General features: G+C 37.1%; 4 protein-coding genes across 11 annotated transcripts in view; all 4 read left to right on the top strand.

Annotated features, from left to right (window-relative positions):
• The window catches only part of syt16 (synaptotagmin XVI), a 20141-nt gene extending 3221 nt beyond the window's left edge, over positions 1 to 16920 (top strand). The window contains exons 3-7 of one of the 5 annotated variants that reach the window (XM_067386951.1): positions 4478 to 4690; positions 8690 to 9006; positions 9878 to 10318; positions 13524 to 13707; positions 14654 to 16920. In XM_067386951.1, the coding sequence (XP_067243052.1) occupies positions 4478 to 4690; positions 8690 to 9006; positions 9878 to 10318; positions 13524 to 13707; positions 14654 to 14967 (1469 nt within the window). In that variant the 3' untranslated portion in view covers positions 14968 to 16920. Of the gene's footprint in view, positions 1 to 4477; positions 4691 to 5196; positions 5757 to 8686; positions 9007 to 9877; positions 10319 to 13523; positions 13708 to 14653 lie in introns of those variants that run through there. The other 4 variants (XM_067386952.1, XM_067386953.1, XM_067386954.1 and 1 more) reach the window with 4 other exon arrangements.
• Positions 16921 to 25305: 8385 nt separating this feature from the next.
• On the top strand, positions 25306 to 47931 carry sgpp1b (sphingosine-1-phosphate phosphatase 1b). Its single transcript, XM_067386950.1, has 3 exons — positions 25306 to 26255; positions 36457 to 36546; positions 44150 to 47931. The coding sequence occupies exons 1-3, from the start codon at positions 25587 to 25589 to the stop codon at positions 44699 to 44701; spliced, it is 1311 nt and encodes a 436-aa protein (XP_067243051.1). The 5' UTR covers positions 25306 to 25586; the 3' UTR covers positions 44702 to 47931.
• Positions 47932 to 49878: 1947 nt separating this feature from the next.
• On the top strand, positions 49879 to 60661 carry wdr89 (WD repeat domain 89). 2 transcript variants are annotated; one of them, XM_067386949.1, is made up of 3 exons: positions 49879 to 49930; positions 55809 to 56598; positions 58452 to 60661. In XM_067386949.1, the coding sequence occupies exons 2-3, from the start codon at positions 55914 to 55916 to the stop codon at positions 58946 to 58948; spliced, it is 1182 nt and encodes a 393-aa protein (XP_067243050.1). In that variant the 5' UTR covers positions 49879 to 49930; positions 55809 to 55913; the 3' UTR covers positions 58949 to 60661. The 2 variants fall into 2 exon arrangements, with proteins under 2 accessions (XP_067243050.1, XP_067243049.1); XM_067386948.1 differs by having other exon boundaries at positions 49901 to 49930; positions 55898 to 56598.
• A 1367-nt stretch (positions 60662 to 62028) lies between these two features.
• Positions 62029 to 98900, top strand: ppp2r5eb (protein phosphatase 2, regulatory subunit B', epsilon isoform b). Of its 3 annotated transcripts, XM_067386945.1 has the most exons (15): positions 62029 to 62367; positions 69775 to 69935; positions 84871 to 85067; positions 86206 to 86307; positions 86851 to 86943; positions 87065 to 87195; positions 87281 to 87340; positions 90214 to 90322; positions 90409 to 90462; positions 90567 to 90617; positions 90773 to 90892; positions 91126 to 91253; positions 92915 to 93016; positions 94449 to 94496; positions 97164 to 98900. In XM_067386945.1, the coding sequence occupies exons 2-14, from the start codon at positions 69779 to 69781 to the stop codon at positions 94453 to 94455; spliced, it is 1311 nt and encodes a 436-aa protein (XP_067243046.1). In that variant the 5' UTR covers positions 62029 to 62367; positions 69775 to 69778; the 3' UTR covers positions 94456 to 94496; positions 97164 to 98900. The 3 variants fall into 3 exon arrangements, with proteins under 3 accessions (XP_067243046.1, XP_067243045.1, XP_067243047.1); XM_067386944.1 differs by lacking the exon at positions 94449 to 94496 and having other exon boundaries at positions 97164 to 98897; XM_067386946.1 differs by lacking the exons at positions 62029 to 62367; positions 69775 to 69935; positions 94449 to 94496 and adding an exon at positions 78012 to 78370 and having other exon boundaries at positions 97164 to 98898.
• Positions 98901 to 114963: the final 16063 nt, after the last annotated feature.

Here is a 114963-nt window from a genome sequence, read left to right as displayed (position 1 = left end):
TTTAGTAACAGTAATACAGCATTTTCTCCATCATACAATACGTTTATATTTAATTGCATGTCATTTATCAGCACAAGCCATCCAGTATTTATTAATATGATATTCTAATATCGATCTAGCTTACTGCAGTATGCAACAAGCGTCTCACAGCAGCTGCTGAGTGAACGCTCAGAGTTATGTTAGAACATCATTCATTTTAAACACACTCAAATGTATCTTAACATGATAAACAGTGCTGTTACCCCTTATATGCTTGGCCAGAATAAGCGGAAGCGGTGACTGCGGCATAATAAAAGTTCCTCTGCTCTGTCAAGATGTGTGTCACGCTCGTCTCTCATTAGCAATCGCTCCAGCGGCCTCTTTCCTGCTTCTACAGCACTCGGCTATGCTCTGCTTCATACTAAAGTAACGTTAATAATCTCATCCATGAACATGATTTCTGTCCAAGTGGCGTCAAGATTCTTTTCCACCGGCTGTGAGGTGAAGACGACATCTCCCAATATTCTGCACTCAAACTCGGCGTCATCAAGCTACGCCTTTGTGTTGAATAAGCGACCTCTAGCGGCAAAAAAATCTACATATTGTGCCTTTAATTTGTCTTGGATTGGATAGAAATATGTCAATGGGTGCGAGTTGGAAAGATTCTGAAATTATTAGGAATAAAAAATTAAAGCAAGATGTGGGCGTGTCTGTCACCTATCAATCAACAGGTACGTTTGCAGAGTGGTTGCCATGGTAATTTAATACATCCTATGGAAAGATGGACAGTCTGATGCTAATATAGATGAACTAGCAGCATCATATATTAGTATATGTATTAACATTATTCACTGAAATGTAGCAGTTTTGTAGATGTTTGTAGAGGTATTCATATGGTTTCATATAAAAAGTCCATCAGTTGAAATCTGCAAGCACGTTTTTTTCGAAGGGCTTTTTGCAGCAGTTATTTTAAAGCTCTTTTGTGTGGAACCACGCAGCTACCGTGATTCGTTCTCCTGTTGAATTCTCTGCGCAGATATCATTTATGCCGTACGGAATGTACATTAAGGAAAACACTTCAGCGTGAAGGACTGGTAACCATGGCAACCTCCTATGCTGCTCCTTGCATAGCTACTTGGCCTGATTTGATGTGTGTGTGAGTGAATGATGTGGTGAAATGAATGGATGTGGAACGATAGTGGGTAATAGAGAGAAAAAAGAGACGACACACTAATTGGCCACTCTCTTATGATTAGGTGCATAATGGTAGATGTGTTTGTCTACACACTCTACATTTTCTTTAAAAATACCACCATATCTGAGTCATCTACAAACAACACTGTCTTTCTCTTTCCACTTGATGCAATAGAAAAACAGTTATTGTGGTCAAAGTGTCCTGTGTTAGTATAAATGAAAGGTTTTTCTTTTATTAAAGGTGCTTGCTAAGGCAGGCATCACTACCATTCAAAAGTTTGCGATCACATTATTGTTTGGAAATAAATGTAATACTTTTCAGCATTCAGTAAGGATGCATTAAATCTACCAAAAGGTACTGTAAAGTCATTTGTAATGTTACAAAAGATTGTTTAAATGCTGTTCCTTTAAATCTTCTATTCATCAAAAATCCTGAAAAAGTTTACAGAAAAATATTAAAGGTGCAGTTGGTGATCTGGGAAATGCTAACGTTAGCCTCCTAGCATTGAAACAAAGACTATAGAATAACACAAGACGTGTCACTCGTATTGTTTTGAATGGGAGAAAGTGTAACGCGCAATATGGCGGAATAAGTCCCGCCTTCTAATTAAGAGCCAATCGCCGACTGGTAAAGTCATCGCGTCACTGCAGCAGCCGTTAGAAACACCGGTTTCTATAGAAACAGTCAGATGCGCGCCTCTGAAACATGGCAGAAGAGATGTGCATTTAGGTCTGCGCATGCGCATTAACTTGATCCAGTCTAAAAAAATACAGGTTTTTTTCTCATGATTCGAGCGTTTGGATAAAACATTTATAAGACAGCTGTTGTCAGATTTCATTGGTGATTTCAAATATGAAATTTAATCGTAAGGTTGGCGAACAGTTTTGGAGAATTTGATGTTTCCCCATTCAAAGAGATAGGGCATGATGCCCAGGATGCCCGAGAGGTGTTTCAAAGATGGCCGCCGAGTGAAATGACTTGTCTTAAAGGGACTTTGGGCCCTATCTTGCACCCAGCGCAATTGACTTTGTACACCGACGCATGTGTCATTCCTATTTTGCACCCGCGCAAAGCGTGCTTTTCCCTCCACAGAAGCACGTTGCTAAACTAGTGAATGAACTTGCGCTCCCTGGGCGGTTCAGCGCAAAAAAGGAGGCGTGTTCCGGCACAAACAATCCCTGGTGCTATTTTGCTGTTCCATTAAACACTTGCGCCACTGACCAGAAAAAACCTAGTCTAAAGTCAGTGGCGCGTTGCGCGTTGTTCATTGTGCTATTTTAAGGGCGCATGCTTGACCATAATGTATAGCGTGCACAACGCGCATACACTTTGCTCATGTAATCTACACAGATGCAACAGTTATTTTTGCAAATCATATGTTACACTAAAAAAATATTAACACATGAGATGACGGAAATCATTGTGGTGTGCCACGAAAACCTGTTTAACCGACGCTATTTTGGATGGGTTTCTCCCATCCCCATACAACACAACTTCTTTCACTGCTCTTACAAGAACATCAGTCTCCTCGGCTGTGAACCGCTCCTGGCGTGCGCCTGGTAAATACGCCATAATAATAGCAATCCATAATGGAACTTGCGCACCTGCTTTTAAAGGGAATGTTGGATGACGCTCTGATTGGTTTATTTCACGTTACGCCCAAACCACACCTATGAATAATGAAGCTACTTCAGACCAACCCATTTTAGATTTGCGCCGGGCGCAAGAGCCATTTATCCCGCCGGGAAAATAGCAACAGCGCCGAGACCCGCCCACAAAGTTACTTGCGCTTCGCGCTTTGACACTTGCGTTTCAGATCGTTAAAATAGGGCCCTTTGATTGAAAGCATACAATCCCACCCTCTCTGCAAATCACCATCTAAAGCCACGCCTCCTCCAAAACACATGAACTCACACACACAGCTGCTCTCATCAAAGCTTCGCAAGAGACAGCGTTAAACTACCTCATGTCTCAAAGCACATAACATTACAATAATAATGAACGCAAACAACTTGGAGAGCTTGTACCTGTCTGCTGCAGATTCATTTTGGGGTTGATACTGTTGACATGGAAACTGAACAGCTCTGGTTAGAATAAACATCTCTTATTTACGGTAGTTATGGCATGAAGCTTGTTGTTTTGATTCGGTAGGAACTGTAAAAGCTGGCTGCTGTTTGTTTGCGGTGCTCTGTGACTGACGTCTGTCTACATAAACTCTGAATGAAACATGCTGATGAAGTATGATGTCTGTGTGAATTGTGCATGAGGGTATGTGAAAACATTGACATTGACAGTAGGGCTGGGCGATATATTGCATGCGATTGTCACGCACATTTCGTCAGTAAAGCCGGTTCCCTGATTGCCGCTAAATCGCCATCACCTGCTTTCAAATGGAGCGACATTTAATAAACAGAGCCGTAGTTCACTGATAAGCTACGCAATATCGATTCATCAGCGATAATGAACGCAATATTGCGTGGCTTGTCAGTGATCTACGGCTCTGTCTATTAAATGCCACTCCATTTGAAAGCAGGTGATGGCGATTTAGCCGTAATCAGGGAACCGGCTTTACTGAAGAAATGTGCATGACAATCTCATGCGATATATATCGCCCAGCCCTAATTGACAGGCATGTAGGACATTGAATTATTTAATTTGGACCGAATATAATGATTTGATTTACATTTTATTGTCCTACGCCTTCCACAGATGATGTATATTTATAAAAATATATTTAGACCATTTAACATAGTGATTGCTATCAGGATATGAGGAGACATTTAAGCAATATAACAAAAAATGTTTCTGTAGAGAATAACCTATTGCACCTTTTAAGCATAATCGGTTTTAACTGTATAATAAGAAATGTTTATTTATTTGATTTTTATTTTTTTTTAAATTGCATTGTGGTCTATATGGATCTGCCTGAAGTGTACATATTTAGTAGACTTGCTCCTCGTCAAAATCGAGGGTTTGAGGGTCTGTCCAAATGAACTTCTGTCGCCCACTGGACAAAGTTGAACGCACTTAAAATTGCAGCGGGGATGTTGAGTGTATGTCTAAAAGTGGAGTTAAACGCAGCCCTAGAATCCACCTAGTATAGGAACCACCTGTAGCAATGGCACAGTAATGATCCAGAACACCCCAGCAACCACATAGAATTACCTTGGAAGTATGGCTGCAAATTCTGCCTGTAACCAAACTGTAAGGTCATAAATTTTTTCTGCATTGATCTTTGTCTAATTTTGTTCTCATTTTTGGTCATTTGTTTGTCCTTCTGTCCCCTTCCATGTGTGTGTGCAGTGAATAGTTACGGCGATGATGGTGAGATTTCCAGCTCGTCAGACAGCGATGATGAGTTGGCAAAGCAGTTTGAGATCTCCGTTTCCCGCTCACAAAGCTTCCGTTCAGGGGTTACAGAGCTCAACACCCAGATTGCACCAGGGCCACATCACAAATTTAAACGTCTGCTGTCTGACCAGGAAGAAGGAAGCACAGAGCCGTCTGACTGTGAAGGTACGTACCTACATTCTCCTGGGTTTTTTTTTTTATCACTTATTTTCATATGTTTGCCTCCTAACCTTATGCTTGCATTTTAACACATAAAAGTTTGTTTTATTATTCATATCACAACAATAAATGCAGGCATGAAAATGGTTCAGGGGTGAAAAAGGTGAGAAGGATATTACCCCTGTAGGGGGGTCCGGGAGCATGCTGCGCCGGAAGAAAAATTTAAATATTCGATATTTTAAAGCATCATTCTGATGCATTTTTAGATGCTTTTTTTGCCAACCTGGGGAGAGCTGGAGAAACTTCAGTCATGAGTCAAAAATTATTATGGCCTGCTTACTAAGTATTATGAAGGGGGATCAAGCGGGAATCTTTTTTGGTGTCGATTTTAAGTCTCTTTTTAATGATAGGCTTTACGCATCTGTCAATCATCCCCACATGCTATTTGGGGGAAGAACCTAGCGCTATGATTGGTCGAACTGATTTGAGGACTGCGCGTGCACAGAGGCGTCACCAGGTTTTTACGTAGTTACAGTGACAAATCGTACCAGCGTACTTTGAAGTCAAAATGCGTACAGGTTGGCAGGTCTGCTTATTGATAGAACGGTGAACCACTTTACCTTCTGCCTTGTCAGTCCCCTCACCTCAAAATCTACCTCCTCAAAAACGGTAGCGTTAGCTAATAATTTTCCACCGGAGCTTTAGCTAGCTGGCTAACGTTGCGTTCTCTCCTGCTGTGTTCATTGACTCAATTCATCAAGCTGTAGCTAACGTTAGCTAAGTCTATGTCAATAGAGCTCCTGGGTAACTTCACTTAGATACACCAGAAAATATTAAAATGATTGTAACCATCACTCATCAAATTCAGTCAGGTAAATCGCCGAGGCCAGGCCTGCTTTCAGCTTCTGATGGTCGAATCTACACGATTCACGTTGGTCACCTATTTCGGTTTCAAAACGGCGAATTTCGCAGAAAGGTGAGGGATTTTCATGTATGTAAATGTCTTTATAGAAATGTTAGAATATATTATCGTGACCATCCTGCCAATTGAGACCATCCTGCCAACTTTGGGGTCAGTACGATTTTTCATTTTCATTGATGCCCATACACCTTAAGGGGAAGAAAAAAAAAAGATGGAAGAAGAAAATCAGTAAAAACGCAATAGGGTTCCAGCACCTTCATTGCTTGGACCCCTAAATATGCTTAGCGAAGTTATGCTTGAGTCGCATATGTAGATATGCATGACAGCCATATATATGTCAATATTTCACTGTCCTTTGAAGCAAGTCCTTGACATACTGATAAATTGAGTGCTGAGCCACATTTTGAAAATGTAGGACAGTGAAATACATTTAAGAAGTTATTTAAAAAGCATTTCTACAAAAAAATGTTTGATTGTGAAAAACATTTGCCTTTTATTCTGTCATTTTAATTCATGTAAAAATAAATCAATAATAGTTTTTTTTTTTTTAAAATCAGACCTTGGCATCAGACCTTTATATGCATAAATTGTATTTTTTTTTTTATAATAATAATAAAAATAAAAATAAATAAATCCGCTGACATTGTCATGAAAAATCTAATTAATTTACTTTATGGTAAACCAGTGTTGTTAACTAAAATTAAAACTATAAAAAAAAAAAAATTTGAGTACTTGAAATAAAGCTGAAATACAATAAAATCTAAATATTTGTTGATAAAATGTCATCCTATTTAGAAATGATGTTGTCTAGCCAATTAACTGGAATAAGTTTAAGTATTAAAATGCCTAAAACTAAGACTGAAATTAAAATTAAATAAAAAACAAAAAGCAAACAAAATTATTAAAATTTGAACTAAAATTCAAATGAAAACAGTAAATATGAAAGGAAAAAAAAAGCTAATTCAAAATATTAATAAATACTATAATGTGGTAAACCAAATTTATTTTTCCAAATAAATAGAAATAGTTTCATGGAAAGATACTGTGCTGATCAGTGGTTTGTGGAATTAAGGTAACCCATGTTTCAGAAGGTGCAATACAAACCCGAACACCTCTTATAAATATTTACAAATGTGACTCTCGTCACATCACTGTTAATCTCCGTAATGCTCAGTCAACATCTCTGATCTCTGACTGACTCTACATTGTAATGTGACATCTCAACTGAAACAGCTTCCAGTCATCTGTTTGTGTCTATTCTTGCTGTAGCTATATTTGTGTCTATTCTTGTTGTACGGAGCTATATTTCTCGGAATGGTCATCACGGCATCAGTTGCCATGGAAAAGCGTCTCCCGGTTGCCGTGGTGACAAAGTGACTGGACCTGTCTGCAGTTAATTGGTCGCTGCTGTGGAGTAGAACAGTTTGTACCCTGAAAGAGATTCCATTCAGTGAAATTCAGAGTCACGTAGGACAAGCACTTAAAGCCGCAAATTACTATCATTATCATCTGCTCCGGGGAGTCTGATTGGTCAAATGAGCTTGTCCTGCAATTATGATGACTCTCAGAGTGTCAATAAAATTTCATTTGCTAAACGTTCAGGGAAAGTGTGTGTGTGTGTGTATGAGAGACAGAGCTGTTAATTGTGTCATTTGCTCTCTATCAAAAGTCTACTGCTAAATTGTTACTGCTAATTATAGTCCTCCATTTATTTGACTCGCCTAAAGGAATTAAAATTTACAAATGAGGTCTCTTTAATGTCTGCAGCAATGAGATTAAATGGAGACTTTTAAAAATTTCTCCTGACTTCAGAAATGTGTCTCCTTTGGAGTTTCAGCAAAGGTCTCAAAGATGTCTCAAAATATGCTCAGATTTGCCAAGACTATGGAAAGCTGTTTCTGCCACGGAATAAAACAATTTAATAGATAATTGCGACTTTTTATCTCAGTGAGTTTATATCTCGCAATTCTGACTTTTCTCTCGCTATTCTGACTTTTTTCTTGCAATCTTTTCTCAGAAATGTGATATAAACTCGCAATTACGAGTTATGAAGTCAGAATTGCATTATGTAAAGTCACAGTTGCATGTTATAAAAACAGAATTGTGAGGTATAAACTCACAATTGCGAAGAAAATGTCAAAATTACAAGAAAAAAAGTCAGAATTGCTAGATATAAACCCGCAATTCTGACTTTATAACTCTCAATTGCAAGTTTATAACACGTGACTTGAAAGAAAATGTCAGAATTCCAGGATAAAAAGTTGCAATTACCATTTTTATTTTTTATTTTTTATTTTTTTTTGTGGAAGCAAGCTTCCATACAAGATACTAGAGTCTGCAATCAAAAGTCTTTCAATTTGAAACTTAAATCATTTTCATTCATTTCTCCTATGACTAAATTATCTACATTATTTGTATTTTTTTATGCCAAGGAATTTTAGGGGAAACATCTGAGATTAAACAATACAATTTTCGGTAAAACACTTTACTATAAGGTTCCATTTGTTAACATTAGTTTACTACATTAGTTAAGATGAACTAACAATGAAAAATACTTACAAAGCATTTAGTAATTGTAATTCATGTTAATTTCAACATTTACTAATACATTATTCATGTTTAAATTATTTAATGGACCCGAGCTTACATGAACTAACAATAAAGAGTTATATTTTTATTAACTATTGTTAACAAAGATTAATAAATAATGTAGCATATATTGCTTATTTTTAGATAATGTTAGTTTAAGGGATAGTTCACCAAAATGTAGTCATTTACTCACCCTTGTGTCGTTCCAAACCTGTATACGTTTTTTTCTTCTGTTGAACACAAAAGAAACCAAACAGTTGCTGATAGCCATTTTTTCTATAGTATTGGGAAAAAAAAAATTACAATGGCAATCAATGGCTACCAGGTTTGGAAGGACACAAAGGTGAGTAAATGATAACAAAATTTCATTTTTGGGTAATCTACGCCTTTAACCCATTAACTAACATTAGCTAATGGGACCTTATTATAAAGTCTTACCCAATTTTCTGTCTTATGAAATAATTATGTCTCGTTCTTTCTCCCTCTCCAAGTAGAAGCTGAGAGAAACAGTGTGCAGAGTTTTCAAGATCCCCTCTCATCCAGGCGACGTGTAGGGTCTGAGCCGAGAGACCCCTTATCGCAGAGTCCTCTTCCTGAGGGCCGAACCCCCACGGACCCCCTCTCTCTGATGGCGGAGCAGATTTCTGTGGGCTCCCAGGACACAGGAGACGGTCTGGAGGCTCTACCCAGGGATGAGGGCAGTCGTCTGGGCAGCATGGGGCGGCAAACCCCACAGAGGAGTCTGGCAGTTGACAATCAAGGTTATGACAACAGTGAGGCTACGGATAGTTTCTCTGCATGGAGCCCTGAGGTGTGTGTGCTTAGACTTTTTATATTTCCTATAAACCCTGCCGGTCAGTACAATTGTTTTTTTTAAATAATGTTTTATTCAGCAAGGATGTGTTAAATTGATCAAAAGAGATATTTGAAATGTTTTAGAAGATCTCTATTTAAAATAATTGCGGCTGTTGTTTTTTTTACTTTCTATTTATTAAATAATCCTGAAAATGTATCATGGTTTCTACAAAAATATTAAGCAGCACAACTGTTTTCAACATTGATAATAATAAATGTTTCTTGAGCAGCAGATTCAGCATATTAAAATGATTTATGAAGGATCATGTGATACTGAAGACTGGAGTAATGATGCTGAAAATCCAGCTTTGCCATCACAGCGATAAATTACAATTTTAAATATTTATTAAATGTATTAAAATAGAAAAATGTTATTTTAAATTGTAATAATATTTCACATAATATTATGGTTTTTAATTTGAGAGACTTCTTTCAAAAGCATTTAAAAAATCTCACCAACCCCAAACTTTTGAACATTTGAAATATAAGATTTTAGATTTATACATATCAATTAAATTTCTCTGTTTTAACTTTTTCATTCATATTATATCCTCTAAATCTGTCTCCACAGAGATCTTCACAGTTCTGAGAATTAAATTCTAATGAATATTCATGAGTTGTCTGTGCTCTATAACACTCATAGCCATTGCTAATGGAAACCCCTTGTGATTATGTATTAGGTTTTCACAGCAAAATCTCTCATCCAGTTATAGAGGTGCGAGAGAGCGGGAGGTTGTGTATGATGTGTGTGAGTGTGTGTTTAGATCTGTATGCATTGAGTATGTTTGTGTTTATGTGTGCAAATGTGTTTTTCCTCTCTCTAACAGCATGAACAATCTCCATCCCACCCTTTGAGCTCTTCTCCTCGTGGGCACATCTCAAAATGTGGTGACCTCATAATTGCCCTCGACTACCGGGCTGAAACCCACAGGCTTCTGGTCACCGTGATATTGGCCCAAGACATTCCAGACAAGGCGCGGAGTGGTATGGACTCATGGATGGTGCATGTGGTGCTGTTACCTGGGAAACGGCAGAGGCACAAGACGGCCGTGCAGAAAGGCTCCATGCCCAGGTTCGAGGAGACATTCCGGTTTTCACATCTAGAGCCAGGGGATTTGGGTTCCTCTGCACTGCGTTTTCGCCTGTACGCGCTGGGGAAGATGAACAGGGAGAGGATGATGGGAGAGGCCATATACAGACTGAGCAGGCTGAAACACACAGGCAGGTTCGAGATCATGCTGCTGCTGGAGCCACGCAGTAATCTCAAGGTGTGTATACTTGCTATCATAATATGACAGCATATAATTGTTGGGTCAACTGTACAAAAAAAATCTGTCTGTTTGTCTATCAAATAATCTATCAATTAATATATGTATCTATATGTTTATCTATCTATCTAACTGTCTGTCTATCAGTTCATCTGTCTGTCTATCTATCTATCATCTATCTATCTATCTGTCTGTCTGTCTGTCATCTGTCCGTGTCTGTCTATCTATCTGTCTATCTACAAACCCGATTCCAAAAAAGTTGGGACACTGTACAAATTGTGAATAAAAACAGAATGCAATGATGTGGATGTTTCAAATTTCAATATTTTATTCAGAATACAACATAGATGACATATCAAATGTTTAAACTGAGAAAATGTATCATTTTAAGGGAAAAATAAATTGATTTTAAATTTCATGGCATCAACACATCTCAAAAAAGTTGGGACAAGGCCATGTTTACCACTGTGTGGCATCCCCTCTTCTTTTTATAACAGTCTGCAAACGTCTGGGGACTGAGGAGACAAGTTGCTCAAGTTTAGGAATAGGAATGTTGTCCAATTCTAATACAGGCTTCTAGTTGCTCAACTGTCTTAGATCTTCTTTGTCGCATCTTCCTCTTTATGATGCACCAATGTTTTCTATGGGTGAAAGATCTGGACTGCAGGCTGGCCATTTCAGTACCCAGATCCTTCTTCTACGCAGCCATGATGTTGTAATTGATGCAGTATGTGGTCTAGCATTATGTTGGAAAATGCATATCTTCCCTGAAAGAGACGACAGCTGGATGGGAGCATAATGTTGTTCTAGAACTTGGATATACCTTTCAGCATTGATGGTGCCTTTCCAGATGTGTAAGCTGCCCATGCCACACGCACTCATGCAACCCCATACCATCAGAGATGCAGGCTTCTGAACTGAGCGCTGATAACAACTTGGGTTGTCCTTGTCCTCTTTAGTCCGGATGACATGGCATACCAGTTTTCCAAAAAAAACTTCAAATTTTGATTCATCTGCAACAGAACAGTTTTCCACTTTGCCACAGTCCATTTTAAATGAGCCTTGGCCCAGAGAAAACGCCTGCTCTTCTGGATCATGTTTAGATATGGCTTCTTTTTTGACCTATAGAGTTTTAGCCGGCAATAGCGAATGGCACGGTGGATTGTGTTCACCGACAATGTTTTCTGGAAGTATTCCTGAGCCCATGTTGTTATTTCCATTACAGTAGCATTCCTGTATGTGATGCAGTGCGGTCTAAGGGCCCGGAGATCACGGGCATCCAGTATGGTTTTCCAGCCTTGACCCTTACGCACAGAGATTGTTCCAGATTCTCTGAATCTTTGGATGATATTATGCACTGTAGATGATGATAACTTCAAACTCTTTGCAATTTTTCTCTAAGAAACTCCTTTCTGATATTGCTCCACTATTTTTCGCCGCAGCATTGGGGGAATTGGTGATCCTCTGCCCATCTTGACTTCTGAGAGACACTGCCACTCTGAAAGGCTCTTTTTATACCCAATCATGTTGCCAATTGACCTAATAAGTTGCAAATTGGTCCTCCAGCTGTTCCTTATATGTACATTTAACTTTTCCGGCCTCTTATTGTTACCTGTCCCAACTTTTTTGGAATGTGTAGCTCTCATGAAATCCAAAATGAGCCAATATTGGCATGACATTTCAAAATGTCTCACTTTCAACATTTGATATGTTATCTATATTCTATTGTGAATAAAATATAAGTTTATGAGATTTGTAAATTATTGCATTCCTTTTTTATTCACAATTTGTACAGTGTTCCAACTTTTTTGGAATCGGGTTTGTCTCTGTCTGTATCAATTCATCTATCTGTCTGTCTATCTATCTATCTATCTATCTATCTATCTATCTATCTATCTATCTATCTATCTATCTATCTATCTATCTATCTATCTATCTATCTATCTATCTATCTATCTATCTATCTATCTATCTATCTATCTATCTATCTATCTATCTATCTATCTGTCTGTTTGTCATCTGTCCATCTGCCTGTCTGTCAACATACATACACACTAAGTGAAGTCATTCTATTAGATTACATTATCTTGGTGCAGACAAAATGTACAGTTTTTCTCCATCGCTTTTGGTACATTTCTCGATTCTCGAATCACCCTTAACATTTGCAAACCAGTAAGTGCATTTCTTGAAACAATTCGTACAAATAGCACCACACAATGGATTACCTGCAAATGCCTTGTAACTTGTAACTAAAAAAGTAATCTGATTACATAACTCGTTACTTGTAATGCATTTCCCCCAATGTTCTTAACCTGTGCAATGAATTAATTCAGGACACATTTTCAAAAAAAATAAACTTAATAGAAATGTGTATTCCTTGAAGTGGAACTATATTTTAATCTGCAGCGTACCCTCACTTTTTTTTGCTTGACGCCACTTATAGCAAGTTGCCGGTACCAGGGGCCTCACTAGGCCCCTATACACTATTTGTGATCGCCTCAGTCCCTTTTAAACCTCATATGAAAATGGCGGCAGGCTTCGGCTCCTCCTCGTATTTTGTTCAGAGCTGTTCAGCTTGTTCTTCAGTCCGCAGTGGCGCAGGGCCAGTGTCAGAAGCAGATGACAAGGTGTGTGTTTATTGACAGATTGTCATGATATTTGCATCTGCAGGTCTTTGTCGTAAATGCCATTTACATAATGTGATGTGGGAGCCATACTAGACAGACAGTTTCAACAGTGATTTGTTGGTTTAACTTAAAATAAGTAGCCTAACCTTGTTGCCTTAAAATTGAGTTCTTTTAAACTAAAAATTCGACATATTATTCTTATACATACTATGCTATCTGAACAACATTTGTGAAACCTAAGCTGATTTGACAAAAGATCGAAAATCTCAGGGTACCACCATATTTGTTCTCAAAGAAGTACGTCTGTAAAGTTCTACTTTTGTAGAAGGTTTATGTTTTAGAAGGTACACTGAAAAAAAGGTGTAGGATTTACTTTGAAACAATTGAAATTTCTAGTAAATTTATCAAATAATTACAAAGAAATGGCAAGTAAGATGTTGAATTAAATGTGAAATTTTGAAGTTGAACGACTGAAATGGTATGTTCTTTTAAACCATAATCCAATAATCTTTTACAACTTCGAAAAATAGAAATACCAACTAATTAGGTCACACTGCCATCTCTCCATCTCCCCGCAGACGATAGACTCCCAGGTGTCTTTCAGCGCACAGAGTGACAGTGCTTCCTCAAGTCAGTCTGTGTCTCACGGTGGAAATCCAGAACTACTGCTGGGATTATCGTATAACGCCACCACAGGACGACTGTCAGTGGAGATCATAAAAGGCAGCCACTTCCGTAACTTCGCACTCAACAGACCTCCAGGTAAACACACCGTCCCACTCACACTAACAGAGGCTCAGAAACACATTCACAGGCATCATTAGACCTTCAGGAGTGACTCTTGAGCAAATAACCTTTTGTAAAGCCGGCTGATATTGATTCAGAGTAAATGTCCTGCAGTAAATCTTTTCTAAACGAACGAGCTGCTAGAACACACATTTGTACATGCACATTTTGAATGCGTCATCCTCACACGTGTTGTGGGTCAAACATTGGGCTCTTACAGCTCTATAGAGCTCTATTACAGTCACATCTCACAGTGATGCTCCTGGGTGAATAGAGTTACAGGACATTTAATCGATCACTGAGCCCCAGATCTTTTTCACACACTTCTTGCATCAAGTCGATGAGTCACCACAGGAGAAAACCACACATACATACACAGACAGACACATAATCTGTTATCATGCTGAGTCACAGTTTTGTGTTTGTGATCATCTTAAGCCAAGTGTCTAAATTAAACTGTTTACTTCAAAAGAAAAACAATATTTATTACTGTACCATCCTATTCTTTTAAAGGGATAGTTCACCCAAAAATGAAAATTACCCCATGATTTACTCACCCTCAAGCCAGGTGTTATATGTCTTTCTTCTTTCAGACAAATACGATCGGAGTTATATTAAATAATGTCCTGGCTCTTCCAAGCTTTATAATGGTAGTAAGTAGAGGAAGAGATTTTGAAGCGCAAAAAATGTGATGAATAGAAAGTTCAAAAGAAGAGCGTAAATGTCACTTTTGACACACGTTCTTGTTGAATAAAATTATTAAATTCTTTCAAGAAAAAAAAACCTTATGGCCTCAAACTTTTGAATGGTAGTGTAAATTAATTACTGTGTCTAAAAATAAAGTAAAGCTTTTAATATCCAAAATAAAACAACTGATAAATCATTATTTTTCAATAAAATATGGCCTGTCTTTCTCTTTCAGACACGTTTGGTAAGCTCTCTCTGTTGAACTCTATGGGACAGGAGATATCCCGCTGTAAGACATCCATCCGTCGCAGTCAGCCAAATCCGGTCTTCAAGGAGACGTTTGTCTTCCAGGTGGCGCTGTTCCAACTGTCCGATGTCACATTAATGGTCTCCATTTACAATCGGCGGAATATGAAACGCAAGGAGATGATTGGCTGGGTTGCTCTGGGCCAGAACAGCAGCGGTGAAGAGGAACTTCTTCACTGGCAGGACATGAAGGAGGGCGGAAACCAACAGGTCTGCCGCTGGCACACGCTACTGGAGGCTTAGAGGAGAGAGATAGAAATATAATCACTCTTACTGAACTGTGTTCAGCTGGAAATTCCTTTGAGAAGGAAGAGACAGCCAAGGCCAAAAATACCCACAAAAAAACTGGAATGAGCAAGCAACTTTCAACACTATCAAACAAAGATAAGGCATGTATTTATGAAAATCTTAGAAGCACAAAGAAACACCCACGCCACACCACTCTTCTCCCTTACAGTACTTAATACAGCCTCTTATCTGGTAACCAGGAAATGACATCACGGCGTAATATACAGATTACTCTCTTTAACCCCAGCAGCAATTATTCAAAACGCCACCGTGATTGTCGCCTAGTGATTTAATGAATGGAGGATTGATTTGAAATGATTAAATGCCTTTCTTCAGATGATTTTAAGCCTCAAGTTCAGACCCACACCAAAACATGATGGTTATTGGTGAGGGTTTTGAAAGACCAAATGAGTGGAAAACTGCACTTTCATTCATGCTCTCCTACTGATGACACTGAAGCTGTTTCTTTCTGTTAAATTTTACATTTTTTTTTTATTACATTTTACATAAAATATGCTTTAATTTATAGTCCTGGACAGTGTTATGATAAAAGTTAGGATACTTTTATAATGCTGTTAAAAGGGGTGCACAAGTTATCCATATCAGAATAAGCAATATCAGCAAATGACCCAGAAATGAAATTTCTGTCATTATTTACTCACCCTCATGATGTTCCAAGCTGTACATCATTCTTCTGTGGAACACAAAAGTTGAATTTTTGAACTCTTTTCCGTAATGGAAGTGAATGAGGACTGGCGCTGTAAGGCTTCAAAATGACTAATTTGATTTCTCGATCTTACTCTGCATGTTTATGAGGGAAATGAATCTAAATGGTCTAAATGATTAATTTGAATGAACTGATCTAGTTCTCTGGTTCATCAGAATCAATGACTAACTTTTTTTCAAGTTGCTTGCGACGGTCGTTTAAAGCAAGCCGTTTAAAAAGTCGTGGCGTGCGAACAAATGATATTGCAATGACTGTTACTGACTGTTTAAATCTAGCGGGTTTGGTGTCTCCTGTTTCAAATCCAATGATGCTGGTAGTGACGATTCTCTCTGACCAATCAGTGATCTAAAGTGTTTACACATCATATTTTAGTTTCGGTACGGCTCGCTTGGAACCTCAACCGAGGTGCTACTATTTAAACAAGCCGTACCGAGCCGTACCATGCAGTGGAAAAGCGCCATAAATGACCTGATGGTGCTTTTGAATCCATTTTGAAGCTTGAAAGCTCTGATCCCCATTCATTGTAATTGCATGGAAAGAGACCAATCACCAAAAATAGTCTGTACACACAGCACAGACACTTATGCATGTCCAAGAAAATCTTTTTCAGACAATCCAAACACTGTCCTCATGACATTAAAACCCAAACTCTTTTTTAATGCATGTCTGTAATGCTTTATGCATATATGAAGTGCCTGATCTTGTCAAATCTATATGGAGTTTTCATTTATAGCCAGTGATATTGAAGACTAGCATGGAAAACTCTGAAACATTACAGATGCATGGACCTCTGTGTTTTAAAAATCAATAGTGCCTGTTTTGCATGCCTTCAAATAGTCTTTTTGAAGATAAATGCATATATTTTTGTCTGTCATTAAAGACATATCCCTAAGACATGACTTTTGCTGGCAATATTGTTTTATTTCGTTATGATTTAGAATGGTAATAAATCTTTATTCGTGTAAAACTGATTATGCATTGATCTTAGTGTATCACAGCTGTAAAAATAGGTGATGCTGGACTGACTGTAACCAAACATATGACCTGTCATCTGGTAATCAGGCAGATTGAAAGGGTTGTATGAAAGTGCCAGAAGAGAGTGTGTTTTTTTTATTTATTTTAGTGCTGTCAATCATAAAAAAAAAATTAATCCACCTAACATTGAGGTTTTAAATATATTTTTATATTGTATTTTAAAATTGAATCTCCAGAAAATAAGGTATAAAACAACCAGTCAGGCCGGTTCAGATTTTTACCTGCCCTGCTACAGTAAAATGCACAAAAAAGTTTTTTGTTGTTGTTTTTGACTCATGTAACCTTGTAAACGGTAAAATTTAATGTAAATGAAATTTACGTCATGCGGATGGTGCGCGGACAGCCGAAGTATACTTTGGGCTTTAGGCTGCTGTCACTTTAAGACCTGCAATCTGACATCCTATTTTCTCAAAATTCTTTACTTTAACACTTTTTAACTAATTTAATACTGCTTATGAGGATACTTGACAAAATGGTAATTTTTACATCATTTTGTGTTTTTGTCCATTCAAGTGCGAAAGAGAACTCAATGTTTGTTCACAGAGAGCCACTTCACAGACAGTGCGCGTTAGTACAGATTTGAGTTATTTTTTGTGTCTTATTGCGCTTTAATGGTTTAATAGCACTTGGATGAATGATAACGTGATCATATAGGCCTACTGTAGCGCAAAGGACGACAGAAAAAAACGGATGTTGCGTATTTTTTTTACCTCAAAATTAACGCGTTAATCTTGACAGCCCTAATTTATTTATTTACTGTTTGCGTATGGGAGTGCAAGAATCGCTTAAGCTCGAAAGATAAAGCTTGGAGAGGTTAAAAGATCATTAAGAGGTTTTGATATTATATGGCCACTATGCCAGTGAGATAAGTTATAGTAGTACTGTATTTGAGCAATAAAACCTTTCAAAACTAAAAATGATTATAAGGAGATAAGCCGTATTATTTGAAGAAATACGCAACAAGAGAGGAGGAGGAAACGCAGCAGCAGAGGATGCGAGAAGAATGGAGTTTGATGCTGGAGCGTCATCATTGCCTAGTGACTCTCCTAGCAACAGGAAACATCTGTTTCAGTGTCGACCAATCAGGAGCCGGTGCAGTCTGTTATTGCTCTCTGAACAGAAAGGGGATATTTTAAGAGCCGAGAGTGAGCCGAATACTACAGGGATTATATCAAAAGCAAGACTTCGACATCTGGGGGCGAAGCGTCAAGCTCACGCGGAGCTGAAAGCGGCTACATTCGGCACAATATGAGCTGTTTTGAGCCTCTGATCTGATGAACGCGCGTGCAGGGACTGTTAATGTGGCTTTATAAATAAGGTAGGATCATTTTTCCTTTCATATTAATTTTCATTTATGTTTTCTGTGAGCGTACTCAAAAACCTTATATTTTACTGCATGCATTTGTTTAGGGGATGCAATTATATAATTGTACTACTACATGTAACAGACCCATTTTCTAGTTTGATATATATATATATATATATATATATATATATATATATATATATATATATAGCATGTTTTTTGTTTGTGTGTTTGTTTTCTTTGAAAAATGCTCGTTCTGTGATTCACTCAGCGTGACAGTTGAGCTGATTATGCTGCACTATAACATTATGCATGCATATGTTGGACTTTTAGTTATTAAATGTACGTATTTGGTACACCATAAAAAAGACATTCTTAAAAGATAATGTAACATGTTACAGTAAAGAACAGCTATGGTTAAAATCAGTTTTAGTGTAAATTATAGGCTTTATAGTATAGTAAATTTTACTGCAGAATATTCTGTATTGTTTTTTAAAAAAGTAAAGAGTATTAATTAATTTATTATTTACGGAGAAATTATATATTTACCCATAAAAATTGATTAGTACATTTTAAATGATGATAAAAATTCCATTAAAGTTCCATTAAAATTACTAGCATAATTAAAGATATTTCATTTTGGAATGAGTTAACTTACCTCATGTGGGTCATAATATCATTCATGTTGATATCACATGACCAGCTGAACACTGCATCTTGGTAACCCTAATTTTTGGACAATTTTGTTGAATGAATCATAGCTGATTGCTAATTACATTTTTATTAGAAAGCAAAAAATGATTACTTTTGCATGGTGTTGGATCCATCGATACTAGACAACTGCTAGATTGGCCAGAGTGCACCTAAATACTTCTATCATGTTAAAATATTGTTAAAATAAAAAATATCAATTGCCTTAATTATAATATTTAAGAATACTGTAATTAAAATAAATTTATAATTCTCTCTTAATTCTCTTGCATGAACATCATATGAACTTTATGTCATCATGTTGCTTGATAAATCTGTGTCCACATTTTAATAGCTCAAACAGATTGGCAGGACCTGTGTTAAAATTTTTTAAAAAGATTACAATTTAACCACGTTTACAGTTAGAACTGATAGTCACCAAAATGGCATCAAATATCGTCCCAGTTTTTGTAGCATAACCAAATGTAACCAAAAGAAAGTGCAGTGAAGACAAATACCTTACTGGTTTATATTCTCTCTCTCTCTCAAGCACACAAACTCGCACGCAGCCCACACTATACCCACCCGTGGTTATTGCGCGCCGCACCGCTGTTGACAGAGCACGAGACATCTCTCTTTGAACATGATAAATGAAACGCAGCAGCAAGACATCGTGCAGCTACTGCACAGCTGCCTGCAGATGCCATTACATTTATACTGCACAATTTGTTTTTGCTTCTTTGAGACAGAACTACACTGATCTGTATGTGAGAGATCGGGGCTAGCTGTCACATATTCACACCAATATAACTTTAGTGAACTGAAATCAGATAGGAAACAGTAGGATCCAGTAAACGATACTCTCTTGCTCTCTTTTTCTCTCTGACTAGGAACCAGTAGGCAATGTGTGTGAGCCAGAGGAAAGAGCCTCAGGTGAATAGAGGATTTGTCAGAGAGGCGTGTGAGTGTGTCTGCGTGAAGCAGTCCTCAGGTAATTAAAATTCACAACACACACAGACATTGTTACGTAACACACTGACTGTAGTCTAACCTAATCCACTTTATGGCATATAGTGTTTGAGGACACAGCATTGTTTTAAAGTGAATTGTCATCCTCAGCAAGAGATTGAAAGAGAGATCTATTTGTAAAAATCCAATTTTCAATCCCGTTGCAAAGCCACAGTTTCACAGAATCCTTGTGTGCTCATCTGCAGGGTCTTTCCTCTAAGAGTGCCCTCAACGGTCGACAACGTCGAAAGTCGCCTACTTTAAGCGAAAATATGCGGAAGAGGAGGATGTTCAGGGAAGCCTACATGGATATTTACAAAAAGTGAGTGTCGAATGATATGTGCTGAAACAGTGCTGATTTGTTGTGCACCGTTCAGATCTGAACTGAGAATGACTTTTAAAGTCCAGTTCAGTTTCTGAATTTGAATTGAGGAAGCAAACAGGATGCAGAATTGCAATTCAAATTTGAATGAAAGGAAATATAATTACAATGAATTGACATTCAAATAAATTCACATAACTGGAACTGGAATATTGGCTTGAGAAAGTCTTTAAAAGTTTTGAAAAAAGTTTGGAATGTGATAGATAGAATGATGGATAGATAGATAGATAGATAGATAGATAGATATAGATGGATGGATGGATGGATGGATAGATAGATAGATAGATAGATAGATAGATAGATAGATAGATAGATAGATAGATAGATAGATAGATAGATAGATAGATAGATAGATAGATAGATAGATAGATAGATAGATAGATAGATAGATAGATAGATAGATAGATAGGAGGATGGATGGATGGTTGGATAGATAAGACAATAGATAGATAGATAGATAGATAGATAGATAGATAGATAGATAGATAGATAGATAGATAGATAGATAGATAGATAGATAGATAGGATGATGGATGGATGGATGGATAAGACAATGGATAGATAGATAGATAGATAGATAGATAGATAGATAGATAGATAGATAGATAGATAGATAGATAGATAGATAGATAGATAGATAGATAGATAGATAGATAGATAGATAGATAGATAGAGATATGATGGATGAATAGGATGGATGGATGGATGGATGGATGGATAGATAGATAGATAGATAGATAGATAGATAGATAGATAGATAGATAGATAGATAGATAGATAGATAGATAGATAGATAGATAGATAGGATGGATGAATAGGATGGATGGATGGATGGATAGATAGATAGATAGATAGATAGATAGATAGATAGATAGATAGATAGATAGATAGATAGATAGATAGATAGATAGACAGACAGATAGATAGATAGATAGATAGATAGATAGATAGATAGATAGATAGATAGATAGATAGATAGATAGATAGAGATAGGATGGATGAATAGGATGGATGGATGGATGGATGGATGGACAGATAGATAGATAGATAGATAGATAGATAGATAGATAGATAGATAGATAGATAGATAGATAGATAGATAGATAGATAGATAGGATGGATGAATAGGATGGATGGATGGATGGATAGATAGATAGATAGATAGATAGATAGATAGATAGATAGATAGATAGATAGATAGATAGATAGATAGATAGATAGATAGATAGATAGATAGATAGGATGGATGGATGAATAGGATGGATGGATGGATGGACAGAGAGATAGATAGATAGATAGATAGATAGATAGATAGATAGATAGATAGATAGATAGATAGATAGATAGGATGATGGATGGATGGATGGATGGATGGATAAGACGATGGATGGATGGATGGATAGATAAGACAATGGATGGATAGATAGATAGATAGATAGATAGATAGATAGATAGATAGATAGATAGATAGATAGATAGATAGATAGATAGATAGATAGATAGATAGATAGATAGATAGTTTGTCATTCCAATAAAATTTCAATTAAAAAAATAAATCAGTAATCAGTTCAATCATCCCTGTCTGTGTTTCTGATCCTATCTGTCACACTCTTTGCTTCAGTTGCCCATTTCATGTCAACAACCCAGTCACATCAACCTGTCCCTGTCATCTTCCAACCGTCTCTCCTTACCTGTCCCTCTCCCCTCAGCACCTGATCCTGCGTGAGGAGCGCAGCTGCATCTTGCGCCTATCTCTGCAGAAGCTGCGTTTCCTAGACGACCCCGAGGCTTACCTCCGCCGCTCCGTGCTCATCAACAACCTGCTACGCAAGATCCACCTGGATGAAGCCCAGAGGGAAAGAGAGAAACAGAGGGATGACAAGGAGGAGGAGCAGGAGACAGAGAGGAGGCGAAAGAGATTAAAGGTGGTGCTCCAGGAGTTCCAGCAGTACAAGCTGCTGCCGTATTCACCCTCCCCAGCCACATGCATCTGTGGCCTGGGGAGCTGCCACACCCTGCCTCCTGATCATGGAGCTTCAGTGCTACTCTACCATTTGGATGATAAAGGATAAGATTGTAATCGTGTGCATGCACAGGATTTCCAACTGTCCATGACTGATTTCCAGGAGCCAGCAAAAAAAGGGGATTCGGGTTTGTGTGCATTTGTACTTGTGCAAGTCTGCTGGTGAGCATGAGCTCTGTGGTTTGTGACGTGACAGGTGTCTGCCCATATCAGGGTGTATTTTTTCCAAGTGGAAAAAGACATAATCAGATTGTTATCACTGCCTCGCTCTGTTAATCTGAACTTTGACCACGGATGTTTTGTTTTCATAAATTTGCTTGAGTGACTTATAATCTTAAACAATGTTTTCAGGGATAAAAAAGGCAAACAAAAGCCATGCACCTTGTGGTTATGTTGTTAAAAAAAAAATTATTGAAATTGTCAGTTTCAAAATCCTGGTTGCTCCTAATGTTGGAGTGATTCTACTTGCTCTGAAATGAACTTTTTTTGTGCGTGTAAGTGTCGAACTAGCTAATTTTTATTTTTTTTTTAAAATAAAGTTCTCATACCTTTTAACAAACAAATAAATAAATAAAACAAAGAAAATAAGGAAATGTATGAGAGAAAATAAGTGAAACTAATATTTTTTTTCAAGGCCTTCTTGTTTTTTTTTTCAGCTTAAACCGGGTCTCTAGTGACATGCAACTTTCACGATCATAATAGTAAAACAAAACAAAAAAAAAATGTAAAAAGTTCATTTGCATTTGCTACTTGTGTTTAAAGGGTTAGTTCATCCAAAAATGAAATTCTGTCATTAATTACCTCATGTTGTTCCACACCCATAAGACCTTTGTTAATCTTCAGAACACAAATTAAGATGTTTTTGATCAAATCCCGTGGCTCAGTGAGGCCTGCATTGCTAGCAATGACACTCCCTTAATCAATGCCCAGAAAACTACTAAAAACATATTTAAAACAGTTCATATGACTACAGTGGTTCAACCTTAATATTATAAAGCGACGAGAAATACTTTTTGTGCTCCAAAAATAACAAAATAGCGACTTTATTCCACAATATCTAGTGAAGGGCGATTTCAAAACACTGCTTCATGAAGCTTCGAATCACGAGTCATTTGTTTCGAATCAGTGGTGCAGAGCGCCAAAATCACATGATTTCAGTAAACGATGTTTGGTTACGTCATAAGTGTTTTGAAACTTCAATAGTTCACGTGACTCTGGCAGTTTGATACACACTCCGAACCACTGATTCAAAACAAAAGATTCGTAAAGCTTCAAAGCTTCATGAAGCAGTGTTTTGAAATCGTCCGTCACTAGATATTGTTGAATAAAGTCGCTATTTTGTTATTTTTGGCGCACAAAAAACAGTCTCGTCGCTTTATAATATTAAGGTTGAACCACTGTAGTCACAGGAACTGTTTTAAAAATATTTTTAGTAGCTTTCTGGGCATTTGAAAGTCTAAATTATCTTGATGTCAATGCAGGCCTCACTGAGCCATCGGATTTGATCAAAAACATCGTAATTTGTTTTCCGAAGATGAACGAAGGTCTTACGGTTGTGAAAAGACATGAGTGTGACAGAATTTTCATTTTTGGGTGAACTAACCCTTTAAGGTCTTTGCATTCAGCCTTTTAAGGCTTTTGGCAGAAACTGTTATGTTAAGGTGACTCTGCCACCTAGTGTTTTCTCCGCTACTTTGGTTCATTAATTTCAATCATCTCTACTACCTGCAGTTTATAATGCTGTTTTACAGTTACCTGAAGGTAGTCAATTGATAGTAATTTAGGTATTCAGTTCAGTTTGTCCCAATGCCTCGTTTGTACACACATGGACTTTCTACATTTCTGTCTCTTTAATATCTGGATCTGGAAACCCTAACTGTGTGGGTGTTGGAATATCTCCTAACAATGACCTACATTCAGTGCAAAAACCCACGGATTATGACTAACAGGGAAAACAAGGTATACTTGCTCAATGTAGTGTAAAATCTCCCTCTCTCTTTTACACAGAACCTCAGATGATCCTGTTCTCATCTCATATCGCTGTGCATGTCTCACACGTTGGTTACACAAGGTTTTCTAACAGGCAAAGTAGTGCAAAAATATTTTGGTACAGTATATAATGACTGGTACTCTTACTATTGATACTTTGTGTGTTTGTTTATGCACATTTGTATGTGTAATGTATTTTTTTTCAATATCTGAATGTAATTTACTGAGATCTAAATTCAGAGTGCTATCTTTTGGACATTTCAAAGCATAGACATGGATATCCAGTTTATTTTGAAATGGAGCTATTTTTTGTTTCAAAGAGAACATTATTCCTCAGAGAATTAAGTGCTATTTTGCCAAAAGATTTAAAAGTAGCATATACGAGAATTGTCTATTTTCATGGCACTGCAGTCAAATAAAATAAAATATTGAATGTTTCACTCAGTCCTTTTTCTTTAGCCTATCTGTGTAAATAAATATATGCAAATTAAAAAAAGGTATGATTTCATCATTATGTACCATATTTATCATCATGTGCGGCAGCTCCCGAGTCCTTAAAGTGATGACGTTATCCCTACGTGAACGTCTCCGCAACCATTGGGCGGAGTTGCTCAACGTTTCCTACACAAAAGTTGACTTAAGTACTCCAGAGGGCGCTTTGTGGTACATTCCCCGTTGAGCTGAATTCAAATCTAAGGTCTTTTTGGTTCTACCGTTGACATTTGTACACTAAAGGCATTATCGTTTAAAACCAAACGATTAGTACTTGACGAATGCATAGAAATCAACCCACGCGATATCATTTAAATTACGCTGTAATCAGAAACGAACACGATTTGGCAAGCAATCCTCAGCGATGTGAAAAGTAACAGCCACCACGTGACAATACTGGCTCTCCGATGTTTTAGTAATGGCTGGGTAATATTTTAAATGAAAGTACGGATAATAATTAAATTAATAATATTTAATTAATGTCAAACAGCAAAGAGGTCACATATTATTCGTTTTTATTTAAAACATTGTTACATTGACCAATCACAACCAATGTCCGGCTGCTAAGCCCCTCCCATTTTGAATCTGACAAACTTGCTCGCTTTTTTCTCCTAGACACTCGTATTTCTTGCTTGCACGAATCTGTCAGTAGTACCCGGATACGGCGTGGGGGTCGGTGCAATTGGACGTTTTGTAAACCGTTGCAAGTAGTTTTTCATGTTAATTTTCTCCTCATGTGTCCATGAATAATTTTCTGAATTGTTGTTGTAAGTATCTTTGTCTCGGTTAGATCGGAGGGTTTTGTTATTATAAGTACGGGAATGGTTTAATAACCCACACCCACAGCACGGTTCACTCTCGGTAGCTCCAGCTTCTCCCGGTCTTACCAGGTGGCTTCAACTTGCGCAGTCTGTCGCTAAACATGGCAGGCGGGTTGAAAGTGGGATTCGTGCGGCTCATGCACTATTTGCAGGACCCTCAGCACGTCGCGCGTTTTCAGCAGCTATGCGGGGTGCGCGGAACCGACACACGTGACAAACTCAGTAACGGGGTACCAGGCACTCGCCACGGGGATGTTCAGAACGGAGGCGGGGATACCACCCGCCGTAGACCAGCAGGAGCAGAGACCGACAGGGAGAAACGCAATAACAGCCTGGCGAACGGAGCTGCGGGAGAAAACATCGCACGGGATAACGGGGACGACGCTCAAGGATCCGCGGTGAAGCCGTTGCGCAGAAACTCTCTCACCGGAGACGTCGGGCAGGAGTTCATCATTGAGAATAAGTTTCTCTTCTACCTGTTCACGCTCGGTACCGAGCTCGGGAACGAGCTTTTCTACATCTCATTCTTCCCGTTCTTCATGTGGAACGTGGACGCTTATGTGAGCCGCCGGCTCGTCGTGGTCTGGGTATGGGTCATGTATCTCGGCCAGTGCACGAAAGATGTGATCCGGTGGCCGAGACCTGCCTCGCCCCCGGTGGTAAAGGTGGAGATGTTCTACAACTCGGAGTACAGCATGCCCTCTACCCATGCCATGTCCGGTACCGCCATACCCTTGTGCCTGTTCCTGCTGACCTACGGTCGATGGGAGGTAAGGACATCACGCCATTCAGAGCATGCATAACAGTTGGATGTGTGAAATGTCAATCATGAGTTTATTGCATTATATAGAGAAAAAAAAACTTTTTGAAAATTTTGAAGACAAACAGCAGAAGCATAGTTTTCAAGCAAAACATACACAAGTCTCTTGGATTGATTAAAAAACTTGATGCAAAATGATTTAGAAAAGTGAAGTTATGAGGAAAAGCTCTAGCGTCCTTTGTTTGCAAATACCACTTGTTTAGATATTTTGTTATCTAATAATTGGCATTCATAGATGTTTTTTAAAGTAAGAATGAAATGAACATTGACATTCTTATTTTTTATGGAATATTGCAGTTTTTACTGTAAATTATTTATCTTTGCCCTTCTAATTATCAAAAACATTAAAGGGTTAGTTCACCAAAAAATGAAGGAAAAAAAATATATGGGTGTGGAATGACATGAGAGTAATTAATGACAGAATTTTAATTTTGGGGTGAACTAGTGACGTTGGGCTGTGGAATAAGGCTGTCCAATTCAAAAAACAAAGCCAAAAAATATATATTAAATTAATTTAACATTTATTTTTGTGATGCCCTTTAATTTTATTACTTTGAATGTAGGTTTTATTATTGTGTCCTTATGTGGATTTACATGGTTTGTTAAATGTCTTGAGAATCTACTGAATTGTACTGTATTTTTGGAATTGGAATTGGAAAAATAGTGGCCAGATGGGTTTCAGTCACTCCTCTGCAGCAACCTGTCATTCACATGAAACAATCACGGCAATTAGCCAATTAACGACAACAAACAACCCAATCAATTCCTGATGGATTTTTTTTTCTCTCATTCAGCCTGTTTCACTATTTTGTCTATTTCTTACACTTTTTATTTGTAAGCAATAAATGCTGTGAAGACTTTTTCAGATGGATAGGTGAACTAGTAGGCACAGGTGCCTATTAAATGAGTTTTTGCTCCGTAATCTTTTCATCTGGTTAAATCCTGTGTGGGTGTTAAAATATCTTAAAACAATGGCCAATATTAGGTGCACTTTAGTTCAGATATTTTCACTGTTACCTTAACCCTTCATAATCGTCTTTTTTATCCCCCTTTAAAAGACTGAGACAGTGACCCGAATGGTCACAAGGAGAATCGCACCAAGATGTAAACACAAGAACAATGTTGGTGTCCAAAAAGGTGTTTAGTAAAGCAGATGTGCAAGTAAATATGGTTAAGAGTAATAAAACAGGTTATCAGTAAAAACGGTCTGAAAACTAGAACTGTAGGCCTGATGTACTAAAACAGTACAAACACCTCTTCATCTGTTGAGGACAGAGTTTCAGTGTGGCCAAGCAGTGCTACAATAACCTTGTTTAAATTCCCTCAAAATCCATTATCCGTCCTCCAGTCTCCCCTTCCATTAGTGACGGCTTCCTTAATGCACACATTTTCCCGCTTACTAATTAGAGTGTACCATTTTTTTTTTTTTTTTTTTTTTAAATTAACTCTTGCTTCACCATAGGGCTTTTCACACTGCGCTTAACCCCAGGTTATCGTCGTTCTAAACACCGCTTTTAACCCCAGGTAAAGGAGCGTTTCGCACTTGTAATTTAGATGCGGGGTTAGCACTGCTTTTGCTGTGTCAAACTTGTACAGTGTGAAACGATGTAGTGTTTCAATGCTACAACTAGATGCTTAGCAACCGACAATCAATCGCGTGCCTTATATTCACGCTCGTTGGGCAGTCATGGAAACACTGCTGCACGATGTATAAACAATCGTTTCTGCGTATGATAGGAAAAAATGTCAGATGGCAATGGAAAACGCGACAGTTGGAGTGAAGAAGAAACCGTCATTCTTACCTTTTTATAGTTTGAAAAGTTCACTCAGAAAAAACCAAGCGGCAACCTCCCCCAGTTTCTCTTGAGGCCAATACGGAAGTGACTTATTTTTAACTGCAGTTCATCGACTGGCCGCTAGGGACAGGCTCCAAAAGAGAGCAGAATCTCATTGAGTCCCATGTTAAAATGGCCAATTTTACAGCAGAAAAAAACATGTTTACAGGTTGGTACAAATTGTGGTTTTATGTATACTGCTAATGTTGCCCTTCTTGTCAACTCTGAGGGGGGTGAATTTTTTTTATAACTCATCCGTTTAAATTATATTAAGCATTAAAGTTCTGCATAATTAAGGGCGTGGTCACTTGAGTGACAGGTGGATCGCACTGCTGTCTGTGAACTGTCACTTTACCTCAGCAGCTAATTCCAGCCGCTGAATTTGGCATCTCTGCCTGCCGTGTTTGTGCTTTTTTTTATTTTTTATATACAATTATAAAATAATATGGTTTGCTGCGTTAATGTTCGAGACAGATTAAATGAGGGAATTTAAACAAGGTTATTGTAGCACTGCTTGGCCACACTGAAACTCTGTCCTCAACAGATGAAGAGGAGTTTGTATTGTTTTAGTACATCAGGCCTACAGTTCTAGTGTGTAGATGAGCTCGCATGCATAAGATAAACAGAACACACGTTGGATCGTCTTGGCATTGGCTAAAAGTTTTGTTCGTGAGATTTACTATGACTATGGCTGGAGAATATCCCTCTCAAGACACCACAAACTCCGACAGCACTGCTTGGATATTATAACTAAAACTGCTGAATTTTGGACGCGGGCAAATTTTTTTTGTGAGATATATGATCACATACAGTTTTACAACATAAACGCTGCCCAGGTTACATAATTTCTTGAAGAACGATGATGGAGAGCAGATCATTCAGAAGAAATGTGATATATTAATATTTCATGGATTTAACGCTTTTGTGGACAAAAAGTACTTTTTTGTTTGTTTGTTTTTCAATGGACATTTTACCCAAGTGCAACGGATTGGATTTATTTCGCGATCACTATTTCAATATAAAGGTATGAAGTCCCGTTTGATTTTTCGTGTTGTCGTGCAAACCTGACACACATTTCAATTAAGTTACTGGTGCTGGAGCATATCGTAAAAAAGACACCGTAGATTGGAAGTAAAACTTTATGACTTTCTAATGATATAACTTCTATTTATTAACTAATAAAGATAAGTTATATCATTAGATAGTATCTCTTTGCCTGCTTACTTGGTCACGTCGAGCTAGGCGGTGTGGTTTCAGTAACCATGGCACCTCAGATCAAATATGTCCCGCCTCTTTATCCATTTTCAGTTATCCGGGAGTGACGTGCGGTGACGCGCAGCTAAGATGGCAGCAGCCTCATTTTTGCCTCAAAACTGCTCTTCAGAAATCTACGGGTGACGTCATGGACACTATGTCCATATTTTTTTTACAGTCTATGAAAAAAACTTATTACAGTCAGCAATGTGTAATATGAGGACGCACAATACTAGCCTTTATGTAAACAGGTCACGTGCTGCATTTGTCCAGTCAGTGACACTGACATGGCAAATATGTAGATAAGGACTTTATCCCGGGGTCTAGGAATGTGCAGTGTGAAACGGTAGGTTATTAATACAACTGCAGCTTTTATCTCTTTGAATGGGGAAACATCAAATTCTCCAAAGCGGTTTGCCATGTTTTCGATTAAATTTCATATTTGAAATCACCAATGAAATCTGACAACAACTGTCTCATAAATTTAGTTTCTAAATGCTCGAATCATGACAAAAACAGCTCCCATACAGTTATCGCTGCCTTTTTAAGCCACGCCCCCCCCCCCCCCCCAGCTAAACCAGGACATATACATAAATATTTTAACATGCATAGGAACAATAAGAACATAATAAAAACAGTTATGGAAGACAACTTCAAGGTCTCTTTATCACAAGGACACTTTTAACCCTGTGTTAAGCTCTGTATTCTGTTATTTTGCTTTAGTCAGCAAGCATAACCGACCTTAGGTTAGGAAACTAACCCTAAATTGCTGGCTGCAGGGTAATGTATGTATTTAAAAAAAAACAAAAAAAAAACGATAACCCGGGGTGTACAAAAAGGTGTCACAAATGTATCTTTCTCCTATTATATCTTGCTGTATTAAAGTAAAGAGAAATTTATTAGAGAGTCGTATGACTTTATTTGCAGCTTATCTCTCACTGATAACACCTAGATTACAAAGTAATAACATATGTAGCATTTGTTCTTCATTGCGATTTACTTTAAGGTCAGAATTGTTTACTTTCACCCTCTCCTGATTTTTACAATGAGAGGTCAATGTCATTTAGGTAATATTGTAATATAACCTCATGATTCTGTTGTTGGTGCATCAGTCTTTTAACTATCTAATGAGACGGTTCTTAAGAAATGTCGCCAACCAATACAGAATGACCTTTAGAATATACAAACAACATTGACTGGCTTGACCCTTTTGAAAGCGCTCACATGTGTAACCTTTACGCTTTTATTATGTAACTCACATCAGATAGAACTTGGCTACAGTCTCATATAATAAACACAAACTGTATTTGGGAGGATTGAGTTGGACTGTTAGCAGGAAAATGATTTGGGAATGTTTGGGAGTTTCTGTGACTCTGCTGAGTGAGAGTTTACATGATAAAATAAACTGCCGCCTCATAAAATGGCACAAATCATTTTGTGAGCCATTTTTACAGAAGGACGGTTCTCCTAAAAATTAAAGAGCTGTCATGTCATTCCAAACCTGCATGACTTTCTTTCTTTCATGGAACACTAAAGGAGAAGATTAGCATAATGTTCATGCTGCTGCTCTTTTCCATAAAAGCGGATGGACACTAGAGGCTGTCAAGCTCCGCGAACATTTATTCAATCAGCTTGTATTTCGAATGTGCAAATGAATCCACACAGATTATCAGATCAAATCAGTAATTTGAAAACTTTATGTGAGACATAATTTCACAAACATCGAGAATGATTCAGCGCTCTCTCACATCACCACATCACGTCTGTACAAGCAAGCTGCATGCTCTGATATAAGACTTTGGCTCATGTTTCGGGACAGAATTTTTCTCTTGCCTAATCGACCAGAGTTGCATTGCTATTAAAGTTTATAATATGCATGACTTATAGCAGTATTTAGTAATACTCACGCATTGTTTTCTGCGCACAAAAAATGAGAGAACATAAAAAGTTGAGAAAGAAAACGTGTCAGTATATTGGATCTGTGCATTAGCTCTTAAAGTGACAGCAGCCTATGTGTGCTGCTGTCTGTCATCAATGTTAATCAAACAACAAAAGATGGCAAGAAGAATTAAAATATTTCATTTATACAATGAAACAACAATTATCCATTGTGAAAACACAAATATATAGAGTGAGCAAACATTTAAGTGAGATAAATAAGAGTCAACTGAGGGGAGAATTCCCATATTTTCCAATTCAGGCCCTGCATGAAACAGACTGTACTATAAGCCTTTAAATTCTTAGTCACCTATTCACTTTTATTTCATGGAAAAGAACAGTTGCTTGGACATTCTGCTATAGATTACTTGAGTAATCTATAGTATTTTTGGGTAGATGTATTCTCTGGTTCCACTGAGGTTATGTGGAGGAGCTTTCAAGGGACTCCAATCTTTGCTGTGGACTTTAAAGGCTAGTTGGTTTGAGTGTTCAAGGCAGCTATGTTTAGTTTATTCTTATCTGAGGGTGCTGAGATTGATCAGTTGTGTATTTACTGTCAGTCATCAGCAGGCTTCTGCTAGTTCTCTGATAAGCACGCTTTCTTCCTCCTCCTCCTCCTTATCTCATTTGCTTCAACTCTGGTTTATGTCTGTAGTCTGTTTCATCTTTCATGCTGCTCTTCTGTCTTACTTTTTCTTTTTTACTTTTTCACTTTTCAGGAACCATTTTATAAGATGTAAACAGGAGATATTATACCATTTATTATTGTTATTAGATAATATTAGATGATAACGGGATCTCATTACATATTTTAGATTTTTTATTTTAATCAGATGGTGATCCCACCATTTCTTCTTTTTTAGCAGTTTTTTGCAATTTTTTACTTTTAAATAAAAGATAAAATAGTGAAGATCTCCTAAAACATGAAGTTATGTTCCATTTTCAGTATCAGCCAGAATTTTAACACTCTTTTATTACTGAATGCCTAATATTATGTATATATAATATAGAATGCCATGCCATGGTCATGGGTTTAATTCTGAGGCAATATACAAAAAAGTCACTTAGCCAAGCATCTGCCAAATGTAAATGAGAGGCAAAAAAACACCTACAGGTTCATTCTGTGTCAAATCAACCAAATTTTGGAAATTTCCCCATCTCGGCTCACGTGTTTTGATTTTGCTCATTTTTTTTCTGAAGAAAGACCAACATAAATAGTGATGAAAGTCAAAATATTAAATGTCAAGATGACCGTTTTCTCTTGAGATTTGGAGCCAAGTTACAGGGGGGTAAAATGGCTTAAAGATGGCAGCAGGATTATTTTAATTTTTAAAAATGTATTTTTATCAGCGATTGGTAGGTCTATTAAGTTAAATCATTTTACAATAAAAGCATGTTTTTAGGAAGCACTTGTATAGAAATTATATGAACATTGAAAATGGATAAAGTTCAACAATTTGCACATGAAGCCACACTGAGATCCCTACATCTCTGGGAGTAAAACTTATGGCTGTAAAAATGAAGATGCCAAAAAAAGTTAAGAACCAGAATCTAAAAAGATATTTCAATATCTTTAATGCTTCTTGAGTTAGGCTACAGTCACACAAACATTGGAAAATAATCTTTTTGGTACTCAGGTATGTTCTATTGTTATTTTGATAGAGGGAAACAAGATACATTTCTAGTTTCAACATTTGTTTTTCAGATATTGCTTTTTGAAAGAAAAAAGGAAAAAAGCCAGATCAACACTAGTTGAGTTGACACGGAATGACCCTATATTTCAAGAATATATTTAGAATATTTTAAGAATATTTTTTCCCAGCATAGTTCAGTAGTCTTTTGGCTAAGTGTGTGTGGTATTTCAATTGGAATACTGTGTGAAGATGCTTTAGCAGGAACAACTAACACCACCCATGAACGTAATACTCGGTCTCCTGCTTGCTGACACTCGCACACTGACTCCGTCATGCTGTTGTCATGGAGATTACAGACACATTAATCATTTTTAATATATTTTACGCACACACACACAAAATCAAATTTCTGTCTTCTCTCACAAACCAGCATACACAGCTGCAGAGTGATCTCTCACACACACACACACACACACACACACACACACACACACACACACACACACACACACACACACACACACACACACACACACACACACACACACACACGTTTGTTTTTGTGAATTGTGGGGACTTTCCATAGACTTCAATGCATTTTACACTGAACAAACTGTACATTCTATCCCCCTACCCTGCCCCTACCCCTAAACCTAACCCTCACAGGAAACTGTGCAAACTTTTACTTTTTCACAAAAACTCATTCTATATGATTTATAAACCCATTTACATTGTGGGGACCGCTGGCTGGTCCCCACGATGTAGGTGAACTCAGGTTTATATTACATCATGGGGACATTTGGTCCCCACAATGTAATATAAACAAAAGCACACACACACACACACACACACACACACACACACACACACACACACACACACACACACACACACACACACACACACACACACACACACACACACACACACACACACACACACACACACACACACACACACACACAGAGTCTATAATCAGAGGCAGATGTTCAGCATATGAGGTTAGCTAAGGCTCAGATGAAAGGGAGGGAAAGATCTCTGTGAGTTGGTTCAGCATGTGGTTCAGCTTCTGTGTCATGTGGTCTCAGGGCATGAGGTGCGGTCTGGATAACAGGCACGGTCTAGCTCTGTGTTTGGATCTCTGGTTCTTTTAATGGTTGTGTTTCTGATGTTCATCTGAATCTCTTGACTCAGTGTTTACCCTGCAGTTACGCTGTATGACCCCAGAGAGGTGTGTGCTACAACTGGTTCATTTGTTTTGCTGTCGGAGAACATCTGTTCAGACCCAAGACTCTTCTTCATAGTTTTAGAGTTAATTCAGTTCACTTTGAAATGTATCTTCAAAGTTAAAGTCATTTATTTGATGCATTGCATAGGCAGTATAATGCTTTTCTTGTGATTGATCTTATCTTTTATCCGTTTGTTGAACAATAATAGTCATTATTTTTGCTCCTTCATTCAGTGATGCTTGTGGTGCAGAAATGGCATACTTCACCTTTTAAGTGAGCAAAATTCTGTGTCTTTGAAAAGTATATAACTAACCATTCTTGCCTGAGAAGTGATAGCAGACACATTCAACTCCCTTTCATTCAAGATGGCATTTCTTTTGCAAGGCAAAGCAGAAGTTACAAGGTTTTGAAAAAAATATTTTTTTTTTATTTCCAGTTTCACTGAGGAAAGGTCCTGTTCCCCTTTATGGTGTTGCACTGAATGGAAATTTCAGAGTTTAAGCAGCCAGAGGTTTTATTTGCTGTGTCATTTTCTTGGCAGCTGGGGTTTCCCTGTAAATCCACCGCTCTACATGTTCAAACATGGACATTAGTGCATGTAAATCTCTGCTGGAGTGTTTAAACGCTGCAGTAATCTGTTTGAGAGGGATGTGGGCCACCAAACACACACAGACGACTTAATTCGAAAGAACAGTGACTGAATGTGTTGTTTTTTAGCTATCAGTCCAGTTTCAGCAATTTAATACAAATTCATGTTTTAAAATAACCTGAGAAAACTTGAGTTGGTAAAACTCATACCTTGTATATTGTATACGGCATAAACTACTTAGTTCAATTGGAACTGTCTATTCAAAAATGTATCACTGTATCCAAACAAATATTAAGGAGCAACTGTTTTCAACATCATTGTTTCTTGAGCAGGAAATCATCATATTAGAATGATTTCTGAAGGATCATGTGACACTAAAGACTGGAGTAATGATGCTGGAAATTCAGCTTTGCCATTACTGGAATAAATTACATTTTAAAATAATTAATATTTCAAAGTATTACTGTTTTTTTTTTTTTTTTGTCAAATAAATGCAGCCTATATAAGCATAAGAGACTTAATAAAAATAATCTTATTGACCCCAAATTTTTGAACAGTAGGAAAATGTGTATACTGAGAGAATCATGTCTAAAAACCAATATGCATAAATAATTTTTAATGAATTTATTTCATAAATGTTATTGTCATTCTAGACATCCTGCTATAGATAATTATGAGAGAGTTTATAGTGTGTTTATGATAAAATGTCCTGTATGTTAACCAGTACAATCGGTTAAGAGTGTAGCCGTTCTTTCTAAAATTTCCTGCTGGCTATGGCTCTCTCTGTTTATCTGCCTGACCATCTTTTGCTTTGTGGAGTGGTAATTGTAGTTAAGTGGTTGTATTATGGTGTGCTGAGGGTTTGACTTCAGTGTTTGTTGGTTGTATGGCCGTTTTACCACAGGAGGGGTCAGTCTGTGGGCAAATGTCATTGTATTATGCTGGAAGTGACAACGATGAGGGTGTTATAGTCATAGATACTACCATGGACACTTGAGACATATGGACACACAGCCAGAACAGATACCCTCCAGCCTCATGAAAGCAGGTTAGCCTTAGCTGTGGTGTCACTGTGACACTGGGCCCTCAGCCAAACATGAGGACAATTGGGTGTGTGTGTGTGTGTGTGCGTGTGTGTGTTTCTGCCTGCAGGTGTGCTTGCTTGATCTTTAGAACACCATCTGTGCATATACGGTTATATTGTGTTACGGTGGACTTTTTACACATCTGGTACAACCATTACACTACAACTCACAGAAATGACAGAGTGAGACAGACAGATCTTCTGGCTCCTGATGAGAGATGATCGTGTATGTTTTCTCACACAGGCTGTTCCTCCTCTGCCATCTGCTGTAGTCATGTGTGTGCAAAAAAGATAAAAGCAAATCAGTCCTATATAATCCTTTGCTGGTAGTTGCTGTGTACATTGATGGACAAGCTTGTATGTTCTTTAACTCTCCTGCATTTTTAAAGTTTCAAAATTCACTTTAATGTATGAGTTGTTGATCAAAATGTGAATGGAATGTTAACAAGACTTTATTTTACTCCTAAATCAGAAACTGCATTTTAAAAACACGTTCTGAGCTGCTAACCGGTGGTTAACATTTGTACAACGGCTGATGAATTTCACTGTGAAATTTTGCAAAAGTAAACTGTGTGTTTATTTCCACAGTATCCTCTGCTGCTGGGTCTCTCTCTGGCCATCAGCTGGTGTGTCCTGGTGTGTTTGAGCCGCATATACATGGGCATGCACTCCATACTGGTAAGACAAACTAAAATAAAATGAATTGCAGTGTGTAGTGTATAGTGTGTGTGTGTATATATATATGTATGTGTGTGTAATTTATTTTATTCAATAAATTTCGATTAACTTTGCTGTAATATAACACTCACTTAAAGTTACTGTTTAAAATCATTCAGGCCCGGACTGGCCACTCGGGAGCACAGGGAGAATTCTCGGTGGGCTGGTGACTGATTTGGCTGATTTTAATTATTATTATTTAGGCCTAATTAATATTATTGCCTGCCCAATGGATCAAAATCACAATTTACGAATTTGGCATTTGATGATAAATCCACTTGGGGGCAGTCATGGCCTAATGGTTAGAGAGTCAGACTGGTAACCTGAAGGTTGCTGGTTCGATTCTCACTACCAGCTAAAATGACTGATGCCCGTTTCACACATACTCCGCTGCAGTGCGTATGCGGACCATATTTTTTTCCATGCCCATGTTAACGGATTAGAGCTTGGATGCATTGTGATATTGCCATGACAGAGTGTTAGGATGATTAGGAAAGAATATGCCACCACTACGTTTACATTACGCCTCCACTGTCGTTTTGCTTTGTATTTCAATAAAAAACATTAAATTAATTTGGATAACAGTCACCGTCACTCTATATTTACAGAGTACGCGCGATGTCACCGTACGAAAGTGAAAGTAAACGCGAGCGCGCATTCAAACGAGATTTCAATACCCCGCATTTTAAAAGCGGCTCCCTGATGAATACAGATATCTCTCAATATGAAAGCTATTTTAGGCTGGGCTGTGTAGTTGTAACCATCTCTTAGCTCTGTATCAGAGAAAAATTTGGTCTTATTTGCATTTTGAATATTGAGAGAGTGCGATTATGGTTGCACTTATTGTAAAGTGTTACCATAAAAATTTATGAGAGTTTTCTCTTAATCTTAAGCACAAACAATATGGTTTCATTTGTTAACATTAGTTAATGCACTGTGAACTATCATGAACTAACAATGATTTTTATTAACTAACATAAACAAAGATGAATAAATACTGTAGCAAATATATTGCTCATTGTTGATGTTGGTTAATACATTAATGTTAATAAATGAGATACTGTTTTTATTTCTATGATCAGTTTGTGGAAAGGAGTTCAGTTAGGAGGTCAAAAGTTGTAGAAGCTCATAAATCATGTACAGCAAGGTCTGAAGAGACTGAAATCCTACAGAAGAGAAGTCAGTCAGTTGAGTTTGTGGCAAAACCTTTTACAGTGCTTGAGTATTGTTGTCTTTTACTGCATGATAATTCATACTCAGAAAGCAGAACTGAAATGACATTCATTACAAGATTTGTTAAAACATTTCAAATACACCTGCAGAATATTTTTCTAGTCGTGTATTTCGCCATTGAGGATTTCTTAAAAATAGTGTGTAAAAAATCTGGTCTTGTCTAGTTGTCGTGACCTCAATCGTGAGTCTCGTCTCGTCTCGTGAGATACCCGTGTCGTCACACCCCTAATACTTATGTGACAACCATACAAAAAATAGGGTTCACCGTGGTTTCCAAATTTGTTTTGGGTGTATGGGATGGCTTATATGAGTGTGAGATTTCCCAGCCTAAAATTGTCCCAGTACGGCCCTAAAAACATTAGTTTAATAACATAAACTCATGATGAATTTTATTTTTTTTTTCCATAATGTACATTATAATGTTGTGATACCTAAATTCACTTGTAGCATTTAAATAGTTATTTTTAATTTGTTTCGGTAAAATAGCATCATTTTAATTCCATTTATCAGTTATCAGGCATGACATGTAAATAAATTTCAGCTTATCGGTATCATCTTTACCTTAAAATTGTGATTTAAGTAGACTGCTGCTTTCATAAAGGCCAGGCAATATAATGAGGTTCCTCATGGGGCATGTGTATGTTATTCTTTTTGTTTTTTATCTATGTTAGTGTGTGAATGTTATCTGTGTATCTGTGTGTGTTCACCTTAAGGCAGTCATGAAACAAAAATCCCTGGTGTATCTTTACTGGGCCGGATAATTGCCAGCAGTAGTTTCTTTGAGTTTGGGTGCAGGTCAGTTGAGTATGCCTTGACTGAACATGGTGCAATTTTGAAGGAATATCACTTAAGACTTGAATAATAAATGAGTTTTTGTGACCTGAGGCTACTAGGATAGGCTCTGAGCAATTGGTTAAACAACAACCATCTGTTTGGGTCTCATGTTGCTTGATGCTTCCCCATAATCCCCATTCATTATAAAACACGTGTTCAGACACCGTTTTAAGCGGGTCATCATCTCTTTATAGTAATAAACAGTGTAATTTCACTGAATGATTTATACTTTTGGCGAGTTGTCTGTTTGTCTGGATGACATAGTTTTTCCTCAGTTCTGAAATTTGGTGTTTCATCTGGCTGTTCTGCTCCATGTCTGCTCTAAGCGTTAATGTCACCCTCAGGATGACCTCATCCGTCTGGTCGCCCTGTTGGGGTGATGAGTGGCCGTTGCCCTAGAAATTGTTCCCATGACAACTGAAATTGTCTTAACATTCTCATACTCACAAGACAAGAAAGGATTGTGAAACTAGTTGATTACACACTTTGGGAAATGTTATGGCCAAATAAAGGCTTATTAAAATATATTTTATCTTGATTATGTTGCTTATCAACCACAAAATAATGAATATGTTTCAAAATGTATAAAATAAGTTTCAAGACCTAGAGTGTCACTAATCTAAGTTCTAATAATAATAAGTCTTCCTCTCTAGCTTTTATTCATTTCTGTTTACTGCAGTGTAATTTTAGCCCTTTTCTGAGTTTCATGGTGTTTACATGCACAGATGTGGCTTGCTGAAACCTGAACCAAACATCTGACAACTGACACAGACAGTTTTATCTGTTAGTCACTCTTTGACAGCTAAAAAGAATCACAAGGACAGACTAAAGACAGATAGGATATCTCTCTATCAAAAGTACATGCATATGGAAAAGCTGTGAACCCATGTTCCACAGCAGATGTGGAAAATTAGCCCATCATGGTTAATGACTGATAGATGAAAGAAAGAGGTGTTTCTCATGAACACAATGTTTCTGTCCTTATGAACAGACAGTACTTAGAAAACATCCAGACAAATGTACTTAGGGTTCATAAGGAAAACGGCTTTATAAAAGGACTGAATAATTTCTGTTTTAAAATCTACAAGTACTGAAAGGTCAATTTTGAGGTTAGGGTTAAAGGAATTGAGTTCGGGGTAAGTGTGTTTGTATGAGTGACTGAAGGGGAGTGTAAATGGACATTTGCTAGTTAATCTGTGTCTGTAATCAGTGAAAAGTGTCTGATGTTTTAAGTGCTGAGTGTGAAAACTGTTAACCAACTCATTTCCTTCCCCCACACACAGTCACCCAGTTCACTAAAGCTATTCATTATACTGTTTTGTAGATTTCACACAGATGTATGTGTGTGTTTGTCTTGTGGTCTCTATGGTATCTCTCACCCAACGTTGAAGTCTTCTGATATTGGATGTCTCCCACAAGTCTTGCTAATATTTACTGAACACACATAAACTGTGCTTAGAAGGATGTAGTGAATTGACCTTTTGAGAGAACTTTTTAATTTAAAGAGATGGTTCACCTAAAAATGTCGTTCCAAACCCGTAAGACTTTTGTTCATCTTTGGAACACAAATGAAGATCTTTTTAATGAAATCTGAGAGCTTTGTTCCTCCATTGACAGCCTACGCAACTACCACTTTTAAGCCACAGACATATAGTTGTTATTAAAGTAATCCATGTGATACCGGTGTTTTAACCTCAATTTTATGAAGCGTCGTGATTGCTTTGTTTGCGCAAAAAAAGGAAAAAGTGATTTACCACAAAATATTCATCTCCAAGATACGTTCACGCAACGTCCGCTCTTGTGTCAACACAAAACGCGTGTGTCGTGGTGCTCTCGAAACACGAGTTGGAGATTAAGGGCACCTATTATGCCCCTTTTTACAAGATTTGAAATAAGTCTCTGTCTCCAGAGTGTGTATGTGAAGTTTTAGCTCAAAATATCCCACAGATAATTTTTTATAGCATGTTAAAATTGCCACTTTTTGGGGTTGAGCAAAAATGCGCCATTTTAGTGTGTGTCCCTTTAAATGCAAATGAGCTGCTGCTCCTGGCCTAAAGGTGATGATACACGGGGCAACTTTTTGAGCAATGTAGCTGAGCAATGTTGCTTGGGCACTTTCCCATTGAGAATGAGCAACGAATTTATATCTGGATACGTTAGATCGGTCGTATGCAATTTTTTTGAGATCCTCCAATCAGAATATTAGCAGCCGATCACATGACTGGTTTGGAGATTCCAGAAAAAATTTAAACAAGATGGCGGCCTCTCAGTGGCAGTGGCGCAGAGAAAAAGTGTGAACTTATATCTTTTTACGCTAGTAAGTTGTCATGTGTCAACCCAAAACAGGGAATTTACCTCATGTATTGCTTAAAATATCAACAACTGTCCAAAGTAATGCGTGTAAGCTGTAATTAAGCCATTGAATGAAATTGAATAGTTTAACGTCTTTAGTATTACATTACACAAAAGATGAAGCGTCTGTTTTCACTCCAGAAAATCACTGTAAGAGCTTAATTAAACACAGTGCAAGAAGTGTGCATAAAATATTATACATAAACTCTCTCTCTCCCTTGCATTCATCAACAGAAACACAGATTACACAGAAACACTCGTTACAATTAACAGTAAACAAATATATACAGACCTTATGCCTTTTCTGGGGGTGCTTAAGAAACCGGTAAACTTTATATTCGTAAATCAGCTCCAATGAACTACAATAAAGTATGTGCTCTCTCTTTCATTACTGCCGTATCGCTCTGAAGACATAAGCTGGATCACAGACAGTTGGTACTGATCCATCCTTGAGTAACAACTTTTCATCAAAACCTGTTTTGTATGGACTGTTAAAAAAAAAAAATTTAAAAAAAAATGGACGTAGTGTCCGTGATGTCACCCGTAGATTTCTGAAGAGCATTTTTGAAGCGAAAATCATCTTAGCAGCGCGTCACCGCACGTCACTCCCGGATAACTGAAAATGGGCAAAGAGGCGGGACATGGTTGGAACTGAGGTGCCTGATTACTGAAACCATGCCCGCCTAGCGTGATGTGATCATGTTAGCAGGCAAAAGAAGCTATCTATCTCAGACACTATCTAAAATATTAAGAAAGATAAGTTATTATTTAAAAATTCTGAAGGTTGGCTGTCAATCTATGGTGTCTTTTTACAATATAGATGCTCCAGCAGCACCAGTAACTGCAATTTGTGTCGGGTGTGCACATAACATGAAAAATCAAATGCGACTTCATACCTTTATAATGAAATGGCGATCGCGACATGAATCTAATCCATGGCTCTGGGTAAATGATGAGTTTCCATTGAAAATTAAAAAAACAGTACTTTTTGTCCACAAAAGCATTAAATCCATGAAATATTAATATATTATCCATTGTTTGCATCACATTTGTTCTGAATGATCTGCTCTCCATCATCGTTCAAGAAATTATGCAATCTGAGCAGCGTTTATGTTGTAAAACTGTATATGATTGTATAAATGAGCCTGCGTCCAAATTATAATTTTTCAAAATGCAGCAGTTTTAGTTATATCCAAGCAGTGCTGTCGGAGTTGTATATCCTCCTGGTATTGTCATTGTAGTAAATCTCAGGAACAAAACTTTTAGCCAATGCCACAAACCAACGTGTGTTATGTATATCTTCCGCATCCGAGCTCATCTACACACAGACGTACATCTGTCTCAAGTCTCGACCAGCAAGCCATATTATTTTTTTTAATTGTATAAAATAATCCAGAAAAAAGCACAAATACGGCAGAGATGCTAAATTCAGAGGCTGGAATTAGCTGAGGTAACATGTCGCAGCGGCAACCTACATGTCACTCAAGTGACCACGCCCTTAATTATGCAGAACTTTAAGGCTTAATATAATTTAAACGGATGAGTTATAAAAAAAATTCACCCCCCTCAGAGTTGTCATGAAGGGCAAAATTAGCAGTATAGACCAAAACCACAATTTGTACTAGGGCTGGGCGATATATCGAATGCTTTTGTCACGCGCATTTTGTCAATAAAGCCGGTTCCCTGATTACCGCTAAATCGCCATCACCTGCTTTCAAATGGAGCGCCATTTAATAGACAGAGCCGTAGTTCACTGGTAAGCCACGCAATATATTGCGTTCATTATCGACGGCGATTCATATCGATATTGAACGTGATATTGCGTGGCTTACCAGTGAACTACGGCTCTGTCTATTAAATGGTGCTCCATTTGAAAGCAGGTGATGGCGATTTAGCGGTAATCAGGGAACCGGCTTTACTGACGAAATGCAATCAATATATCGCCCAGCCCTAATTTGTACCAGCTGTAAACATGTTTTTTTTTTTTCCTGCTGTAAAGTTTTAACATGATGGTCAATGAGATTCTGCTCTCTTTTGGAGCCTGTCTCTAGCGGCCAGTCGATGAATCGCAGTTTAAGTCACTTCCGTATTGGCTTCAAGAGAAATTGGGGGAGGTTGCCGCTTGGTATTGACATTTGTTCACAAAGCAGTCTGCCAAAACTGCCGGCGCTTCATAAAATTGAGATTAAACCACTAACGTCACATGGATTACTTTAATGATGTCTTTACTACCTCTCTGGGCCTTGAAAGTGGTAGTGGCATAGGCTGTCAATAGAGGAACAGAAACCCCTCAGATTTCATTAAAAAGATGAACGAAGGTCTTACGGGTGTGGAACGACATGAGGGTGAGTAATTAATGAATTTTCAGTTTTGGGTGAACTAACCCTTTTGTCAAATTTAAGTAATTCTTTTGTATTTGTTTGTAAATCCATGAGATTTGCTTGCATGATTTATCAACCAAGTCTCAGTACGTGTTCATACCAGTATGAATATTCATTGCTATAAACATTTTAATTTGAAATGAATGTTTAATGCATCTCTTCAGACCAACATGAACATTTACATGCTGTCAATGTGACAGACTTTTTTTCCTTTTTTCTAAGAAGAGGTATTCTAATCTTTTTTTCCATCACATTGGCCAGCCAGTAAGGTATGCGGTTTTGGTCACATGTCCAGAGCCACTGCTAGTACTTCTGCTTTACTTAAAGCACCACCTACTGTAAGGGAGTGAATTTGCATTTTCATCCAGCCTGTCTGCTGGTTTTTACACGTTGGTCTGAACAGTCAAATCACGTGTTAAAATCTGCCTGAATTTTGGTTCCAAACAGTTGTGGTGGTGTGAACAAGTATTTTCCCTGTTGTATTGTTCCTTTTTTTCTTTGCACTTGCCATATATTTGTTCTTGTTTATTTTTAGAATTAAATTGTTTATTATTAGGTCAGACTTCCTCTACAGATTTACATGTGACAAAAGTATGTATATTTCTCTCTGTCAGCCTCTTTCAAATGTAAATGTATATTTGTTTTTCATGGCGTCTTTGGATCTCAGCAACTGTTCTGTTTTTTCCTCTGCACTGCACATTCACGTGTGTTTTCTTTTCATTCCTGTGGTTTGACGTTAGTATATTTGTATTTGTCTTCTTTAGGACATCATTGCCGGTTTCCTGTACAGTTTGCTGATTGTAGTGGTCTTCAGTCCTGCTCTGGAAATCATTGACACCTTCAACTGCACCCATCGCTACGCCCCGCTGATCATCATCTCACTTCACGTGGGTCTGGGCCTCTTCTCCTTCACCTTGGACACCTGGAGCACATCACGTGGCGACACCGCCCAAATCCTGGGCTCTGGGGCGGGTATCGCCTTGGCATCCCACGTCAACTACCATCTGGGCCTATTGCCAGACCCACCTGCATCGATGTTGCCTCTGCAGCCCCCATCTTTCACCCTCGGCCTGATTGGACTCTGTCTACTCCGCTTCCTCCTGGGTGTCCTCATTCTCCTGGCTACCAGAGCCGTAATGAAGGCTCTCACCATCCCACTCGTCTGCTGGCTCTTTGGGATTCCAAGCGGTGATGTTCGGAAGGCCAGGCAGCACATGGAGGTGGAATTGCCGTATCGTTATATCGTTTATGGAACCGTAGGGTTAAATGCGCTTTTCCTTGTGCCTTTCCTGTTTGCACAAGTGGGTCTGTTGTGATTGGGTGAAAGAACCATCCATCTTTCTGGCCAATAAGAGCCCATTTGGACTGCAGAGGCCCTTCCCTTCAAATCAATGATTGGATGGAACTAAAGCCAGTCATGTAACACTGTGCTGCACCTTCCAAATGTTCCTCAAATATGTTTTCCATCCTTCAGTTTTAGCAGATTTAGGTCCATTTTCTATTCAAAAAACCTGTTTGGTGTTGATTCAGAGATTATGGCCCTTTTCTACGCAGTTTGCATTGCATGTAAAGTACAGTAGCATGTCTATTCTCATCTAAAATCTTATTGTAAACGTATCTACCCTATAGGGCTGGTTATATTTTTCTCAAGCAATATAGCAGTTTTGCTAATTATCATAAACATTAGAGAAATTCTGACTAATCTTTTGATGAGTTGTGTTCATGCCACAGTAGGACGACTCAAACTCTTGCATCAAGAGTTGACTGAAATCTTTGTTGCGAATGCGTGTGACTCATGCAAATCTCTGCGATGGATCCTGAAGCTGACGCCAGCTTTTATTTCTTGTTTGCAATGTCAAATCTGAAATCTCAAATGTCAAAGCATGATGGTTAGTGGTTGGGTGCAGCGTTGATCTTTGAGGTCCTTTTGTTGCAGTTTATTGAGATGTTTAGTTTCGAATCGAAAGCAGGTTGGACTATTTCTCTGAAGACCTTTATAATGATACATGGAGACGCCTTAAAGGACTATTTCACACAAAAATGACAATTGTCATCATTTACTCAACTCTCATCTCATTCCATAATTGGCTGACCTTCTTCTGTGGAACACAAAAGAAGATATTTTGAAAAATGTCTTAATGTTTTTGTGTACATAATGGAATTCAATGTTATTTGGTTCCCAACGTTCCTGAAAATATCATCTTTTGTGTTCCACAGAGAAGCAAAATCATACAAGTTTAGGTGAATAAATGATAGAATTTACATTTTTGGGTGAACAATCCCTTGAACTGACCACTCAAGAACCAGTTTCTCTAGGCATTTAAATGGTGATGCACTAGTGATTTATTCTGAAAATTGTTTAATATTGATACAGTTTATGTTCTTTGATTGAATATATGTCTGGATCATAACCAGAATTATTCTTGATCTTTTTATATCAGTCTACTTTTATTTCCTGTCATTTGCTGCTTAGACATGGTACTATGTGTGTATGTATGTAAATATGTGTGATTTTTATTGTTTGCAAAGAAAAGCGGCAATGCTTTCCCTACTAGCATTTAGCTGTTTTTTTTTTTTTTCAGTCAGGTTGAAACAAGTAAATGTCAGGTTTGCCACTAAACATATGAATAATTCAAGTTGCCTTTTGATAGTCAAGGTTATGTTTAATGTATAGTTAAGATGAATTTGTGATACTGATTTAAATGCACTGTTCCCAGATTGCACTGCTCTGCTGCCTGCTGTCGTCGCTGGGATGACCTTATAATAGGTCAGGCTTGCGTGACACTGCTGTGTTTTTACTCTTCCTGTGGCCTTTTGTGTCTTTGTGCACATGTAAGTTCCTTTTTTTTTTTTTAAGGTGATTCCTCTTCTGTAAACAGGATTGTTTTGGATTCTCTGAATAATGAGAAAACCAGTGATTCCACCCAGCGCAGAGCAATGTTGACCATTGACCCTTCACCTAGAACAATACAGATCTCAGTCATTTTAAGTTCGGAGGGCTTATAGAAGAGACAAAGGACGGAAGTTGTACAGTATTTAGGCCAGAATATGAGAAGATGCTCATTGGTGAGAGTTGCTTTCTGGACCAGTTGTGCTAGTTCCTTTACTGCATGACTCTTTCTGAGTGATTCCATAGTAAATCTGTGTTTGTGGATTGAAGTAGGTAGACTGTAGCATTTTTTCCTCTCAGGCATGTGCTAGTAATCTGTAATGTTTATGACCAAATATGAGTACTTTCTGTAGCTACAAATCCTTTATGTAGGTAATTGTTCCCATCATCAGCCCCAAACTGAATCTGCAGACTTCCAAAAAAAATATTCGCAAAGCTCTATGCATTTTCTTGTTAATGTTTTGTAACAATTTTTAATATAATTTGATAATGATTCAGCTACTAAAAGGTAGTGCTCTCAGGTCGGTTTAACTCGTATTACTATGTCTAAATTCAAAAATTCCCCTATAATCCGCACCAAATGCAGAAAAAGGCTGCAGAATCCGTGTGGTCCCGTCATGACCTAGATTGAGCTCCTGAGAAACTGGTCCAGTGGTGAGGTTCTCATTTAAAAGTGCTTTATTTCCTTTGATTTGGCTTTCTCTGCTTTTATGGGAAAAACATAGCTTCTTCTGAATAAACAGATCTGATTTAGATACCACACAGTGCCTTTTATATAAATCTCTGCTATATTTGATAAGCACAGACAATTATTCACATCTGTTCTGTTTTCCATTCTTCCTTCTTTCATCTGAACATAGCATGTGACGAATAAAGTGGGACATTCTACATTAAAAACGACAGATTGCGGCTCAGTCCATCCTGGTTAATACAATATTGTAATTGTAAATTTTTGTTAATTATATATAAAATATTAATGAAGAAAGCCAATTCAAAATATTATCAAATACTATAATAGCACATAATACACATGATAATACATAATACAGAAATATTTCAACAGACACCCTTCCATTTTCTTTTGGATGTTTATTTCTTTGTAAAATCACTTTGATTCGAATTGTTTAAAATGTTTAGTCTTTTTTTCATGTTCATTGTTTCTATCACTGTACCAAATGTGTATCAGAAGCTTTGGATACTGTATGTGTGTTTGTAAAATGTTATTTTTGGAGATCTGATGATTCTTGTGTGATGTTAATCTTGGTCATTTTGATTTCTGAAAATATGGATGACTTTGTCATCTCTAAATATTGTTGGTGGCATTCTGAAGGTTTTAAGAGCTTGATGTAGATATATTGTAAAACCTGCAGATTTTTAAAAACAACAAAATAAAAATCAGCTGACCTTCACCTAGCGCTTGACACCGGAACAATCGCACTCCCACGGGACTGAAAATGCAATGCACAAATGACTAAGAATTCAGTGTTATATGGAGACCTGTGGCTTATGTTCATAAAACGGCTTGTTGTAGGAGCTCAGTTCAATGCTTTTCATAGCGGTTATCTGATGATCTTTATTGATTGTGTTTGAATAATATGCTCAAAAGCAAAAAGGCTATTACTTTTGTCTGTTTTTGGAGAAAAAAAAAATAAAGAAAATGCATTTTACTAACAGAAGTGTATGACTGGGTTTGATAAGCACACATTTACTCGGTCATTGTTTCACAGGAAGTTTGGTTGTTCCTACTGAGAACAATGACCGCTCTATAATGACTGGTATTAATTGCACATGTGTGAGCATGTTTTAGCCGGATAGATTTGCCTTGGCAGCTCAGATTACAAAAACCCTTTCCTCTTACCAAATTCAGTTATATGTCATATATTAGTAAAATGAGCTTGATTCTTATGTTCATTCAAAATACTAGTGGCTGTTTGTACAGATTGTACAGTATTTCAGATGAGTTCCCTCAAAAATCTAATGTATCAGGATTTTTATGGCTCATACAGTATGATATAGTGAGAATATGGAGCTCATACTCGAGGAGGAGAAAACATTTCAGTTTTATTCAGAGCCCCAAACTGAAGTAAGATGAAATTATGAAAATCAATGATCTTTATAACAGTATAGCAGAATACTTTCATCAAAAGCATATCAGTTGTCACTATAAATTTCCCAATAATATGTCTTAGATGATATTTAAATGTTTTGGTCTCTGTAGTTTTAATTGTGGGGGCAAAACATATAGCCTAATGCAATGCAGTCCAAGCTATATCCTGCTATATCTTATTAGATACATACATTTAACATGAAAAAAAAATATGCATGGATCATCAAATAGACCTAAGTTGCTTCAATCAAGTAAATATTCCTATTCCATATTGAAATATTAACAATATAACAGTTATCTTTACGTTTACTTTCTGAAATCAGTAAAGATTTCAAGGCAAAAAGACAAAGCCTGAAGGTGGACATTGTAATTATACTAAAAGTATAATTACTTACTAAAAATGTATGAGCTATCGGACAGATGGCAGAAGGCATGTACATTTTGTACAAGATTTTTTTTTTTCATGTTTTGATCATGTTGATAATTTAGAGAACACGTATCAAATTCATGAGTCAAATATGATACAATAGTGTGTGTGTGCATACCTGTCAGCTCACACTGTTATCTTCACAATACACACCTCTTTGCTTCTTATGCATTCAGCAACAAATGTACTCAATAAAGATAACAGGAGCAACTCTCTCTTACACACACACACACACACACACAGACTCATAGTAGCTCATTGCAGCATACCCAAGGCATTCATTTCACAGCATTACTGAAACTTTGTATCTCATGCTCATGTCAAGTTCTTGCTATTTAAAATGTTTTCATGTGCCCTACAGGCTAAAAGTGGGCATAAAGAACAGGATCTTTAGAAATATGATCGTAAAGGTCAACATGGGCTTGCTGTACTGCTCAAGTCAGCAAAATACTTCACTTTTTCATCTGATGTCAATGCTGATTGTTGTTTCAGATCAGATGTCAAGTTTAATTCCTGTTTGTGTCCTTTGAGAGTTTAACAAAGGGGACGGGCGGATAAAGAAAAAAAAATCTTCTTTTCTCATCACAATGATACTCTTATCAAGTTAAACTCTCTTTCCCTCCACAATATAAATGTCCTAGTTATTTCTTCCTTCTTTCTGTCTGACCTTCTCCAGCATTTCGACAACAGTTGTAACGTTAGCTAATACGAATTTACAACTGTAATAACTTGTAATAGTAAGAGATTCTGACATATATATACTATTTGTTTTTAACATTTTCATGAATATATGTAACTGAAAATACAAATGTAAATAATTAAATATGCTAAGCGTGCAGTGTGTATTATAGGCTAACATTAATACAGAGAAACACTGGCATCTAGTGGCGACACAAGCGCATTATAGTCTTTGTTTCTTACCTCTTCTCACGAATACAAATAATAATGTGCCATCGCGTCTCAAATTTATAAAATAATAGTGAATTACAGATCTTTTAGTTTTAGAACAAATTAAGCCTGTTTATCGTAAGTTGTGTCCGCGGAACTAATGTTCAGCGTCACTGTGTTTCCGGGAGCAGCTGAGGAGGTGACACACTGATGTCCGTCAAAAACGAAAACATGTGAGTGTTTTGTTCTGTATTTCGTTTTATCTCTTTATTAAAACAGAGGGGTTTTGTTACTACCGTACTAATTTTTAGAATATTCTTGTACTTTTGGCTGTGAGATATCTACTTTGTGTGTTTTTTATTTGTGTTTTCTCTTTAACTACTTTACACTTAATATGTAAATAAACATTCACATTCATTTCTTTGGCTGTCATGTTAGGAAAGGAACTATAGCTGTGATTTTGTTAATAATTCTGCATCACCTGACCTGTATTTAAGAAATAAATGTCTTAGCTTGAGTCAGATCAGATTTAGTGTTCTCTAATAATCAGGGTTCTTAATTAACTTTTTTGATCACCAGCCAATGTGGCTGGTAACCTTCTAAAGTTACCAGCCAATCAGAATTTCCACTAGCCAAATTTTTTTACGGTGAAAATAAAATAAATTAAGAGTGCCACTGAATGCATTTGACATTTCCTATTTGAGTGGTCAAAATATCACCAAAATCTCATTTGTTATTAACTATTAAAGGGATATTTCACGCAAAAATGAAAATTTGATGTTTATCTGCTTACCCCCAGGGCATCCAAGATGTAGAGGACTTTTTTTCTTCAGTCGAACGCAAATTATGATTTTTAACTGCAACCGCTGCTGTCTGTCAGTCAAATAATAGCAGTGATTGGGAACTTGAACAATAAGAGTCGAAAAAACTTCCATAGACAAATCCAAATTAAACCCTGTGGCTCGTGACGGCACATTAATGTCCTAAGACACGAAATGATCGGTTTGTGCGCGAAACCGAACAGTATTTATGTAATTTTTTACCTCTAATACACCACTATGTCCAACTTCGTTCAGCTTCCGGCTAGTGAGGTCGGATCGCGCTCTGACAACGGAAGTGATGTCTCGCGCTCATTGAAGTATATGGGCGAGACATCACTTCCGTCATCACAACGCGTTTTTTGACCTCACTAGCCGGAAGCTGAACGAAGTTGGACATAGTGGTGTATTAGAGGTAAAAATTATATAAATAATGTTCGGTTTCTCGCACAAACCGATCGTTTCGTGTCTTAGGACATTAATGTGTCGTCACGAGCCGCAGGTTTTAATTTTGATTTGTCTAAGCAAGTTTTATTTACTGTTATAGTTGAAGTTCCCATCTACTGCAATTATTTGACTGACAGACGGCAGCGGTTGCAGTTAAAAATCATAATTTGCGTTCGACTGAAGAAAAAAAGTCCTCTACATCTTGGATGCACTGGGGGTAAGCAGATAAACATCAAATTTTCATTTTTGGGTGAACTATCCCTTTAATAAAAAAATGGGGACAATACATTTTTAATGTTTTTGTTTTTTAATTGTTCACTGTAAACCCTAAAAAATTGAGACTACTCAAATGATTTGAGAAAAGTGATTCCCTCAGTTCAATTTAGTAGTGCGGTAATTGACAACTCAGTTTAATTGAATGCCTTTTCATTGAATTAACTTGAATGTTTAAGTACAAATAACTTAAAAGGTAAATATGGGTTCCCTAATCATTACATTAATAATTATTATGATTTAATTTTATTATTAGGACTTTTGGTCTGGTTTTAATACAATTCACCAAAAAAACTATAACAATGTTAACCAGGCCTAACTAAAAAAAAGTATTACACTATTTTGAAAAATCACATTACAAAATTAAAACAACATAAATATGAGATAAGATAAATAAAATGGCATTTAACAAATATTTTTAACATTTATTATTGAATTTAATATTTTCATTAGCTGTTTATGGGCTACTGTATAGAAATTACAATTTTTTAAACTATTTTTAACTATTCTGCATTTTAGACTCATTTTAAGCACTAAGTAAGTTGCAAGTGTATTATTATTTTATTATAATTGTTTAATTTATTCATATCTGAGTGTACCTTGACCTTAATACAGTTAAGTGTACCTTGATACAGTTAAGACGTGTGTGGAAATTGCTGCTTTGTGACTGAGGACGTTTAAATAGTCCAAAACAATCCCGCACCCTGTTGAAGCCCTGTTATAAAACACATAACCGTATTACTTTGATTTAACATGAATAGTATGTTACTAGCTTGAAAGTTGAAACCAATAGCGATGTCTCTTTTGATAATTGATGATAATGGCGCTCTGCTCTGGTCCAGGTTACGTTTTTTCATGAAGTAGCGGCGCGCGCGACCAAGTACAGTGACAGTGTCGCTCCACAGCCCCCTCTGTTGGTGAATATGATCACTACACGATTTCTCCGATAACCAACCATAGACTGTAAAAAAAGATGGACGTCGCGACGCCGCTTCCTTCCATTGTATTGAACCGTATTGAACTGAAGCCATAACAGACGCAGATGGGCGCTGACACGTTACGCAAAAACGTCAGTTTGGAACCTGGGCATGCGCAGAAGGAATCGTCAGTGGAGCCCGGAGGCGGAGTCGCGGTATTAAACTTCCGCCCAGACGGCTGCGTCATCATTGATGTATTTTAAATAGGCTATATAAATTGTACGTAATTTAAAGTTCTACCTATAAAATAATAGGCTATTCTGTTTCTAGAGCAATAATATTTTTGAAACAGAAAATTCAGTAGATAAACTCAATATAATATGCCACTAGAAACAACTCTAAAATGTCAGAAACCGTCCTGCCATTTTAAATAAAAGGTTTAAACTAACGTTACAGGAGATTGATTGCTGTAGCAGTGCTTTAGAATTAATTAGAGTAGGCTATCATTAGTTTTATCCTGCTAATTATTATTTTATACCCATAAAAATAATTAGTAACTGCCAGATAACGATCACCTGCTTTTTTTCTGTCATGGCTAACGTTAGGCATGTTATCTTAACTAATAACGTTTATTAATTAGCTTATGAAGCCCACATTTAACGTTACCGAGAAAAGCTCAGATATCCATCAGATCCTGTAGGTCGGTTAGTACAGTTTACTGCTGAACAGCTCAATTTGTCGGTGTGAAATAACACCGAAACTGAAAATTAATAGTTATTTATTTATCTTCACTCTCCCCTCGAAGCCCCAACAGTCAGACGAGCTGTCAATCAAATGTGAATCACGACGACACGCCCCGTTTCTGTAGCAGCAAATTGCTAGCTAAAATCAAACTTATCACAAAAACGAACAATTGAATATAAATCAGTGTGATAACAACTACGTTAAATGACCAGAACCATCTTTTGGAAAATTTTATTTGAAGCATAATTTATTTTTATGTTTAAGTCTCATTCGTCTGCATTGAGCTGGCGGTGTTTATGACCTGTACTGCATCCAGCCTCCAGGGGGCGATCAAAGAGCCTGCAGCTTCACTTTACAGGACGTATGAGGCACACCTGTAACCAACAGGCTGCTGTGTGTTGGTCGGGCTTTTTTGCAATGTATTTGCGGATTATTTTGAACGAGCTATAAAACGGGGGCATCACCGGCCAAACTGGCTAGTAAGTTTTTACTAACACCCGCCAAAATGAATTTTAACCCGCATTTGGCCGGTTGGCAGGTGTTGATTTAGAACCCTGCTAATAATGTATTTGTATCATTAGATTATGGGTTAAAACTTTTTGGCCCGGTTTCACAGACAGGGCTTAGCCTAAGCCAGGATTAGGCCTTAGTTCAATTAGGATATTTAAATAACCTTTATAAATGTTCTCTTGAAAAATACATTACTGGTGTGCATTTTGAGACAAAACAATGACACTGACATGTTTTAAAGGTGCCATAGAACTGAAAATTGAATTTACCTCGACATAGTTAAATAATTAGAGTTCTGTACGTGGAAATGACATACAGTGAGTCTCAAACACCATTGTTTCCTCCTCCTTATGTAAATGTGATTTGTGCAAAAGACCTCTGAAAAACAGGTGAATCTTAACATAACACCGACTGTTACGTAACAGTCGGGATCATTAATATGTACCATAGGCGTAATTTACGGGTGGGACATGTCCCGACCACTTTTTGAAAGGGTCGATATTGTCCCGACCACTTTTTGAAACCTCTTGTGGCACGAATATGTAATATAAAAGAAACACCTCTAGTTGATTATCAATTTGAGTTAATAATAGGCGATCTGGCGCTAGAATGTGTTGTTTTTGAAATCATGTTGAGTGCTTGTTGTCGCTTCTATCAGAGGCGCAACAGTGTTCTCTTGGCGCTCGTGCACACTGAGCCGTGTTCACACGGACGAACGCTTCAATCTATCGCTCTGTTGCAGAGACTCTCTATTTGTTAGGCTGAAATCACAAAACAAAATGGCTACACATAAACGTATCTCTGCTCTTGATATACAATCTTAATGAAAATCTTTGGTTTTAATGAGAAAAAAAAATCATAACATTACATGGTTGGGGTTTGAACCGAGAACCTCTTGCATGCTAAACGAAAATGCCACCACCAGTCTATCAGGACAATCTGATATCATTTGCGGATCCTCGTATTTATTAATTAATATACATACTCTTGGGACTAATGGCACATACATATTCCTGACCCACCCACTTTTTAAAACAAAGTTACGCCACTGATATGTACGCCCCCAAATTCATGCATATGCCAGCTCATGTTCAAGGCATTAGGCAAGCCAGTATTAACGTCTGGATGTGCACAGCTGAATCATCAGACTAGGTAAGCAAGCAAGGACAACAGCGAAAAATGGCAGACGGAGCAATAATAACTGACATGATCCATGATATCATGATATTTTTAGTGATATTTGTAAACTGTCTTAATGTTTCGTTAGCATGTTGCTAATGTACTGTTAAATGTGGTTAAAGTTACCATCGTTTCTTACTGTATTCACGGAGACAAGAGCGTCGCTATTTTCATTATTAAACACTTGCAGTCTGTATAATTCATAAACACAACTTCATTCTTTATAAATTTCTCCAACAGTGTGTAATGTTAGCTTTAGCCACGGAGCACAGCCTCAAACTCATTTAGGATCAAATGTAAACATCCAAATAAATACCATACTCACATGATCTGATGCATGCATGACGAACATTTTGTGAAGATCCATTTTGAGGGTTATATTAGCTGTGTGAACTTTGTTTATGCAATGTATTAGAGTCGGGGGCAGGGAGCGCGAAGATTTAAAGGGGAAGCAACCTGAATCAGCGAATATTTAATGATGCCCCAAAATAGTTACAAAAATAAATTTTAAAAAATCTATGGGGTATTTTGAGCTGAAACTTCACAGGCACATTCAGGGGACACCTTAGACTTATATCTCGTGAAAAAGCATTCTAGGGCACCTTTAAGATATGTCAGTACAAGTTACTTTCAGTTACAACAGCTCAAATATGCATTTTAGTCTAGGACTAGCTTAAGCCTTGTCTGTGAAACCGGGGGATTGTCCTTGATCTAGGATTTTCAAACCGGGGTCAAAAATAAAAAAATAATAACCTAAATAAAAATTTAAAAATTTAAAAAAAATGTATTTGATTAAAATAAAAATAATATAAGTTTGATTTAATTAAATATAATACAGAATAAATATTTTCCAAATAATTTTTACACCTATTTATAATAGTTTTTCAAAATATAAATTGCGCCTTTATAAGTGAAAATATATAGTTGCCTTTTAAATTTTAGAATGGGGGTTCCTTGCACAAGGGCAATCATATTTGGGGGGTCATCGGCATCTAAAAAATTGTCCTTGTAATAAATGGTACAGTAAATCAGTTGTTCTCAATTGATTTCACTTCAGGACCCAGATTTTACATCAACTAGCAACGAAACTTAAAAGCAAACATTTAAATATATTAATAATAGCATTATTATTTAAAATGATTTCTCATTCATAAAACTAATAAGAAAATGTATATTTATTGTTTTTAATTTTCTCTTCAATTTCCTTGGTTTCATGCTCTCAGCAGCCAATAATTCGCTGACCAGTAGAGAACCCTCTGATTTATGCCACTTTGATTAAACACATCTATGAAATGACTCTCTTCCTGTAAAGTGCCAGGGTGACGATCATGGATGCTCTCGAGGACACCTTCGGGACTCTCTCCATCGCCAAGAGACTGCAGCCTAGTGAGGCCACGTACATTCTGGACCTCTCTCTTCCATACTGTGCCAGCAGTGAGTCAGATTTACTGGCTGTGTGCTGCTCCAATTACTCTGTGCACCTGCACAGCAGAGAAACGCTCCGCCAGGTGGGAGAGTTCCAGGGTCACACGGCTCCTCTGTGCGGGGTCCAGTTCTCTCATCTGTCCCCTCACCTGCTGTTCACCGGCTCCGCCGATGGGACTCTGCGGTCCTGGGACGTCCGACAGCCCGGTTCTAACGCCACCCAAGTGTTTCGCAGTGATTCGACACATTTGTACTGCTCGTTTGACGTGAGCTGTAATGATCGTGTGCTGTGTGCAGGCACAGAGCAGGTAGAGGAGGAAGAGAGTTTTTTAGTATTCTGGGATGCCCGTATGGTTCAGGATGGAGGTGAATCTGGCTCTAAGATGGGCGGTCTGCTGGGAGTTTTTTCAGAATCGCACAGTGATGACATCACTGCGGTGAAGTTCCACCCACAGCAGGCGGACCGCTTGGCTTCTGGGGCCACAGATGGACTTGTGAACGTGTTTGATCTGAGTCAGGGTGGAGAGGATGATGCTCTTGTCACCACCTGTAATTGTGAATCCACTACAAGCTCCCTCTGCTGGACAGGTAGGTAGTAACAGCACACCTGACTGAGCAATATTTTTGTAATTCATGTAGACAGAATTCCCTCAATCATGGAAAATATTAGAATTTTTAAATTGTGATGACCATGCCTGTATTATTTATATAATAATAGTAATAATAATAATAATTATAAATATTTTTAATATTGTAAAATTATTATTATTATTATTACATAATAATTCTTATAGAATTATTTTTTTTATTTTTAGCTGTTAAATTGTGATAACCAGGCCTGTAAAACACTTTTTAAGATTTTTTCTACATGGACAATTTTGTATATTATTAATAATAATAGTAATATTATTATTATTATTATTCATTATTATTTTTCTTTGTATGCTTAGCTGTTAAATTGTGATGACCAGGCCTGTAAAACACATGGAAATTTATAATTAGAATTTATAATAATTTATTGGAAATGTATATATTATATTATATTATATTATATTATATTATATTATATTATATTATATTATATTATATTATATTATATTATAATCAAAAATGTAATAATTTTTTTGACATTTATAATAATAATTAAACTAGAATATGTTTTTTTCTAATTATGATGTAAAATATTTAATTGGCTAGAAATTATTGTTTTTGAGTGCAATCAATTTTATATATATTAAAATTATGTAAATAAAACTTCGGATAAACAACCACACATGACATATTACACTGTGTCGTTATTTATATAAAAAATTTGGCCAAAATAGAGTAGTCATGTGTGACAATGTAAGTACACCCTTACTGCTTTCATAGGATATAAGAGGGTAAGTATCAGTCAAGCGCTGCTAATCAAATGTTCTAACCAGCATATTTACCCCAAGGTCAGACCGTGCACTGCTCAGAGAAACTGCAAAAAACCCAAGAGCTATACCTCAGAATCTATAAGCCTCATTTAACATGTTAAATTTTAAAGTTCATGACAGTAAAATTAGAAAAAGACAGGACAAGTTTGCTATGTTTGGAAGGGTTTCCAGGAGAAAGCCTCCTCTCTCTAAAAGAACATGACAGGATAGCTTATGTTTGCAAAGTTGCATCTGAACAAACCTCAAGACTTCTAGAACAAAGACCTTTGGACAGACGAAACCAAAGTGAAGATGTTTGGCCATAATGCACAGTGCCAAGTTAGGCGCAAACTAAACACAGCATATTAGCACAAACACCTCATACTAACTGTCCTTCATGCTAGTGGAGGGGTGATGATTTTTGGCTTGTTTTGCAGCCTCAGGACCTGGGCACTTTGCAGTCATTGAGTCGACCATAAACTCCTCTGTTTATCAAAGTATTCTAGAGTCAAATGTGAGGCCATCTGTCCGACAGCTAAAGCTTGGCCGAATTTGGGTCATGGAACAAGACAATGATCCCAAGAACACCAGCAAATCTACAGCAGAATTGCTGGAAAAGAAAAGAATCAAGATATTTCAATGGCCCAGTCAAAGTCCAGACCTCAATATATATATATATATATATATATATATATATATATATATATATATATATATATATATATATATATATTAAATGCAATTAATCGATTTGACAGCACTAATATACTGTGTAATGACACTAATAATATTAATATGTTTTGCTGTAAAATGTAACTAGAAATTGCTAAAGTATAGTCACTTTAAATTTATTGGTTAAACTGTGTAGAAACCCTGTAGACCTTTGTATTTTCCTATTAGCTATTTTAAGATCGCATAACTTAAAAACTGCAAGTACCAAAAAACTGCTGAAAATGCTGAGTTTTAAAGTCTATTTGAAATCATCACCATATTTCTACTCCCTAGAACCCTAAACTGTCATTTTATTTTTTATATCAACAGGCAAATATCTTGACCAGCTGCTTTGTCTGACTCATGATGAGGGGCTACACCTGTGGGATGTGGCTCGTCCAGACAGCGACGACACTTTGACCCTTCTGAGTTCGGCTGATGCTCGAACACTTGTTCAGCTCCCCAATCAAGCCTCACTTGAGTACTTTGTGGGCGGTTCATGGATGTCAGATGAGGAGCGTATTCTTTTAGTGGGAGGGAGTAATAATGGAAAGCTCCACCTCCTGGACTGCAGTGGGAGTGGCCTGAAGTTCATTAAATCCCTGAATGGGGGTCACTCAGCCACAGTGAGATGCTTCCAGTGGGATGCGGTCGCTCACTGTCTGTTGACAGGCGGGGAGGATGGCCACTTGTTACAGTGGAAGGCGGGAGCAGAGGAAATCAGTGTGGGGAAGAAAGATTCTCTGAAAAGCATCTCATCCATGCAGCTTAAAACTAAAGCTCACAGAAAACAAGCTACAAAAAAAGACCGGTCAAAACTAGCATGATCACATATACTGCACAGGAGAAACTCAGATTTCACAAAGAGACAGTTAACACTGAAACAAATTGATTATTTGACAAAAATCAGAGCAATTGTAAAGTGCACTAAGCTACCTTCCTCCGATGTCTTTTCTTTCACAAATGTAAGGTAACAGAGATCCTTAAAAAAGTGTTATATGGAGTTAAAATCTTTCACCATAAAGGGTTAGTTCACCCAAAAATTCTGCAATTAATTACTCACCCTCGTGTCGTTCCACAGCTTTAAGGCCTTCGTTCATCTTCAGAACACAAATTAGGATATTTTTAATGAAATTTTAATCAAAACTGCAACACAATTACCACTTTCAAGGTCCAGAAAGGTACTAAAGACATTGTTAAAATAGTCCACGTGACTGCAGTGTTTCAACCTTAATTTTATGGCGGGCTCCTGTGTCAGAATCACACGCATGCATTGTCACATGGACTATTTTAATGATGTTATTTCTGCCTTTCTGGACCTTGAAAGTGGTAATTGTGTTGCAGTGTATCAGAGGCCAGATAGCTCTCAATTTCATCAAAAATATCTTAATTTGTGTTCCGAAGATGAACGAAGGTCTTGATTAAGTCATTTTTCATTTTTGGGTGAACTAACCCTTTAAGAACTTTTTATAGTTAATGTTTTAACACTGTTTTGTGTTTTAAAATGCAAGTTGTTAACAAATTGCTACATAAAAATTACAACAGTTGTCTTTTGTAGCTGTAGTCCTTATGAAGAACATTTAAATTATATTATAATTCATATTATATAGATATATAATATATAGATATACATTTATATGAGTTTTCCTTTAATATCTTGACTGGAATGTTTTTTTGTTTGTACCTTGGAAGGCTGCATCAGCATCACTGGGATACAATTTCAGGAGCACTTTCTAATCGATGCAGAGCGCAACCATAATAATACTACGTCAGCATTCTCTCAATGCAAAGGGTTTACATTCATTATGGTCATAAATTGGGATTATGTTCTTACCAATTTTTTTTTTTTACAAAAGTATCTATCAAAAACTGCAGGTTTTGTATTTGTTGTTATTTTATCAGTTAACTACGGGCCAACACACAAGAACCTTTAAGACTGTAAACGGTAAAATCAAGAAATTGGTTGTTTTTGATCTCAAGTCTCTTATGCTCATATTCATATGCTCACATTTTTTCTGACTCACTTTTCTTTTTTTATAGTTGAATCTCATTAGTAATTCTTGAATAACTACTGAGTGTGCTTTGAAATGCAAATGTGAGGTTTAAACAGGCGGCGTTTGTCTGAGATTTATAAGCTCCCCAGTGTCATGCACTTTCAGAGTACATTCTACAGTCTTCAGTGTTTGATTCTCACAGTGTAAACACAGATTATGAGAGTCCAGCTAAGATCTCCGACGTAATGCAAACCTGGTGAGGTTTAATATGCTGAACACAAGACATGCCACAACAGTTCCATCCTATCTTTCAGAAACTGCCTCGCCCTCAATAACATTTAACAAGTGTTACAGAACATGATGTGAATTTAGTATTTGACATCTAGCACAGGAAATGACAGCGGGGCAAAATTGAGAAACTGTCATTTGTGGATATTATGTGTGTTGTAAACGCCCTAAATAAACTGAAGATTTTCAAAACAACCTGTATCTCTTTTAAAGTAAACAAATGTGTTTATAATACATAATAATAAAAGATTTATAATAAAAACTGCAATATTTCATTTAAAATAAGAATTGTTCATTTTGATTTCATGGTTACTTTAATTTGAATTTGAAACCCTCCCCAAAATCTCCCTGCAAGCAAATTAGTTTTGTTTTAAATTAACAAAAGAACATTAAAATTATATTAAACTTCTAATGGGCTGGTTAAAAACAATAAATGTATTATATTACATGCTGCTTTAGGTCTAAATACCAAATTTCACCTATTTAAATATTTTTGTATTCACTGGACTGGTAATTTAGAGTCTTTAACATGTCTGTTTGTGATGAAACATACATAAGGACACTAAAAAAAAAAAAAAAAAACTAGTTTCATTTGACAAAAGTTTAGTTCCAAAGCCCAGAAGGCACTGACTATTTGAAATTCATTTTTTTAATGCTTTATTCAGTAACAAAAAAATATACATTACAAAACAAAAATAACAATAGTAGCTACAAAACATATATAAAATTTAAAAAAAAATTAAAGACAGATAATACAAGGATAAATAACTATATACACAGGGGTATTGAAATCAAATGCGTATCTCTAATAACAGAATAAATACAAAGATTATTAAAAAGTATAGAATTTCAAGGCCTTACGACAGTCTATAGTCTTTTTAATATTTGAAATTCATCAAAACTGCCCTGAACTTTTCTGTTGCGTAACCAAACGTACTCCGTTTACGCGCTGACGTGCGTACATACGCGCGCGTTCTCGTCACTTATTTCCTGAAACACATGAAACCGCAGCTGAGAGTAAAAGGTACCATATGGTCCTAATGCTGGTGCTGATAGTTCACGCCAGGTGTCCTCTTCTTTGGTATGAGACGCTCCTCATAAGGGTTGGGCTCTTATACAGGTTTATCTTCATTCCTGAAGAGATAGATTATTTCCGTTTTTTTTCCTGTAAAAATCCCCCCCATTCCGAATAAAGATTTATTGTTCTAATGTATGCATTCATTTTTTTTCCCAATTACTTTTTATTTGCATAACGCTTTTCATAGTTCAGCTGTGTAGTATTCAAGTCGCGAATATGAATAGTTACGTTAATTATATATTTTTTTATGCTGTGCAGAGGTATTTAAGTCACGAAAACGAATAGTTACGTTTTTATATATTGTAGTAAAATATGTTGTAATTAAAATACTAGATCAATAATCATAATAGTAAGGTGACTCTCTTTCCTGTTCGCACACAATTCAACCCAACTTCTCTATTCATCGTTAGAGAAGCCTTGGAGTTTTTCCCCTCCCATGCGTGGTGATTGCCACCTACATCGTCCAATCACGTTCCGAGGAATCTTCAAACCGACCAATGGCGTGGAGATGTAGGCCCGAACCCGGCCCAGCAGGCTAGAGCGCGTCCGTGTTATGTGTGCCATGGACTCAGCCCAGTAATATTGACAATAGGGCGAAAAAGGGACCGATATTCCCACAAAAAACATATTTTCTGGATAAAAATAACCTATAGGTGCGGCGTGTGGATATAAAGAGATACCCGGGGATGTTCATATTTCAGCTGGATCTTTTTCTATCGTCGGAAATTTGAGTGTTTGATGGGATTATTGCTGTGGGTTTGGCAGTTTTTAAGGCCAAAAACAGATTTTGTGTCTTTATTTTTATTTTTCTGCTGCTTCAAGAGGCCTTGAAGGAGGAAAGACGATTAAAACACCCATATCAGCTCCTCACATCGAAAATATCAAGGTAAACTGAATATTTGAAGGTTTTTTTTGCCTATCCTGCTCAAGTTTAGATCCGGTTCGTTTTGGATGTTTCATATACAAAAGTAAATATGTCAAATAAATGAGGTTAAGGTCCAAAAACACTTTAATACAGAGTTTGTTGGGGGTTGTGTAGTATTTGTTTACCTAAATGGAAAAATTGTAACCATACTCGTAATATTTCCCCACACATGTCTGACTGTAAAGAAACATTTGAATGGGTGGATGAGTGAAAATCCATGAAGAAAGCTTATTCTTCATCTGTTTCTGTTTTTTATTGGTGTTCTGTCATGCAGTGGGTCTATGTCAGCTGCTTGTGTATGTGTAAGTGTGTTTAGGGCCATCAGGAGATCATGAACCTGCATCATCTGCACTCATGTGGAGTGGACTGTAGAATTGTGGAGGTTTCCACTTTTTCTGTCGTTTTAGGAGGAACCAGTGTGCCAAACTGCTCTTGTGCATCTTAGATCTCTGTGTCTGTTCATTATGGACTAACCCACCAAATACAAGAAGTTCTGGTCATTGCCCCGCTTGTCTCTGCCAACTTCTTGCTGTTGCTCAGTGGCACTGTGCCTCTGTGCCCTGTTTCCATGGTCTGGTCTACTTCAGCTGCCCAGCAGTTTGGCAGTTGAAATATCTCATCACCGGCAATAACACAAGCATCCCATGAGTAGATTACACTCTGACTGGATGTTTTGGGTGACCTTCAGTCAAAACTAGTGGGAAGGGTTATCTCTAAATAGCTGGTTATAGAGATTAGGGCCAGGGCATCAGTGGCAGAGTGTTTTGGATTAATGGCTGGGCATGTGTGTTTCCTAGATGTGGTTGCCATGTTCACTTCTTTGTCAGTTTATACAGTGGTTAATAAGTCCTAGGGTGTTTTTATACCTGCAGATCTTTATACAGCGGTGAGCTGGATCACCGAACAACATGGATATCTGGGATTATCTCTCACTATTCCGTAAACTAGCTCAGTGTCACTGCAGTAGAGATTGCATGATGATTATCTATCTAAGAATCATGGTTAACATTGGTTGAGTAAAGGTTGTCATTCCTTGGTAGTTTACAGAAGTGATCTGTGTCATTTTGCTCGCATACAGAAATCTGTCCCTGTGAATGTCAAACCAGGATGAACTTTACGATGGGACAGGAACATGAATTGGTTCCTCTCATCACCAAGGGTTTTTCATGATCTCGCCCCATGAATCTTACAAAAATTGTGTCCTGCTCTCCCCCCCCCAAAAAAAAAAGATAATAAAAATAGAGATTTTTCCAGCTAAGCCTGTTTTAAAGTCATTAAAATGTGTATGTGTATTTTTTTCATGTCAATTATTAAGCACATTTAGTTTTGGGAGTGGTCTTTTTCCCCTCCATGTTTATTTGTATTGGTTTCTCATTAAAGGTGCCCTAGAACTTTTTTAAAAAAGATGTAATGTAAGTCTAAGGTGTCCTCTGAATGTGTCTGTGAAGTTTCAGCTTAAAATACCCAATAGATTTTTTTAAATTCATTTTTTTAACTTCCTATTTTGGGGCATCATTATAAATGAGCCGATTCAGGGCTACTGGCCCTTTAATTCTCGTGCTCCCCACCCACGGAGCTCGCGCTTGCCTTGAACAGTGCATAAACAAAGTTTACACAGCTAATATAACCCTCAAATTGATCTTTACAAAGTGTTCGTCATGCATACTGCATGCATGCGTCGGATTATGTGAGTATTGTATACTGTTATATTGTTTACATTTGATTCTGAATGAATTTGAGGCTGTGCTCCGTGGCTAACGGCTAATGCTACACTGTTGGAGAGATTTATAAAGAATGAAGTTGTGTTTATGAATTATACAGACTGCAAGTGTTTAATAATGAAAATAGCGACGCTCTTGTCTCCGTGAATACAGTAAGAAACGATGGTAACTTTAACCACATTTAACAATACATTAGCAACATGCTAACAAAACATTTAGAAAGACAGTTTACAAATATCACTAAAATATCATGTAATCATGGATAGGGCTGGGCGATATATCGCATGCGATTGTCACGCGCATTTCGTCAGTAAAGCCGGTTCCCTGATTACCGCTAAATCACCATCACCTGCTTTCAAATGGAGTGGCATTTAATAGACAGAGCCGTAGATCACTGATAAGCCACGCAATATTGCGTTCATTATCGCTGATGAATCGATATTGCGTGGCTTATCAGTGAACTACGTATCTGTCTATTAAATGCTGCTCCATTTGAAAGCAGGTGATGGTGATTTAGCGGTAATCAGGGAACCGGCTTTACTGACGAAATGCGCGTGACAATCACATGCGATATATTGCCCAGCCCTAATCATGGATCATGTCAGTTATTATTGCTCCATCTGCCATTTTTCGCTGTTGTTCTTGCTTACCTAGTCTGTTGATTCACCTGTGCAGATCCAGACGTTACTGGCTGCCCTTGTCTAATGCCTTTCATAATGTTGGGAACATGGGCTGGCATATGCAAATATTGGGGGCGTACATATTAATGATCCCGACTGTTACGTAACAGTCGGTGTTATGTTGAGATTCACCTGTTCTTCGGAGGTCTTTTAAACAAATGAGATTTATATAAGGAGGAGGAAAAAATGGAGTTTGAGACTCTCTGTATGTCATTTCCATGTACTGAACTCTTGTTGTTTGACTATGCCAAGATGAATTAATTTTTTCACCTTTTAATGTGAAATCAATTAGTCTTTTTTTAATGGTATTAAAAATATTGCATAGTATAGTAAAAGAATATTGTAATACAGTTTATTTAAATCAGCAAATACAACCAACACTCATGAACATTTATAATTTATAAATATTTTTAGAATGTGATAATGCATTATGATATGATTTTTACACACACACACACACACACACACACACACACACACACACACACACACACACACACACACACACACACACACACACACACACACACACACACACACACACACACACACACACACACACACACACACACACACACACACACACACACACACCTTCTGCAGATCATTCACATACAGTCAAACCAGAATTTATTCAGACACCTTGAACATTTAATTAATATATTCACTATAGTTAAAAAAAAAATGGTAAAAAAACATGACAAGATCTCAGAGATAAACTGTGTCAGAAAAAATGTATCTTAATTATGTCAGATTACACTTAAGCAAAATATGGTTAGGTCAAAGTGACAGAATAATTTTTAGGTATAATATGTCACAGTCTTACTATATTTTGCTATCCCCACTTACATAAATGAACTATAGTGTCCTGCACCCACTAGTAAAAATATAAAAAATGTCTGCATTTTTGGTTTGACTGAATGTATTTATATATTTTTCTTTCTGTTTGTTTTATCGGGTGCATATGACTTAACTCGGCTCAGAGACCCAACCACAATGATTGCTTGTGTTTATTCATTTCTACTGACCTTATGTTTTTTTTTTGTCAATGTTCTCTTGTGCGATTGTTTCTTCCATGTGAAATTCATTGTTCTTGTACATGAGAGAGAAGGTTAATTCTTTTTACAGGTAGTGATACTGCCAGGCCTGTCGTGTCTGAGAACAGGAGAAGTGTCCCAGTAAAGGGGTGATATTGTTTATGGTAGGCTGCAACATTATGGGATGTCATCAGTAGACATTGGCAGCATCTCACTTCTTTTGATGTCTGCTAATTTAAACCTCGGACAGCAATATCAAAGTGCTCAAAGTGGTCAGATTAAAGAGCTCACTGGCTTCAATTTTTTATTTTTATTTTTTGCAAATTCACTTGTCGTCTTAGAGATTTTGCATTCAAAAAAAAAAAAAATAATAATAATAATAATAATAACTGAGTTCAGTTTTAAGTCTATGACTTGAGCTTCTTGTGTTCCACTAACATGACCAGAGGGAAAGTTCAGGTGGTCTTTCTCTCTTTCCCTGCTTCCTTAGACTGTTATTTGTTTTTAAAGGCTGTGACTAGGGCTGCACGATTAATCGCATGCTATTCTCACGCGCATTTCGTCAGTAAAGCCGGTTCCCTGATTACCGCTAAATCGCCATCACCTGCTTTTAAACGGAGCGCCTTTTAATAGACAGAGCCGTAGTTCACAGACAAGCCACGCAATATTGCGTTCATTATCGCAGGCGATTCATCTGCGATATGAACGCGATATTGCGTGGCTTTTCAGTGATCTACGGCTCTGTCTATTAAATGCCGCTTCATTTGAAAGCAGGTGATGGCGATTTAGCGGTAATCAGGGAACCGGCATTACTGACGAAATGCGCATGAGAATAGCATGCGATTAATCGTGCAGCCCTAGCTGTGACATCTCTGTCTTCCTGTTAAAGCCTGTTAACTTCCTGTTAAACTTTTGTCCAGTCCTCCCTTTCAAAAGGGGCATTTACACTAGCTGCGTTAACATGGACCCTAATAATCTGATTGTAAGCGGAGTAGTAGCACAGCTGAAATAAGTCACATGTAACCATGCTAATCAGAATAAATTGGCTTTGGATTGAAAGGGAAGGTTTAAACCTTTTCTAATCTGTTTGATAGGACTTGTTAACACGACCTGATTGAATACCGAAACTGGAACGCTCTGCGCATGTGCAATGAGATAGAAATGGCATAATGAAGTATGATGCACAGAACGAGTTGTTTTTGTTGTTGTTGAATATAGTGTAATAAATGACCCATGTCAATCTAACATTCTTCGTCCACTCATCCTCTGTGAAGTAGTGCAGGACAACATCCCACCAGTACTTTTTTCGGACTCTCATTCACAGACTCCTTGTTTTGGGTGCATTTCTTATTGCCTGATAAATATAAGCAGTACAGCAGAAAGTTTTATCACATGCTTGTCGTCTCCTAATTAGGACCTAAAGGTTGCACCATGGATAAATGGACAAATTGAATCTGTGCGACCTCAATTTAATTGGGAGCATTTATGCGAGTGCAAATAATTGTTGTGGTGCGACCTTTTTTCTGGAGATGTAACGGTCGACCGGCCATAAATCGTTTTTTAGTTTAATTTTGGCTGATCTCTATTCTGGACTTGCACACAAACTGCATTGTAATAATTTCCCAAAATGTAATTTGTGTGAGAATATTATGAAGTCTGTTAACAGGTCATTAACACAGGCCAGAGACAGGACACGCTGAAGACTGGCGCAAAGAGGAGAGTGCAGAGGAAATACCAGGCACAGCTATGCAAGTGGTACTCACTGCAGAGTCTACGATGGCCAGCTCCTTCCTCTCTGGAAGTCGAATGAGGTGGAGAGATGGAGTTGTGGGTAGGGTTAGGGTGTGGTTGTACATTTGCTCCTCCTCGCTGGACGTCTAGTCGCAATTGCTCTGTAGTCAGCACCTTCTCCAGCGATGCTCGAATTATAGGAAGAAAAATATAAATATTGAATAGTGGTAGGCATTTATATTAATGTATCTCTGAAGAGAACTGACTGTTTTCAGAGTAGTTTTGATGGCGTTTTCTTTTCCTCTTACCTCCGTATGAAGTACTGTTTATAAGCGCAGCTGCTTTGTTTACAGCAGTACCCAAATAAATGCTGTATTGCTTCTTTTCCATAAGCGCCACTTGCTGTCAGAGAGTGAATTTGCATTTGTATTCAGTTTGTCTATTTTTGTTTTTTGTGTAGGTGTGTGGCTACAGATTTTTTCTTTTTTAAGACCAATTTGGTTGACCAGTCATAGAGCAAATAAACAACAAATAAATTTGCGTGAACAAAGCAAAAAAATCGGTATCAGAATTTGATTGTTTAAAAAAAAAAAAAAAACCATGATTGGAGCATCACTACCGTTTTTATTTCTCTGTTGTTTTTAAATAAAATATTTTAATACTGTAAATATAAATTTGTAGTTGTGGTGATCCTTAATTTTTGGTGGGTGATCCTAAATTTTTGAAGTTGGGAGCACCAGTGCTACCAAGTAAAAAAGGTTAATTTTCGATCCCTGAGGATGGTTAGTGTGTGCCAAAAACGGGAAACTCTATATTCGTGCATGTCAAAAGATTAAATCTGATTTGAAGCTCGTGACATATAAACATGCACATCAACCCGATCACTTTAGCGTTCGTTCAATTCATCAATCGCTATGATTTCATTACTTTTCCCATTACTTTCAGTTGCTTTCAGTCAAAAGACTTGTGAAAAACCTCATCCAGACTCTTTTGAATTTTGTTTATGATGAATTTGTTTCCATGCTTTAACTTTCATCGTAGTTTACATTCCTGCCTTTATTTACATTTCTGCCTAGATTTTCATTTTGTACCACATCATTTCCTTCCTTTAGCCATTTGTGGTTTTTGTAATTACAGTTGCTTTTGAATTGCAAACTTCTTTGTCCAAGAGCATTGACATTTCAGGCCTGGTTTAGAGCTGCTTGCTAACACTGGTCCCGCAAAAAAAAAGTTTACTGACTGTACAGACATAAAAATACTTACACATCACTGATCTAAAGATCCTATGCAACTAATTGCTGTTTACAATGATGGAGATTAATTTGTCAAACGGCTACAGTTTGTCTTGTTTTTGCACTAAGCATTTAAGTATCTGTTTATTTAATTCATCATAGAATCTGTCTCCAGATTCCTACAGAACTTTTATGATTATCGCAGCCCAAAATTCACAGTGGCTTTTCTCGGAAATTATTATTGCAACATTCTTTGTTGTTCTGCAGGAATATGCAAAATATATTTGTGTTCTATAATTACATTCAGCCAAAAAAAAAACCTTGTGTTTACAGAGTTAACAAAAACAGTTGTTTATGAATGCACTTATGGTTATACAAACATTTGGTGATGATGTTTGTGAGACTTTCATACTTTCATTTAGTACACACAATTTGGGTTCTCCTCTCATACATGTATAAACTCACTAAGTCTGTAACTTTTATGATTGGGAAATATTGTCCCAGCATTTCTGTGTAATTTTTATGGGAAGATCAAGAGCAAAGTCAAAATTTTATGGGCACAATCAGAATGGGCTGCTTTATGTAGGGTCATTTCTAAAGAAAAGTGAGCAAACGAATCCCTTAACAAAGGGCCTCAATGGTGCTGGCAAAGTGAACCTACAGTGGTCACTTCAGGGAGGTATTTTTAAATGTTTGAGATCATGTGATCCTGGGAGGGTATTCATTTTGAAAGCTGAGGTTATTTAAGATCCTTCATGAGATCAATTGAGGGTTATTATAATGTCCCATGTACCAAGGACTATTCAGTCATAGGATATATTCTTTACACGTTCCAAATACAGACATATGCAATTTAGGAGCATTAATTTGATTTTTTTTTTTTTTAATATTGTGACAGATGTTTTTGTGTAGGGTGTGCAAAACACATGTTAATGACTTATCTCCTGCATCTCTGTCTCTTCTCCAGGGCTATGTCCTCCGCAGCCACCACTCCTCCATCAGTGGATAAAGTAGACGGATTTTCCCGGAAGTCTGTCCGGAAGGCCAAGCAGAAACGTTCTCAGAGTTCCTCACAGTTCCGCTCTCAGGGCAAACCAATCGAACTCACACCTCTTCCCCTGCTTAAAGGTGACTCACTCATGATAACTAAATGCTCTCATAACCACTTGATATCTGAAATACAGAGTAGAAAGTAATTCTGATTCAGACTGCTTCAATGGTCTATACGGCGTTACAATGGAGTACAGCCGTTGCTGTATCTCTGGAAATGTATCAAAAGTTGAGTGCATTGCACTTTTCCTCTCTATGGCTGTGTCCTCTAATTACTCTACCGTTCAAATGTTCGGGGTCTGTCAGGGCCGTGACACACCAAGCTGATGATCGTCTGTTGGGCTAGAGCTGTCAAAGGTACCGACTTCGGTACCAAGTCGGTTCTGACTTGGCGTCTATCAGCAGACCGGACCGCCTGCTTTCAAACACTCCCGCTCCTGTTTTTAAAACTCTTACAAATTCAAACACTTCCATGTGCTTTCAAATGCTCCTGTGCATTGATCATTGTAGCCAATCACAGACATATCCGATGAGCGCGTCAACACAGTAGCCAATCAGACATGTTTACGAATCCTCTCAACAGCGCTCAGTGTCATATTTTTAAAATTTCAGTACCGATTATGGTACTATACCGAAGATGGTGCTTTTGACAACTCTACGTTGTGCAGCGTCGGGCCGTCAGTGAGTGTGTTGGTCAGGCTAATTTTTTATTGTTGTGTTCCACATGTCGGCTCTAGTCAGGCTTACGTCGGTTGTAGTTTGGTTGATTGACCAATTGATTGACCGGCATCAGGTCCATCTGTGAGAGAGATCTCTCTGATTGGCTTTCAATTTGAGTCAGTGCACGAGATTAAAATTGAAATTGATGAAAGAGGGCAAAGAAGTCAAGACAGCACAGATAGAATGCTGTTCTAATTTTATGAGCATTCCAATATGCCAATATTTTCAGAATATTTGCGAATATAAAATTTATGTAGTATATTTTAAAATATAATGTATTCCTCTGTCAAAGCTGAATTTTCAGCATCATTGCTCCAGGTTTCCGTGTCACATTATCCTTCAGAAATTATTCTAATATGCTGATTTGGTGCTCAATAAACATTTTTTATTATCAACTTGAAAACCGCTGTGATGCTTAAAGGTGCACTGTGAAGTTTCTCGTCTGCTAGAGGTCGCCTATTCAAAACAAAGGCGTAGCTTGATGACGACAAGTTTGAGCGCGGAATCTTGGGAGATGTTGTCTTCACCTCACAGCCAGTGGAAAAGAATCAGGATGGGACTCGGGCTGAAATCATGTTCATGGATGCGATTATTAACGTTACTGTAGTCTGTATTGAATAGCAGTTTTAGTACTGTTACTAAAAATAAAGCTGCATCTGATCATGCTATGTTAGCTACTTAAATAGTGTTTTTTTCGGAGGCGTCGTAAAGCAAAAAATCAAGAACACTAGATTTAAACAATAAGACTAAACATGTTGAGCTATATAACAATAATTCGTTTTCTGTCTATAAATGTAACCAAACCTTTGTTCTCTTGTCTAATAAATCGTGTAATATATTAAAGCGTCTTTGGTGTTTCCATGGTTTCTACAAAATAAAACCGAAACTGAGGGTAAAGCATGCATGACGCAGTTGACAGGCGGCGACTCACATGTCCCGGAACCTTGGTTAAATAGCAATTTTCTCACGATTTACAAATAGTTGGAAACATTTGAGATATTGTAAATACTGAACTGAACAAAATATACAACACTGGCTTAGTGGTTTTGGGATATTTTACTGCAAAAAGTTTACATAGTTTAATATTTTTTGTGGAAACCGTGATATTTTTTTTTTTTTTTTCAGGATTTTGATGCACATAATTTACAAAACAACATTATTTGAAATATTATCAATTTAATGTTTCCTATAAATAAAAGTTAATAGTTAATAATAAAAGAATAAAAGTTAATTTCTTTGTAAATAATACTGTCCCTAAACTTTTAAATGGTAGTGCATATACTGCATATTTTGGCAAATATGCTGAGTATACATGCTGCACACTGCAAAAATAGAAAAAGTCTGATTTCTTTTAATTAACTTCTGCATATGCAGCTCTGTAGAACCTTTTGATTGTAAAATGTCAGATAGTAGAGCAGTTGTACATCTTAACTTGTCTGTGCTTGTTTAGAATGACTTCTCATTCTGTTTACAAAAGTGCAGATCTGACATTTTTTTTCTTTTATCCACTAATGAATATTATGCAAATACTGTTGATTTCACTGTATTATAAAAATGCTTCTCTGTTGTTTATTGAATCACCCTCCGTTGCTGTAGGAGACAACAAGACCTTCATGGTAAAACAAACAGATGCAGAGTCATATCAAATGTTTTGTCCCCCAAAGCTTGCCTGAGAATTTTGGTGCTGTTGATGGCAGTCTCAAAATGAGATACAAGGAGAGATGTGCAGATATCTTTATTTTTTTATTTTATTTTTTACAGAGAGCACAAGTGATCAGATCAGAGCTGGGGCTTACAGATTTGTCAGTTAGCCATGCATCTGAACTGAAGAGCTTGTTTTTGTGGAGTGTGTGTAATGGAGTGAAAATGTGAGTGTGTGTGCAGTCATGTGCCTTACATTTGTCCATTGCTCTCACTTGCTTTTTCCTCTTCTTCCTTACAGTTAAACAAGCATTTGAACTAGGACTGTTAAAGTTTTTAATGTTGTTTATATGCCTGTGTGGTGCTCTTAATATGCTTCAGACAAACCATGTGCAAATTCATCAGTCAACACCTTTGCTGAGTATTTTCTCCTTAAAACTGCAGTGAACCAAAGAGAGTCCCAAAATCGTGGTTTGAAACTGTACCTGTTTCCTTCTGTCACAAACATGTAATCAATCCCAACAAGCAACCCTCTGCGTACACCTTGGCAATAGAATTGCCATTAGCTAGTACTATATATATATATATATATATATATATATATATATATATATATATATATATATATATATATATATATATATATATATATATATATATATATATATATATATATATATATATATATATATATATATATATATATATATAATTATATATATATATATATAATTATATATATATATATATAATTATATATATATATATATATATATATATATATATATATATATAATAATATATATATATATAATAAATATATATAATATACCATGAGCCCGCCGTTGTAGAGAGCAATACATTAAATTCATTACCAACTCTGATGCATTGACTTGTAGATGAGCCTGTATAATGGCTCTTCCACTCCTTCTGAAGAATCAGTTTCTGGTTCAAACATATATGTAATTTTTATCAGCAAAGATGAGTTTTAAGGGATACAATTATTGAAATAATTGCAGGAGAGCAGAGAAAATAATTAATAGAAATATATATAGAAGTAATCATTAAACAACTGCTTTATCTATGTACAATGTGTTTAATTAGTTAATTGAAAAACTGTCAAATTAAAAAATAATAAATTACAGTGTCAATGGAAAAATCAGCGATTATGACTGATATTTGTGCAGCCCTGTCAGAACGGCAATGTAACTTGTTTTCACTGCTGCAAATGTGGTTTGTTTGACCAAATAACCTTTGAGTCCATATCACTGTGTCGAGCGGTCAAACAGGTTGATTTAGTATTTGTAGAGTGCGTCTGATTGGCTGTTGCCGAGGTAACCGCCCTCCCACAGAGGCTTTGTCCGTTTACCTCTCATCATAAATGAATGCTAAATAAAATCGTTCATTTATCAGAACAGACAACAACACCTGTTTCATGTCAGACCATCACTGCATTGCCTGTAAATAACACTTGTGATGCATTATTAAAGTTATTGACATCAGATATGTTAAATCTATTCATTGATGGTCTTAGAAATGGAGCAGGAGTGACTAAAAGCGTTTCCAATGACCTTTGCCCCCTGCAGAATGCTCAGTAAGGATTATTGGAAGGGATCAAAGCATCTTGCTCCCTGCAGGGGTCGCTAACTCAAAGGTCACAGAGATGGTGTGTCGCGAGTTATGTGATGCGGTGATCTTTTAGTAAAGATGAGGTTCATGGTAGCCTAGCAACAGTCCATATGCATGAGGACAACAATAATCGATCATGTATTATAATAATCTGGTTTATCCAATAAGTATAGTCTTTGAGATTGCAAGGTAGCCAAAATATGTATCTTTACATAATGTTTGTTGCTGTAAATTATGTATAATAATCTATAAATTTTCAAATTGTCAAAGATTCAAAGCCGACTAGAAAGGTTTCAAGCTGGTACAGAGATCCAAGTCCGTAGACAAAGTAGTAGGGCTGCCCCTATTCTCACATAGCCAGACCTTCAGACTGACGGCAGAAGGTCTGGACTCCATAGCAGCTTTCATTGGTCAAGGACCACCCAGAGGCCATCTGACTGATATGTAGGCATGTGACGGCATCAAATTTTCATGATGCGATAATTGCTGAAGCTTTAATCACGGTATACGATATTATCACGATATTGAAAATGCGTTGCAAAAAAAGTGTTGTCGCACTATTACAGGTTTAGTAACTTTTTCTAGTAACAACTGAAAGAACTGAACATTTAAATACAATAAAGCAATACACAAAAAATGCATAAAGTAAACAAATGTTTCAAACAAATTAAAGTGCAAAAGAATTCTAAAGAACATTAGCTCTTTACAATAAGGTCTCATTAGTTAATTTTAAGTAATGCATTAACTAACATTAACAATAAGCAATAGCCACATTTGTTACAGAAATTATTCTTTCGAAAAATACAACTGTTAGTTCATGTTAGCTGAGGTCCATTAAATAATACAGTTACAACTTTTGATTTTAATGAAGTATTATTAAATGTTGAAATTAACATGAACTAAGATTAATAAATGCTTTAGAAGCATTTTTCATTGTCAGCTGTGATGAACAGCACTGCGAATACAAAAATCTGACTGGCTGTTTGAAACATTTAAATTCTGTAGTAGTGCAGCCACTTTGTTTACGGGGATTTCCGGGGTAACGGCTGCATTTCTGCCTTTCCATCAGCTGCACTTTCATTCAGTGTGTCTCCTTCACTCGTTCCGCCATGCACTTCTCATGCGTGTTGGTCGTTTACATCAGTGCACGTGCCTCTTTGACGCAGCATACAGCGGTGTTGTGTATTTTAAACGGTTGATGTATAAAGTATTCTTAATGCATTCTAAAAATCTGAATAATTCATAATAAATAATTTTGAAGTGCCCACGTTAGCAATATCGTACACATTTATTATCATGATATATCGTATTACCGAATACCAACGCGTCTACTGACATGTAAAGCAATCTTTGTTTCCAAGCGGACAGTTAAAGAATGCAACACGCACGTCTCCCGGACATCCTGTAGAATTCATCCAATCAGATGATGACTTGAAAAATCCTGAAGTGTTTTAAGTGTGCCATATGCATCAGTCGTTCAAATTTTTTTTAAAGGATTAAAGGGGGTGTGACCAAAAAAGATTGAGAACTAAATTAGTAGCGCAATTACTGCACAACATTTTTAATGCACATTCATATGATGCTGACGGAGTCGGTCAATAATGAGTCAGTGTTCTGACATAGAATCTGGAAGCGCTGAATGTAAAACAGCATATGAGCATGGCACAGAAGAGAAGATATTGTTGAATGAAGTTATTTTTGTTTCATTTGTGTGCACAAAAAGTATTCTCGTCGCTTCATAAAATTAAAGTTGAACCACTGTGTGGACTGTTTTAACAATGTCTTTAGTACCTTTCTGGACCTTGAAAGTGGTGATTAAATTCTTGTCTATGGACAGGTCAAATACCTCTCAGATCTCATCAAAAATATCTTAATTTGCGTTCCGAAGATGAACGAAGGTCTTACGGGTGTGGAACGACATGAGGGCAAATATGACAGAATTATCATTTTTGGGTGAACTAACCCTGTAAATTTAGTTTTTTAAGATAAGATGGTTATTTATATTATAGTTTATTTATTGTGTTTGCATTGTGATCTCAGAAAAGTTAATGCAATGTTTGCCGTGTCCCTGTGGCAAGCTGTATGCATGTGTGCGCTTGAGCACTTTATATGGCTCATTATATGGCTTAAATGAACAACTAATAGTCAACTAGGAAAATCTTTAGTCGGGGGCTGCTCTAGAAAAAAAAAAAAATTCTGTTTCAGGAACAAGTGCCACTCAGACACATTCCACAAGTAGAGAGAGAACATGCATCAGTAAGAGTTGAAGGATGCAGATCTAATGGCTGTTCATCTGCAGAATAGTTATTCTCTAAAACTTATCAATCTCTAAAACATTTCAGTATTAATACTCTCTACCTCAAGCAAATTTTTTTCCATGCAGACTCTTAAACATTTGGTTTTCTGTGATGTTTTCTGCGTTGTTGTGGCTGCTGATTTGTCATCAAGATAATGTTATCTAGCTGGCTGACCTAGATGAGGTTTTGTCGAATTTGCAAAAATGAGTCTTAAAAGTATGTGGAAGAATGTGTCGATTTATCAATGGACATTATAGCCATATTTTCCACTTGTTGCAAATTTGCTATAAAAATCAAAAGAAATTTTGTAAAGAGAATTTTTAGCAAGTATAAAATGCATTGCTAAAAATTGAGCCATTCTGATTTATCAGAAAGGAATATTCTGTCATTCATTTTTCTGTGAGACCCAAAAGGAAAAAAAAATAAGAATGCTGTAACCAAAAGAGACATTTATTAATTAATATTTCTTTGATATTCCTGTTCCATAGAAGAAAGTCACTAAGGTATTGAATGACATGAGGCGGAGTAAATGATGACAGAATTTTCATTTTTTTGCGTGAACTCTCTCTTTAAGAAACGAACAATGAAAATAATCATGAAGGGGGAGAGAAAGAAAGCAAGTCAGACAACAGCAGAGCATGTAAAATGTCATGTCTTTGGATGTGTACACTCATTTTGGATTAAAATTTCCAGCTGAAACACGAAACCCAGTTGCCAGTAGATGGCACTGTCATCACTTTGCTTTCCTAAAGAGACTTGCAGATTTTAATGGCATTGAGTGGTGTGTTGCACTTTGTGTTTAGCTCACACACTATCTTTTATCTATTAACACTGGACCTTTTATAGAAAATAACTGATGACTTTACCTATTAGTTCTAACACTTCTAACAATTAGACTAGTCACAGATCATGTGACTTCAGTTGCATTTGATGTGCTGTCATGTGCTTTTCATTGTGACCTGTTCACATACAAGCCAAAGTAAGAACAACCATTCAGAAGTTTAGGGTCGGTAAGATTTTAAAGTCTTCTGCTCACCATTATATGATCAAAAATACAGTTATATTGTGAAATATTATTACAGTTCAAATAACACTTTTTATTATTATTATTATTATTATTATTATTATTTAATATGTTTACTATGTGATACCAAAGCTAAATATTCAGCATCATTACTCCAGTAATGGTGTCACATGATCCTTCAGAAATCATTCTAATATGCCGATTTGGTGATCAAGAAACATATCTTATTATTGTCAATGTTGAAAACAATTGTGCTGCTTAATATTTTTGTGGAAACCATTTTTTTTAGGATTCTTTAATAATTATACATTTCAAAGAAACAGCATTTATTTGAAATAGAAATCTGTAGTCTTGCTCTATAAATGTCTTTACTATTACTTTTGATCAACTTCATGTATGCTTGCTTAATAAAAGTGTTAATTTCTTTCAAAACAAAAACCTGACCCCAAACTTTTGAGTGGTAGTGTACAAACTGCCTCAGACCCTCAAAACAAATCAAATGTTGTCCAGAGGTGAACAGAAACTATAAGTGTGTGGGATGTGGCAAAACAAGCAGCATCAGTAGAAATATGCAAGCTTTTGTTTCCCAGCTGCGTGGGACATTTTCTCCAGCTGGCCGTCAGACTGCTGATGCTGCACGACATGTCATTTTACATAAGGTAAACAGAACCTCGCCGACAAGTTGACTACTTTTCTCTGCGACTAGTTCAGTAAAAATGAGAAGTAAGATCATGAAAAATATACTTCATATTAGATGTTTTTAATTATAAACAACACTCATTTACAGCTATAGAGTCTCAATCTGTGTGGTCTGCTTCTTGTTTTCTTGAGCCACGTGTTCTGGTCACCATAGATACATTTCCAGCCCAACGAGTTGTCTGACTCGCAACAGCGAGGCCTGTAAAGTGCAGACAAATCATTGGGGTCTACGCTGTACCTCTGACCTTGTGGGCTTGAGTTTAAAACGAGGAAGGCAGAAAATAGAACGTTAGACACAGAGCCCATCCGTGTTTCCGTGGGCTCAGCTCCGACACCTGATCTCATGGGTTCCTCTGTGGAGCTGCAGCTCTGTGCACTGTACACACACACGAGGCTTGTAAACAGTTATCTGTGATTTACTTTTTCAAGTACTTTCACTATCAACTGGTTCCCTGGAGTGATCGACGAGTAGGAAATCCAGAGAAAGAGAGAGACCTGTCTGAGTGAGTGATAGAGAAGAGCGGGTGGTCATGGTGTATTTTTGTCATTCTGTAGATGTATGTCGCTTAGCATGTTGTCTTCAGTGTTGTTTGGTGTTTTGGGGGCTAGTTCTGTATGTGTTTAGAACCAGCTATTCAGGAGTGTCACTTCAGCTGTTTTGTAGCTGTGTTGCTACTGCGTTACCCTCTCTGACTGCACTAAAAAATGAATATACAGCCCACAATACTCCCTATTTCACAAACAAATCACTATAGTTCTTCTGATTGGAAAACTAATTTGGGAAAGTCATGTTTTTTAATAATTGTAATATTGTGAGAATTTCTGTGGCCGCTCACATTGGTCAGGTCACTTTTGAAAAACAGATTTTTAATCTCAGTTTTTACCTGGTTAAATAAAGGACAATTAAATTACTATATATATATTTTTTTCAATTAAACATGTAAATAAGACCATATTTTCCTTCTTTTACTGCCTATATCCTTGTGTTGTGCATTATAATTGGAAATGGCGCCAACCAATATTGGTTATTGGCCAGTATAATTGCGATTAATTTTATTCATTAATTTTACTTAAAACTGTTCATTTTTATATATATTAGCCGATGTGTGTATTTAATTGTTTTAATTGTTGATTTCATCTGTTTGTCAAATCAGTTTACCTTTGTCTTCAGCTAATGTTCATTTAAAGTTCTTTTCTAAAACACTAATAATTTAATAACACTGTTATATGTAATACTTGGCGAGCCTCAAAATGAATATCCATTTTTCATACTGTACTACCCTAATGTTGATTGTCTAAATTTAGCCGATCTCCGGGTCTGGCGGTACCACTTTTAGCATAGCTTAGCATAGTTCATTGAATCTGATTAGACCATTAGCATCTCGCTCAAAAATGACCAAAGAGTTTCAATATTTTTTCTATTTAAAACTTGACTCACCTAGAAAATCACAACTTTTCATTTTCCGTCAGTCTTAGTACACGACTTAACTACAAAAGAGTCAAGTTTTAAATTGGAAAAATATCGAAACTCTTTAGTCATTTTTGAGCAAGATGGTAACGGTCTAATCAGATTCAATGAACTATGCTAAGCTAGGCTAAAAGTGGTACAGCTGAATGGATTAAAAATGGTAAAACTCAACTTTAACTCTAAGGGAGTTGGAAAATGAGCCTATTTTCAAAAAAAGTGGAGTGTTATTTAACTTAAAATATTCAGCTTTTTGTAATGGCCAAAATTTAACAAAAAATTTGCATCACTACAGCCAGGTCAACATTTTTTGTAACTGTGCAGACTTGCTGTTTCATGCCCAAGTGAAAAAGGCCTTCCCTTTAGATTCAGGGAACTCTCTCTGTGTGTGTATGTATGTGTGTGTGTATGCGCGTGTTCGCGTGTGCTTGTGTATGCATGGGTGTGTGCGTGTGTGTGTGTGTGTGTGTGTGTGCACGTTTGCATTAAATGCATACAGTACATTTCCTTCTCAGTCTCTGGCTCTGTAAAAGTCACCTGCTGGTTCCACCTGTTGGAACAACTCACACACACACACACACACTCTCTTGCACATGCATTACATCTAAGTAACTAGACACACAACTTTGTAACCAGTACTCTCTCTCTCTCTGTGCATTTTAAAACACACAAACAGTCTCTCTAATGTAATCCAAGACCACCATTCCATCGAAGTGGGGTTTTCCCCACCAAGGTTTTTTAAAGTGTGTGTGTGTGAGTGTGTGTTGTAAAGCAGCACGAGGTGTCACCTTATATGAATGTGTAGCTGCATCTTGGAGATCTGTTTCTTTTTAATGTCTCACTGCACACCTTCTGTTTAGTTTATTACACTTCAGACCTTTTACTTAAGCGTTTCTTAACATCTCAAAACCTTCTGTTTTGTGGACTGACTGTTAAACTGACAGGATCAAGAAATCAATCTGGACACAAATGGAAAATAACTGCAAGTGATTGAATCACCTGAGCCAAAATGACTGCCATTGTGAGTGTGTCTAAATTTAGAAATGGTACGGATGTCTTTCATCTAGATGTGTGACTGCTTTACAGAAAACGGCTCATCTGAATATTCTCTCTGCTGTATCAGTCTTTGCTCTGTCTTTCCACTGTTCTTGACTGCCCTGTTATTACAGATACGTTTCTTTTATTCTGCACTTTTGGTTGTTCAGGTTTAAATGCGACGTTCTGTGGTCCTAGTGTTGTTTTTCATAGAGCAAGTTGATCTGTCAAATATCTGTGGATCTGTGTTGGTTCTGTATTTTCCTTGAGAGTCGTACGGTCTTGTGTGCCATTTGCTTCTTGTATGTTAAAGACCTCATCTCATTTTCAAATACCAGACAGGATGTAGTGCCGAAATGTGGTTATCATAAATGACTCATGGGCTCTTGTGGTGTGTAGTGCTCTGTTGTTTTGATGGGCTTCTCTCTTTAAACTGAAGTAGGCATGTGACGGTATCAAATTTTCATGTTGTGATTGATTGATGAAGCTTTTATCAAGGTATGCGGTATTATCACGATATTAAAATAAGTTGCAAAACCATTTTTGTCATAGTTTAACAGGTTTAAGAACTCTTTTTGTAATAAAACAAAACAACTCTGACTGAAATTTTAAAACGGATTAAAATGCAAAAGAATTAGGCTGTAAAGAACAACAGATAACACTTTACTCTATTTAATGCATTAAATTGAGCAATAGCTACATTTGTTACAGAAAGTGTTATTTTTTGTTAGTTTAGAAACACAACTGATCATTGTTAGTTTTATCTCAGGTCCATTAAATAAGTTGTTTTGATTTTAGTAATGTTATTAAACAGTAACTAAGAAATTAACATTAATTAATAATAATTAATACTTTATAAGTATTTTTATTGTCAGTTTAGTGATAATGAAGTAACATGTTAACTAATGAAGCTGTATGTTTTCAAAGTTTTACTGAACAATAACAAATAATCAGAACATTTCTAATCATTAGGGCATGTTGTAGTCCAGATTAAAATATAAAAATGTTTAGGTTTGAAAATAAATATCCTTTTAAGTCTTTTTTAAGTATTCAGTATTTGGTGCTGTGATGAACAATACTGAGATTACAAAAAAATGAATGGCTGTTTGAAGCATTTTAAAAACTTCACTAGCGCAGTTACTTTGTTTGCACGGTTTCCATTGTAACCGCTGCACGCTGCTGTTCCATCAGCGCCCTCTGCTGTCAGAGAGTGAACGCGCACTTTCATTCAGCTCGTCCCCTTCACTGGTTCCGCCATGTGCTTCTCGTGCACATTGGGATTGTTTACATCTGAGCGCGTGTCCTTTTGATGTAGAATACAGCGGTGTTGTGCATTTTATACGATTGATGGGTAAAGTATTCTTAATTGCCTTATAAAAAATTAATAATTGGTAATAAATTATTATTTACGGTATTCTGAAGTGCCCACGATTACAATATCGTGCATATTCATTATCGCGATTTATCGCATTACCGAATATCGGCACAAGTCTAAACTGAAGAACCGGTAAAAGGGTGCTACAGTTATCTATAGAATAAGGGTCTTTGGAAGCATGTTAAAACAGAGCAGTACAAGAGCCCAGGGTCATTCATGATAACCATGTTTCGGCACTATATTCTCTGATATTTTTGTCTAGAGCCAAACACAATTCGTTCAAGCCCTTTCTGTTCCCTCCGCATTGCTTCTCTCCTCGGCTAAAGACGTAAAGCACAGTAAGAGTTGCAGATGACACCCAAATGTTAGTTTACCCAAAAAATAAAATTCTGTCATTTACTACAATAAATCTCTGGCTCGTAGCAGACCAACGGTTGGAGGGGAGTGGTTTACACATTTTCAACCCAAGCCGTCAAACTGACATCATCAGAGAAGGAACGCCATTCCAGACTGGAAGTAACTTTTCAGATTTTGATTAAAGATTACCACTCTGTGTATTAACTTGCATGGATTAATTGTTCACCACAAGACTAGTAATATGCACTAACAAAGTTAATAGGGTCGATTTTGATTTCATGACGACTTTAACAACAGTAACAGAAACACGGTCAGCAGAAAAGGTGATACTTTCTCTAAAACACTTCAGAAAACGAGAAGTAAATGGTTATTTTTGTCTGTCATACAGTATATGACTCTGACCGTTCAAACCAGGTTTGACACAATTTTTGAAAAATGCTGTTGAAAAGAGGATCGGGCACACTTGTAGCCAATCAGCAGTAAGTGGCGTATACACACCATAGACTGTAAAAAAAAAAAAAAAAAATATGGACGTAGTGTCCGTGACATCACCCATAGTTCTGAACCCGAGTTCTGAACAGCAGTTTTGAATGCGACTTGTTGCTGAAACCACGCCCACCTAGCATACATATCTTAGATACTATCTAAAATATTAATAAAGATAACAATATCATTAGAAAGTACTAAAGGTTTACTGTCAATCTACGGTGTTTAAGATAACGTTATAGATGCTGTAACACCAGTAGGCTAATTAATTTGTGTGGGGTGTGCAAATAACAAAAAAATCAACTGGGACTTCATACCTTTATAATAAAATGGAGATCGCGAGATGAATCCAGTGCGTTGCACTTGGGTAAAATATTAATTTCAAAATATTAAAAAAAAATTACTTTTTGTTCAAGAAAGCGTTAAATCCATGAAATCTTTATATATTATCCATCGTTTGCATTACATATCTTCGGAATGATCTGCTCTCCATCATCGTTCTTCAAGAAAGGATGCAATCTGAGTATCGTTTATAATGTAAAACTCTATACGTACATATATAGGTACCAGATATCTGTATAACTCTCAAATGTTCTCTCAAACTAATGAGCACCTGTCCAAAGTATAATTTTTCAAAATAGTGCAGCAGTTTTAGTTATATCCAAGCAGTGCTGTCGGAGTTGTATATCCTCCTGGTATTGTCATTGTAGTAAATCTCAGGAACAAAACTTTTAGCCAATGCCACGACGATCCAACAATGTGTGTTTTCTGCATGCGAGCACATGTACACAAACTGACATCTGTCTCGAGTATGCAGCAAGCCATATATTGTATAAAATAATCCAGGAAAAAGGCACAAATACGGCTGAGATGCCAAATTCAGTGGCTGAAATTAGCTGCTGAGGTAACGACGGCTCAGACAGCAGCGCCAATCCACCTGTCAACTCAACTGACCACGCCCTTAATTATGCAGAACTTTAAGGCTTAATATAATTTAAACGGATGAGTTATAAAAAAAATTCACCCCCCTCAGAGTTGTCATGAAGGGCAAAATTAGCAGTATAGACCAAAACACAATTTGAACCAGAGTGTAAACATGTTTTTTTTCTGCTGTTTTAGCATGATGGTCAATGAGATTCTGCTCCCTTTTGCAGCCTGTCCCTAGCAGCCAATCGATGAATCGCAGTTTGTCACTTCCGTATTGGCTTCACGAGAAACTGGGGGAGGTTGCCGCTTGATACACACTCATGATGGGGGAGGAGAGAGAGCTCAGAGTATAAGACAAACATTATCAGAACGACTATAGAAAGCGAGAAACTATAGAAAGCAGAAAAAATATATAAAAGGAAAAGGCCAGGAGAATATAACTTTAAAAAGAAGGGTTGTGATCAGGCAAGAGGTAGCACCTGCATTAATATCAGAGAAGCTTTCCAGCCCTGGAGAGACCTTAAGGAGCGGGAAGGCCTGAAAACGGATGCAGAGGTTGCTTTATTTCTTCTCTATACATGAGTAACTACCAAGTGTGGTTGTGTTGGGGCAGTTTTTATTAAAAAGATAAGTGAGTCCTTTGTTAAACCCCAACTTTTTGTTCAAGAGGAAATGCATCAACTCAGGGAAGGAAACAGCTCATCAAAAAAGTTCGAGGGGTGTTTCTGTTGTCATTGCTTCATGATGGTGATGGATCAAAGTCTATCAATTAGGTGGTACTGACCCGACTAACACAACCAAACTAGTGGGTCGAGTGCTTAAACCACAGCATTGACATGCTTCTAAATCGGCGTTCTGCAATCATGTGAACGGTTATGTCAGAAAATTGGTTTTGAACTCTAGGAAGTTTAGGTTTCTCGCCCTTCCTTTTCTGCCCACTGATTAGTTTACATAGTTGAGTCCTTCACAGTTCTTGGATAATGGAAAACTGCCTATTGTGACGTCTGATGACTGACCTGGTGTAATCCTCACATCCTCAAATCTTTTCCTCTGTTCATTAAGTAAGATATGGGATCTTTTGTCTTGTCTGGCTTGTTTACTAAGTTTACACAATAAAATCAATCCCTTTATTACCTTTTCTCTCAGGCATTATCTGAGTCAGATAGTGTTTGTATGTATGGAAGTACACCCTGAACCTTTTACTTAAGTGCTTTTGTGAACACGCCCTTCACGAAGTGAAGTTTCTGCTGGCCATTTTTCAACTTCTTTTTTCATGTTTCTTATGTGTGTGTGTGTGTGTGTGTGTGTGTGTGTGTGTGTGTGTGTGTGTGTGTGTGTGTGTGTGTTTGTTTGCGCAGACGTCTCTGCTCAGGAGCAGCCAGAGTTGTTCCTGAAGAAACTTCAGCAGTGTTGTGCTGTCTTTGATTTCATGGACACACTGTCAGACCTGAAGATGAAAGAATACAAGCGCTCAACCCTCAATGAGCTTGTTGATTATGTCACAGTCAGCCGAGGATACCTCACAGAACAGGCCTACCCAGAGGTCGTCAAAATGGTGAGTACCTAAAAGTGCATCATCTATCTGTGGACAGGAATCATACATTTACCTAAATGGTATAATGTGACTTTGGATTTGAATAATCAATGTGGCATCAGAGAGTAAGACTTTTGACTATCGACATGAAATCTGGCCATTTTGGTATTCTCTTTTGACTATTCTAAAATGTAATTTATTCCTGTGATGTGCCTGATATGCTGATATAGTATGCAAGCAGCATTTCTTATTGAGCATTTCAGATTTCTTATGTTGAAATCATCTGTGCTGCCTAATATTTTTGTGTAAATCATGATACATTTTTCAGGATTCTTTCATGAACAGAAAGTTCAAAAGAACAGCATTTATGTGTAACATTTTTTGTAACATTATAAATGTCTTTTTGACATGTTTAATCAAGATAATGAAACATTTCAGCAAGTAATTGAATAATTTCTTAAAAATTCTAAAAAATTTATTTAAAAAAAAAAAAAAACTTTTGAACGGTAGTGACTTATCAGTGATACCACAATAATACTCTGGCATGCAGCAGAATTTATTCATAAAACACAAAATTTGGCAGAAATTTTTAGAATAAGAATTATTTTATGACATTGTACAAACCTTTAAATTATAGTTGATCGATAAAATATGGTCAACTAATGTGGATTTCACCAAAAGTCGATTCTGATGCCAGTATCTGGTGATATTGGCCAAGATAATGCTGATACACAGAGCAATTGTGTATGTGAGACATACACGGAGGTGCAGAAATGAATTAAATTGCCTAAAAGGTGTAATGTGAATTTAAATGTCAATAATTATGTTTTGTAATGTTTTGCATGTGTACTTAACAATATTAAATTGCGCTATACATGGACAAATGCAGACAGACACTCCAACAGGGTTGACTAATACATTACAAACCTGTGCACACTGATTCCCAGGAGTTACACAAAGCCAATCTGATTGGAGCATGAGATTAAGAAAGCTTGTCTTTTTGTGTGAAATATGCATCAGATGGTCATTGAAATGGTCTGTAATATTTGATTAAGAGGTTTTAATTAAATTAAATTTTTTCCCCCCACATCTTATTATTATATTGCATCCCTCTCTCTCTCTCTCTCTCTCTCTCTCTCTCTCTCTCTCTCTCTCTCAGGTGTCCTATAATATATTCCGAACTCTTCCGCCCAGTGACAGTAATGAGTTTGACCCAGAGGAGGATGAACCCACTCTAGAGGCCTCATGGCCACATTTACAGGTGTGTGTGTGTGTGTGTGTGTATGCAGTGGAGGTTCTTGAGAATATTGTTGTGTACTCTGGTCCCTTTCTCCTTGTGTAGAGCTCCTGTCTGTTTTATTTATTTCAGCATGTTTGTCTGTGTGTGTATTTTTGAGGGTTTGTACACACACTCTGACCCTTTGTGTGTGTTTGTGTGTGTGTACTCACTGTATGCTTCCAGGACTCCTTTAGAAATGAGATGCATATCTCAAGGAGAACCTTCCTGGTAAAACTTTTCTCTTTCATTTCGTTATTAATCCCTGCTTTCTCATCTGCGGAAAAAAAAAAAAAAAAATCCAATATTGAAAGCCATATTCCCAGCTGTGTTCCTTGTCTTTTTCTTTTTTTCTTCCAACCTCTTATAATGGCAAAGACCACTGGTGGCAGTAGCAGTGTGTCCTGTGACTGTGACCTCAGCCGAACCATGACCTTTTCCCTTTCTCTGTTTCTCTCTGCATGCATGCTGAGTTCAAAGAACTCCAAATAACACAAACTCTCTCTCTCTCTCCTTTTCTCTTCTCAGCTGGTGTATGAGTTCTTCATTCGTTTTTTGGAGAGTCAGGAGTTTCAACCCAGCATTGCCAAAAAGTACATAGACCAGAAATTTGTCTTACAGGTGAGGATGTTCTTTTTTTTTTTTTAAAAATCTCTCAATTAATTTTTTCTCAGTAACACTTGTTCATCCTTTTTTCTTCTTTTTGTTTTTTGTGTGCTTCGTTCATCTATTGTCGTGTCAGCTGCTGGAGTTGTTCGACAGCGAGGACCCACGGGAGAGAGATTACCTGAAGACAGTCTTACATAGAATCTACGGAAAATTCCTGGGACTGAGAGCTTTTATACGAAAACAAATTAATAATATTTTTCTACGGTGAGGGATTTAATTTGACAATTTACATTATATTTGGACATGCAGGTATGAAGTGCAACTATTCATCTGTCTTTCTCATTCTTAGTTTTGTTTATGAAACTGAGCACTTCAATGGAGTTGCAGAATTGTTGGAGATTTTGGGCAGGTGAGTTGTAATTTTTTTAACTCACAATGTAAAGGAAGTAGTTACAGAAGAAATGATCTGTATCGTTAAATACATACCGAGTGAAATGGATTATTAGAAAAAGAAACAATGTAGGGCGGGGACTTGGGTCTATCCATCAGTTGTTAATTGGCTGGAGGCAGATTGGAATGCAAACTTGCAGTCAGTTGTAAGAAAGGGGCGGGGTTTAGGCAATACCAGAGAGAAGTATGACATATCACCTGGGCCCAGTTGTTCAAAAAGTTTAATGTGGATCAGATTTGTCTAGATTTGGAAATCCCATGTTCAGGTAATCCATCACTTTTGTGCTGGTTTCAATGCAAAATAGGACTGGATCACGCTGATCCAGATACACACCTTTTCACATTACCAAATCTGGATTAGCAGTGCTCCAAATGGGGTTACATTTCACAATGTAGGCTGCTAGCTATGTAAAGGACAACAGGTAGAAGAGTCGATTTGAGGTCACTTTAAGTGTTTTATTTGAAGAGAAAGAAAACAACATAAACAAACATTCCCTTCAATTTTCAATTTCCTTTTAACACTAAAGGGACATGGTGATGGAAAAAGAAACATGAAATGGGAGAAAAATTATATATTTTGATGCTTTTGCGTTCCCCCAAGAAACTTTGCATTAATGCAGTGAATCCAGTGTTTCTTAGGGGAACACAAAACAATTTAACAGCAATTTAAAACAATAAAATTAATTTTTACTCCCATCTCATATTTTTCCTCATCACCATGTCCCGTTAGAGTTTCCGCAGCCCCTCATGTGACCCATAATAAAAACAAAGCATGCATCTCAATGTGCATACTATTCATTCTAAATAGTATGTGATATTAGTAATATTTAATACTGTTTAGGATGGATAGGGTGGAAAGTATGCACATTGGGATGCAGGGAAACGGATATACATTCAATAAGGGATGCAATTGTTAGAAACTACTTTTGACTGGTTCATCGCCGATGATTGTGCCAATTTATATACAGTGATTTAAAAAACACTTAAATTAACTTCAGTAATATATTTAATTAAATAATTTTGTTTGAGCTGTTTGGGGGATCATTTTATGTTGCCAAAATTGACCTTTTTTGTTTTTTTCCTTTACATACTGAAAGGCTTAATAGGTAGCCTAATGTGTACTTCTAATGTATTACTTTCTTCTATTACATTTTTGTTCCTGAAATCCACCCTTCTGCTGGGATCAGGATAAGCTGGTATCCTGATCTTGCTAAAAAGTTTTGAACAGCACAAACTGATGATTTGATCTAGATCAAAACCAAGATTGGATTTTGTGATCTAAACCGATTTCAGAATCCTTTTTTTCAATTTTGATCCAGTCTATTAGCTGAAGTCCAATCAGATTACTTTGAACAACTGGGCCCAAATGATTGAGTTATGGCATTTAGATCAAAATATTTTTTTTTTGTCTTTTAAGATCAATAATATGCATTTGCAAAATAGACAGGGTTCATTTTCATTATATGCCAACTTTTATCTTAAAGCTGTACAGTTGTGTTTTTGTTATTAGAATTAGTATACCTCAAACTGCATAATTAGGGTTTTTCATGGGTTAGTTTTCTTAACTGCTAGCCTTTAACGCATGCTCATTTACATGCGTGATTGATTTATTTTCCCCCCCAAACAAGTTAATAATATCTACAAGGATGTGCCACCAATTATGGCTTGGGCTTAGTATTTGTGTGTGTTGTGTATGCAATCAGCACTGTCATTGACATAACCAATGAAATCTTTAGAGTTGGCTGCAGGGCAGGGTTTGCCCTTTACTGGTTTGGGGTAAAATCATGTCTTTTACACACCCCAAGTTTGCTATTTACATCATTTCAGTCACTTAACATAATTAATTGCATAATTGCAATTAACTAACAGTTGGGATTTTCTTTTACATAAGATATGAGTTATTCTTGATCGTCTAAACATTTAAGACTTAGAGGGAAGGTTAATTTGAAAATAAAAAAATTGTCTTTTATTTACCTTCATGTTATTGTATAACCATATGACAAGAGCAGAAGTTTCCATACAGTAAAATCATACAGTCTCCAGGGGCTTTATAAAAATAGCCCATGCTCATGTGATTATTCTAAGTCTTGGCCAGACAAAAGCTTTTTGTGAGGAACAGGCTGTAATTAAATTGTTATTCACTAAAGACCTTGACATTCGCTGCAGCTTTTGTCATGCTTGCTTATAAAACTTCAGAACTGAAGGTTGCCTTGCAACTTCTCTTCTCTTGCCTGGCAAGGCCAGGCTGATATATCTTCTACAAGATATATCAGTCTAGTCAGTCCGCCCTTCGTCGCGATTCAAGTCAACTCCAAACCGTACCGTGCAATCGGATTAGTTTATTTCAGTGACGCAAACAGCGTCACTCTAGTGCGGCGAAAGTCCCTTCAATATCAACAAAGATTGCGCACGGGAGACCCGAGAGTTTGTTCTATTCAGCCGTGAATTCAGTTTTAAATGACCAAAAACACATTAATTATTTACTTTTCGCTGTTGACTCTCTTGTCGCTTTGCTAACGTCATATCCACCCTTCTCTGATTGGTTTACTCCGCTTCCTCCGTTTACTCCATTTGCTCGGATTTGTTCCGCCCTAGAAATCGAATTGATTCAATGGCCGACCAGACTCATCCGCTGGTACAGTGGTGAGGCTTGATTCTCCAGGCAAGGTTTTCTCGGGGATTTCCATCAAATATGATTAAATTGGCAGAAAAACCCTGATGATTAAATGATAGCGAGTTTTGCATTGTGCTGACTGTAGGGGTAAATTCAGGGTTACTCAATCGTTCGCTCCCAGAATTCTGTTAGTGAAAGTTGTGTTTGTCTCCTGTCAGCATCATCAATGGCTTCGCTCTGCCGCTGAAGGCCGAGCACAAGCAGTTTTTGGTGAAAGTTTTGATTCCTCTTCACACCGTCAGGAGCCTCTCGCTTTTCCACGCACAGGTACTGCCCATGCGTGTTAAAAGTTTCAGATGAGTTCACTTCCTGCAGTGTTGATCCTGTCAATGAAATTCCTGTTGTTTTTGCAGCTGGCGTATTGTATTGTACAGTTCCTAGAGAAAGACCCAGCGTTAACAGAACCAGTAAGTGCACGAAGCATGTACAAAGCCTTTCATTGATCATCTTTTTTTTTTTTTTTTTTAGTCCATTTATTTAACCAGTCTCATGTTTTTCCCACTTTTAACAGGTTATCAGAGGTCTGCTGAAATTCTGGCCTAAAACCTGCAGTCAGAAAGAGGTGAGACGAATGCAGTCTCCTGAATAGAGCTAATTCACAGCATGAGGTTGATCAGTCATGATTTCAGGACAGTGGAAGTGTTTATGACGATTTAGGATGCATTCACTATTGTTCTTTGTTCACTGCTCTGATTGTCTGCATTGATGTGTGTGTAGGTCATGTTCCTAGGAGAGTTAGAGGAGATTCTGGATGTGATTGAGCCCACGCAGTTTGTGAAGATCCAGGAGCCTCTTTTCAAACAGATCTCTAAATGTGTCTCCAGCCCTCATTTTCAGGTATGCAAAAACCCACTCTTGTCCAAGACTGAATTAAACTGGTCCAAATATAAAAAATCTTTGCTATTTCACAACAGATCAGTTTTCACCACAATTTTACCTGTATGTAAAAGTATGGATTTTTATCAAAATGCTTATGAAAGTAGCAACTGACAGTTGTTTACATCAAGATGCTAAATAAATTATACATCATATTATGAGCTTAGACTCCAGATGTGTCCATGTGTGTCCAGGTGGCTGAGAGAGCTCTGTACTACTGGAATAATGAGTACATCATGAGTCTGATTGAGGAGAACTCCAACGTGATTCTTCCCATAATGTTCACAAGTCTGTACCGGATCTCCAAAGAACACTGGAACCCGTGAGTCAAAGCCACACTCTTCTGATATTATTTATAACACTGACACTGCAGTCTGTGAGACTTTCCCTCCTGTCACATTCCCTGCTTTTCCCTTAATTTCTAAACTCTCTCAGGCACTATTGGGAAAACCATAAAAATGTTGTTTAATTTAGAAAATAATTCATTAATATAATTAAATTAAAAAATGTAATTTAAAAAAGAAACACGTTTTAATGCATTGCTTTTGTGATATATCAGATGTGGTTCCTTTATTGGAGAAGTTAATTTAGATTTTGTGTGAAAGTGGCTATATTCACTACTGTTCAAAAGTTTGGAGTCAGTAAGAATTTTTAAAGAAATTAATACTTCTGTTTAGCAAGAATCTTTTGAACTTTCTATTCATCAAAGAATCCTAAAAAAGCTTTTCAGTGGTCATGTGACACTGAAGACTGGAGTAATGGCTGCTGAAAATGTAGCTTTGCCATCACAGGAATGAGTTAAATTTTAAGATATATTAAAATAGAAAACATATAAAAAAATATATTAACTTTTTCACTGTAGTTTTGATTGAATAAATGAAAAAGATTCGGTATCTGTATGTGATATACACAACACAACACTGTTATCACTGTCCAGCATTAATTGGATATTGCCATCTACTGGAGTAAACATGTCCTGTCCTTCCATTTTCAGTGTAACAAGTGCTTTAAAAGTTTTTGACTGTACTAAAGCATAAAAATACTATAATATGTTTGCAGATTTATTAAACATGCTCAGTTCACATATTCATTTCTCTGAAAGCCATTGCTACAGCCAGTTAGTGTACTTTGAAATTTGCGTTCCGTGTCGGAATTTTTGTTTTTGTTTTGGTCTGTGCAAGACCGCACCTTGCCAAATTACCCAATAGTATTTCGCCACCCCGGGTTGCCAGTTGGTGGAAATCGCATGCAGCGAATTGCAGCCATGGAAGCCAGTGAACAAACTGGGTCAGAGATCGCAGATTCTACCTGACCTAAAAAGCCTCAGCATCCATCTAAAAATCTCTATGAACGGGAGCATATTAAAATGCGATATCAACTCATCATAAATCAATAAATCAACTAATTATCTTGCACTTATCTTGTGTTTAAGTCTCCCCGCCTTCATATCTCAAGTGAGCTTGCTTCTGTTTAGGGCTGGGCGATATATCGAATGCTTTTGTCACGCGCATTTCTTCAGTAAAGCCGGTTCCCTGATTACCGCTAAATCGCCATCACCGGCTTTCAAATGGAGCGGTATTTAATAGACAGAGCCGTAGATCACTAAAGCCACGCAATATCGCGTTCATTATCGACGGCGATTCATATCGATATTGAACGTGATATTGCGTGGCTTTAGTGAACTACGGCTCTGTCTATTAAATACCGCTCTATTTGAAAGCAGGTGATGGCGATTTAGCGGTAATCAGGGAACCGGCTTTACTGACGAAATGCGCGTGACAAAAGCATTCGATATATCGCCCAGCCCTACTCCTGTTGCATGTCTTCAAACTGACAACCCATTAGTGCATTGAGTCTGAGGAGGAGGGGGCGGGACAAACAATATTTTGAATTTGGACTGCAGTACCCATTTCAACCACTAGCTGTCATTCTTACATAGAGCACCTTTAAATGATCTAATTCTTTCTCTTTTTCCACTTTCAGGGCCATAGTAGCTTTAGTCTATAATGTTCTGAAGGCCTTCATGGAAATGAACAGCACTTTGTTTGATGAACTCACGTCCACTTACAAGTCAGATCGTCAGAGGTGAGCTGTTTTTTTTTGTTTGTTTGGTTTTTTTTTTTATTATTATTATTATTCATTACTCTGACACGTGGCTCTTTGGCTTGCCTACTTGCTTATTTGCCTACATGAACTCATGTCACGTTTCGGTACAAATCGTGATACTGAACTCACGATATGATACTATCGCAATATTTGTAGCCAAAATAAAGACGAGAGGTTTTAATATAATGATTACTTATTAATATTAAATTATATTATTTGATTATTATCATAACCCAAACATTTCCCCCATTGCATTATTATACATTATATTCAACATTATATATAGTAGCTTAATGTAGTAAATGTCACTGTAACTCTGTAAACTTTAATTTATTCCCCTCATGCAGTAATGGCACTTTTAATGTAGGCATTAGTTGGATCTCTTGCACCGACAAGCACAGACTCTCCTGGTGCTCACTATGTCCCACCATTAATGCACTATACATAGAAAAATAAACCTTTAAATAAACCACTTAGAATAATCATACTACTAAAACTAAGGGTGGTTTCACACTGGCTGTTTAGTTCGAAACGGGGCACAGTTCGCATGAAAAACTGCTAATGTGAAAGATGTCATGCGGACACGTGTGCGCACCGGGGTACACAATCCGAGACTGCCTGAAGGAAGTGGTCTGAATTCGGTTGCACTCAAACTGTGGCACAATTCATGTGAATGTAAAAGCAACACAGACTTCAGGAAATAAAGTAACCTGCTCATGCGTTTTAGCCGATTATGGTGTATTTAGTTCAGGGGTGTCCATACTCGATCCTTGAGGGCCACTGTCCTGCAGAGTTTAGCTCCAACTTGCCTCAACACACCTGCCTGAAAGTTTCTAGTAAGCCTAATTAGACCTTGATTAGCTGGTTCAGATGTTTAATTGAGGTTGGAGCTAAACTCTGCAGGACACCCCTGATTTAGTTCAGTAAAACACATGAGTCATTCCACGAAATCAGTACAATTTGAGTCCCTCTGACCTTTTTCAGTGTATTTTATCTATTGGGTCACCAAAATACATTGTTAAAAGCTTTTTGTGTTAATTGAAATGTGTCCTTTAATAATGTTTAAAAACATGACATACATTTTATCTTTATATTAGAAATTGTTTTTTTTTTTTTTCAGTTGACACCACCTATTTTGTCATGTCCCTCAAGGCCTTCTATGAAAGTGTAATTGGGATATGAATAATAAAATGAGAAAAAAAGTCAATACATTTTGCCATTCCCATAAATATCCATCTGTGCTTTTTTGTTGGTAATGTTTTTTGTTTTTTTTTTTCTAAGTAAATTTGTGATTTATTCATTAAAATCACATTATTTAGTTCCGTACTTCAGTAACCCCTCAGCCCCGTTACACAAACCATTCTCCCCCTATAAAAATAATGAACCGATACTTATGTGACACCATTAATAGGAAGTGACATCATAGAAGTCTTCCGAACAACATTGTGAGCAGACACAGGCAAGTTACCACCTTCTTTAATAATTATAACTAAATTATGTTGTGAAATTGTGTTTGTCGAGCTTAACGACTCAACAAAAGATAATTTTCACAAGTAATAGTTTTCTATCTTTAACCGATGTAACTGGGTTATTTCAACTTTATTCATGATTTCTTAATATCATGCATGCCATGTGCTCTCCATTTATTCACTAGATTTAGAGCAGTGGCCAATTTGGGCAAAAAATCACAAGCCCGTCACACCTACATTTTTATTTTTTTAAGTTTATGAAAAAGTAATTTAAAGTTTGTTGAACTGAAATGTTTAGAGCAATCATAAGAATACTGATTCTAGTTCAAATTCTGAAGTTAAGCCTTTGATCAAAAACGATGAGGTTGCTGTCACAAAAAGTGCCCATTTCAGGCTTTAGTATAGCAAAAGTGTGATATTTTATGTAACTTTTATATTTGCAATTACTGAATTAGTGTGAAGGACATCAATAGGAAAATAGTTGATTTGGAAAATACATTTTATAATTATATTCAGAGAGCTCCTATAGTGTCCATAACTTTAAAATAATGACCAATAATAATAAGGATTTGATGCCTGAGATGGGAAAATGTTTTTCTGGAAGTTAAATATGTCATTAATGTTATGGGGTGTTCAGAAAAGTAATACATTTTGGTAAAAAATCAAAAAATGTGCAAGTCTAAATCGCACCGGTTTCGTGGAATGACTCATGTAAGGGATAATAGTGTTGATGATTTACCTTGGATATACGAGCGAAAGTGAGCCTGCAGTGTTTATGTGCATAACGAGTGCAATTAGCCAATTTCACAAGAATCGGAAATGATCGGACGTTGGGTAAAGTTAGTTCCGCCATGGGACTGCGGCTATAAGATTAATATGCTCTTTTCTCAAATATCGCTTCTTACCTTTTCTGTCTTGTCTTTTTTCCAAGTTGCTGTTCTATAAACTACAAAGAAATTAATTTCTAATTGGCCACTCAGACTGTTGCATGAATTTACCAGCGGGTGGTTTTATTTCACCAACTGTCATACAGTATCACCATACGACAAACATTTATTAATATACTTATCTCCCAATATATGCTTCAATGTGGGATATAAAGTCATGAGAGATACATAATATTATTGTGAGTTTAATACATTTTAAAAATATATCGCATGTATTCATCTCATGACATTACATCCCGCATTCAAGCATATGTTATAACTAATCCTGACCAATTAAAATGATATAACTAAGACAATTAATTTCCAAGACCACATATCTATCAGTCTTTGCATTATTCTATAGCAAGCATGAGAAACTATGAAATTAGCAGGTTTGTGTTTTCTGTCATGTGGCGTGCACATTTGTGATGACGCAAGATGAACACAAATGCACCAGGGTTCAAGAGAATCAAGCTAAGTGTGAAACCAGACCAATGCTGCAGGGGGCACTGGGAACAATCACGCTCCGCACCGGACTGCAACAAACATGCCAATTGCGAAAGCCCCCTAAATGTGATATGGTGATTTAAATTATGTTTGCACTTTCACTTTGAGGAGAGAGCGTATGCGCTTCAGATGATCAATCACAGCTCTTATCGCAAGAAAGCATGACAACATGGCTATTCCCAAACTAAATGGTTAGTTCATCATGCATTTACTTTCTCTCATGTTGTTTTGCACATCATGCAAGTATTATACAGTATGTGCATCGTTGTAAATCTGTTCATCATATAAAGCCATCGTGTCTCTGCAGAAGATTTGGATTTGGATTAGACCACTCGATTATTTTTACAATGCCTTTGTAATTTTTTGGGGTCTTTTAAGTTGTGTTTGAAGTTCAAGGAAAGTCAGTTCACTTGCTGGCCATATTTGCAACGCCACCGGGCAGCTATTTTGGGCATCCAAGACCAAGTCCTATCTATTTGAATGGGGGAATCCTGAGATCTCAAAAACTAAATAAAAAAGAATACAATTAAATAACATTTCAAATCGGCAACGAAATCTGACATGAACTGTCCCATAAATGTTGTTTCTTATGCTCAAATAGTGTCAAAAAGCTTATTTTTCAGGCTAGACCAGCCAATACACATGTGCAATCCTAAACGCTAGTCTGATTTCTATGGTTATTTGCTCTTTTGCTTAGAAGGCGAGACCTATTTTGCCATATTGTGCGTTGCAGTTTCTCCCGTTCATAACTAATAGGAGTGAACTGTGATGAACATCTTTTGGTTTTAATGAGAAAAAATAAAATAAGCTATATGAGGGCAGATTAGAACCCAGAACCTCTGGCACGCTTAATAAAAATTCTACCACTTCTTAATGCGGATCCACGTATTTATTGACTAATGTAAATACTCTCGACGCTGACACGATATTATATTATAATAGAAGTAAGGATGAAACTATCATATTAAACATGAGGTCTAATTTTGTGTATATATTATTGTAGTAATGCAATTACAATACACCCAACCACTTTTTAAAACAAAGTTACGCCACTGTACCTTATAAATACAGTAAGCTAAGTCTTGGATAAAACTAACTCTATATCGCAAATTATATCGTTTACATCAACTATACCACATTTTTGTCTCGTTACACCCCTACTGCTTATGCACGTGGTGGTAAACATGCCTCCTCACCTTTTTATTTTTTCCTGTCATTCCTCAGAGAGAAAAAGAAAGAAAAGGAGAGAGAAGAGCTATGGAAGAAGTTGGAGGATCTGGAGTTGAAGAGAAGCCTCCAGAGTGACGGAATTATTCCCACTTAACGGCGCGCCTCTCCTGGACCGCTTTTTCCCCAACGCCTCCACCACGCGCTCGGAACGTTGGCCACTTTTTTTCCTTTCTGTATTTGTGCGACTTACTTTACCGTAGATTCACCTCGTCAGTCTCATTATTTCAAAAGCACTGTAAATAACTTTATTTTATCCTTTTTTTTTCCCCCCTTAAAAATATTATGCCGAAAAAGAACGTGACTAGAAAAGGAAGTTTAAAAAAAAAAATAAGCAAAAAACAAAAAAGACAAACAAAAAAACGAGAAACCCGCACTGGAGTTGGAAGGACTTTGAATAGACAGTAGGACTGAAATAACGACTGCTGTTAAGAAAATCAAACAAATGGAGAATCTCAACCTACCGATCTGACATACCTCGCCCACCCTTACCGAACAACACCAGCCCAATTCTCACTCTCTTTCCTCACTTCCTGCCCCCCTCTCTACATCCCATTCTCACCCCCCTTTTCTTTTCCTCTCTATGTCAGCGCTCTCTGAGTTGGATCAACATTCGCCACCTGTGTCCTGAATATTTGAAAGCAGAATTGTCTACCTTTTAACCTTTTGACCCTTGTTTATCCGTTAACATCTGGATAAATGCAGCAGGTCTGGATTGTAGACTTCTCCAAAGGGAATGCAAAGGACACTATGCAGTAACCAGCAGAGAAGAGGAAGTGGACACAGAATCATGAAAACGCACCAGCTCATTCCCCCCCCCACCCCCCACCCCCCGGTTTTCGTTCTTTTCTGTCCAAATGTGCCGCCCGGTACACTCATTTGGACTCACCAGTCTGGTACTGGTACCAGTAAATGAGAGACACACACACACACATCTGAGGTAGTGTCTAGAATTCCAGCAGCAAAATCGGAGAAGCTTGTCATGAGAAATCGAACTGCACGTTCACACACACATTCTGCATTCGAGTGTGTGAGGGAGTTTCTTACAGTGTTAAGTACCTGTATACTGTATCTGAATGCAGTACTTTGATACTCTGTATCTAGTAGAACCTTTAGCGTATTTTTCTTTAGGAGAATCCAGTATATGATGAGGAAAGATTGAACACAGCCTCTTGGGATTTATTTTTTCTTTCTTTCTTGGGTTTCACTGCTAATTTGTTTTGGGTTTAGTTTTTTTGTCTGGAATTGGTTTTTTTTTTTTTCTTTTGACCAAGTGGAATTTGTTCTCTCTTCCTTTTTTTTACTTAGTTGCTGATTGGGGGGGAGTGAGAGGGGGATTGTGGAGGACTGATGCTTTGGTGAGCACTGTCAGAATTTAACCTGTGCTTTAGAAAGCCCCAGACATCAAACGATTACAAAAGTTAAAAAGGGTCGGAGAAATACAAATGTTTAATTATTTTAAAAAATAAAGAGATATTAAATTAAACCTGTTTTGTGATAAAGATGAAATGCACATTTGCTTTATTTGTGGTGTGTGTGTGTGTGTGTGTGTGTGTGTGTGTGTGTGTGTGTGTGTGTGTGTGTGTGTGTGTGTGTGTGTGTGTGTGTGTGTGTGTGTGTGTGTGTGTGTGTGTGTGTGTGTGTGTGTGTGTGTGTGTGTGTGTGTGTGTGTGTGTGGATGACAGTGTAAATCTGAAAATATGTTGGGCATTATTGGGGTTGGAAATCGAGAAATTTTTCTTGGGGTTTTTTTTTTTTTTTCATGATCTTTGCTTCTGTTAACTGTTCTTCCATACTTTAGAGTTAGATTTTTTTAAATGAATCAGTTGAATCTGTTCACAAAACCCCATCTGGGACGCGTTTCCTAAAAGAATCGTTGGCCGACTGTGGTTGCGAGTTCTGTTGAACAGTTGGCTTTTGGGAAACGCACCCCTGAACTGAATCAGAATTGCAGTCATAGCAATGAATCGTCACTCATGGTTGCACATTTGACTAGTGAACTGGTTCTTTTAATGACTTGATCAAAAAGATTCAAGAATCATTGTTGAACTTGTGTTATCGATTCATTGTTTATCTGTCAGAGTATTGAGTATTCTTTAAATATTCAAGTCAATTGACAACAGTTTGGTCACTGAGTCACTAATTGTCAAATGTATGACTCTCTTGAGCTGGTTCTTCTAATGAATTGATCAAAAAAGACAAGTATCATTGGTGAACTTGTGTGTTATGGGTTTAAAACGGTCAAGGATGCGTTTCCCAAAGCCAACTATGGTCGCAAGTTCCGTTGTTATCAAAACAATTCAATGTAACTTGCAACCATATGCTTTTGGGAAACACAGCCCAGAACATTTTTTTACACAATCAACCACAAGTCAGTTTTTTTGTCTTGAAACTTGAAACTGCTACTGTTCACTTGTAAGAACGGAAAAATTAAAATTGTCATTACTCAAGAAATAATTACTCACTTTTTTAAAAAAAAAACACTAGGTGACTATGAATATCATTTTATTGCATAATCTTTGTAATAGATTATTTCTACTTTTGTTTTCTATGGGGATTTAAAATGACTAGAGGGAATAGGAGTATTTTCATTTTTAGGTGACCTATTGACTTATTGCTTATTTGACAATTGGGTAACACAAAATCAGTATGATTCTCTTTCCAACCCTCGACTCGGCAGTACCAAACTCATCCACAAGAGTGCAACAGAGCTCAACATTCAAATTTTTTCAAACCAGCTAATGATACTTTTGCTTTTTTGGAAAACTTTGGATCATAAACACACTTCAACCTTTGTGCATGTAGTCTTTTGATGCTGGTCTATCTTGTTTCCTTATGGTTTGCATGCTAAAGTGAGCTTGCAGGATTTGGCAGGATTTTTCCTGAGGGGTTAAAGGATTTAGGGGTTGCTCTGAAATTGGCAGGTATATGTGTACTTAAGACATATGCAGGCTTTATTCTTTCAGTTTGAGCATTAACATGTCAGATACTTGGAGGGAGAGGAAAGGATAGGAAGGAAGGGCCTATTTGGCTGACTGCTTGATTTAATTAACATCACCACTGGAAACAGGAAAAAAAGCAAAATGTTCTTAAAGAAACAGTTCAGCCGAGAATGAAAATTATTTATTCACTGTCATGTTTTTCCCAACCCATTTTATATAATATAATATAATTTAATTTTTTTTTTTTTTTTTACATTTTTGGAACAAACTGAGTTTTTATGTTTTTAGTATTTATTTCAAGTTCTCCCATAAAAATAATTTCATTATAATATCTTTCTATGGTGAATGGACAAGACACAATGCCACTGACACACTAATGGATGATTTATTGAACCAGTTCAGAAAGTGGCAAAATCTCTTTTTTAGAGCGATTGAAGCACTTGAAAGATTGATGTTGAAGCACTGTAGACACGTTGACTTTTTTTAATGATGTCTTTAGTACATTTCTGGACATTGACAGTGGTGGTTAAATTGCTGTCTATAGTCGGATACCTCTCAATTTCATAAAAAATATCTTAATTTGTGTTCTGAAGATGAACGATGGTCTTACGGTTTTGGAATGACATGAGGGTGAATAATAACTGACAAATTTTATTTTTGGGTGTACTAAACCTTTAACTCATGATAACTTTCCATTTACAGCTTCACTACATCTCTGGACTTAGTTGGTCTCCCAGCCTGATATTGTTTGTTAGTTTTGGATACTTGTCAGTTTGAGGGTTTTGGATACTTGTCAGTTGGAAAAACAGCTAAACCTGCTTAACTAATTGAACACTTAGCCAGGCAGTGAGACCAGTTTAAACTAGGTAAAAACCATTAAGCCAGCTTAGTTTTTTCCCAGCAGGATCCTGATTAGTCTTCTTCACTTACTAAACAACAAAACAAAAAAAAAATCTTTCTTGAATTACATTTAGCCACAATGAATATGATGAATGAGCAAATATGATAATTCAGTTGTCATTGTATAAACTAGTTCATTTTTCTTCCATAGCTGGAAAAGTATATGGTAACTTTATTTCAATAGTTCACTTTAGACATTCTAGTAACTTTAAGTAACTTTGCAACTAAGTTACATGTCAAAGTGTCATTAGAGTAGACTGTCTGCTTGAAGGGTTAGTTCACCCAAAAATGAAAATTCTGTCATTTATTACTCACCCTCATGTCGTTTCACACCCGTAAGACCTTCATTAATCTTTGGAACACAAATTAAGATATTTTAGTTGAAATCCGTTGGCTCCGTGAGGCCTTCATGGGGAGCAATGACACTTCCTCTGTCAAGATCCATAAAGGTACTAAAAACATATTTAAATCAGTTAATGTGAGTACAGTGGTTCAATATTAATATTATAAATCGACGAGAATACTTTTGGTGCGGCAAAAAACAAAATAACGATTTATTTAGTGATGGCCGATTTCAAAACACTGATTCATTTATGCTCCGAATCTTCCTGAAGCAGTGTATCGAATCATGAATCGGATCGCGGATCAAACCGCCAAACTGCTGAAATCACGTGACTTTGGCGCTCCGAACTGCAGAGGGTAAGTAATAAATGACTGAATTTTCATTTTTGGGTGAACTAACCCTTTAATATCTGCTAACACTTTTTGATGCTCCCCCAACAGACATTCTAATGACTGTAAGTAACTTTGCAACTACATCGACTTATTCTACCTAACCTTACAGTCTACTAATACTCTGAGTTAGCTGACGTGTAGTTGACAAGTTACTTGACAAGTTACTTAAAGTGCATCATCGAAATAAAGTGTAATCATGTGGGGGTTGAGAGCATCTTTCTGATTTACTCAAACTAGTGATGTAACCATGTAGCCATGGAGTGTTTTAAGTCTTTATAGCAACAGCATAAAGTTATCTTGGGCCTGATTAATGTTCTCTGAAATATTTATTAACCCTGGGAGGGATGGGCATCCTTAAAAAAAATAAAAGTGAATTTAAGTTCACACAAAAATGAAAATAATGTAATTTATTACTCTCTTTCACACCCGTAAGACTTTCGTTCATCTCCAGAACACAAATTAAGATATTTTTGTTGAAATCTGATAGCTCAGTTAGGCCTCCATTGACAGCAATGACATTTCCTCTCTCAAGATCCATAAAGGTACTAAAAACATATTTAAATCAGTTCATGTGAGTACAGTGGTTGAATATTAATATTATAAAGCAGCGAGAATATATTTTTTTGTGCATCAAAATAACGACTTGTATAGTGATGGCCGATTTCAAAACAATGCTGCAGAAAGCTTCAGAGCGTTTATGAATCTTTTGTGTCGAATCATGATTTGGATCGCGTGTCAAACCACCAAACTGCTGAAATCACATGACTTTGGTGCTCTGAACCGCTGATTCGACACAAAAGATTCATAACGCTCTGAAGCTTCATGAAGCAGTGTTTTGAAAAGTGTTTTGAAGTCGTTATTTTGTTTTTTTGGTGCACCAAAAATATTCTTGTCGCTTTATAATATTAATATTGAACCACTGTACTCACATGAACTGATTTAAATATGTTTTTAGTACCTTTATGGATCTTGAGAGAGGAAGTGTCATTGCTGGTTATGCAGGCCTCACTGAGCCTTCGGATTTCAACTAAAATATCTTCATTTGTGTTCTGAAGATTAACGAAGGTCTTACGGGTGTGGAAAGGTATGAGGGTAATTAATGACATTATTTTCATTTTTAGGTGAACTAACCCTTTAAGAGGCAACTCTGAAGAAATAGAAAGTGATACAAAGCAAATACGAGGTGGGCAAGGTCTTTTGCAATCCATTCATAATCAGTTATGCAAATGATTTTCTGATTAAGGAAGCATTTATTCCAGATAAGAGGTTACATGTTCAAAGACTACAGCTGTTGGAATATTCATGCTTAATTTGTATTCAGGGTATTCCAAATTAAATGTTTGTTTTTATTTTCCTGCTATTTCTGCAATTTTTGCTCATTTATTCCTTATTTAACATGGCATCAAATCTAAACTTTGGGATCGTGCTTTAAACATGCACTTTTTAATCTGGTCTAATGTGCATTTTAAAATTTAGGCCTGTGATATAACTGGAGTATATTCAGGTCACAGATGTCACACAGTGCTTGTTCTGTTTCACGAGTGTGAAATTGCTGTATTTTCTATTAATTCACCCATTTTCACAGTCTGTTTTGTTAGGATTTAACCCAGTTTGTGTATCATGGAGACTTGGACACCATCAAGAATAATATTTACCTGGAACCATAAAATACAGTTACTGCTTTTTTGAGGTTTTGCCTTATTTTAATATCCTAAAGGTTAACCGCATTGGCACCTATATCGCAAAATCTGTGTCACTCAGGTAACTGTGATATTCCCAGGTAGGACACATGTTTTTGATTAAGCATCTGTTGTTCATCCTAGAACAACTTGCCAAACAAACATGGTCCACTAACACTAAAATCTGTTTAACAGTACATTTGTTTCAGGACCAATAAGGAAACTGATCCAGGAACGTCACAGTAAAATCACAAAACATGTCCCTTAACAGGTGAGTCTTTTTGCATTCTTCAATAGATTCTAATTTCTCAGCTGATCCCAACTTTAAAGGGGTCATGAACCACATTTTTACATCAAAACATCCTGCCATAACACTTTTGGAATTGTTCTGAAAACTTCCTATGCTGAAAAATGGCAACCGTTGAAATTCAGCCATACATGTTTAAGCCAGTGTCTGATCCTGAATCAGATAAATTCAAATAAAGTTGAAGTAGGCCATACTTTAAGTTACCACAGTTATAGTTTGCAGGTTAACTTGCAGTGTTTCATGTAAACAAATTATGAATGAATGTACAATTGTTTGCCGTGCTGTCATTCTTACATTCATCATTTTTAATAAAGTATATCAAATGATCTGTTTCAGACAAAGCAATAGTTACACATGGTAAAAACACTGTTATTCACACTTGTGTGTTGCAACAATACAGTCTGATTCAATATAGTAGGCACTTCATTTATTTTCAGTCTCTCTGAAAAGCTTGCGTCGAGCTGTCTTGTTTAAAAACGAATCTGCAGAAAAATGAAGCGAACAGTATCTTACTGATGCAATTTGACTGACTTTGTTAAAAATAAAATTCATCCACGCTTTCTTAATGTTAAGATCACAAGCATTGCAATGCAAATACTTTTCCCACAACTTGCACGTCTTGTAATCCTCAGGCATCTCTGTCATTTTGTAACTGGAGTAATCCTGTTTCCTTTTGTCTCAAATTTACTACTACATGACGTGCAAATCAGTGGGTGGGGCTAAAGAGGCAATGATGTAGAAGTAGGCATTGATTTTCTTCTTTCGTCCACCTATGTCATCATAATGTGAGAATCTGAAACGAGTCATTTTGAGAGCTTGGTTTCAATAAAAGCTTTTGGACTAATGAGGAAGTTTTGCGTTCTAAAACTTGCATGCTATTTTACAGTACAATGAACTCGTATGTCTAAAGATCAAGGAAAATTTTATTCCAATTCATGACCCTTTTATTAGACTTAATTGGGTTTGTGTGTTCTAGGGGGTGTTAAGAGGGAGGGTTTGATTAATTTTGATATTACCATGACTAGCCACTGACTTAGACCACCCCATCCCATCAACCACATGTCTTTTCTCAAAAACATACCCTCTAAGACAGAGGGTTTCTGATTGGCTAGTTTTGTGATTAGCTAAAAAAGGGCAGGAAACTCCATGACACTTTATTTTGCTGTTTTACAGAGCTTCAGATAGTTACTGTTACTCATCCACTTGTTGTTACAAACCTGTATGCATTTCCCCCCCTGCAGAACACAAAAGATCATATTTTGAAGAATCTTGGAACACTGTAAATCCAAATAAGTTGGGCTAACTCAAAAAAAAAAATTAGGTAATCAGTTACATAAAATTGTGAACATCATAACTCAAAAGATATGAAGTAAGCAGAACTATCAAGTTTTGAGTTAGGAGCAATTATCATGCATGAGTACTACAAACTAATTAACTAATTAACACTTAGTTAATTAACTTTTTTTTATTTTTAGTTCTTCAAATCAAATAAGTTACTTACTTACAAACCCTAATATTATACCCTAATATATAGAACATTCAGAAAATGCCAACATGCTAATTTGCTAACATGTTAACAATAGCATGTGAATGAGTACCATGACTTAAAATGTAACTTCCCTGCTTTCAAACCAAGCCGTATGCACCATTTGTCACCATGATGGTAACTCTCCCAAAACCAACATTAACAGAAATGCTTCTAAATTAGCATAACAAAACATTAATCAGTACTAAATCTCCTTTACCATTAATCTTGCACAAAAAAAAAAAAAAAAAAAAACATTATATAGCATTTCATTTTAGCATTTACTCTCCCTTTTGAGTGCCATGGGCAAAGCATGCTGGGAAATAGAAATCCCAGCCCAGGTTCAGTTAAACTTAAGTTAGTCTAAATTAAAAGAAATTAACTCAAAACAATAACAGTTCAGTTTACTTAATATATGTCAGTGCTGTGAACTCACAAGAAAAAGTTCTCATACTCATAACAGTTAATTTAACTGAACTAATTTATTCAATTTAAGTTTGTCCTACTTAAAACAATTACAGTGCTCAGCGTAAATGCGTACACCCCCTTGGAAAAGTAACATTTTAAACTATTTCAATTAAAACAAAAACAATTTCCAAAATGTTGACAAGGCTTGGGTTGAGTGGGGCTAGTGCGTTTAGTCAAGGGGTTGATCAGGCCTCCTTGGGGCTTCCTCTGGTCCAACGGCCAGGGGTTTTTGGCCTACTGAATGTCTGGGTCCAAAGCGGGCTAACTGGGGCTTGAGGAGTGGTCATGAACAAAGGGAAACAGTGATAGCTGCAGGTCGACGTAATGGGTGTGCCGAAAATTGAATTGCTACAACAGAAACTAACCCCTAATCCTACCCCATACCCTGATAGACATCTTTCGTGACCAATGATAAAGACCTACCTTTCGGGAAACCCCAACGCCCATTACTCTAACCTGCATGTACCCACACTTGAATAAAAGAGTTTATCTGAGTCAGGAGAGGGTCAACACCACTGCTCATTTCTCATGTTTTCAGACTACCAGCTGAACTCAACATTTAAGACATTTTACAATTTTCAGCTCAAAACTCACTTTCTGACACCAGCAAGTGTCTGAAATAACTTCCGATTGCAATCCAATGGGGATTCAAATCACCATATGAGGCAGAAATATATTTATATGCATTGTTAAAGGCTACTTTTCAATCAGCTAGCCCCATGCTGATGAAATTGCGGGGTTGTGTGACGTTCTATGGAGGCGTGTTAAGGGTGGGGTTTAGGGTAACGCCGCGGGGCCACTGGCCCGACATTGGAAACACAGCTTGATTTTGGTCTCGTGGTTCGAGGTCTGAGGTCCATTGTTAGCCCTAGTTCGCACTGGCCCGACAGCGGAAAAACGGCTAATGGTGACTGAATTTCCATTTTTGGTTGGACTCTCCTTTTAAGGGATGTGATATCTGAGGACACCTCACTTATGTATCAGGTAGTATTAAACTTTTATATGCAATATTAAACAATATATAAGACATTTTTAATTGAAAAAAATGTCTGATCAAGCTCTTTTTCTCACCTCCTCTTTTTTTCTGAGGGTCTGCTGTTTTAAAATGTTTGTTTTTGAATGAAATATGGTGACGTACATTGTGAGATCCACCTACTCATGTTTCTAAAATAAAATACAATGCTGGCCCACACACACATCCACCCTGTCTGTCTCTCTGTTTCTGTCTGTCTTTTTTTCCTTTTCTTTTTTTTTCTCTGAGATTTGTTTCTTCTCTCTCTCTTTTTCTCTTTTTTTCAGTTTTTTTTCAGTTTTATTTTATTTTTCTTTCTTTTATCTCTGCAAGGCTCGCTTTCTGTTGTGATCACAGGCAGAACAGAACTTTCAGTCAATTGATGTAGAACACCATTGTGATCTCATGTTGTGAAAAAACACTCTTATTAACATGATGAAACATTGCATGACTAGTCTTGGGCAAAACTTCTGAATGCATGTCCGGTCGACAATCCCTAATTATCTGTCTTGTTATTGGCCCATAACAAAAAACGTTCTTCCTACTTTCTCCTGAGCTCATCTCCCCTTCATTAGTCTTATGTAATATTCCTGGTGACAAGGATTTGTGTGGGGCTGTGATTTCTCCCTGGAGGAGCACTGTTAAAACAACCATAATTTCTTAAAGATTGTTAGCAAATGTGTGTTTAGCTTTGACAGTTGATAGGTATTCAAAAGAGATGAAAGAAGTCTTTATGCAGAATTGTGCTGTCAGACCAAATATGAGGCCAAATATGAACCAGTCTAATTGAAAATGAATTGTATTAGCTAACTATTTCCAAGCATTTACAAACTCACCGGCCACTTTATTAGGTACACCTGTTCAGTTGCCCGTTAATGCAAATATATAATCAGCCAAACACACTGCAGCAACTTAGGCATATAGAAATGGTCATTTAAGAAGAGGAAACTCCTGTCAGCTAAGAACAGGAAACAATAGGTTACTGTTCATAACCCCGGTTCACATTGAGTGGATAGATCCAGCTTTGGGAAGGAAATCCGTACCTGACCTCTGTAGAAGCATCCAATTGCAACAAGTCTGTCTTGACAGACAGGAGCACATACTCAATGACCGGACCACCGCCCCTTACCAGAGTGCATAAAGCACCTGTACACACTTCCTTACCTCAGTGAGCATATACACTTCTTGTGCAGCAAGCAGGGCAAGCTTGGTGGATCTCTCAATGTTTCAGAGAACCAGGGTTACAAACAGTAACCTGTTCTCTTTCATCATCTCATGTTCGAGATCCACCTATGGGAGATGTGATATGATGATAACCTATGGTGTCATGTGCGGGTACAAATTGCATGCTTAGTGACATAAATAAGCTGGGCTCAACAGACCAGGCTTAAAGAGGGGTAGAGAGCCTAAGAACAAAAGAACACCCAGGACAGACCAAGCTACCAGGGTTCTGGTAACATCAAGCCAGTAGTATCTGACAAACTTATGCAGCGGCACATGTATGTCCTGCAAGGACATTCACTTAAACAGAGCCCAGAGGCAGAGTGGAGTGTGCTCCGAGGCCCCCTGGAGGTTGCACTCTCTTAGATTCATATTCCAAAGATATAGCTTCCACAAGCCAGTGAGGGAGGCATTGCTTAGAAATTGGGTTACTTGTGTGTGGGGAGCCCCAAGAGATGAAGAGCTAGTCCTGTCTAAGTAAATCCACAAGGCACATACAGGACACAGAGTGTTCAACCCCTGATCCTCTGTGAAGGAGATGGGAGGTGAGTGAAAAGCGTTCAATGCTTGGCTGATGCCAAGGCCAAGAGCAGAGCTGACTTGAAAGACAGACAGAAGCTTAAGGGAAATATTTCCCAAGCGGCTCAAAAGGCTGTTGAGACAAAGCCTCCTGCACCATGGAGAGATCCCACTCTGGAACCGATCTTCAAGTGACTGGAAGAGAATTGCGACAAAGACAAGGTTTTTCAGAAAAAACTAAATATCAGAAACTGAGCACTGATATGATTTTAGTTTGCACCCTTCATACCACTCCTCAAACACACACCACTTGTCATAAAGGGACCGCATTCTAAATAGTGGCAATAACATGTGGGGGGAGCACCAATATGTTTAAGTTTGCCCTCTTTTGGGCCAGACCCAGAGGGCAAACCTGTATGGACGAGGGTGGTAAATTTCGCTGTTTGCTTGGGACAAGATGTCTGTGTGTAGTGGGAGGGGCCATGGCTGGGCATACAGCAGAGGGATAATCTCTGCAAGCCATGGTGCTTTGGGCCACCTGGGTGCTATCAAAATCAGAGTCAGACTCTGTTATCTCACCCTGGCCAGAGTCAGCGCTATTAGGCAAAAGGGGAGGAAATGCGTATGCAGCTCGTTGGGCCATGGATGGGTCAGTGCATCCACACTGAGAGGGGCATCCTCGTCCCGTAGCGAGAACATTAGACAATGGGTGTTTTTGCACAAGGCAAAGAGATCCACCGTTGCTTGGCCAAATCTCCCCCGAAGCAGACTTACTAGCAGAGGATGGATGCTCCATTCTCTGCAGAGTGGATTCCCCCTTGACAAGAAGAAGCCATAAGTCCCTGTAGTCTTAGACATGTATGATACTGTACCCTCGCTCCTTCCCTGAATTACAAGAGGAAACTCATTAAGGAGAGAATGTGCTCTCGTGAAAGATGTGCGTGTATTTTAATTAAATTCAGCTCCAAACACAGAAATACAACTTTCTGAGCGGGTGTGAGATTGCTTTTGCTCACATTCACTCTGAAGCTGAGTGCTGTGATGTGAACAAGCACATGAGCAGTGTTTTGCATCACTTTATCTCTCTAATTGGCTATAATCAGCCAATTGTCATTATATGTCAGGATCTTGAGTCCCGCTATCCTCAACGGGGCTAAGCCCACCTCCACACAAAAACAGAACACAGACTCGGAGAGAGTCTGAAAGGAAGAACTGTGAACTCGTAACATACGCATTGATGTGAAAGACATGTCCCTGTCAATGTCTGACTGTTCAAAGTCCATGCTTTGAGTAGGGGCTACCTTATCCCTGCGTTGCCAGAGCTTCTTGGGAAGTGCCAGACAGTGCCTACAATTCTCAAGGAATTCCAGCGCTTCCTCCATTTGCTTGAGGCCCATGAAGACCATGCAGAAGGGATGTGAATCTGGTAGGGGTGTGAATTGTCACTGGTCTCATGATTCAGTTATGATTATCAACGATTCAGTTCGATTCCATGATGCATCACGATGCTTTGCATTCTCAATTTTCAATATTACTGCACATGGCTACATTTTCGTCAATTTTAATGCAAGCAGTCAGATATATGAATCATATCAATCAGTCCTCCCGAAGATGTAATGTGAATGTCCAAAAACCCCAACGAGTTGTAAGAAAAACAATACAGAGGTCACAAGAAGCAAATGTCAACTTAGGAAAGGTAGTGTGTGCAGGTGCTTTATACATTTTGGTAAGGGGCAGTCCCTTACCTGTCATTGAGCATACGCTCCTGTCTGTCGAGCCAGACTCCTATCTGTCAGGCAATTGGATGCTTCTGAAGAGGTCAGGTACTGATGCCCATCATCATCAATAATAATAATAATAATAAGAAGAAGAATAAGAAGAAAGAATTTCCATTTTAAATAAATGCTGTTCAAAAAAATCGGTTTTCAACATTGATAGTAAGAACCATTATTAATAATTGAGTATCGGTAGAAAATTATAACTGAGCACCAAATCAGCATATTTAAATGAGGCAAGCAGTGTTTTACAGTCATATCAGGGGGTCTCTCCTGAACCACCAGTGTGCACTTTGATTATTAAGAGGCCACAATTGATAAGGGCCAATGGAGGGAATCTGGCCAGGACATCGGGGGTATGAGAAGTGCCATGTATTTTCAAAGACCGCAGAGAAACAGTACCTTGGAACTGTTGACTGGCACTCTGTATATATATGTGTGTGTATATATATATATGTATATGTATATGTGTGTGTATATATATATATATATATTGCACTCTACTCTGTATATGTACACTGCGTTCCAAATTATTAGCCAAGAGACAAATCAATAAGATATCTGTACAATAAACATTCAGATTTTAGTTTTTCTAAGAAAATGTTTGTTTATTTATCCATGTCTTTTTAGATAACTGGTATCAATCTCAGACAAAATAATTTGCCAGATCTATGGAAACCCTACTTAGAGGTTGTTCCACATTATTAAGCAAGTCACAGTTTTCATGCAATATGGGGAGGAAGAAAGATCTTTCTGAAGATGAAAAGCATGAAATGGTGCAATGTTGTGCAAAAGGCATGAAAACAACTAATATTGTGTGATACTGAATAGAGATTATCAAATTATCATAAGATTTGTGAGTGATTTAGAGCACAGCAGAACTCGGTCAGATAAAGGCTTATTAATGAAAGTTCCTATCAAAAAAAGTAATTGTATTATAAGGACAGCTATAAAAAAAAGGCAGTGTTGAGCAGCAAACAGGTATTTGAAGCTGCTGGTGTCTCTGGAGTCTCAAGAAGCTCTCCATGCAGGCTGGCAGTTGTGCATAAAGATGCATTTCAGCCACTCCAAACCAAACCTCACAAAGAGAAACATTTACAGTGGGTTTAGAAATACATGAAGACTCATTTTTAAATAGTTTTATTCACTGACTAATGCCATACTACAATGGATGGTCTAAATGGATGGATTTCTGGATGGTTGGTGAATGGCCACCACGTTCCAATAAGACTGTGATGTCAGCAAGGAGCTGGTGGGTGATGATTTGGGCTGGAATACTGGGAAGTGAGATGGAGGGTATTAAAATGACTTTTGCAAGATATGTGGAGTTCATAACTGGCCATTTTCAGCTATGGTATAAAAAGGAGGATAGTGCATAGTACAATGCACTATTGTACAATGCAATATGCACTATCCCATGCTGCAAAAAAACACCACAGCAATATAACTGTTTGAAAATGTATTTGTACACCCACTGTAAATGTTTCTCTTTGTGAGGTTTGGTTAGTGGTGTCTAAAATGCATCTTTACGCACAACTGCCAGCCTGCATGAGGTTCTCAAGACTCCAGAGACACCAGCAGCTTCAAATACCTGTTTGCTGCTCAACACTGGCTTTTTGTATAGCTGCCCTTTTAATACAATAAATTTTTTTGACAGGAACTTTCATTAATAAGCCTTTATCTGGCCGAGTTCTGCTGTGCTCTAAATCACTCACAAATCTTATGATAATTCGATAATCTCTATTCAGTTTCACACAATATTAGTTGTTTTCATGCCTTTTGCACAACATTGCACCATTTCATGCTTTTCATCTTCAGAAAGATCTTTCTTCCTCCCCATATTGCATGAAAACTGTGACTTGCGTAATAATGTGGAACAACCTCTAAGTAGGGTTTCCATAGATCTGGCAAATTATTTTGTCTAAGGTTGATACCAATTATCTAAAAAGACATGGATAAATAAACAAACATTTTCTTAGAAAAACTAAAATCTGAATGTTTATTGTACTGAAATCTTACTGATATGTCAATTGCATAATAATTTGGAACGCAGTGTAGATATATACTGGCACTCTCTAAATATACTGGGAAAGCCAGTAGTTTGTGTCTAGATCAGTAGGTCCCAGGGTGTTTTTGAGTCCTAGTCCATTCCTGCCTGTCACTCAAACAGCACACAAGATTTCTTAACTAAATAGCATATATTTATTAACCAATTACAATTAATCCAAAACACTGCTGCTTGAATATTGACAAAAGCCAAAAAGATAGATCATATTACACCAGTATTAAAGTCCTTACACTGGTTACCTGTTAGTTTTCATATTGATTTTAAAAATCTTTAAAAATTTTATAAGGTATTGCACAGACTTGCTCCAGACTATCTTTCAAATATGATTATGAACCGAGAAGGACTCTTAGATCTTCTGATTCTTTTCTTCTAAAGTTACTGTACCTCATAGTAGAACAAAAATTTTCGGTGATGCTGCTTTTAGCTGTTATGCTCCTCACCTCTGGAACAACCTTCCAGAGAACCCAAGATGTGCTGAAAACATTAATAGCTTTAAATCTAAATTAAAAACGTATCTTTTCAGTCTGGCCTTCCTGTAAATTCTTATAAAACCTTTTTATATTTTGTGTTTTGCTTTGTTTATAATGTTGTATTTTATTTTTCATATTTTGATTTTTATAAATTTTATTCTCCTTCTGTATCTTAATGGGTCTATTTTACTTTTTAATTGTTCTTTTTAATTCTATTAATTGCTATATTTGTCCTTATCCTTGCATTCCTTGTCAAGCACTTTGAATTGCATTCATTTGTTTAGAAAAGTGCTATATAAATAAAATTTGCTTGCTTGCTTGAATTATGGTGGGTTATTAGATGTGTTTAAATTGGTTTATTTTATGCATTAATAATGTGCTGGAATTAACTTGATCAGGTCAATGGGATTTTTTTTTTTTTTTGTCTCTCACTTTCTCTCACATAAACACAAGCTTTCCTTCTATTTTCGTTTCTCTGTCTCTCTTTTTCTCCATTTGCCTCTGAATATTTAATCAGTCTTAATGTTCTTCTGAAGATGTTTAGTGAGCCGGATCTAAAACTATCTGACAGATCAGAGTGTTTCAGTGCAGTTAAAATGCATCAGCGTAGTGCCATGAGACATTTTGATACAGACATTTTGAGATCGAATGGATTATACTGATTAAGAGGACTGTTTTATTCTTTTCTTTTTACTGGTATAACTATAATTGTTGAAGTGACAGGACTTCAAAAAGAAACAAAATCCATGCTTCTGTATGCTTAGCCTAGATGACACAATTTCCAGTTGTGCTAAGATACTCAACATAGATGCCAAAACTAACTTTGTTACTGTAACCAATAAAAAAAAAAAAAAAAGTTGTTTTGTTATTTCCTTACATATCCTGTTCTTTTTCACAGAAAATGTAGAATGGGTCAACATGGGGGGTGAGTAAATGAGTAAAAAAATTGTCTGAACTATAACACTGCATGAACACAAACATAAGATAGACTGTGCCTTGTCACTGCATTGTTAAATATATACTGTTTATTTTCTGTTTCCTGTGGTATCATTACAGGCAACATCTGCAGTATTATCATCACCTGTTCATTGTGGCTGTCAGTTGAGGAGGTATATATCTTCTCTTCCTTACACTTACCCTATAATGAGCAGAATAACAGTAAAAAATGATTTGAACTGTTGAACTTCTGTGCCTGTGAGGCTGGTTCATTGTGATTAGGGAGCAATTGAGACTATTAAACACAATTCAGCCCTGGATAATGCAGGAGTGTTTTAACTAATTTAATGAGGGCCTGACTGTATGTCAGTGAGTCATATCACATGCAGGATCCCTTTCTCTCATGAGCTCTTTTCTCTTTTTCTCCCCCACACTCTCAGTCCCTGTCACGAGTGTTGGGGAGCAACTAGCTAATGTAGCAACATTACAAAAAAAATTTCATTAACATGACATGAGCTCAACTTTTCAAAACAGCGATGATTTTCCAGACAAACACACATCGAATAGCAGTACGCAGTAGCGTGACGAAACGATACATGGCTATTTTTGTCACAATATTGTATTGCAGATGCAGCTTTACTGCCAAGCAAATAAATGTAATAGAGTGCAACAGTCGAAGCAAAAACGTCATTCATTTTCTCCATAGGGAAATTGATTTTTAACGATAACTTATAAACATTTAAAGACAACCTTACTGTGAGCTACAAGGTTGTTAATCAATAGTATTTGCTTTTGCTGAAGCTGTTTGCCTGCATTATTTTAACTTCGTTTTAAAATAATTGTGTTTTAATGTATGTATGTACAAACCCAAAAAAGTTTGGATACTGTACAAATTGTGAATAAAAAAGGAATGCAATAACTTACAAATCTCATAAACTTATATTTTATTCACAATAGAATATAGATAACATATCAAATGTTGAAAGTGAGACATTTTGAAATGTCATGCTAAATATTGGCTCATTTTGGATTTCATGAGAGCTACACATTCCAAAAAAGTTGGGACAGGTAGCAATAAGAGGCCAATTTGCAACTTATTAGGTCAATTGGCAACATGATTGGGTATAAAAAGAGCCTCTCAGAGTGGCGGTGTTTCTCAGAAGTCAAGATGGGCAGAGGATCACCAATTCTCCCAATGCTGCGGCGAAAAATAGTGGAGCAATATCAGAAAGGAGTTTCT

The sequence above is a fragment of the Chanodichthys erythropterus genome, chromosome 5 (assembly GCF_024489055.1).
Source record: "Chanodichthys erythropterus isolate Z2021 chromosome 5, ASM2448905v1, whole genome shotgun sequence".
Taxonomy (NCBI): domain Eukaryota; kingdom Metazoa; phylum Chordata; class Actinopteri; order Cypriniformes; family Xenocyprididae; genus Chanodichthys; species Chanodichthys erythropterus.
The sequence above is the reverse complement of the archived record's forward strand: the minus strand, read 5'-3'. Positions and strand labels throughout refer to the sequence as shown.

Coding starts and splice junctions, on each gene's coding strand:
- wdr89 (XM_067386948.1), top strand. CDS start 49,908: ATGTCCGTCAAAAACGAAAACAT. Junction 49,931..55,897: donor TCCGTCAAAAACGAAAACAT/GTGAGTGTTTTG, acceptor CTTCCTGTAAAG/TGCCAGGGTGACGATCATGG. Junction 56,599..58,451: donor AAGCTCCCTCTGCTGGACAG/GTAGGTAGTAAC, acceptor TTATATCAACAG/GCAAATATCTTGACCAGCTG.
- sgpp1b (XM_067386950.1), top strand. CDS start 25,587: ATGGCAGGCGGGTTGAAAGTGGGATTCGTGCGGCTCATGCACTATTTG. Junction 26,256..36,456: donor TGACCTACGGTCGATGGGAG/GTAAGGACATCA, acceptor TTATTTCCACAG/TATCCTCTGCTGCTGGGTCT. Junction 36,547..44,149: donor TGGGCATGCACTCCATACTG/GTAAGACAAACT, acceptor TGTCTTCTTTAG/GACATCATTGCCGGTTTCCT.
- ppp2r5eb (XM_067386944.1), top strand. CDS start 69,779: ATGTCCTCCGCAGCCACCACTCCTCCATCAGTGGATAAAGTAGACGGA. Junction 90,618..90,772: donor AAACCTGCAGTCAGAAAGAG/GTGAGACGAATG, acceptor ATGTGTGTGTAG/GTCATGTTCCTAGGAGAGTT. Junction 91,254..92,914: donor TCCAAAGAACACTGGAACCC/GTGAGTCAAAGC, acceptor TTCCACTTTCAG/GGCCATAGTAGCTTTAGTCT.